This window comes from Piliocolobus tephrosceles, chromosome 13 (genome assembly GCF_002776525.5).
Source record: "Piliocolobus tephrosceles isolate RC106 chromosome 13, ASM277652v3, whole genome shotgun sequence".
Classification (NCBI taxonomy): domain Eukaryota; kingdom Metazoa; phylum Chordata; class Mammalia; order Primates; family Cercopithecidae; genus Piliocolobus; species Piliocolobus tephrosceles.
In genome coordinates this window covers 49,545,097-49,663,538 of record NC_045446.1, presented here as the reverse complement: position 1 = coordinate 49,663,538, position 118,442 = coordinate 49,545,097, and the positions used below count along the sequence as shown (strand labels likewise).

At 39.4% G+C, this 118,442-nt stretch overlaps 1 protein-coding gene and 2 pseudogenes across 6 annotated transcripts; all 3 read right to left on the bottom strand.

Annotated features, from left to right (window-relative positions):
• Window positions 1-27,315: 27,315 nt before the first annotated feature.
• Window positions 27,316-33,028, bottom strand: LOC111555059 (calcitonin). 4 transcript variants are annotated; one of them, XM_031933880.1, is made up of 6 exons: window positions 32,915-33,028; window positions 31,760-31,854; window positions 30,595-30,726; window positions 29,476-29,647; window positions 28,323-28,503; window positions 27,316-27,749 (listed from the first exon to the last, which is right to left on the bottom strand). In XM_031933880.1, the coding sequence occupies exons 2-5, from the start codon at window positions 31,843-31,845 to the stop codon at window positions 28,477-28,479; spliced, it is 417 nt and encodes a 138-aa protein (XP_031789740.1). In that variant the 5' UTR covers window positions 31,846-31,854; window positions 32,915-33,028; the 3' UTR covers window positions 27,316-27,749; window positions 28,323-28,476. The 4 variants fall into 4 exon arrangements, with proteins under 4 accessions (XP_031789740.1, XP_023086636.2, XP_023086634.1 ...); XM_023230868.2 differs by lacking the exon at window positions 29,476-29,647 and having other exon boundaries at window positions 27,317-27,749; window positions 32,891-32,950; XM_023230866.2 differs by lacking the exons at window positions 27,316-27,749; window positions 28,323-28,503 and having other exon boundaries at window positions 29,151-29,647.
• Window positions 33,029-46,589: 13,561 nt separating this feature from the next.
• On the bottom strand, window positions 46,590-47,756 carry LOC111555071 (annotated as a pseudogene). Its single transcript, XR_002735400.2, has one exon. The product of XR_002735400.2 is annotated as an olfactory receptor 7E24-like (transcript).
• Window positions 47,757-52,943: 5,187 nt separating this feature from the next.
• LOC111555054 lies at window positions 52,944-104,770 on the bottom strand (annotated as a pseudogene). Its single transcript, XR_004228424.1, has 3 exons — window positions 104,747-104,770; window positions 104,420-104,514; window positions 52,944-53,957 (listed from the first exon to the last, which is right to left on the bottom strand). The product of XR_004228424.1 is annotated as an olfactory receptor 7E24-like (transcript).
• Window positions 104,771-118,442: the final 13,672 nt, after the last annotated feature.

Sequence of the window (118,442 nt, the reverse complement as noted above, 5' to 3'; positions counted from 1 at the left end):
GTCTGACACCCCAAACCTCACAGGGTGGAGTACACCCCTGAGAGGAAGCTTCCAAAGTAAGAATCAGACAGGTACACTCGCTGTTCAGCAATATTCTATCTTCTGCAACCTCTGCTGCTGATACCCAGGCAAACAGGGTCTGGAGTGGACCTCAAGCAATCTCCAACAGACCTACAGCTGAGGGTCCTGACTGTTAGAAGGAAAACTATCAAACAGGAAGGACACCTATACCAAAACCCCATCAGTACGCCACCATCATCAAAGACCAGAGGCAGATAAAACCACAAAGATGGGGAAAAAGCAGGGCAGAAAAGCTGGAAATTCAAAAACTAAGAGGGCATCTCCCTCTGCAAAGGAGTGCAGCCCATCGCCAGCAATGGATCAAAGCTGGTCAGAGAATGACTTTGACGAGATGAGAGAAGAAGGCTTCAGACCATCAAACCTCTCAGAGCTAAAGGAGGAATTGCGTACCCAGTGCAAAGAAACTAAAAAGGTTGAAAAAAGAGTGGAAGAATTGACAGCTAGACTAATTAATGCAGAGAAGGTCATAAACGAACTGACAGAGATGAAAACCATGACAAGAGAAATACGTGACAAATGCACAAGCTTCAGTAACTGACTCAATCAACTGGAAGAAAGAGTATCAGTGATTGAGGATCAAATAAATGAAATGAAGCGAGAAGAGAAACCAAAAGAAAAAAGAAGAAAAAGAAATGAACAAAGCCTGCAAGAAGTATGGGATTATGTAAAAAGACCAAATCTACGTCTGATTGGGGTGCCTGAAAGTGAGGGGGAAAATGGAACCAAGTTGGAAAACACTCTTCAGGATATCATCCAGGAGAACGTCCCCAACCTAGTAGGGCAGGCCAACATTCAAATTCAGGAAATACAGAGAACCCCACAAAGATACTCCTCGAGAAGAGCAACTCCAAGACACATAATTGCCAGATTCACCAAAGTTGAAATGAAGGAAAAAATCTTAAGGGCAGCCAGAGAGAAAGGTCGGGTTACCCACAAAGGGAAGCCCATCAGACTAACAGCAGATCTCTTGGCAGAAACTCTACAAGCCAGAAGAGAGTGGGGGCCAATATTCAACATTCTTAAAGGAAAGAATTTTCAACCCAGAATTTCATATCCAGCCAAACTAAGTTTCATAAGTGAAGGAGAAATAAAATTCTTTACAGATAAGCAAATGCTTAGAGATTTTGTCACCACCAGGCCTGCCTTACAAGAGACCCTGAAGGAAGCACTAAACATGGAAAGGAACAACCGGTACCAGCCATTGCAAAAACATGCCAAAATGTAAAGACCATCGAGGCTAGGAAGAAACTGCATCAACTAACGAGCAAAATAACCAGTTAATATCATAATGGCAGGATCAAGTTCACACATAACAATATTAACCTTAAATGTAAATGGACTAAATGCTCCAATTAAAAGACACAGACTGGCAAACTGGATAAAGAGTCAAGACCCATCAGTCTGCTGTATTCAGGAGACCCATCTCACATGCAGAGACATACATAGGCTCAAAATAAAAGGATGGAGGAAGATCTACCAAGCAAATGGAGAACAAAAAAAAGCAGGGGTTGCAATCCTAGTCTCTGATAAAACAGACTTTAAACCATCAAAGATCAAAAGAGACAAAGAAGGCCATTACATAATGGTAAAGGGATCAATCCAACAGGAAGAGCTAACTATCCTAAATATATATGCACCTAATACAGGAGCACCCAGATTCATAAAGCAAGTCCTTAGAGACTTACAAAGAGACTTAGACTCCCATACAATAATAATGGGAGACTTCAACACTCCACTGTCAACATTAGACAGATCAACGAGACAGAAAGTTAACAAGGATATCCAGGAATTGAACTCATCTCTGCACCAAGCGGACCTAATAGACATCTATAGAACTCTCCACCCCAAGTCAACAGAATATACATTCTTCTCAGCACCACATCACACTTATTCCAAAATTGACCACATAATTGGAAGTAAAGCACTCCTCAGCAAATGTAAAAGAACAGAAATTATAACAAACTGTCTCTCTGACCACAGTGCAATCAAACTAGAACTCAGGACTAAGAAACTCAATCAAAACTGCTCAACTACATGGAAACTGAACAACCTGCTCCTGAATGACTACTGGGTACATAACGAAATGAAAGCAGAAATAAAGATGTTCTTTGAAACCAATGAGAACAAAGATACAACATACCAGAATCTCTGGGACACATTTAAAGCAGTGTGTAGAGGGAAATTTATAGCACTAAGTGCCCACAAGAGAAAGCAGGAAAGATCTAAAATTGACACTCTAACATCACAATTAAAAGAACTAGAGAGGCAAGAGCAAACACATTCAAAAGCTAGCAGAAGGCAAGAAATAACTAAGATCAGAGCAGAACTGAAGGAGATAGAGACACAAAAAACCCTCCAAAAAATCAATGAATCCAGGAGTTGGTTTTTTGAAAAGATCAACAAAATTGACAGACTGCTAGCAAGACTAATAAAGAAGAAAAGAGAGAGGAATCAAATAGACGCAATAAAAAATGATAAAGGGGATATCACCACCGACCCCACAGAAATACAAACTACCATCAGAGAATACTAGAAACACCTCTACGCAAATCAACTAGAAAATCTAGAAGAAATGGATAATTTCCTGGACACTTACACTCTTCCAAGACTAAACCAGGAAGAAGTTGAATTCCTGAATAGACCAATAGCAGGCTCTGAAATTGAGGCAATAATTAATAGCCTACCAACCAAAAAAAGTCCAGGACCAGATGGATTCACAGCTGAATTCTACCAGAGATACAAGGAGGAGCTGGTACCATTCCTTCTGAAACTATTCCAATCAATAGAAAAAGAGGGAATCCTCCCTAACTCATTTTATGAGGCCAACATCATCCTGATACCAAAGCCTGGCAGAGACACAACAAAAAAAGAGAAGTTTAGACCAATATCCCTGATGAACATCGATGCAAAAATCCTCAATAAAATACTGGCAAACCGGATTCAGCAGCACATCAAAAAGCTTATCCACCATGATCAAGTGGGCTTCATCCCTGGGATGCAAGGCTGGTTCAACATTCGCAAATCAATCAACGTAATCCAGCATATAAACAGAACCAAAGACAAGAACCACATGATTATCTCAATAGATGCAGAAAAGGCTTTTGACAAAATTCAACAGCCCTTCATGCTAAAAACGCTCAATAAATTCGGTATTGATGGAACATACCTCAAAATAATAAGAGCTATTTATGACAAACCCACAGCTAATATCATACCGAATGGGCAAAAACTGGAAAAATTCCCTTTGAAAACTGGCACAAGACAGGGATGCCCTCTCTCACCACTCCTATTCAACATAGTGTTGGAAGTTCTGGCTAGGGCAATCAGGCAAGAGAAAGAAATCAAGGCTATTCAGTTAGGAAAAGAAGAAGTCAAATTGTCCCTGTTTGCAGATGACATGATTGTATATTTAGAAAACCCCATCGTCTCAGCCCAAAATCTCCTTAAGCTGATAAGCAACTTCAGCAAAGTCTCAGGATACAAAATTAATGTGCAAAAATTGCAAGCATTCTTATACACCAGTAATAGACAAACAGAGAGCCAAATCATGAATGAACTTCCATTCACAATTGCTTCAAAGAGAATAAAATACCTAGGAATCCAACTTACAAGGGATGTAAAGGACCTCTTCAAGGAGAATTACAAACCACTACTCAGTGAAATCAAAGAGGACACAAACAAATGGAAGAACATACCATGCTCATGGATAGGAAGAATCAATATCGTGAAAATGGCCATACTGCCCAAGGTTATTTATAGATTCAATGCCATCCCCATCAAGCTACCAATGAGTTTCTTCACAGAATTGGAAAGAACTGCTTTAAAGTTCATATGGAGCCAAAAAAGAGCCCGCATTGCCAAGACAATCCTAAGTCAAAAGGACAAAGCTGGAGGCGTCACGCTACCTGACTTCAAACTCTACTACAAGGCTACAGTAACCAAAACAGCATGGTACTGGTACCAAAACAGAGATATAGACCAATGGAACAGAACAGAGTCCTCAGAAATAATACCACACATCTACAGCCATCTGATCTTTGATAAACCTGAGAAAAACAAGAAATGGGGAAAGGATTCCCTATTCAATAAATGGTGCTGGAAAAATTGGCTAGCCATAAGTAGACAGCTGAAACTGGATCCTTTCCTTTCTCCTTATACGAAAATTAATTCAAGATGGATCAGAGACTTAAATGTTAGACCTAATACCATAAAAACCCTAGAAGAAAACCTAGGTAATACCATTCCGGACATAGGCATGGGCAGGGACCTCACGTCTACAACACCAAAAGCAACGGCAACAAAAGCCAAAATCGACAAATGGGATCTAATTAAACTAAAGAGCTTCTGCACGGCAAAAGAAACTACCATCAGAATGAACAGGCAACCTACAGAATGGGAGAAAATTTTTGCAATCTACTCATCTGAGAAAGGGCTAATATCCAGAATCTACAAAGAACTCAAACGAATTTCCAAGAAAAAAACAAACAACCCCATCAAAAAGTGAGCAAAGGATATGAACAGACATTTCTCAAAAGAAGACATTCATACAGCCAACAGACACATGAAAAAATGCTCATCATCACTTGCCATCAGAGAAACGCAGATCAAAACCACAATGAGATACCATCTCACACCAGTTAGAATGGCAATCATTCAAAAGTCAGGAAACAACTGGTGCTGGAGAGGATGTGGAGAAATAGGAACACTTTTACACTGTTGGTGGGATTGTAAACTAGTTCCACCATTATGGAAAACAGTATGACGATTCCTCAAGAATCTAGAACTAGAAGTACCGTATGACCCAGCTGTCCCATTACTGGGTATATACCCAAAGGATTACAAATCATGCTGCTATAAAGACACATGCACACGTATGTTTATTGCGGCACTATTCACAATAGCAAGGACTTGGAATCAACCCAAATGTCCATCAGTGACAGACTGGATTAAGAAAATGTGGCACATATACACCATGGAATACTATGCAGCCATAAAAAAGGATGAATTGGAGTCCTTTGTAGGGACATGGATGCAGCTCGAAACCATCATTCTCAGCAAACTATCACAAGAACAGAAAACCAAACACCGCATGTTCTCACTCATAGGTGGGAACTGAACAATAAGATCACTTGGACTCGGGAAGGGGAACATCACACACTGGGGCCTATCATGGGGAGGGATTGCATTGGGAGTTATACCTGATGTAAATGATGAGTTGATGGGTGCTGACGAGTTGATGGGTGCAGCACACCAACATGGCACAAGTATACATATGTAACAAACCTGCACGTTATGCACATGTACCCTAGAACTTAAAGTATTAAAAAAAAAAAAAAGTAACCGTCAGAGTGCCCAAGGAGACATGACTTAAATGATGTTAAGAGACCAACTGCCTCCAAATATCTCTCACCTTTCCATGATGCTACCTACCATTGGGGCTTTGCATTCTTTGCTAGAGACCTAAGCTATGACAAGCACAATCCTGGTGCTAACAATACAAAGTGAAATAAGACCTAACTCCTGACCTTATGGAACTTCTGGCTTATTTTGGAGCTCGATAGGACTAGTTGGCTGTAGGGTTAAATGATAATACGTATAGGATGTCCCCCAGCGTTTTGACTTAGGAACTGAGTGGAAACTCTGAAATACTGATGTTAGTTGCTTTCATACATGTTAGGAGGGAGTGTCCCAGCATCTTTCAAAAGCCAGCACCTCTAGGCTCTGGGTCCATCCTCCCCCACCCTCTTGTTTTTCACTCTTGCATCAATTTGCTCCTTTACACTGGGTCATTCTCATCAGCATGCAGATATGTCTGTTTTCTGCTATTTTTAAGCCCTCTCTTTGACTTCTGACCCTGCTGCTGCTGTTTCATAAAAAAGTTATCTCTGTCACTTTTTCCTTGCCTTTCATTCTCTCTCTACCTTACATCAGTCAGGCCAGTGAAATGGCTCTTGAAAAGGTCACTAAAGGTCCCCTTGTTGACAAATCCAGGGATTATATTTCTGGCTTCATCTTACTTGATATCTCTAACATTTTTGACATAACTGGCTATTCCCTCTTTATTCAAATGTATCTTGTTTTTTTATGACTCCACTTCACTGGCCACTTTTTCTTAATTTCCTTTCCTGGCCCTTCTTTTTCTTCTGAGCGTGTAAATATTAGAGAGCCCCACTGTAACTGCCCAAGGGGTTCACCTTGCCCACTGCCTAGACAGAGCCAATTTATCAAGACAGGAACTGCAATGGAGAAAGGGTAATTCATGCAGAGCCAGCTGTGCAAGGGACTGTAGTTTTTTTTATTACTCAAATTAGTCTCCTGAAAACTCAGAGATCAGAGGTTTTAGGATAATTTGGTGGGTAGGGGGCCAGTGAATCAGGAGTGATGATTGGTTGGCTCAGGGATGAAATCATAGAGAGTCGAAGCTGTTCTCTTATGCTGAGTCAGTTCCTGGGTGGAGGCCATATAACTGTTTGGCAGGTCCAGTTGGGGTCACCTGGTTATTAGAAATGTGAAAACCTGAAAAGACACCTCAAAAGGGCAATCTTAGGTTGAAAATAGTGATGTTACCTTTAAGAGTAATTGGGGAAGTTGTGAATCTTATGACCTCCGGAATAATGGCTGGTAATATTTAGAATTCCAGCTCTTCTCAATCTGACTTGGTGGCTGGTGGCCTTTCATTTGTTCTACAAGAACAGTTTAGCTTTGGGGAAGGGCTGTTATTTAAACTATAAGTTAAATTCCTCCCCAAGGCTAGTTTGACCTATGACCAGGAATGGATAAGGACAGTTTAGAGGTTAGAGGCAAGATGGAGTCAGTTAGGACTGATGTCTTTCACTGTCATAATTAACTCAGTTATAATTTTTCAAAGGCAGTTTTACTGCCCCAGGCCCTCTACTTCTCTCTGCCCTCTTAATCTGAGTGAGCCTGTCTGCTTCCATGGCTTCAAATACTGCTGATGACCCCTAAATTTAGTTACCCTCTGATCTCCAGATTTATAATTAAATTACTTATTTGACATCTCTATTTAACACTTGGCATGACAAAAACAAAAATATTGATTTCTGAGGATAGTTAATTATCCACAAAACTGTGCATAGTTATCCTCCTGTGGATAAAAAGCAAAACTCTTCCCTTCTGCATAAGAATCTGACTTTCAAACTTTTTAGTTCTCCTAATAACCTGAAGATGGTAAGAATGTCAACTCTGTTACTAGGCAATGTCACTTAGAGTGAAAATGACCCCTGATAGGTAATCTAAACTTGGAGTAGGAGGAAGTATAAATGAACCATAAATGCTTCCTGTGAGAGCACGCTTTGGAGCTTCCCTGTGTGTGGCAGTTCTTGTAATTGTCATAGCTCCTGTAGGCAATGAAGCTATTAAGCTAGGGAAGCTCCTGCACCTGGCTGACACAGATGCAGAAAATCATAATGTGGTTCTGGCATAGAGAGCTTTTTTTTTTTAGCTTTTCTCTGTTGAAAATCTCCATCATTCTTACCTTTATCACCGAGAATCCAGAATCCTTCTGGATCTATATACTACTATTTTCTTCACTGTTTTTGCTTTCCCTATTGTTGAACATTTAGGTTGTTTTCCGTTTCTGCTATTATAGATAATGCTGCAATGAAGATCCTCATACATACAGATTTACCCTTCTTTTGAATTATCTCCTCATTCTAAATTACAATGAATAAAATTACTGGGTGTGAACAATTTTATGATTTTCAATATATACTGCCATGTTCCTGTTTTATGTGCAATGCCAGAAAGTATGTACACATTAATTTTACTGCAAAATCTCTGGCACTAGTGTTATTATTACACATTCCTTGCCAAGTTAATAGATATAAAAACATACATTATTGTTTAACGTAAATTTTGTTGCACCCTCAACCCGTGTTCGCTATCTACATTTTTTCTGTTTATGTCTTTGCCTATTTAGCTATGAGAACATTTATGATATTTATAATATATTAGAATATGTTTTATATATTATACATAATAATCCATTTCTCTAACATTTAAGACAAATACTTCTGTGGTTTTCATTTTCATTATGGTTAGTTTGTTCTTTTACACAAGTTATTATTGATCTTTTCCTCCATGAATTCTTTCAAAGATTCAAAGTTCCGGCACTATCATCTAAATAAATGTATAAAAACTCTTGGTTCTATTCTGTGAAATTTATTCATATTAAATTATTTAACAAATTCTTAATTTTAAATGTACATTTTGGATGTAACTTGATTTTTCCCCAAACTGGTAATCCAGTGGTAGCTTCAGAGTCTGTATGTGGGGGACTTATGGAGCAACCTTGCTAAAAGGGTGGGCAGATTCCTGGTCTTGCAACTGCACTTGTACAGCAAGCATGTTGTTTAAATTTAGACCTCATGCTATTTGGTAGCTTGGTGATAATAGTAAGAATGATGGAGATTTTGAACAGAGAAAAGCTAAGAAGCTCTCCAAGCCAGAACCACATTATGATTTTCATGAGTCCTAGGAACTTTAATGAGTGCCTTTCTTCATAAAAATATTAAAAATTATATTTTACAACTGCTTTGTTATTATACTCCAGGATGGATAATCATATATTCATTATTACCATTGTGTTCTTTTTTTCTTATTTTAAAAGATCTTAGAATGAAAACATTTTTATGGTCACTAAACTGCCTTTTGTGCCTAGTGGATAAGTTAACCCTGCCTCAAATCACTCCTTAGCACTAATTAACTCTCTCTATCTAAATTATTGAGCCTGCTTCTTGCCTTTTTATTCTGTTCCTCAGATACACATTTGTCTTATATAAGAACCACAGTATTTAACCGTTATTATTTTTAATATGTTCTAGTAGTTTTTAGAGCTGACCTATATCCCCAGATTTCTTCTTTTTAAGTTTCTTGACCACCTATTTTTCCAAGTGAATTTTAGAATTGCTCTGTTTATTTTAATAGAGTCCTCTTGAATTTGCATTGTATTTGTAAGTTATCTCATAGAGAGATGACATCTTTATAAAGTTACAACAGTTTGCTATTCTGTTCTGTAAACAAAATACCATTACCACGCTACAGAGGAAGTTCAGTAGGAATTGAGACAAAGGCCTGAAATAGGGTAAAGAAGAACCTGCACTTGGTTAGGGTGAATGACCAACTAGGGTTGCTCAATGAGGCTGGGACAAAAGCTCCCATGAACCAAGATAACCCCAGAAGTAGGTCTCAAGTCAGCTCTACAGGACAAGTGCTTAGTTTATTCTTCAGTTGAGGGGAAAGGAGATGCTCATGGGGAGAGACTAAAGACCATCCTTTTGGTCAAACCCACCTGCTCCCAGTCTGGCATTCTAAAGAGGCTATAGTTTGGTAATATCAATATTAGGGTTATAGGTAAGTTTAAACAAGACATGCTGTGTTTCCATGCACATAACCTTGAGGCCAATGAGTAGTGGTAGGAGTAGAGGAGATGAGAAGGTGGAGGCTGACCAATATGGCAGCATATTGGACCATCACTTATAACCATCTTGCTCCTCTCCCTTTTTTCTTTCATGAAAAACATTTTATTTATAGTTATAACTTTATATTTTTTAAATATGAAAGACAGCCATTTAAGGACAGACTGGCAAAATTCAGAGGCCTTCCTCCCTAAGTCCAAGTCTTTAGTGTTGAAAGTGAAAAATCGTGATACTTCAAGTGAATGACTTATAAGTATTGTCTGCTATGAATAGACATAACTCTAATATGAAGGCCATTAGAGGAAATTGAGTAACTTTAATGTAGATAGAGTTTGGATTTGTATTATGTTTTATAAGTCACACGCTGAGGTTATACTTGGCAAGCGATTTCCTTTTACGAATCATGAATAGGACCTAGGCTGGGAAGATTTTTGTGCCTCCAAGAAAAAGATGAAAGTGTGATCTGAAACCTTAAACTTTCAAACTTTCAAAGGCAATGTTTTATTTCAATTTTAATGTTATGGGGCACATTGGTGCAACTTACTGGAAAATCTCTCTGTGGGTCTATGCTTGCCTGCTCATCATGCCCAGAAGTATACAGTTATCTTTATGTTCAAAGAAGCACCCCTCACTCCAAATAAATCAAATAACGACCTACATGTGTACCAGGATATTAGTTTCCAACACTGATTAGTGTTGTTCAGTATCTCTCTAAACAAAATATCATCCTACATTTGAGATATATGAGTAGATTTTTAAAAGGGGACAAACTAAACAAACAGAAGAAAATTCCCACAATGAAATAAGGAATTTAGCTTAAAGTTATCATGAACTGATCATGTTCTTAAACATCAAATAGAAGTAAAAGTAAATTAATTCTAGAAGATATAAGTTCAGGCTAATAAAAACTCCCAGTTATTAAGTACTAATGAATGTGAACTAAAATTTAAAAATACAAAAATATACATGAAACAAGCCATAATAAGCGTCATCAGAAATAAGAAGCTAAAGAATCAGACCCACAAATAATGCAGATATAGGACTTACTGGTTTCAAAATAAGTTGTCTAATATTTTTGAGTAAATTAAAAGTGACATTACAAGTTGAATTAATCAGGGCTGCCATAACAAAATACTACAGACGGTGTGGCTTAAACAATGGAAATCTAGTTTCTTACAATTCTAGAGGCTGGGAAGTTCAAGGCCAAGATGGCAGCTGTTTTCATTCTTGGTAAGGGCTATCTTCCTGACTTGCAGGTGGCTGCCTTCTCACTGTGTCCTCAGATGGAGGAGAGAAAGAGCTCTTGTGTCTTTTCTTCTTGTTATGAGGGCATTAGGCCTCTTAGATTAGGGCCCTGCTCTATGACTTCGTTTAACTTTTATCATCTCCTCACAGACCTTATATCCAAATACGATTACATTGAGGGCTTAGAGCTTCAACATGTGAATTTTGGGGGACATAAACATTTAATTTATAACACAAGTATAACTGAAAATAAAGTGTCTATAAAAATTCTTAGATTGATTTGAAAAACAAACCAAATAAAATTTTTAGAAGCCAAATAAAAACTAAAAATTTAAAAATCAACAAGTAGGTTAAATAGAATATTAAAGCTAAGGATAGAATTAGTAATTTGGAAGACAGATTTAAAGAAATTCCTTTGATCCAGTTGTGAAACAAGAAAATAGAGACCAGGTGCAGTGGTTTACGCCTGTAATCCCAGTATTCTGAGAAGCCAAGGCAGGCGGATCATCTGAGGTCAGGAGTTCAAGACCAGCCTGGCCAACATGGTGCAACCCCATCTCTGCTAAAAATACAAAAAATTAGCATAGCATGATGGCATGTATCTGTAATCTCAGCTACTCAGGAGGCCGAGTCATGAAAATCGCTTGAACCCAGGAGGCAGAATTGCAGTGAGCTGAGATCACGCTACTGCACTCCAGCCTGGGTGACAGAGTGAGACTCTGTCTCAAAAAACAAAACAAAACAAAACAAAACAAAACAAAACAAAAAAGAGACAGAGTAGAAAATATGATATTAAAGTTTAAAACCTTGGTGGATGGTATGAAGTCTAATGTCAACAAATCAAGTACCAGAAGGAGAGGATAGAGAGAATGGAAGAGAGGAAATATTGGAAAGGAAATGGATGTGAGTTTTCCAGAAATGACAGAAGTTTACGATTTTTTAAATTCAACAAGCTCTACAAATCTCAAAGATAATTAATACAAAGAAATTCATAGTTAGACACAAGTATATGAAATGACAGCGATGTCTAAATGACAAAGAAAAGACCTTAAAAGTAACTAGGACAAAAAGACGGATCATCTGCAAATAAATACCAATTAAACTGACAACTGATTTCTCAACAGCAACAGTGAAAGCCAGAAGATTGTAGAATAACATCTTTAAAGTACTGAAAGAAAATAAAATATCAAACCACCTATATGTGTGTGTGTTCAGAGAAAAGGGGCAAAATAAAAATATTTCAAAGAAACAAAAAGAAATTAAGAGTATTTTCTATAAACAGAACCTCTATAAAGAATGTTCTAAATCAGAGTTTTTCTGTCTTTTCCTTTTTACTGACAGTGTTGAAATGATCCTATATGCTTGCATATTCAATATGACACTGTTCTAGAAGTGGTAATTATTAGATCAACAGATATGCCTCTGCATTTTAAATTTTGGCGGATACTACTAAGCTTTTCTTAAAAACAACAGCACTAGAGCTCATAATCTTTTAACTTCTTTTCAGACTCAGGCTACACCAAGTGCTGGACTCAGTCAGGACCATATGTGTATGTATTCCACATCCCCACTCAGATGTGAGGAAACTCTTTTGCGACTGTTTGTCCTGATGCTTTTGTCTTTTGCATTGACTTTAGGTAATGGAGACCCGTAAGTCCCCTACTCCCACCCTTCTGTCCACTGCTCCTCAGTGGGAATCTTCATTACAGCAGCCCCTATCACCACTCACGTTCATGGCCATGAGCAAAACTTCCATAACTTGTGATGATAATAGAGGTAATTAGTCACAAACCAAGTCACATAGGGATTCTAAGTTATTCTGTTCCTCAGATATACATTTCTGTCTTATGTAAGAACCCTCTTCAGTCAGCTTTTTCTGATTCTTCTTCTGAGAAGCTCTGAGATCAGCCCAATATCTTACTTACATTGGTCAGGTCAAGAAGGGAGACGGTGTGGCCCTGTGTTCACAGTCAATCAATCAATAAACATATCTTAAGCTTCTGTTGTATAACACACTAGAAAGAGACACACAAATGCAAAATTAAAAGAAAATGTAGTAACTCTTAACATGAATTAAAAAAAAAATACTGCATCTGATTCTGCATGACCTTGGACAATCATGCTCCTTATCCGGACCTCTAATTTCCCAAGACCTCCAATGGCCCTCTTCCAGTAGTATGCTGGTAAATGTTCAATGGTTGACTTTCTGAAAAAACCCATGTCTATAAATTTTACTGATATAAAAGATGTGTAGCATACAATTTACAACAATAAAATGTGCTGTGATATTTATTGTAAATTAGGTAGCCAATTGATCCTCACAGAATGCTTTTATTGATTTTTGCTGAACTCTTGTATATAGACAACCTGCACTTGTAACTAATGACAGAGTATAGCTCTGGCCTAAGCGTTGGTCAGTATTTTTTGTTTTCATATGTAAGACAAAAATGAAATAATAAATACATATGTTGGAACTTTACTCATTCATCAGTGACATGACTAGCTTCTTTGTGAAACTGGATAATAGTGATAAAATACTGAAAGGCTGTTTCCTCAATTTTCTGTTAGTCACAATGTACCAGCTATAGACGTGGTACACTTTTAAGCTTAATTGCCATTTAAAAAATTTTCTCTATTATTTCTGGAGTCTAGGCAATCAAGAAAACAGCAAATCAAGCTCTGATTGGTAGTATTTGTAATTTCTGGGATGTAAGTATTCCTACCATGATCAAGTTCAAGCTACCAAATATACATCACTGAATGAAGGTTGGGAAGAGATGTGACTAGCACACCATTATGTAATGTTTCTACCATACATACACAATAGGTGTAAATAACCTTAACAGCACACATAAAAGTGACGTGTAGTACAATAAATAGGAAGTGACAAGTTTGGCACATTTATTACCTTCTTTTTACATTTAATTCAATTGTAAGTTTGTATAATTTAATTTTATTAATGGCTCAATGGTGCTTAGCAAAATGGCTGAACATTTCTAAAAATTTAACAATCAGCTCTCAAAAGCCAGTGTGAGCCAGCTTCATAACACCACTGCCTACTGCTCTTAAGATAATGTTCTATAATCCAGTAACCTCCATAAGCTTCTGGAAGAACATTTCATAACCAGATAGCATGGCAGCTGGCACCAAAATTTTTCTCTTTGGCTATCCCTACCCAGAAGATAATTATTTATAAATGACAGGATCTGGAGGGGTGGGACTAGGTTTAGTTTTTTACTTAGCCCAAAAATTCATGGGATAAAGCACAGTCTTGAAGGAAAACAAAAAGAAAATAAAAGCATCATCTTTGAACATAGTGAAAGGAATGCGATTCTCCATTCACTCCACTACTCTCTGCTGCCCTCATGCATTTATTTATACACAAACACTAACTTTTGTTTATAGCTCTCAAAGCTCACCTTCGGCCCATGGTAATAATCAGCCCCTTGAGTCAATGCTTCAATTTTTTGCTGGCTAGAGAAGCAAAGTTACTCTCTAGTGGTCTTTCCTACCAGGCCTACCGCTCCTACCCGAAGTGATGAGTCAGTGAGAGAACCAGAACAAGAACTCAGATCTTATGCTGTTTGCCCCACGTTGTGTACATACACACATACATGCATGTACACAAACATGCACAGCCACACACATATATACACTCATTCACACTCACAGAAGCTTGTCTGTTGTCTGGCTTCCAGCAGCTTTGTTTCTCCTTCACAGTTGAGCTGTGGATCCAACTAAGGCCACTAAGTGAAGATGAAGTTCCTTCAGCTGTAACTGTGGCTCTGCAGGTACCTGGAAGGCTTGTGAGTGGGGAAATGCTGTTTCAGACTGAGGCCTCAGCTCTATGCCTCCCCACTTTGAGGTCGAGAAATATCCAAAGCTTAGACTTCCACTGCCCTTTGTCCTTCTAGTTTTCCAGGGGAGGGTCAATCAACTCTAGGGGATAGGGAGAAGAAGGATCTGTATGGGACCTGGGGAGACTTCCACCTCCCCTAGAAAGTGAGGGAACCACTGAAAGACAAACCCCTTAAAGAATGAGAGAAAGACAGAGGTAATTCTCATTCATAACAACTAAGTTTCCAATATAATTCCAGGTTTTGAATGGTTTTCTCTTGAAAGCTCCCTAAGGAAAGAAACCTTGCAACTCCTCTAAGCAGCTTGTTCTTTCTTTGTCTGACCTCATTCTTTTCAGCTTCAGAGTTAGCTCTGCTATCTCTTGATGGACATTTTGGGGTCCTGTGATGGCACCCTCTGTTTTGATATACCTCCAAGATTAGGACAGCATCATCTTTTCCATCGGCACCTGCACAGAGAACATTATCAAAGTGACAGGACAGTATAAAAATAGCTGATGACTAGACAGGACCCAGACCTGTGATGGAGATAACACATCAGAAGGTCATGATGATAGTAGCTGACATGTCCAAAAATATGAGAGATGGGCAAATATTCAGATACCACAAGTTTTATTCCATATCCTGCCACCATCCCTACAGAATATGAACTAGAGAGGAGCTTGACGAACATATGGTTCCAATTTCTCCATTTTATAGAAAAGAATGCTGAGATCTAGTGAGGACTGGCCTAGCTAAGACCACACAGGGAGGCCAAAGCAGAGAGAAAGAATAAAAAGTCAGGGTCCTGGGCTCCTGACTCTCACTCTAGGCCCATTTTCTTTTCCCTGTATTATACTGCTACATATTCTGGTGGTGTTGTCTGCTTGAGAATCTTCCCTAAGCTGCTCAGCTTAGGGAAGAAAGGCCATCAGTGCTCAGGCATGATCAGTGTGGGCTGTGGCTGGTCACACCTGCCTATCCAAGCTCTTCAGTCCCACCTTCTGGGGACCTCAGAAATCTGAGCAAAGACTGGGTATCCTAGCCAAGATGAAAGCACCTGTGACAAGTTCTATTTCCAAAGGCAACATGGTCTCAGCAGAGACACAGGAAGAGGCCAATTGCTTCAGTCTGGTTTTGATGCCTTATTGAGTCAGTAACTCAGCAGCTAGCACCAGCCTCTTTGCTTGGCTAGCTTGTGGGGGGACGATAGTGCCCGGATTTCAGCTAAAGTGGTTCTCAGGAGTTTGCTCTGGCAAGCATGCCAACATTTCTCCAAACGGAAACTTCTCGTCTGGTTCCAGAATTGACTTTGGGGGATCCCAGGACCTCATGTTTCCTCTCTAGGGAGTTAACATCTGCCTGCTGGTTTGACCCTCTAAGACACTTCTTGATTTTGATTTATTTTCTGTACCTTCATTCAGCATATTGGCCTAAGACCCCTTTTTCTGTCCCCTGTCACTTTTTGATTCCTGATCTCCTCTCTTTCCAAGCTCAGTACACAATTTCCTAAGTTTTCCTCACTGGATAGTCTCAAACAGGCCCACTTAAGTTGATTTGTATAAGGAATATGTGCATTTTTTATGTAAAACACAGCTATTAAGTTATTAGCATCCCCAAGTGCTGAGTACTGTGTGAGGTACCCTGGAGACCACAAGGAGAAAAACCAACAATCCCTGCCTTTAAAATACCTAGAATATATAAGGGGAGACAGAGAGGCTGACCAATTATAATATCATGTATTCATGGCTATAATCAAAGTAATCTGTAATCAAAGTGCTGTAAACCTTCTCACTCAAAGTTTGGTCTTCAAACCGGTAGCACTGGCATCATGGGGGAGTTTGTAGGAGTTGCAATCTCTGACCTCAACCCAAAACTACTGAATAGAATCAGCATTTTAACATAATTTGTGCATGAATCACCTGGGGGTGCTAATGCTGCTGGTGCCTGGGTCCCACTTTGAGAAATGAGGTTGTAGATCACAAAGGAAGGGACAATTCTGCCTGGCTGAGGGGAGGGCTAAGGGTGACATTGAAAGAACCATAGAAGAGGTGACATATACACTGGGTAAGGAAGAATGGATAAGACTTTTCTTAGCAAATGCAGGGAGAAGACAAGTGGATGGGCATTCTAGGCAGAGGAAATAACACAAATGAAGGCAGAGGAGCATGAAAAGTATATCTGGGGAATGATAAGCTGTAGTCATATTGGATAAATAGATGAAGATGAAGTTGAAAATATAGACTGGGACCATATTGTGAAAAATCTTTTATGCTATGTCAAAGAGTGTAAGCAATAGGAATTCCAGAAGTTCTTTGAGTAGAGGAGAAGCAAGATTATATCTCTCTCACTTAAATGAAGAGGGCAGACTAAATGAGAGAAAGTCAAACAACATCAAGAAGCCTGGAGGAGTTGATTGCAATAATCTAGGCATGAAATGAATAAGGGTTAGAACTAAGGAAATGGCTGTGGAATGGATGTTATTTTAAGCTGCTATATTTGTGGTAATTTGTTATGCAGCAACAGATAACTAACACAGATTTCAGTACTTGGAAGTGGGGTGATGCCGTAACAAATACCTAAAAATATAGGAGAAGTTGTGTAACCAGAGATTAGGCAGTAGCTGGAAGAATTTTGAAAAGCGTGTATGAGAAAGTTTAAATTACCTTGAACAGATTTTCAGTAAAAATCTGAATGTTAATGACACAGCTGGGGATTAACATGGAAGGTTTAGGTAAAGGAAATGGATGAGGCTGAATTATTTGATCACTTTTGGGAATCGGATGAGCTCAGCACCACCTAAGCTAAAGCCACACTTGTCCAAACTCCTCAGTCCCACTCTCCCGAGGACCTCAGAAATCTGAGTAAAGACTGGGTTGCAAAAAATAAATCCATTTTTTTTTGTTTTTAACAAAAACACTAATATGAAGGCACTACCCCAATAGTCCAATTTTAGTCTCATCTCTTTCTACTGTATCTTTCATTCTCTGTCCTCTGACGTTAGTATATTCTGTTTCTTAAACATGATTTGCAGCTATGTGTGGTAACTATTTAACAACTGATGACTCTCTGGAAAGAAAAGACCTGATTTGTAGTATTTTCTCATTTCCATTGTGTAAATACTCCCAACATCACTGATTTCAAGCTACCAATAAGATATCACTGAACACAGAATTGGGAAGAGATGTTAACATTTGGCTTTCATGAGCTGATATGAGCAAGCTCCGTCGTGCCATTGATACTATGACTGTGTCCCTAGTTGCTAGGTCTGCATGCTCTGCACTTTCCCTGAAGACCCTTCTCTTTGGCCACTTCACTTCAATGTTCAGATCTCCAATTAAAGATTATTTCCTAATGTGACCTTGGAGTTCATACAAATGATTAAAGTTCTAAGTTCTAAGTGGAAACAAAGAACAGAATTCTGAGTAACTAGGACTCATGAAGGGAGAACATGAACAGTTATGTGGGCCACAGATTGGGGATTAGCATGGAAGGTTTAGGTAAAGGAAATGGATGGGGCACATTTATTGTTGTAAACTGGGTGCTACACAACTGTCCTACAGGCAAGCTCAGCAGTCTTTGACAGCTCCCAGATTTGGTGTGTGTAACATTGCCTTCTGGTTTCTATAGGGTTCTATAGAGTTGCCTTTGCATTCCTGAGTCTTACCCTGGGCCGAGCCTTCAAGAGACCAAAGGACAAAAAGCCTGAGTAATCCTGCCCTGACTTGGTATTATTGCATCTAGTTTTGAAATCCTCAGCCCTGGCAGCTGTATATTCTACCATCTCCAGAAACCCAGTCATCAGTGATCAAGGAGGCAGCTCTCTAGCAAAGCTGGTCCTCTTCATGAAGCTCTGAGAGGGATCTGGTTATCTCACAGGAACTGTGTGGCATTCAACTGTGACCTTACAAGCTTGTTTCTGATCCAGTTTTAAAGTTCCCCATTCATCATAGAACTTTCAGTAACTTCCTGTTTCAGGATAGAAGGACCAGTAGTTCTCATCTGCAGAGGGGAGAAAATGGAAATGACTTCCATTCAATAACTGATCAGCTCATTCAGGCCCTTGTTACCTCTTACTTCCCCAGTTGCTTTGTTCACCTGGCAGAATCCTATGCATTTTTAGATATTCAATATGATATTATTTTCCTAGGAAATCTTTTCTATCTGGGTCAGGTTAGACTTCAACTTCTTGTGCCTACTGCAAGGATAGCATTTATCACATTGGGTTCTAATTGCCTCCTTTTTCATGCCACAAATACTTCTTGAGCACCTATACTTAATACTACATTAAGTGCTTTGATAGAGAGCAACAGGAATGCAGTCCCGTGTGAATGTCTAAGAACAGACGTTAATCAAATAATTGCACTAATAAATGCATAAGCTAAAACTGAAATAGTAAGCTGAAAGGGAGATACTTCTGCCATTTGAAATCAAATAAGAAAGAAATAAAACCTAGACTGGGGTGTTGTAATCTGGGAAGACTTCTCTAAGGAAGTAATACTTAGCTGAGATCTGAAAGATAAAGAGATACCTGGGAATAGAGAAGATAAGATGACTTCACAGCAGAGAAATGCCACATTGAAAGGCCCTATGGCAGCAAGAACAGGCTGAATGTGACTCATTAAAAGAATGCCAGAGTAATTGGACTTCAGAGTGGGAGGAAGAGCATGGTGAGAATGAGGGTGGAGCAGTAGTCAGGTATCATATTATACAGAGCTTTGTGGACTATCTTAAAGGTTTTATACAGAACCTGGCACATTGTTGGCTACTTTTATGAAGGCAAGGAAGCATTCCTACAAATGTCCAAGATCTACAGATAAGCCAAGCTCTCCAGGAAGTCTCTAAAGCAACCTTCTTTGTGGAAATAATTAATCTTATCATTGTCCTGGCAAGTCTGAATAGGAGAGATGAGGCCCAAATTTATAGTGCTTGGCTCAGGGCCCTACCAGAGACAAGGGCAAGACATTTGTCCATGGTACTCATCACTTACATGCAGCAGTGGCTATAGGAATAGCCAGAAAAGTTTTGCCAAGAGAAGAACTATCTGAGGATCCAAATAATTAAAGAGACTTATCCCCCAGCATCAGACAAATTATTGATGATAAGTATCCATCTAGGATGGATTTAGCTAATGAGATGGCTCATACAAACCTTAGTGCAGCTAGGGACTTCATAGTGAAAAAAAAAGTGATTTCCTTTAAATCTCTGGCAATTAATACCAAATCCTTGCTTGAGATGTCTGGTCTCAGTCACAGTCAATTCTCCATGAAGGGTCTGCCCAAGAGTGAATCTTGGGAACCAAATGGAGCAAGAGAGCAGAGAAAGTGAATTCCACTCATGATTAGAGGACTTTTCTAAGAGTCAGAGTGATCCAAAGATAGAATGAGATATCAGGAGATAGTTACCTCAAGATTTCAAAAATAAGCCAGAAGACTACGTGGGAAATAGAGAGAAGATTCAACCATGTGGATGGTATACATGACCTTAAGGGTTTCTTCCCACCATGAGAATCTCAGAGGCAGAAAGGATGACATGAAATAGTAGATACAGAACAGAGAGAAATGAGACACCAGAGAGGGAAGGAGGGTACTGTTAAAGTGCACTCAATGACGAAGAACAGAAGAACTTAATTTCGTTTGAAGTGGAAGCAGCTTATGCTATTGCACCTAATCTGATCTGGGCCTGGCAACCAGGAGAATGAGATCTGATGACAAAGCCTCCTTTCTGGGAACTGTGCCTTCAGTGTGATCTCAGGTCAGCACCTCCAGCCAACCCCAAAGGCTGTGCTTTCCAGATTTCAGGGGTTGAGCTGGAGTTATCATAGTTCGATAGGTATTTGATATCTATTACTCTGTAGCAAGTTACCTCAAAATTTGGCAGTTCACACCTACAAATACTTATTATCTCACAGTTTCTGAGAACCAGGAATCTGGAAGAAGCTCAGCAAGATGGTTCTGGCTCAGGGTTTCTCATGAGGCTGCAGTCAAACTTTCAACTGGGGCTGTGATGATCTCAAGGCTTGACTGGGCTTGAAGTATCCACTTCTGAGCTCACACACTTGGCTATTAGCAGGCTGTCATTTCTCACTGGCCACTGGCCAGAGACCTCCATCCCTTTGGACACGGGCCTCTCCACAGCCTACTTGAGTGGCCTCATGACATGGCAACTGACTTCTCACAGAAGAAGTGACCCAAGAGGTAGAGAAAAGTGAGCAAGTGGGTGAAGCAATGCCCAAAGAGGAAGCAGAGTTGGTATGCAGAATATACATAGAGCTCCTACAACTCAATAGTAATAAAAAAAGCTGTCCAATTAAAAGTGGGCAAAGTATTTAAACAGAAACTTTACTAAAGAAGATAAACAAATGGCCATAAGAAGATACTCAATTATCAGTAGTCATTAGGGAAAGTTTTTTTTTTTTTTTTCTTTGAGATATAGTCTCACTTTGTCACCCAGACAGGAGTGCAGTGGTGTGATCATGGTTCACAGCAGCCTTGACCTCCCCAGGCTCAAGCAGTCCTCCCACCTCAGCCTCCCGAGTAGCTGCGACTACGGGCAAATGCCACCATGCTTGGCTGATTTTTATAAAAAAATTCTTGTGGAGACCAGGTCTCACTATGTTGCCCAGGCTGGTCTCAAACTCCTGGGTTCAAGCGATCCACATGCCTCAGCCTCCCAGAGTGTTGGGATTACAGTCATGAGCCACCATGCTCATCTGGGAAATAAAAATTAAAACCCACAATCAGATACTGTTACAGAATCAAAACAATGGCTAAAATTAAAAAGAACTGAAAACGCCAAGCATTTGCAAGGGTGTGTGGAGCAAGATAAATGATCACACAGTTCTGCTCGGAGTGTAAAATGGCATAGCCATTTGAAAACAGTTTAGTTATATGCACATTTACCATACAACTTCTAGATATTTATCCGAGAGAACTCAACTGTTCACAGAAAGACTAGTACATAAATGGTCATAAGAGTATCATTCACAATAAAACCTAGGAACATTTAAGTATTCATGCGATAAATTCATCCAACAAACCTAGGAACATTTTAAGTATTCATCCAACAATGAAATACTACTTAACCCTCTTCCTCCCCCAAATCCTTGAGAATTGGTACCTGATTAATCCCCCAAGTAATTATATAATGACACATGCAACAATATAAATAAGTCTCGTGAACTTTATGTGAGTGAAAGGAGCTAGATATAAGAGAATACATTCTATCTATCTGTCTATCTATCTATCTATCTATCTATCCATCTATCTACCTATCAGTCATCTACCTGTCTAATCTATCTTTCTATCTATCTATCTAAAAGTTACTCCACAGTAATAGAAATCAGGTCAGTGATTTCATGGAACGGGGGTTTAGGAGACACTGACTTCACAGTGGCATGAGGAATATTCTTAAACAATAGAAACATTTGATACTTTTCTTGTGGTGACAGTTACATGGATTAGATGGTACATATTTGCAAAACTCATTGAAATACAACTTAAAAATATAATTTTATATATTACGTATTATATAGTCCCAATCCTAAATATAACAAAGGTAGTACAAAATCCTAAATAAATCACAAATTAAATTCAGTAGCATATTTTAACATATCCTCGACCGAGTAGAGTTTATCAAGACGTACAGTGATTTAAGAGAGAAAACTCTAGATGGAGAGCCTGGGATTAGGTTTACATCTTGAGATGAATCTAAAAGCTGTATGGCTTTGATCAATCTATTTAATCTCTGTGTGTCTTAGTATCTTCATCCACAAAATAGGGCTTATGATAGTATGTACTTTATACAGCTGTTGTAAAGATTAAAAGAGTTGATATCTAAAAAGTACTTATTACGGTGCTTAGCATGTAGTCAGAATTTGAAAATCTCAACTGCAATGATTAGTTTCTACATTTGAAAATATATTAATATTACTAAATCAAAGAAGGAAAGCCATAAGATAATCTTGTTAGATACCTTGTTTTGATAAAATTTAATATCCATCTATGATTTAAAAACATTTCTTAGTACTTTCTTAAGATGATAAAAAATCTCCCTCTGAATTCAACAGCCTTCATCTTCAAGGATGCCTGCTATTACCATTTCTACTTCAACATTGTTCAAGAAGCTCTAGTTGATGCAGGATGAGCAAAACTATGAAATAAGATTTATTGTTTTTCATAGATAATATAATTATCTACCTGGGAAACCCAATCCCAGTCAAAATACAAATAGTATTTTTAAAAATTGAAAATTATTCTACCTTCTGGAAGAGTAAATGTGTGAAAATTGTCAAGAGCATTTTGAAAAAGATGAGTATGGGGGTGTTTTTCCTTTCCTAGCTATTAAGCTGTGATACTGGTACACAGATATATCAATGCAAGAGAAAAACAAGAAGGCCAGAAGATGATCAGTATATGATATGTTTGATATTTCAAATTAATTGAGGACAATTTGATTTATTTAATAAATAATATTAGGACAGAAGACATAATCTGATAATTAATAAAATCTTTCACCTCTTTGTGAGTGTAACCACTGTATGATTTCTGAGATCTGTCATATTGTCAGGGGGTATTTGCCAAGCCAACTTGGAACCACACATTAGGGAGGTGATTCTAGAATCCTATGGCTTTTTGAGAAGGGTGCATTAATTCTCTATCAATAATTTTTCAGTAATCACATAATTTGAGGCTGTATTGTTGAGTGCATGTTTTCATGATAAATATATCTTCTTGCTCTACTGTTCTTTTTCTATATGGCATATTTCTTATTCCGTAAACCATTTTTTTGCCTTGAATTCTATTTTGACCATATATTAAGAAGTTGTCACAACTTGTTTTTTATATTTGTCTTATATATCTTTCATTACCTTTTGATTTTAATCCATTTGAATCTTTTTGTTCTAAAAGTTTCCTTTGTGGAATAAACATTGCTGGATCCTTTAAAAGTGCAACCTAATAGCCTTGGTGTTTAAATTGTTGAGTTTAACTAATTTGAAATTATTTTAAAGCCATCTAAGTGTTTATTATTGCTGTCATTTTTCGCATGGTGCATCCACTATACATTTCTGGGGTGTTTTGTTTTCCTACTTTGCATTGAATAGAATAGATTCTCTTTGGCTAATTTAAAAGTTATTTATTATTTAAAATTTTTATGATGGTTGCCTTAACTTAAAAAAGGCCCATACTTGTGTTTGTTTATTCCTATTAAACATGAATTATATATGCCATCCACCTATACCAATTACCCAGCTTAGAAAATAAAACCTTAGGAAAGAAAAACCTTGATAGAAGCTGTCTGTGTACTCCTCTTCATGACATTTCCTTTCCATCCCCACACAGTTAATCACTCTTTTGAATGTGATATTTATAATCCATATACATGACTTTGTATTTTTACTGTGTGTGTATATATCCTTAACTTATGTATAATATTGTTACATATGCTTTAATCTCAAAATAAACGGCATCACCTGATATGCATCCTTTGCAACTTACCTTATTTTACACTTATCATTATGTTTGAAATTTATCCAAAGTTGATACATATATTTATATTTAGTGCTGTGTAATGTGTTGTGCGTGTCCATTATACAAATAAACCACAATTAATTTATCTAAGGTATATGTTATTCAGTTTCAGCAACAGGAGGCTGGAACAGAGATGAGACAAGCATCCTTTAAGATGATGTTGCGAAGACAGAGTGAAAATGTTTAGCAAAATAAATTAGTAAAAAGAAGTTAACAAACCTGCATGTTGTGCACATGTACCCTAGAACTAGTATAATAATAATAATAAAAATAATAAAAGAAATAAGTAAATTTGTCAAGTTGGACGATCATCAAATTTACCTAGAGCTCAACAAGAGGAAAAGCAAACTGTGGCAACAAAAATGATTTTATCCACTAATGCCCCTAAATTAATCTGCTCAGGCTGCCATAAGAGAATGCCACAGGCTGACTGGCTTAACAAAAGAAATTTATTTCCTCATAGTTCTGGAGGCTGGAAGCTCAAAATCAAGGTGCCATTAAGACTGGTGTCTAGGGTGGCCTCTCTTTCTGGCTTGTAGATGGCTGCCTTCTCACTGTGTCCTCACCTGGCCTTCTGCTCTGTGTGCACATGCATGAAGAGAGAGGGAAGGCTCTCTTGTGTCTCTTTCTCCTTTTGTAAGGACACCAGTCTTATCAGATTAGGGCCCTACCCTTATGACCTTTTTAACCTTAATTACATCCTTAAAGGCCCTATCTCCAAATGCCGTTAGGTCTTGAGTTAGGTCTTCAACGTATAAATGTGGGAGGACATTGGGAGTTAAGTCTTCAACATATAAATTTTGGGAGGACACAACTTAATCCATAACATCCCCAAATACTATGAATCACTTGATTATTGCCACAACACTGCATAAAAGCAAACTTAATTTCAGTGGCTTATAATAACAAATACTTGTTTTTCTTGCTTATGGGTTTGTGGGTTGGTTTGGATGAGGTTGATCTCAGCTAGTGGGGTATAGATCCAGGCTGTAGGCCAGGTTTAGGTCCACATGTCTTATCTTGGAGTCCAGGCTAATAAGGCAAAGAATACTGCTATGATTTAAATATGTCCCTCAAATTTCATATGTTGGAAACTTAATCACCAAATTAATTTGTTGATTGGCAGTGGGGCCTTTGAGGGGAAATTATGATTAGATAAGGTCATCAGGGTGGAATACACATGATGGGACTGGTGGCTTTATGAGAAGAAGAAGAGAGACCTGAGCTGACACACACTCTTGCCCTCTTACCATGTGATGCCCTCCACCATATTATTACATAGCAAAATGGCCCTCACCAGATACTTGCAGGCACCATTCTCTTGACTTCCTAGCCTGTAGAACTATGAAATATAATTTTTTCTTTATAAATTACCAAGTCTGTTGTGTTTTATAATAGCAATGCAAAATGGACTAAGATAGATATCTAGGGCATGTTCTTTTCATGGTGATGGCAGAAGCACAAAAGCCCAAAAGCCAACCACATAAACATATTTCAAGCCTGCTTGCACCATGTCTACTATAGCCCATTTGCCAAAACAAACCACATGGCCAAGCCCAGAGTCATGAGGCAGAGAAGTCAACTTCTCTCCCTGTGGCAACTTCTACCCATGGCGAACCAATCATGAGATCATGGCAATAACAAGGGTTTATAATACTACAATAGTATAGTGAAGAACTGGAAGCAATAATTCAGTCAGTCACAGCATATATACTGAGGCTCTGATTGTTTGGGATGAGTCTTAAGTGGGATTAAAAGACGTTCTTTCTCTGTAGTGTCCTATGGGGTTGTGAGTAGTGAAGACTGATGATGCATCCACACCAAAAGTCATCGTTTCTTCATTTTGTGCTTTGATTGTCTTATGTACTTCTTACATATTTTCTTAGGTTCCTGATCCAATGACCTCTATGTTTTATTTGAGGATTAAAATTAACCACCCCCTTTTACTCTGTGAACTCTGGGTCATTTGAGAAATATCCACAAGGTCTTTGTGTGAATTCAATATAGTATTAACTTCATTATTGGTGAAGGTGTTCTGGACCAAAGACTGAAATAGTATTGTTGCTATTTCTCCTCCTGATTTTGAAGTTACCTATTCACTCATAGGTATCAAACCTAGAGAGCTGGAAAATTAGCTTTGTTCACTGCATGGGAAGAAGAAGAAAAGCTGGTCAGAATTAATCACATGGAGGAGGAGTATGGGGTTAAAAGTGTGTCCAAACAAAAGAAATAGTCTGTGTAAAAGTCTTGAGGCAGGAAACAGAGTTACTAACTGATGGCCACTGCAGTCTTCAGGCTATTGAACAATTTACTATCCAGACGTGATTGTTAAAGCTTAAGGCCTTTGGAGAATTTAGCATGAAGAAAAATAGGTCTAAAAAAGAGCTGACCACAAAAGTAAAAGAGAAGAAGACTTTACTTCATTCATTCACTCTTTCATTCAGTAAGTATTTATAGAGTGCTACCTTGTGCCAGGCACACTGTTCAGCATTTGAGGATATGGCAATTAACAAAATAACCATATCCCTGACCATGTGAATCTTATACTTATGTCTAGGAAGGATATAATTAACAAATAAAATAAATAAATAAAACATATAATATGGTAGAAGGTAATAAACAGTAAGGAGAAAAAAATGAAACAAAGAAGAGGGCTAGGGTATGTTGTTAGTGGGAGTGGGGTGCAATTTCAGAAAGAATGGTCAGGATAGGTGACATCTGAGACATAATTGGAGGAGATGAGGGCCGTGGATGAACAGAACCTCACAAAATAAAAAAGTTGGGTTGAATGGCATTGATGACCTTTCTAGGCTGGCCAGTCTGTGATCCCCATTTTAGGCTCTGAGTCATCGTTTCTAAGGCAGGCTAAGGGGTGCATGAAGAGGTTCTTATATGGAGGAAAGACAGGGATGGGTAAAGGCAAACCTGCATGAAGGAGGAGTACATGGGTAACTTCTGAGGCTGGAGACCAGGGAACCCCCTGAAAATAAATATGAATTGTTCTCTTTGACATGCACAGGGCTCTAATTCCAATAGGGGACGCTTCACTAGAAACTGTGGGTACAAGACACTAGGGATCCATCCCGGGCATGTTGTCTTTGTGCTGAGTCAGCTTGGTCAACAGAGTGCTCATAGGCCCCTGAAACTCTCCTGGGAAAAATAGCATAAATAGCAGCAGAGATTCCATTGAAGGGTATAGAATATACATTTTTAATTTTGATAGAGTTCACAAATGACAGCATTGACATTTCTTTAAACAAATACTTCTGTCAAGGCACAGCATTACCATGTGTCCCCAGATGCCCCAGAGGCAGTTATTTCATGTCCCCCTGAGGTTTAGCAGAGCCACCAATGTCAACAGGATGGCTGATGGGGCCTAGATTTGCTACCAGATAAGCCAGTGAGACATGCTGTCAGATTTATGGTTACATAATCAAGTATTTAAAAAGATGCACAATAGGTAACTGCAATGAGCTTGTTCTGCATTTAGCAATAGTTAACTTCAAACAAAGAAGATAGTTTTCAGTATCAAGAAGAATGCCTGTATGTATGTCTTCCATGGAACCTTTCCTACAAATTGCTTTCATTACACATTAAAAGGAGTTCAGCTTCATTGTGACCTAAGAGGAAGAAAATAACAGCTAGAATTTAGTTACTGGTTAATTGTCAGACTCAACATCTATTATCTCACTTACTCTTTATAGTAATGCTTGGAGGTAGATACTATTGTAGTTCTCAATTTACAGATGGAGAAACTGAGGCTTGGAGAGAGTTAAGTAACCAGTTCATGGTCATATAGCTGGTAAAGGGCAGATACAGTTGTTGAACTCAAGTCTGTGCACTTTATTTGGAGGTACACGACATAGTAATGTATACTCTAAAATGATAGTGTCATTATCTTTCAAACTCAAATGCTAGAATTGTCAAAATTATAAGTGTCAAAGAGCAGTGTTTTAAATAAACAGGATCTATATTTCTTGGTCTGACGATCTCAGGGTTACAAGGAGAGACTGAAAAAACAGAGATGAATCCAAATTCTAGGGTTTTAGCTATTGGAACTCAGACACTGGTGTGGGTACCTTCCCTTAAGGATTTTGTTAAACCACATGGTCTCAGGGAGACTCAGAGGGTGAAATACACCCCTGTAAAAGCCAGTCATTCATCTTCCCATCCCATCATACAAGGGCAGTCACCTTCTTGAGTCATTCAGCTGCCCAGTCTTGAAGGTCCCTGCGGCGCCTGCCGAAGGCTTTGGAACCCACATTGGTGGGCACAAAGTTGTTCTTCACCACACCCCCTGATCTGCTCAGCAAGCCTGCCAGCTGATGAGTCACACAGGTGGCAGTGTCACAGGCTCTCTTCTGGGCAGTGATTCTGATTTGCAGGATGGAGAAAGAAGAGAAGACCTGTGAGTGAGAGGCTGGGAGAGAGGTCAGCCTCACGGGACCTTCATGGTAAAGTTCCTGTGCTGAAAGGCACCAATTAACTTTAAGTGTTTCTCCTAAACACAATTATCAGAGCAGAAAATCACAAGGCCATTAGGGAAAATGCCGTGATCACGCCCCATAGATATTCCCAGGGGTGTCAGAAAACCCAAAAGTGACTCTGGATGACTGGCTATGGAATATGGAGCAGTAACAGCCAATCTTTCCTGTATAAACTAACTAAAAATTAAAGCGGAGGTTTATGACACTGGAGTGAATTATGGCCCTACACCCAGCCCCATTCACAAAGGACTATAAAATCTATACCCCACTCACGGGCACCAAATACCCCTTCTTAGGAAAATAAAAAATTCCTCAGTCTTACCTGGAAGATGAGTGGAGTTTGCAGCATCAAATCCTAGAGGTACTTACCTGCTCCTTAGGGCTCCCGTTCTTGCTGCTTGAGCTTGGTCAGAGGGACCACCCACCATATTCTCTGTCCAGCTAGCCTAGGGTTAAGGCTATTTCTAAGCATAGGTCTTAGACACTATGAAGCCTGGGACATAGATCAGAGCAATGATTACCACAGCTCAGATCTTTGGGGAAAAATAGTTTTATTCTTCAAATGATCAGCACATTCAGAAGCAGAACAGAGGAGCTCTCATGACATTTCTGGGGGACTCAAAGCAGCTCTCACTTTCTGGTATTTTCCCGGGTGATTCTCTTCCAGCCTGTGAGTCCTGCTCTTTTTCCTCCCGTCTGAAGCTTGAGACATCCTCTGCCACAAGGAAAGCCACCAATACCAGCCCAAAGAGCCACAATAGAGGAACTAAACCACATGCATCAAGTTATAGGAAGGATGCAAGAAGGGAAATTAGGAAGGAGAGGGAGGAGTTTAGTTGGCATCCTGGGGCATGCTAACATAAGGGCGATGGTCTCTCTCCAAGTCGCTGGACATATCCCTTTTCTTTCCAGGTGCTCCAACCCCAATTGCAGTTTGGGGGAACGTGTGAAACTTGTTGAAGTCCTGCGTGTATGTGCCCAGCATGCAAGTACTCAGATTACCACACCGCTTAGATCTGGGGCTGTCCAGGCTGCAGGGAAAAGACATGCCAGACAGAACCATGCACCAGAATCTGTCCCCATGGGCAGTCACTTAGAAGGTTAGACCAGGCGGGGGACCCTTTGAGTGGGAGCAGGAGGGGCAGGCAGGAGAGCAGCTCACTTATCCTTCCTTAGGACAGCTCAGATGTGCAGTGGGCCAGGGCAGTGCAGGGAAGGGCTGGCTGGATGGGGAAGGATGATCTTTTCTGGCATTCCACATGCTGTTCAGTCCTTCATGCTTGACAGAGGGGTTCTCAGGGCAGATGCAGGAGCAATACATGCCTCTGCCTGAGCAGTGCTGGGGCCAGGCCTGGGGATGGTCTCTGCTCAGGCTCAAGGTATACAGGGATGTGGATCTGGGGAAGGGTGCTCTCCCTGGCCTCCTGATAACATGCACATCTCCACAGATGCCACACATTTAAAGGCTTGACCTACCTCAGACACTGCTCTATCTGTCCCCATCCCCTGCAAGGGCCTTACCTTCACCTTGCAAATGTGAAATGAAGGCTCCTTATAGGTGTGAAAGAATGTCATATGCAGATTAACAAGATGGATCCAAATTTCTAGAATTTCCTGAGATATATTATGTCTATCCCTGACTTCACCCTTACTAGTGTTAACTCAATCAGTGCTGGGAGGTCTCCCAGTACTGCAAGAACAATTACCACAGTGAGCGATTCCACACCTCTCCATTTCATTTCCTAAGAACTTTCAGAAACAGAGCCTTTTATTGTGTCTAACCGCAGTTCAGTTCCTCCAGCGGCACTGGCACCTCTGTCTCCCTTGGAGCCTGAGAACAGCTGGGCCCCAGGTCCCGGTGAACAACACAGCCTGTTGGATTCCTGGCCAGTGTGTTCTCTCCTACCTCCTGGGATCCACCTTCCTGGGTATGCTGCGGGGAAAGGAGGCCCTGTGATGGACGCTTGAGGAGACTCACCTTGAGCCGTCGGTCTCCTGCTCCAGCTCACTGGCCTTCATCTGCACATAGTCCTGCACCAGTGCAGCCAGCAGGAGGCGCGCTTCCTCCTCACTGAGTGTGGCTGGGTCTGGGCTGCTCTCTAGGGCAGACCTGTGAAGGGTAAGCAGACTCAGTGCAGGCTGTGAGCCCCTGCCTGCCCCTCCCCAGGGTAAGCAGCCAGGCTTCCTGGTCTTTGCTTCTTCCCCTGAGAATGTGGCCAGTGGGAGTATTAGGGGACAGGGCACAAGGCCAGTGTCCTTCCCAGGACCCAGGCACTGGTGTGGCCTCCAAGCAGTGGTGTGCTAGAGCCAGTTTGTATAGGCTTGTGAAAGCTGATGGTTAAATTTTCAAGAATTTTGCAAGCTGAGTGCAGCCATTATTAAAAATTAAATGCTAAAACTTACAGTTAGTGCTGAACCTGAAAATAGTTTCAGTTTAATAGATTTATATGTGGGTGAGAAAAAGATCAACAGGTAAAATACCAGATTTAACAATAACAAATTTAGTGGCAAACTATTTAACACAATAGGATGCAATTCATTTATCAAATCATGGCTGAATAGGATAAATAGGATGGCGAAACATACGAAAGTTTGACTAAAAGCAACAAAAGCATTTTGTGAGACTCAGTGGGTCACATAAAATATATAATAGGCTGGGTGCGGTGGCTCATGGCTATAATCCCAGCACTTTGGGAGGCCAAGGCAGGCAGATCACCTGAGGTCAGGAGTCTGAGACCAGCCTGGCCAACATGGTGAAACCCTATCTCTACTAAAAATATAAAAATTAGGCGGGCAGGGTGGTGGGCATCTGTAATCCCAGCTACTCAGGAAACTGAGGCAGGAGAATTGCTTGAACACTGGAGATGGATGTTGCAGTGAGCCGACACGGTGCCATTGCACTCCAGCATGGATGACAGAGTGAGACTCCATCTCAAAAAGATTATAATAAAGAATATTGTCTAAATATTTATCACTACTTATAAATTGTGTACTACACATCTTTATATCAGAAAAAAATTATATATGTGCACGAGTACATACATTACCCCGCCCCCTGTCAGTTTTTAAGCATTCAGCACACCACACTTAAGAGGCATGGAATTGTCTGATACCAGTGCGGTTCTGGCTTCAGGCTATCTTACCTGAATGGTGCTGCATGGAGGCTGCCTGCCTGCAACAGGACCAAGATGCTGAGAGCCAGGAAGGGGGAGAACTTCTGGAAGCCCATGACACCTCTCTGCAAGGGAAGAATGAGGTAAACTACCCGTGTGAGTGTGAGTTCAAAGTTCTAGGAGCCCACAAACCTTGGCTCCTATCCTGCTTTCTGTCTTGCTTCTGACGCCCTGACTTTGTGGCTTCAGACTGGTCATTACATTTCTCTTCTTTGTTTCCTCATCAGCACAGTGGACTCCTCCTGGGAGGTTCAGCGGGCCTCTAGCATGCACAGTTTGACAGAGCTGGAGAAGCAATCCTAGCGGGAGAGCTGAGTGGGGGAGGCCTCAGTCCTACCCTTTTCCCCAAAGCCGCACACATGCATATAAACCTGTTAGCCAGGTCTCTGCGGAGGACATGCTCCCAGGCCCCTGTCACAGAAGCTGCTCCCATAAGGAAGCCCAGAGCTGTCCTCCTCTTGTGGGGCTTTTGCATACACCGTGGTGGGGGCGGGGGGGGGGGGTGGGGGTGCAGATCTGTCCAGCGGGATTGTCCCTACGCTTGGAATCTGAGAAATAAAATAATCAATTTTAGTCCTCAGCCGCTCCGCCGCTGACACCTCAGTCCGCTGCAGGAATGAAGTTTTACTCTTAAATTGGGACCCAAGACTTTCTCTCTTTGCTCCCAGAACCTGTGACTGGGGCTTGCAGTTTAGGGCTGCTTGTCCCTCAGTCATGGGGCCTGTCTGCCACCCATCCACTCTGTTCCAGGTTCTGAACCAATTTCCCTAGGACTGCTAGGCGCAAGACGCCATCCCTGATCGCACCGTCTGCGGAAAGTTACTCTTGCTTCAGTCTCTGTGCGCGGTCCCTGGGGAGCCTGAGTGTCCCGAGACTGGCCCAAGCCTGTGTGCAGTGCGAGAGAATAAGACTGGAGTCCGCAGCCGAGCGGGAAGAGCGAGCCTGGGAACTGAGACTGTCCGATCCAACCTAGAGCAGGAGCCGGCATAAATCGCCGACTAACAGAAGCTATCTGATGAAGAGACTAATGGAGAGAGAGGGAGAGGAGGAAAGGGGGAGAGAAACTGACTAATGGAGGGAGAGGAAGAGAGAGACATATACCTGAGCCAGAATCTCGGGGATCGCCTGGCAGAAGGTGGCTTGGATCAGAGGCTGTGGCAGCGGCGGCGGCGGCAGCGTCCAGCCAGAGCCCTGTGGAAGCGGCGGCGACACTTGGGCTGGGTGGCGTCTCTGATGCCTCCCAGCACCAGCGACTGCTCTTATTCCCGCCGTTGTGGATCGGAAAAGTTCAACCAATGCTTAGCAACCAATGGGCGGAGGGGTCCTTCGCCCCAGCTGGGTTGCGTCACCCTCATGCTTCCAGAACCTGGAGGATCCAGCAGGACGGTCCCACTTGTATTTGCATTGAGGTCATTGATGGAAATGGGCGGGGGGATGGTGGGGCACCGAAAGAAACGCCCTTAAAGTGAGCGGGAATTTGAGGGCAGTTTGACGTCGTGGTGAATTTCACCTCTCAGTCCGGCCTGGTTTGGAACCCGCGCCCCACTCCACCCCTGGTTGCAGGATTTGGCGGAAAGGGTCCAGGATTGTAGGGACTCTTCCAACTCTGACCCCAGACCCCTGCCCAAGTGAGATTTTAAAGGCTGATGCCCCTAAGGGTGGGTTCTGGGCCCAAGAAGGCTGACTCCAGTAGCTGGTATTACCCACAGAGGGCCAGGGCTCGTGGGAAGCAAGAGAGGGAGCTGGGAGCAAGAACTTTGTTAAACAGGAGTTCAATTACAGTTGACCCAATTCCGAGTTGTGTGATCATGGGCAAGTAACTTCCCAGAGCTTCAATATACTCATCTTTGAAATGGGGACCACAGTCTTATCTTGAAGGAATGTTGTGAGAAATAGCCCAGTGCCTGGGGGTCCAGATAGGCAAGGATCTAAAAGAGTTTCCTCGTCCGCATAGGGGATTCCTTCAGATCTCCATGGATACCTTCAGAATCCCCATCTCCCCGGACTGTCCTGGGGTACTCTTCAGATCCATCACATGTGTGAGGAGGGGGCCGATGACCTGCTGGGCCTGAAGGGTGAGTTGCAAGGTACAGATGTGGAAGCCTCCATCCGGGCCTCTGGCCCTCTCCCTTCCTACCCTGCCATCCATCACCTGCCTGAGCCGTTTGCACAGCTGCCCCTTTGTTTCCGGCTGCTGTTTGCCAAGACGTCCCAGACACATTCTATTCCGGTCCTGCACCCCCACCCCCACACTTCAGTCCTCTACTAAAGAGCAGGCAGGCCTGACAGTGCTTTGTGGTCCCTGCCTAGACGGAAGCTCACACTCACTTCCGGTCACACTCATTTACACACACACACAAACCCATTACTGCCTCCCAACATGTGCCCGCTCTGAATCACAGATACTAAAAAACAGATACTGGCGCAGAAGAGTATCCTGAGGGGGTCACTCAAACGTGTCCCAAGCCTGCCTCCGAGTCTCTCGGGCGGTCGCATCCACACACCTGCACGATGATGACCTGCTTGCATCAAACCTGCACACATCACAAACAGGCGCCCTCCATCACACCCAATTACGCGTGACCTCGACAACTCTCACATCCCGCAGAACCGGGTTTCAATTTCACTGTGCCTGAGCTCCAGGCGCGCCCAGAACAGCAGAGGTCGGGACTAAGGTACTTGTCCCTTAAGGCTCTGGTACACACAGCGTCCAGAGTGGCGAGCAATAAGCTTTTCAGCGTCCCCAGCATCTCCCGGTGTGAGCGCGCAGCGTGCGATCTGCAGCAGCCGGTCCGGGAGCTGCCTGTGCGGTGAGCGCGGCGGCAGCATCCCGGCGCTGTTGGGAGAGGCAAGGACTCTGACTTGAGGTTCTTTGAGGCGGAGCAGAAATTAGCCCCTAGGTGTGCCGTCCGTGGCGTGAGTCACGGACCTCCAGGTACTCTGGGGTCGTGTCCGCACCCTTGTCCTCAGTCCCCAGAAGCGTCTGCATTTCTTAGGACAACACCCCTGCCCCGCGCTGCATCTCTTCCCCCTCGGGGGTTGGTGGCCTCCGTGCTCAAGGGGGCAGCGGAAACGCCTAACTTCCGAGATGCCCTTAATTGACTCTCCTCCTTCTTAACTACAGCGAGGGAATAGCAACTCCGGGCTGGGGACTAGGTATCTGAGACTAGGTATCGCTCTCCTCAGGGCCCGCCGGTAGGGCGGTCACAGGACCCGGGACTGGAACTGGACCGGGAGGACATCGGCGCGCGTCAGGCGCAGAGCGTGGAACAAGCAAGTTTCGCGCGGAGCCGGACTTGGATGGCGGGTCTTGGGCACAATGAGCCGCGGATCCTGAAGGAATACAACCCCTGCTGAGACCCTGTCCCGAGCCTTGGAGCTTTTCAGCAGTTTAGACTCCGATCGCGGCCTGGGTTTTCCGTGCAGAGCTGCTTGAAGTGTTGCGAAGGGCGCAGTGCGGGCACTAAGTGGGGCATAGTGTTTGCGCCTCTGCCACCTGGGCTGTAGCAGAAGAGCATTTGTACTCAGCTACCACATACTTCAGCGGAAATGACTTTTTCCAAGACTAGAGGTTTCTAACATAAGAACCTCTTGAAACCGTTTGTAAGTGTGTCTGTGATGTATGTTTTCCTAAAGAGAGAGCTCATAGCTTTCGCCCGTGCCACAGTGACCACAAAATGAAAGACTGTAGAAGCAGATTTTGTGGCCATGTCACTTTGCGGGGTCGGAATTCTACTCCTGACTATCGTGTGTGTCTTCAGCCTTCAGAATCCACACGCACTCCGCACTATCAAATCTTTGGGGACTACAAATCAAAGAAAGGCTGGTGCTGTGGAGCGCTAACCAGAGCCTGCCTCCAGAGGGCGCTAGTGTAGCCCCGAGCAGTTTCAAGGCAGACTTTAAAAGTCCGTCTCTTTAGGACAGGAGGGGTGGTCATTAATTTACCTCTCAAGCACTCCTCGAGTTTGTAGGAAGTGCCTGCGCCTTGCTGGGGGCTGAAAGCTTTTTTTCGTTTTTGTTTTAAAGTCATTTTCTCCAGCAATTAGCACCATGCCAGGCACCCTAGTAGATGATGCGCCAAAGTTAAATGAATGAAAATTCATTCCGGCAAATTCACCAGTTTCATAAGGTAGCTCGCAGAAAATTCGGACCTGGTTGGAGCGGCATTTCGCTTTGCTTTCCGAAATTCACAAACTTTTCAGCCAGACTCCTCCCATTTTATTTGTCACAGCAAGTCGGTTCCCAGGCAGAAGTTTTCAGGAATGAGGCAGGGAAATAAGGATTTCGTCTAGGGTTCTCTCTGAAGGCTGAGATCTTCTGGTGCGAAATGCGAAGTCATTCTCTGAGCCCATCCCTGATTTACTGAGCGAGCTGAAGGAAGCTTAGAGCTTCCCGTGCGCGGATCGCTTAGATTTCTTCCCGCTATTCCTGGAACTTCTCTGAGTTTCAGTACTAAACGGAGCATGGTCTAAAGAAAGTTGCTAAGGAAAATGCTGATTTTAAAAAAATAGTCGCTTGACTATTTGACCCTTGATTTTTACTGTCTTATTTCCTAACTTTAAAATCTGGAAATCAGGGTCAGTTTTGAAACAATCTGATTTTGGAAAATAGTATTTTTACAACACCCCAATAAAATCTAACTGTAATGTTTGTTCCCATTCGTTTAGACCAGAATCCTGTACCCTTTGCTTTAGAAATAAAAATAAAGATGCAATCTGGTTGAAAATTCTTATGTCAATGTCCATGTGATTAAAAAAGTCATACCTAAAGGCTTGAGTTCAGAGCTCAGGTTAAATTTATTGCTGCTCTACAATTTCCTCATAATATAGACTCAACCACAAAATCTCAGCAGTAGCAACAGCACCACCAGCAACAGTAATACAACAGCCAACAACACACACACATTGTCTTCAGCCTGGCAGAAACGTGGAGCTATCAAATTAACTGGAAAATCCCAACTGAAAATCGATTGTACTGTTTAAAGGAGGGCAGAAATCAAAGCTTTCCATCAACGTGTTTACTGAAGAACATGCCAAGAGAAGTACTTGCTTCCGAATCATTTTCCTAAGACACTTTTAGAGTGCAGTAAAGCTGCTTCTGGGGGGAGGGGGTACAGAAATGACTGCCAAAGAGACAGCAAGATTCACAAGAACCAAGATACAGAAACAGCCTAAGTGTCCATTGATGATTGAATTCTTAAAGAATATGTGGTGTGTGTTTGTCATACACACACACAATGGAATATTAGTTAGCAATATTATTCAGAACAAGGAAATATTGTCATTTCTGTCAACATGGCTGAACCTGAGGGATATTATGCCACACCAAATAAGTGAGGCACAGAAAGACACATAATACATGATCTCACTTACATGTAGAATCTCAAAAAACAAGTTGAACTCAGTAACAAAGGATAGAATGCTGATTATTTGGGGCTGCGGTTGGGGGTAAAAGAGAAATATTAGTTAAAGGATACAACCTTTCAGTTACAAGGTGAGTAAGTCCTGGAGACCTAATATACAGGCTGGTGACTATAGTTAACATATGCTTGAAATTTGCTAAAAGAGTAGATCTCAAGATCTCTAAGCACACACACACGCGTGCACACACACACACATACATGCACACACACAGGAAACTATGTGAGGTAATATGTTCATTAACTTGATTGTTGCAATCATTTCACAAAGTATACGAGTATCAAAATATCATATTTTATACCTTAAAAATAAAAACCTTTAATATGGAAATAAAAGTGAAAAAAAAAAAGAGAGTGGGAGACAGCTGAAATTCCCCAGTGGGAATTTTGCTGAAAGCTTTAGAAGAGGTGCCTCTGTATAAACACTGGAGACGATATCAATGTTTTATTAATAACCTAGATATAGAATTATCTAAAAGATGTTGCATGTACAGTAAGTATGAAAAGTCACATAAATCATATTAAATTGAAACAAAGAAAACATATTATAAATATTGTAACTACCATCAACTAAGTTCCATCCATGTGCCAGGCACTGTGTATATATTATCTTTCTTATTAAACTGTTTAATAAGATAGATATTTTTATCTTTGTTGTATATGCAAGGGAATAGTAAGAGTATTTGGCTTGAATTAATTATACTTTCCAGTCTCCTTCTGAGGACCTGAAACATAGCTTATCTGTCTGCCATATCAGTTAAGAGGTGTGGTACCCTGGATCCAGAGGAAGATATGGCCGTGCCTCAGAGGAAGATACGGGCATGTCTGCCTGCTTCAGGGCCAGTGTGATTTGTAGTGAGAGACTCAATGAGCAGGCATAAATCATTTATAATTCCTGGACCAACATTTGGGAATATTGGCAGTTTTGCAGCAGGAAAATAAATGTTGGTGCCACCACTTAAGTAAATTGCCAAAGAATACAACCCAAATCAGATTTATAACAATATTCATAAGATAAAATTGTAAAATACTTGAGTTCACACAAACAAAAATCCAAGTGACTTAACTTCCTATATTTAGCATCATGCGTTACTTCATCTTGTCTGAAATTGTGGTTGATTTTATAGAGTGTTCTATTTTGCCAATGGATGTGAGGGGTTGAGATGGGATGGGATAGGAGTTAGTGGAAACAGTGCTGGGAGTCAGAAGTTAGGGTTCTAATTCTCACCCCCAAGGGTATGACTTTGAGGACATCATTTGGACCTCTGTTTCCACATCTGATATATGAACTTTTATGGGATCGAGGGATTCCTATATTCCTTTTTAGTTCCGACATTCTATCAGTATGCTGTGAATTTTATGCTGTTTTTACAGTACTTTTCTATAACACCAGGCCACCTGCTTTTTGGCTTCCTCCACTTGCCCTGACAGTTACCACTGTCTTCTAAAAGAACAGCTGAGGAGTTCACCATGAAGGAGGAAGGATATGTCATTCTTTGCAGTGACACAATCAGAAAAGGTACTGCTCCCTCACCTAAATATGAGGGATAAATGATTTTGAGAAGAGACAGGAGAAGAAGGAAACAAATGTCCTGGTCCTTGTCTCCTTATCAACAAAAGATATACTGGTATCCTTTGAAAGGGGACAGAGAGGATGCCAGCAGAACTGGGAGCACTAAGTTCTCTGCTTTGTGAAAATGAATCTGCAATGAACTCCTGGTCTGGATGCCCATCTTTCTGCAAGTTGTCAGCAGAAACTTTGCAATGTGGCTACTTGGTGAGTTCACATACAGCCCAACCCACAGTTCTCATGGAGCCTGAAAATCAGCTCTGCAAAGTTCTCCTCAGAAGATGCCTCTGAAGTGAGAGGCATGAAAAAAGAGACTAACCTTCAGATAGGTCCAGCCAATATTTTAACAAATATTCAATGAATAATTTGGTTGGAAGGTAAATCAATTGAATATGCATAGAGAAATGTATTATGTTAAGTAGTACATACGATAAATACATAAAATGCATTTGTTTAGAGGGGTTATAAAATTATAATTATATGACTATACATGTTTGAAAATATTCTGTATAAGTAGAAATAGAATGAACCAAGTAAGTACATTTATTAAAATATATGAGGAGCAGGTGAAAGAAAGAAGTGTAGGACTATTTGTATCTTTGTTACCAAAGAGCAAAGAAAAAGTATGGCTAGTTAACTGGAGTTAATGAAGAGACCCCCACCAACTTTTCTAACTAGGCTGTCTTCCTGTGTCAATGACGTTGTGTCCACAAACGCTGTGTGCAAATGAGGCAATCATGTAGAGCCATCCTTGATCTTCAGATCATCGTGGGTGGGTCTGGAGTACATTTTGAGTAGAGGACAAAGACTGAGATCATATGGATAAGGACTTATATTGCAAATAAAGGACATATGCTGAGTTTTTGTGTTCAAGACCATCTTGGGCCTACCTGTTGGTCTCCTGCTGGTATAACCTGAGAAATGTGAGTAAATCCAGGTTGCCTCACCTTCTATGTTTGCTGTCATCACTTTATGTAAGGATCCCTGGACTAGGGAATAGTAGAGTTTGTTCTCTTGGTGGCTATTGAGAGCTAAGTTAGGTCGCTAGTAGTTGGGTGGCCTGATGCCTCATTTGTTTCTTCCTGAACCTATTGCTGTCAGAGGGTCAGCATTCTCTAGAGGAAGTGAGATAATGAAGTTAACAGGATTGACGGTTCACCATATGCAGGAAAAGGTGGAAATGAATAAGACCAATTTACTAAAAGCACTATGTGGTCTCTCAGGGAGACAAGACCCACACATCTGAAATAATGAAAGAGGAATACAAGATAGTGAACAAGTATACTAGTTTCCCATTGCTGCTGTAACAAATTTCCACAAATTTAGTGGTTTAAAACAACACACATTTATTATATTACATTTTTGTAGGTTAGAAGTTCAACATCCAACATGGGTCTCACTGGTCTAAAATGTTTATAGGACTGTTTTTCTTTCTATAGGTTCTAGGGGAGCATCCATTTCCTTTCAGTTTCCAGCTTTTAGAGGCCTCCCAAGTTCCTTGGCTCATAGCCCCCTTCCTCTATCTTCAAACCCAAAGTGAAATACATCTCAAATCACATCACTCTGACCTCCTCTTCTGCTTCCCTCTTTTACTTGACAGGATCCTTTTGATTACCTTAGGTCCAACTCCTGGAGAATCCTGGATAATCTATCTCAGGGTCCTCTATTTAATCACATCTGCAAGGTCCCTTTTGCTCTGTCCTCAGGGATTAGGGTGCAGACATTTTGGGGGAGGTCATTCTTCTGTCTGCCATAATAAGTAAAGGCTGGGCTAATTGGCAAGGAATGTAAATGATGGGGGTTGGAGAAAGAGTTTGCTGCAAGCACTTTTAGGAAGCCTCCCAGAGATGGTGGGGCCAAAACCAGAAAGTGGCTAAATGGGGGAAATTACAGAGTCTCTGTTGAAGAATCCATCTACTGGGTTGGGGAAGAGGATGAGGAGACAAAACAAGCCCTCTTTATATCAGGTGCCATCCTCTACGCCTCTTTTGCTGGGAAAGGAGACCTCCTGAATATGTACCGTACTGTTGTTGGCATTCAATCCTTAAGTGGACTATGTCTAGAAATCATGAAATCTCATGTATCAGAAGTTTCTCTTTTATCAACTTCCAATTTATTATGTGTCCCTGTGATATTCATGTTTAGATATGCTATAAACAAAGGGGAGATATTGAGCCAACTGGTGTCAGGTTTGGTGCAGGCATCTCTGGGGTGAAATTCCAGTGGGGGTGGGAAATGGAACCTTTGCCACCACATTAGTCCATGTCTTAGCATATTATGATGGTGCTATTAAATCTTAAAGTTGGAGCTTAGCCTTTGAACCCATGGCTTAGATATCTTGCTAGACTCCTATGACAAATAACCGAAGAGCAGGTTTCTAATAAATTGATCACCAAATTAAAACACATTTGAAAAAAATTCACTTAAAAAAATTTGTGGCTTCACCGAGGTTGGGCAAGCAATAGGGAATTGCTAAAATGTATGGGGTATGTAGGTGAGCCTCAGGACTTCCCAGCACCCAGTGCGGGGAAGATTTCTAATGTCTCCCTACTCCCATGAGAGAAGTTGATAATTATTCATACTCAGGTATTGGGGCTTGTGAAGATTTTATGTGCAACTCCCCCCTACCATGGGACATATTAACTGCCATTAGAGCTTAGAACAAGGAACACCGACTCAGTACATTTTAGGTTAGATCAGAAATTAGAAAAACATTTATGACAGAAAGAAAGAACCGGATTTTATTTCTATGGTGGTTTTCCTGGCCTCTCATTCTTGGAAAATGGGAGGGCTTAACTGACATTTTTGTGGAGTGGAGCTGACTGTTGCCCAGGGAGCAATTCTTCCCAACCTCAGTGGTACTTTATTTACTGTAGGCACCAGGACAGGTTCCTTCCAAGGTCCAGAAGCTATTTTTAGGGTGACTTCAGCTGCCAGGCAGGGAAAGAGCTGAGTATAGTGGACAAGGGCCAGGCTGGTCACTGAGAGGTGGATGGACTTAGTGGGTGACGTCAAGGAATTACTCAGGATGGGTTCCTTTAACATGATTAAAATTCTCCCTTGGCTCAGACTAGCCAGATCCAGAATGGCTCTTCTCTCCCTGGCTAGGAACATTGTTCTGTGGAAAAAGAGAGATAGGGATAGGAACCTTCCCATGGTACCAGAAAGCTCATTATAGAGATGACTCCTTTATGGGTGTTGCCAGGGGGTAATACATTACATATAAGGGTTTTCTTATATAAATAGACTCTGACTGAGATTATGAAGAGTGGGGCTTTGAGGTCTTGTGCAACTGGATTTGAGTCTTGACTCTACCACTCACTTATTGTTCTTAGGCAGATAATAATCTCCCTAAACTACAGTTTCTCAACAGGTAGAATGGGGATAATAAGAACTACCTAGGAGGGTTAAAGCTATTTTATGCTAGAACACCTGACGCATTGCTTGGCATGGAGCAAATTCTTAAGAGTGGTGACCATTATTATTAAAACAAGAGCTTATTCCTTCAAGTGCCAAATGACATCAGCTTAATACAGTAAATTAAATAAAATCATTACACATTCCTCTGTCTTCTTAAGAGGACAATCTATAAGCCTTTAATTCTCAGAATAAAACTAATTGCCAAGGCCACAACAGAATGGCTCTGCCTTTCTCAACCCTCTCAGATTCATATCTGGCTGTGTTGCAGCCTCATTGCCCAGCAGGATTAAGTACCTGGCATATTGCCAGCATACGTAGAGTAGGCACTGTAGAGTGATGGCTATTATTGTCTTTATGACAAAAGCTTACCCCTTCAAGTGCCAAACTATATCAATTTAGTTTGAAAACATAAAAAAATGGATTTCACACACCTCTACCTTCTTATAAAGAATAAACCAAATATAGTTTCAGTTCTTTCTTGACAATTCATTGTCATCATCATAAGAATATCACTTATTGGCCCATATGTTGGACCAATAGCCTCAAGCAAGATCATACCACACTGTCTTTCTTTTTGAGGTGTGATATGTATGTAATTTTATGATTATTCTGTTTTTTTCTTCAGTTTGTCACCTATCGCTTATTACTGGTTTCAAGTAATGTAGCAGTAATCTATCTACTTCCATTTTCATTTGATACACAGCAAAACAAACAACAAAACACCAACAGAAACAAAAATCAAGCTTAGTAGAATAATGTGGGAACAAAGAACTTACAGTCATGGAGTATGGACCTGTAGATACTGGTCAAGAACTATAGAAAGGGGACTTTTTGGACATCTGCTTAACTAATTTGTACTAAAAAGAACAGAAGCAAAGCTTGTCAGAATTATGTTTAGGCACAGAGCAGATACTGAGTGTGCTCTTACAGTCTTTTGGTCAGGAACTTCATGATCTTTTGCGACAATGGCTTCAACTGACTTGTGGTTAGGGAAACCAAACAGAACAAGCAAACATGGTAGAGCTGTGTGTGCATGAAGAGCCTGTAGACCTTGAGTGAGAACTTCATAATGGTCATGATGGCAATAATGCATCACCGTGACATCATTATAATTATTCATATACGGGTTTTTTTGGTCTTTTTTTCTCAGCTTTGTCTGGTTTAAGGGAGGTTGCCAGGCCAGTGACACCTGATGAGTAGGTGTTTTGCAGTTTCTTTCAGGAGGTAGAATGCTGGTGAAGACAAAGTCCATGATGTGGGGAAGTGTCTCAGTCCGCTATCTGTTAGTTTTAACACAATCCCTGAAACTGGATAATTGATAAAGAAAAGGAATTTATTTCTTATAGTTATGGAGGTTGAGAAGTACAAGGTTGAAGGGCCACATCTTGTGAGGGCCTTATTGCTGGTGGAGTCTCCCTGCAAAGTCCTGAGGTGCCACAGGGTAGCACATGGAGAAGGGTTTGTGTGTGCTTGTTCCTCTCCTTCTAAAGCCATTAGTACCATTCCCATGACAACCCATTAGTCCATTAACCATTTCATTAATCCGTCAGTAGATTAATTCATCCATGAGGGCAGAGCTTCTATAATCCAATCACCTCTTAATGGCCCCCACCTCTCAATACTGCCTCATTGAAGATTAAGTTTCCATATGAGTTTTGGAGGGGACATTAAAACCATAGACAAGGCTTCAATGATCCAGGCTGCAGTTTTATGAGGATTATGTCTCTAATTAATAGGGTTCTGAGGATATGAGTAGAAACGGTATCTTCATTTCCAGGCAAATATCTAATTGGTCCTTGGAGCTGAGGAAAGATCAATCCATTTTCAGGTTTTCAGATCTTATATTGATTTCTGTACTGCGAAGTCATTCTTTGGAATAAAAACCCCTAGAAGATCTTAAAAGGCCCTTTGGAAACTCCTTAGACCTGGTGCCAGTTGTCTTAGGCATACTTTTAAGCAGTAGTGAAACATGCTTAAGCAATCGATGCCTAATTTCTCTTCTGCACCAACAAGTATTATTTACAGATAACCTCCAGTTAAATGAGAATGTGGTGAGCAGGCTGCCTGAGGAGTCCAAGGACTGAGCAAAGACCACAGGTTAGCGAATGATTCTTCCTTTTTCCCTTCTTTGCCTTGTGGTAAGCCTGGCAGTGACTTGATCCTTTTGTCTTTGTCTCAGAATTTCAAGATTTATTGCCCAAAAGACTGCTGAGAAATCCTTTTTCCTTTCTGTAGGAAGATAGAGATTCCAGATTCCTGCAGGTCATAAAGCAGGATAAGGAGAGGCTGTAGAGAAAGCTTATTTTTACTTCTGTCATGCATATTGAACAGGAAATATCTCCACAAGCCCTCTGGCTTTTATGTTCCTTCTCTGAGGTCCTACTATGTATGGGGTAAAGTTAGATAATATGCAGTTGCTAGATCATATAGAGATCATGTTAGGAAAGTTGTTCTAGTGATTTGACCTCAGTTTATATGTTTTACAGATAGTTACACGTAATTAAAATGGCTGTGAGGCCCATTCCAGTCTTATACTTTTAGTTTATTTAAATGCAGAGGGAGTGACAGCAATTAGATTTACTAGGGGGTCAGTTGAGAAGTACTGGTGATGATTATTTTATTATATTTTGGTGGTGCATGTCTGCTCGAATTCCTGGTAAGCACTTTTAGAAGAAGCAGTGTTCAAGAAAACTTCTTTCAGGGGGTTCTTGTTCAAGATGGCTGACAGAAGCAGCTAGTGTGTGCACCGCTTTCACTGAGAGGAAACAAAATGGTAAGTAAATCCTCTTTAACTAGGTTGTCCGGGAGATCACACTAGGCTTTACCAAGAAAGCAACTGGACCCACGAGAAGAGCAAATGTGTTCCACCTTTAGGTACGTACAGTTGGGTGTTGGCTGTGGTGGTGTCAGCTGGTTGGGTTAACCTGACCTCAGTCCATGGGGGAAGTGGTCAGGTTGTAATATACTAGGAAGATATTACTGTTAACATCACTGTGGGTGTAACACCCTATGATATTAGAAGAAATATTCTAGAGAGATATTACTCCTAATATCACAGTAAGTGTACACCCTGTGATATTATTCATAATATCCTCGGGGAATGCTTTACAACGAATGCCACAGTTGGTGTACATTCTGTGATATTATTTGTAATATCCTAGGGGATGTTACTCCCAGTGTCACAGGGGGTGGTCACGCTGAAATATTATTGATAATATCCTAGGGTATGTTACTTCTACTATCACAGGGGGTGTACACCCTGTGATATTATTCATAATATTTTAGGAGGATGTTACTTCTAATGTCACAAGTGGTGTACACCTGTGATATCATTCGTAATATCCTCGGGGGGTATTAATCCTAATGTCACTGGGGGTGTATACCCAGTGGGTGATATTATTCGTAATATTCTAGGGAAATGTTATTCCTAATGTCAAAATGGGTGCACACTCTGTGATATTATTCATGATATCCTAAATGGATGTTACTCCTAATTTTACAGGGTATATACACACTGTGATATTATTCTTAATATCCTAGGGAGATTTTACACACAATGTCACACAGGGAGTACACCCTGTAAAATCCTAGGGAGATGTTACTCCTAATGTCACAGGGGAGGTATATCCTGTGATATTATTCATAATATCCTAGGAGGATGTTACTCCTAATGACACAGGAAATGTACACCCTGTGATATTATTTGTAATACCTTAAAACGATGTTACTTTTAATGTCATAGATAGTGTATGCCCTGTGATATTATTGATAATATTCTAGGGGGAAGTTACTCCTAATGTCACAGGTGTGTACATCCTGTGATATTATTCACAATATACTAGCAGGATATTACTACTAATGTCACAATGTGTGTACACCTTGTGATATGATTCATAATATCATAGGGGGATGTATTCCTAATGTCACAGGAAGTGTACACCATGTGTTGAAGAAAGCCATGTGTACCATGTGTGTACACTGCCTGTGATATTATTCGTAATATCCTAGGGGGATGTTTCTTTTACTGTCACAAAGGGTGTACAAAATGTCACAGAAGGTGTACACCTTGTGATGTTATTCATGATATACTAGAAGGATGTTACTCCTAATGTCATGGGATGTACACTCTTTGTTATTATTTGTAATCTCCTAGGGAGATATTATTTCAAATATCACAGTGAGTGTACACACCTGGTGTGATATTATTCGTAATATCCTAGGGAGATACAATTCCTAATATCACAGTGTGTGTACCCCATGTGTGTACACTCTGTGATAGTATTTTTTATATCTTAGGGAAGTATTACTCTTAATATCACAGTGGGTGTTAACCCTGTGATATTATTCATATTTCACCTTGCTGCCTTTTTAAACCCACATTACAAAAGGAATGGAACAGATAACAAGATACTGAGATTAGACTGTTCTGCCTTGCGGCCACCGCAGGACACTTTTAATATCCCTGTTTCTCAGGCTGTAGATGAAGAGGTTCAGCATGGGGGTGACCACCGTGTATATCACTGAGGCCACTGAACCCTTTCTGGGGGAAGATGACACATCTGAATTGAGGTACCCTCCAATACCTGTTCCATAAAATAAGCACACAACTGACAGGTGAGACCCACAGGTGGAGAAGGCTTTATAGTTCCCACCTGATGATGAAACCCTCAGAATGGAGAAAACAATTTTATAGTAAGATAAAAGGATCCCCAAGGTGGGAAGAAAACCAAATACGGCAGCAGGGAAATACATGACTATGTTATTAGTGAAGGTGTCACAACATGCAAGGTGGAGGAACTGAGAAGGGTCACAGAAGAAATCAGGAATTTCCACATCCTTGAAGCAGGTAATTTGTAAGGCAATCAAATTGTACAGCTGGGAGTCTAAAAGATGGAGAAAAAAAGACAACAGAACTAGGAAGCCACAGAAACACCGGTTCATGATGACTGAATAATATAGAGGGTGACAGATGGCTACAAACCAGTCTTACAGCCATCACACTCAGGAACATGTCTTTCTTCCATGCCTCCAAAAACGGCAAAAAGAGACATCTGGGTCAGGCAGCCTGCGTAGGAGATGACTCTGCTGTGAGGTTGGGTGTTCACAAACATCTTGGAGACTGTGGTGGAGGTGAAACTGATGTCAGGCAAGGACAGGTTGGAGAGGAAGAAGTACATGGGGATGTGGAGGTGGGAGTCAGGCTGACGGCCAGGATGATGAGTAGGTTCCCCAGCACCGTGATGAGGCACATGGACAGGAACAGCCCAGCAAGGACTGGCTGCAGTTCTGGATCCTCTGAGAGTTCTAGGAGGTGGACTACTGAGACATCTGTTAGATTCTGTGGGTCTGTATAGTTTGGGCACCTTTTGCATAGAAAAGAGAGTTGAAAAATCAGAAACAAGTAAACCAACACCCAGCACTGTGTCTGCATTTTGGATATAAGCAATTCACAAGTAATGTTTTCAGATTTCAGAGCAATCCACACTCAGCAATATTTTGCAGTTGTGACAAACTCAATTGCCTTATAATGCGTTCATCATTGATTTTTGTGTTATTTACTTCTTGCTGTACACACCTGCCTTAGAGACACTAGATTCAAGAATGTTCCGAGAACCAGATCATCATATATAACAAATTCATAATTGCTAGAAAATAAAAGCCTATCTGTTCAGAAGAAAAATATGTAATAAAAACAATCTCTTCACTTTAAGAAAAAGTTTATCCTAATTAAAGGAAATGAAGAACTCAAATATTTTATTTTATTCTAATAGATTGCCACAAATTCCCTTGATTTAGAACATTCATAAACACTGTATAACAGCTGAGACTATGCCATCTGGAAATGAAATTAAAATTGACAGTTCATAATCAGAAAATATTTCCATATGCCAGTTATGTTCTAGTGATTTCAACATTATGTTTTCTGACTTTTCTCCCTCAAGAGACTAATTGCTTACTCAAATAGGTGGGTCTTGTTTTAAAATTCATGTAAGACATAACTCCTGTCCTTAGCTTAGGTGTCTAGACTTAGACTGCCTGGTTCAAATGGGACTTCACCCTTTTTGACTTCATGTTCTGGTACAAGTTATATGAAAATGCATTGCTTCTTTTCTAGTCTGTAAAATAATAATGAAATGTGCACTAATAACTGGGAGAAGACTACATGGATGAAATGAAAGAAGCTGCATAGACCACATAGCTCAGAGCCTGGCATTTAGAAAGCCCTCAGTAAGGATTCATGATGCCATGGTGTCTGTCATCATCCTCTTTATCCTCATCATCACGCTCATAATCTTTATGTTGTGCTTAAGGAATAGTTTAGAGGGACTCATTTGCTGCTGTCATGGGTGAGATGTCCATGAAAGGGACAACCAGTGTGGGAGGAAAGCAAAATTTTGAATAAGATTTCTGAGACCCCCACCACAACCAAGAACAGAAACCCCACAGTCCGCTGAGCTGACAGTTTGCACACTGGTCTCCTCCCATCTGCCCACGGCACTGCCCTGTTTGTCCTGAGGATGAGGAAACAAAACAAGGCTCCCCAGTGTCCCTCAGCACTCACTGAACTGCGCTTCCCCTCTGCTGGGCCGTGACCCCGGAGAACCGGTCCACTGTCCTCCCTGCATGGTGCATGATGGAGGCTCAGACTGTGTACTGAAGACTGGCAAGAAGACAGGGTCAGACATGAGCCTCCTGATGCAGGTGACGAGTGTGGAGCCCACCTGACTGGAACCTCACACTGCAGGGCTGGAGGTACAGACTGAGTATTTACTATTCCATGGCCTTGGGGGCTCAAGGCACAGAGTTCTTCATTAGCCAAATTCACCGAAGTTCGCCCATCTCTAAGGATTTCCTCATAATAATGCAGCAAGAAGAAGAGAAAAATGAGCGTCCATTTTTGGGCTCTTCCTCTAATCAGTAGAAATCCTGTGTGTATTATTCGCTTCTTTCTTTTCTTTTTAAAGATTCAACTGTTTTAATTTTCATCTTTTATTATGGTAAAATATACCACATTGAAATATTAAAAATTATAAATATATATTATTTCATGTAGAATGGCCAGTATAAACATTTATAATTTCCACTATTTTTAAGTTTACAGTTTAATGACATTAAGTACATTCACATTGTTTAGCAACCATCACCTCCCTCATCTCCAGAACATTTTTATCTTTCAAAATGGAAATTGTACCCATATTACAAACTCTCCATTCCTTTCTCTCACCCACCCCTGGGGGCCACCATTCTATTTTGCAATTCTATGAGTTTAACTACTCTAGAGTCTTGATGTAAGTGGAATCATACCATGTTTAATTTTTTTTTTTTTTTTTTTTTTTTTTTTTTTTTTTGAGACAGAGCCCAGGTTGGAGTATAGTGGCACGATCTCGGCTCACTGCAACTTCCACATCCTGGGTTCAAACAATTCTTGTGTCTCAGTCTACTGAGTAGCTAGAAGCGTGTGCTGCCATGCCCAGCTAATTCTATCATTTTTAGTAGAGACGAGCTTTCGCCGTTTTGGCCAGGCTGGTTTCATATTCCTGACCTCAGGTGACTGTTCACCTCGGCCTCCCAAGATGCTGGGATTACAGGCGTGAGCCACTGCGCTGGCCAGAAGTGCCTGCCTTTTTAAGGCTGAATAGCCTTCCATTGTATGAATGAGCTGCAGTGTGTTTTTTCATTCATCTGTCCATGGACCATTGGGTTGCTTTCACATTTTGGCTGTTGTGAATAACGCTGCTCTAAATATGGGTGTACAAATATCTCTTCCACTCCTGGCTTCTAATTCTTTTTGGTAGGTACCCACAAATGCAACTGCAGGATCATCTGATAATTCTGTTTCTAATTTTTCAAATATACTCCATACTATTTTCTCTGTTCCTACACAGTTTTACATGCCCTCTGATCATGTTGGAGCATTCCTACTTCCCTCTAATTTTCACCATTGCTTGTTTGTTTATCATATTCATCCTAATGTGTGCTATCACATTTTTGGTTTGATTTGCACTTCCCTATGATTAGTGATTTTGAATATCATTTTATATGGTTATTTGCCATTGGTATATCTTTCCTAGGGAGATGTCCACTCAAGTCTTCTGATCATTGTTAATGGGATGTCTTGGGTTTCTTGTTGTTTAGTTCTAGCAGTTCTTTATATATTATGGATATCAGCCTCTTTTCAAATATATGATTTGCAAATATTTTTCCTAATCCATGGGTTATTCTTTCACTCAGTTCATAGTGTTTTTTGATGCACAGAAGTGTTTCTCATTTAGCTGTAATCCAAGGAATCTAATTTTCTTTTGTTGCCTATGCTTTTGGTGTCATATCCCAGAAAGCATTGCCCACTCTGACATCATAAAGGTTTTGCCAGCATTTTCTTTGAGGCATATTATAGTTTTAGCTCTTGGGGTTAGGTCTTTTATCCAGTTTGTGTTAGTTTTTGCATCTGGTGTGACATATGGTCCATATTCATTTTTCTGCATGTGGAAATCAAGTTTCTCCAACACCATTTGTTGAAAAGGCTGCATTTTCACCAATGAACTTTCTTGGCACTCATGTTAAAAACCATTTGAACATATATGTGAAAAGTAATTTCTGGGATCAAGAACAAACAAACAACAGACAACAGGTAAAGATGTAGCATAGGTTGGGTGTGGGTGCTCACGCCTGTAATCCTAACACTTTGGGAGGCCGAGGTGGGCAGGTCACCTGAGATTGGGAGTTCAAAACCAGCCTGACCAACAGGGAGAAACCCCGTCTCTACTAAAAATAAATATTAGGTGGGCGTGGTGGTGCGTAATCTCAGCTACTAGGGAGGCTGAGGCAGGAGCATTGCTTGAACCCAGGAGGCGGAGTTTGTGGTGAGCCGAGATCATGCCATTGCACTCCAACCTGGGCAACGAGAATGAAACTCCTTCTAAATAAATAAATAAATATACAGGATGATTTCAAGAGCTCCAATCTAGCCTAAAAAAGAAGAGTATAGAAGGGTGTGATTGGAGGAGAAAGAGAATAACTTAAAAGCCATCATAATGAGAAAGTTAGGAAGCTTCTTTCCAAGCCATCTGGAAAAAAAACGCAATAAGTTTTTGTGAACTAAAATTTCCATACTGTACTATCAAACACTAGAACTCATTTGTTCCGTCTTTCTGTATTTTGTACCCAATTATCAACTTCTCTTCATTCCCCATCACACCCCTTTTCTTTCTAGCCTCTGCTAACCACCTTTATAATCTCCACCTTCATGAGACTCCTTTTGTGTGTATGTGTTTGTTGGAGTATCATTCTGTTGCCCAGGTTGGAGTATAGAGGCAAGATCTTGGCTCACCGCAACCTCTGCCTTTTAGATTCAAGCAATTCTCCAGCCTCAGCCTCCCAAGTAGCTGGAACTACAGGCATGTACCACCATGCCCAGGTAATTTTTGTATTTTTAGTAGAGATGTGGTTTTACCATATTTTCCAGGCTGGTCTCAAACTTGTGGCCTCAAGTGATCTGTCCAACTTGGCCTCCCAAAGTGCTGAGGTTACAGGCATGAGCCACCACACCTGGTCAAGATTTTCTTTTTTGTTCCTACATATAAGTGAGGACATGTAATATTTGTCATTCTGCTCCTGGCTTATTTCATTTAATATACTGACCTGCAATCTCATCCATTTTTGCGGCAGTGGAGAGGATTTTATTTCTTTTAGTTTGAATAATACTTTATTGTGTGTGTATACCACAGTTTCTTAATTGGAACAAACATTAAAAACAAATATTTTAAAAATGTTTCGGAATGAGAAACTTTAGGGATACTGTGACCATTTTATTCTTTTCTATTTCCCATTTTATATATGTACAAGTGTGAAATAAAGCAGCAATCAATGTGTGTATAAATCTGTAACTTCAACAAATGTAAAATGAAAATGCTAAGTGGTAAGAAAAAACAGCATAATGAAAAATTTTTATAGTTTTGAAGTACAATGCATTTGAATATAACATTTGAAGAAATTATATTACAATTAAGTTTTAAGTTTTATTCTTACTCATCAGAGCTTGATCCCTCCAGGAACTTCATCACTGGAACCATCTCTTTTGCTTAAAAAAAAAAAAAAATCTGCATACCCACACAGGTGCAAGTAAATCAGAATCTTAAATAATGAAACTCAGGCCTCATCATGTGTAAGCTACCCAGGTGATTTCAGTCAAAGCCAAGATTGAGGAGCGGTGACATGGATCTCTACACATAACCTGCCTAAATAGATTCCCTAGAAGCAGTTCATAAAGGAATTCCACATGAACTGTGGGAAAGGATGTGAATTTGATGTATACAGTATTCCTCACTTAACATTTTTGATAGTCTCTTGAAAACTGCACCTTTAAGCAAAATTATGTAGAGTGAAGCCAATGTATTCCTCATCAACATTAGAACTAGACAACTTTGAACAAACCAATGGTATTGGAGGACCTGCTGTACATTGTTTCCAGAAAGTCAATTTTCAGGGAATTACAAAATGAATGAGGACTTCCTGTATACAAAAAGATGGCTGTGATTCCACATGGACAACAGGGTTATTGCTCAGAAACTAAAGGAGGTCACCTAGGTATAGAGGATTCAGTCATGAGGTTTATGCTAAACAAAGGATCCCAGAATACTCACCCATTCCAGTTAAAGGCATAACAAAGAAAGCAATATTCATATAGGAAATGTGGAAAGGAATAAAAGCCATCAAGCAACAAAAATAATGTGAGAAAGGGGGCAGAATTTGCAGATGTAGAGATTTAATGTGGTTGCCCTTTCTAACGCACACAGGAAAAAGGACAGAACAGACCATGAGATTAGACTGTTCTGCTGCACGGCCTCCACAGGGCACTTTGAATGCCCCTGTTTCTCAGTCTGCAGATGAAGGGGTTCAGCATGGGGGTGACCACAGTGTACAACACTGATGCCACCACACCATTCCTGGGGGATAGTGACACAGCTGAAGTCAGGTACACACCAGTGCCTGTTCCATAAAATAAGCAAACAATTGCCAGGTGAGAGCCACAGGTGGAGAAGGCTTTATACTTCCCATCTGACGATGGAATTCTTAGAGTGGAGGGGACAATTTTATAGTAAGACAAAAGGATCCCTGAAATGGGAAGAAAACCAAATATAGTACTATATAAATGTATGAATATGTTATTGATGACACAGTCAGAACAGGCAAGTTTGAGAAGTTGAGATCGGTCACAGAAAAAATTAGAGATTTCCACATTCTTGAAGCAGGTGAATCGTAACAATCCAATTGTGCAGCTGGGAATCCAACACGCTGACGAAAAAGACACCAAAACTAAGAAGACACAGAAGTGAGGATTCATGATGACTGGGTAGTGCAGGGGGTGACAGATGGCCACAAATCAGTCATAGGCCATCACAGTCAGGAGCATGTCATCTATACAGGCAAAAAGGACAAAGAAAGACATCTGTGCCAGGCAGTCCACGTGGGAGATGACTCTGCTATGCGGTTGCATGTCCACAATCATCTTGGGGACCATGGCCAAGGTGAAACCGATGTCAGGCAAGGACAGGTTGGAGAGGAAGAAGTACATGGGGGTGTGGAGGTGGGAGTCAGGGCTGATGGCCAAGATGATGAACAGGTTCCCCAGCACCGCGACCAGGCACATGGACAGGAACAGCCCAGCGAGGACTGGCTGCAGTTCTGGATCCTCTGAGAGTCCCAGGAGGAGGAATTCTGAGACACCTGTGAGATTCTGTGGTTCTGAGTGACTTGGACACCTTGAGAAGAAAAAAGGATTGGAAAAACAAAAGATAAAAACCAGCACTTAATGCCGTGTGTATATTTTGGATACAAGCAATTCACAAGGAACATTTTCACACTTGAGGACCATACACCCTCAGCAATATTTCTCAGTTGTGACAAACCCAAAAATCTCAGAATTATTACATATTTTAATTTTTTGCTATTCAAGTCTTTCTGTGCATACCTACTTTAGAGAAAATCCACTGGAGAATGTTAGAAGACCAAAACATAATATGTAACAAATCCAAGATCTCAGTAAAATATGGCATACTCTTCTCAGAAAAAAAAAAAAGTTCTTCTCTCTCTAAGAAAACAAATTCAGTCTAATTTAAAAATTAAGAAGCAGTGAAATACACTTTATTTTATTCTGACACTGCTACAAATTCCTTTGATGTAGAATTCCTTTGATGTAGAATATTTATAAGCACTATACAAGAGCTAGGATCACATTATCTAAAAATGAAATCGAATCTTATAGTTCTTAATCAAAAGACCTTTTTACATGCCAGTTACTTTTCATATTTATTATCATCCTTAGGTTTTTTGACATAATTTCTTCATAAAAGTAAATGCACACTCAAATATGGGAGCCATGTTTCCAAATTTATTTAATATATAACTCTTTGCCGAGCACATTTGCTCACACCTGTAATCCCAGCACTTTGGAAGGCTGGTGGATCACCCGAGGTCAACAGTTTCAGACCAGCCTGACCAGCACTGTGATACCCCGTCTCTACTGAAAATACAAAATTAGCCAGGTGTGGTGGTGGGCACCTGTAATCCCAGCCACTCGGGAGGCGGAAGCAGGAGAATCCCTTAGAATCTGGGATGCAGAGGTTGTACACCCTGTGATATTATTTTTGATATCCTAGGGAGATATTGCTTCTAATGTCATAGTGGGCATACACCCTGTGATATTATTTGTAATATCCTACAAAGATATTACTCCTAATATCACAGTGGGTGTACACCCTGTGATATTATTCTTAATATTTTACGGAGCTATTACTCCTGATATCACAGTGAGTGTACACCATGTTTGTACACTCTGTGATATTATTCATAATAACCTAAAAAATTACTGTTAATATCACAGAGGGTGTACACCCTGTGATATTATTTGTAATATCCTAGGTAGATATTACTTCTAATATCACAGTGGATATATACCATGTGTGCACATCCTTTGAAATTATTTGTAATATCCTAGGAAGATATTGCTCCTAACATCACAGTGGGTGTACATCCTGTGATATTATTCCTAATAACCTAGGGAATTACTACTCCTAATATCACAGTGGGCGTACACTCCATGATATTATTCGTAATATCCTAGAGAAATATTGCTCCCAATATCACAGTGGATGTACACCCTTTTAGATGAAAAGTAATATCCTAGGGAGATATTACTTCTAATATCACAGTGGGTGTACACCCTGTGATATTATTTGTAATATCCTAGGGAGATATTACTCCTAATATCACAGTGGGTGTGCACCATGAATGAACACCTTGTGGTGTTATTCATAATATTCTAGGGAGAAATTACTCCTAATATCACAGTGATGTACACCGTGTGTGTATACCCTTTGGTGTTATTCATAATATCCAAGGGAGATATTATGCCTAGTGTCATGGTGGGTGTAAACCATGTGTGTACATTCTGTGATGTTATGTGTAATGTCTTAGAAAGTTATTGTTCCTAATGCCACAGAGGGTGTATACCATGTGTGTACACTCTGTGATGTTATTCATAATATCCTAGGGAGATATTTCTCCTAATATTACAGTGGGTGTACACCTTGTGTGTATGCCCTGTACTATTATTTGTTATATCCTGTGCAGATATTACTCCTAATATCACAGTGGGTGCACACCATGGGTGTAAAATCTGTGATGTTATTCGTAATATCCTAGGGAGATATTACTCCTAATGTCATAGTGGGTGTACAGCCTGTGACATTATTTGTAATATCCTAGGGAGGTATTATTCTATTATCACAGTGGGTGTACACCTTGTGATATTATTCATAATATCCTAGGGAGATATTACTTCTAATATCAGAGTGGGTGTACACCCTGTGATAATATTCTGAGATATTACTGTATACACTGTGATATTTTTGTATTATTTTAGGGAGATATTTCTTCTAAAGTCACAGTGGGTGTACACCTGGTGATAGTCTTCCTAATATCACAGTGGGTGTACACCATGTGTATTTGTAATATTCTAGGGAGATATTACTCCTAATATTACTGAGAGTGTACACCCTGCGATATTAGTTGTAACATTTTTGGGAGATATTACTTGTAAAGTCACAATGGGTGTACGATATTCTTCCTAATATTTTAGGGAGATGTTATTTCTAATACCACAGTGGGTGTACACCCTGTGATATTCATCATAATATCATATGGATGTATTACTCCTAATATAGCACTTAGTAGTGATATTGTTCATAATGTCCAGGAAGGGAGAGAATGATATTACACCCTAATATTGCAGGGGGTGGGGAAGAATGATATTACACACAATATCACATGGGGTGTACACCTCCCCTGTGATATTGTTTCTCATATCCATGGGGCGAGAGGATGGTATTACTCCAAATATCGTGGGTGGTGTATACCCTACCTATGATATAGTTCCTAATATCCAAAGGGGGAGAAGAGAATATTACTTTCAATGCCACACGGATTGTACGCACCCCCCCTTATATGGTTCCTAATATCCCGTGGTAGAGAGGATATTACTACTCCCAATATCACAGGGTGTGTACATCCCCCCATGATATTGTTCTTAATATCCATGGGGAGCAGGATGATATTACTTCCAATATCACAGGAGGTGTACAACCCCCTGTGATATTGTTCCTAATATCCAGGGGGGAGAGGATGATATTATTCCCAATATCATGGGAGGTGTCCACCCCCTGTGATATGGTTCGTAATATCCTGTGAGGGAGAAGGTGGTGATATTATTCCCCACATCTCAGAGGGTGTCCACCCCCCTGTGATATGGTTCATAATATCCAGGGCAGGAGAGGGGAGTGATATTACTCCCCATATCGCAAAGGGTGTCCAACTCTCTGTGATACCGTTCGTAACATCCAGGGCGAGAGAGAGGAGTGATATTACTTCCCATATAGCAAGAAGTTTACACCACCCCCTGTGATATTATATATAATATATATATAGGGAGGGAGAGGATTATATTACTCCCAATATCGAAGGGTGTGTGCACCCCCCTATGATGTTGTTTATAATATCCAGGCAATGAGAGGATGATGTTGCTCCCGAAATCGCAGCAGGTGTACTCTACCCCTGTGATGTTGTTCCTAATATCCTTGGGGGAATGGATGATACTACTTTCAATATTGCAGGGGTGGTACACCCCCCTGGGATATTGTTCGTGATAAAAAGGGAGGGAGAGGATGACATTACATTCAATATCGAGAGGGGTGTACGCCCCACCCATGTTATTGTTCCTAATATCCAGGTGGGGAGAGGAAGATATTACTTCCAATATTGCACTGGTGTACATTTCCCCTGTGTTATATTTTCTAAAATACAGGGAGGGAGAGGAGAGTATAACCTCCAATTTGGCAGGTAATTTACACCCCCTTTGTAATATTGTTCCTAATATCGAAGGGGGAGATAATATTATCCTAAATATTGCAGAGGGTCTACACCACCTCTGTGATATTATTCCTAATTTCCAGGGGGAGAGAGTATGATATTACTCCCAATATCGTAAAAGTGTCCCCCCGCAGCTGTGATATTGTTCCTAACTTCTGGGGGGTGGGGTGAGTATGATATTATTCCCAATATGGCAGTGGGTGTACATTCCCCCTGTGTTATTGTTTCTAATATACGGGAGAGAGAGGATAGTATTTTTCCCAATTTGGCAGGTACTTTATGCCGCCCTTGTAATATTATTCCTAATATTGAGGGGAGGAGACGATAATATTTTCCTAAATATCTCAGGGGATGTACACCACCCCTGTGATATTGTTCCTAATTTCCAGGGGGAGAAAGGATGATATGACTCCCAATATCGTAAAAGTGTACAACCCCCTATGATATTGTTTCAAATATCTAGGGAGGGCAAGTATGATCTTCCTTCCAATCTTGAAGGGGGAATACATCCCCCTGTAATATGGTCCCTAATATCCAGTGGGGGAGAGGATGACATTACTCCCAGTATCGCAGGAAGTGTACACCCCTCTGTTATATTGTTCATAATGTTCAAAGGGAAAGATAATATTACTCGAAATATTGTTAATGCCTTGTGTCTGCATCCCCCTGTTATATGGTTTGTAATATCCAGCAGGGAAGAGTGGGGTGATATTGCTCCCCATATTGTGGGAAGTGTCCACCCTTCATGATGTGGTTGGTAATATTGGGAGTGGGAGAGGGGGGGTAATATTACTCCCTACATCACATCATGGGGGGTGTCCACCCCTCTGTGACATGGTTCCTAACATTTAGGGGGAGGAGAGGGGGATGAAATTACTCCCCCTATCATGGGGATTGTTTACCCCCCTGTGACACGGCTTGTAATATCCAGGGGGTGGGAGAGTGGGGTGATATTACTCCCCCTATGGTGCGGGATGTTCACCCCCCTGTGACATGGTTCATAACATCCAGGGGTTGACAGTGGGGTGACATTACTTCCCATATCATGGGGGATTTTTCCCCCACTGTGACATAGTTCATAATATCCAGTTAGGGGAGAGGGGGGTGATATTACTCCCCATATGGCAAAGGGTGTCCACCCCCATGACGTGGTTCATAATATCCAGGGGGGGAGAGGGGTGTGATATTACTCCCCATATCATGGGGGTGTTTACCCCCCTGTGACATGGTTCATAATATCCAGTGGGGGGAAAAGGGGGTGATGTTACTCCCCACATCACAGGGGGTGTGCAACCCCCATGACATGTTTTGTAATATCCAGGGTGGGGAGAAGGGTGTGATATTACTCCCCATATCGTGGGGGGTGTCCATGCCCAGTGACTTGGTTTGTAACATCCAGGGGGAGATAGCTGAATTGATCAAGCAGAAGCAAGGATATCAGAGATTGAAGATCAACTTAATGGAATAAAGCGAGAAGACAAGATTAGAGAAAAAAGAATAAAAAGGAACAAACAAAACCTCCAAGAAATATGGGACTATGTGACAAGACCAAATCTACGTTTGATTACCTGAAAGTGACAGGGAGAATGGAACCAAGCTGAAAAACACTCTTCAGGATATTATCCAGGAGAACTTCCCCAACCTAGCAAGACAGGCCAACATTCAAATTCAGGAAATACAGAGAACACCACAAAGATACTCCTCGAGAGGAGCAACCCCAAGACACATAATTGTCAGATTCACCAAGGTTGAAATGAAGGAAAAAATGTTAAGGGTAGCCAGAGAGAAAGGTCAGGTTATCCACAAAGGGAAGCCCATAAGACTAACAGTGAGTCTCTCAGCAGAAAACCTACAAGCCAGAAGACAGCAGGGGCCAATATTCAACATTCTCAAAATAATTTCCAATTCCAAATTTCATATCCAGCCAAACTAAGCTTCATAAGTGAAGGAGAAATACAATCTTTTACAGAGAAGCAAATGCTGAAAGATTTTGTCACCAACGGGCCTGCCTTACAAGAGCTCCTGAAGGAAGCACAAAATATGGAAAGGAACAACCAGTACCAGCCACTAGAAAAACATACCAAATTGTAAAGTCCATCAACACTTTAAAGAAACTTCATCAACTAATGGGCAAAATAACCTGCTAGCATCATAATGACAGGATCAAATTCACATGTAACAATATTAATCTTAAATGTAAATGGGTTAAATGCCCCAATTAAAAGACACACACAGGCAAATTGGATGAAGAGTTAAGACCCATCAGTGTGTTGTATTCAGGAGACCCATCTCACACTTAGGCTCAAAATAAAGGGATGAAGGAATATTTACCAAGCAAATGGAAAACCAAAAAAAAAAAAAAAAAAAAAAAAAAGCAGGAGTTGCCATCCTAATCTCTGATAAAACAGACTTTAAACCAATAGAAATCAAAAGAGACAAAGAAGGGCATTACATAATGGTAAAGGGATCAATGCATCAAGAACTAACTATCCTAAATGTATATGCGCCCAATACAGGAGCACTCAGATTCAAAAAGCAAGTACTTAGAGGCCTATAAAGAGACTTAGACTCCCACACAATAATAGTGGGAGACTTTAACATCCCACTGTCAATATTAGACAGATCAATGAGGCAGAAAATTAACAAGGATATTGAGGACTCGAACTCAGCTCTGGACCAAGCAGACCTAATAGACATCTACAGAACTCTCCACCCCAAATCAACAGAGTGTACATTCTTCTCAGCACCTCATCGCACTTATTCTGAACTTGACCACATAATTGGAATCAAAACACTCCTCAGCAAATACAAAAGAACAGAAATCATAACCAACAGTCTCTCAAACCACAGTGCAATCAAATTAGAACTCAGGATTAAGAAACTCATTCAGAACCACACAACTATACAGAAACTGAACAACCTGTTCCTGAATGACTACTGGGTAAATAATGAAATGAAGGAAGAAATAAAGATGTTTTTGGAACTAATGAGAACAAAGACACAGTGTACCAGAATCTCTGGGATACATTTAAAGCAGTGTGTAGAGGGAAATTTATAGTACTAAATGCCCACAAGGGAAAGCAGGAGGTATCTAAAATCAACACCCTAACATCAAAATTAAAAGAACTACAGAAGAAAGAGCAAACAAACCCAAAAGCTAGCAGAAAACAAGAGATAACAGCAGAACTGAAGGAGATAGAGGCACAAAAAACCCTTCAAAAAATCAATGAATCCAGGAGCTGGTTTTTTCGAAAGATCCACAAAATAGATAGACCACTAGCCAGACTAGTAAAGAAGAAAAGAGAGAAGAATCAAATAGACACGATAAAAAATCATAAACGGGATATCACCATTGATCCCACAGAAATACAAACTACTGTCAGAGAATACTATAAACACCTCTCTGCAAATAAACTAGAAAATCTAGAAGAAATGGATAAATTCCTGGACACATACACCCTCCCAAGTCTAAACCAGGAAGAAGTCAAATCCCTGAATAGGTCCATAACAAAGTCTGAAATTGATGCAGTAATTAATAACCTACCAACCAAAAAAAAGTCCAGGACCAGATGGATTCACAGCCAAATTCTACCAGAGGTACAAAGAGGAGCTGGTACCATTCCTTCTGAAATTATTCCAAACAATAGAAAAAGAGGGAATCCTCCCAAACTCATTTTGTGAGGCCAGCATCATCCTGACACCAAAATCTTGCAGAGACACAACATAAAAAGAAAATTTCAGGCCAATATCCCTGATGAACATCAATGCAAAATTTCTCAATAAAATACTGGCAAACGGAATTGAACCCCACATCAAAAAGCTTATCCACCACAATCAAGTTGGCTTCATCCCTGGGATGCAAGGCTGGTTTAACATATGCAAATAAATAAATGTAATCCATTACATAAACAGAATCAGTGACAAAAACCACATGATTATCTCAATAGATGCAGAAAAGGTCTTTGACAAAATTCAACACCCCTTCATGCTAAAACCTCTCAATAAGCTAGGTATCAGTGGAATGAATCTCAAAATAATTAGAGCTATTTATGACAAACCCACAGCCAATATCATACTGAATGGGCAAAAACTAGAAGCATTCTCTCTGAAAACTGGTACAAGACAAGGATGCCCTCTCTCACCACTCCTATTCAACGTAGTATTGGAAGTTGTGGCCAGGGCAATCAGGCAAGAGAAAGAAATGAAGGGTATTTAAATAGGAAAAGAGGAAGTCAAATTGTCTCTGTCTGCAGATAACTTGATTGTATATTTAGAAAACTCCATCGTCTCAGCCCAAAACCTCCTTAAGCTGACAAACAACTTCAGCAAAATCTCAGAATACAAAAATCAATGTGCAAAAATCACAAGCATTCCTATACATCAATAACAGACAAACAGAGAGCCAAATCATGAGTAAACTCCCATTCACAACTGCCACTAAGAGAATAAAATACCTATGAATACAACTTACAAGGGATGTGAAGGACCTCTTTGAGGAGAACTACAGACCACTGCTCAAGGAAGTAAGAGAGGACACAAACAACTGGAAAAATCTTCCATGCTCCTGGATAGGAAGAATCAATATCGTGAAAATGGCCATACTGCCCAAAGAAATTTATTGATTCAATGTTATCCCCATTAAGCTCCCATTGACTTTCTTCACAAAATTGGAAAAAGCTATTTTAAACTTCACATGGAACCAGAAAAGAGCCTGCATAGCCAAGACAATCCTAAGCAAAAAGAACAAAGTTGGAGGCATTGCGCTACCTGACTTCAAACTATACTACAAAGCTACAGTAACCAAAACAGCATGGTACTGGTACCAACACAGATATATAGACCAACGGAACAGAATAGAGGCCTGAGAAATAACACCACACATCTACAACCATCTGATCTTTGACAAACCTCACACAAATAAGCAATAGGGAAAGCATTCTATATTTAATAAATGGTGTTGGAAAAACTGGCTAGCCATATGCAGAAAATTGAAACTGGACTCCTTCCTTACACCTTATACAAAAATTAACTGAAGATGGATTAAAGACTTAAACGTAAGACCTAAAACCATAAAAATCCTAGAAGAAAACCTAGGCAATACCATTCAGCACATAAGCATGAGCAAAGACTTCATGTCTAAAACACCAAAAGCAATAGCAACAAAAGCCAAAATTGACAAATGGGATCTAATTAAACTAAACAGCTTCTGTGCAGCTACAGAAACTATCACTGGAATGAACATGCAATCTATAGAATGGGAGAAAATTTTTGTACTCTATCCATCTGACAAAGGGCTAATATCCAGAATCTACAAAAAACTTAAACAAATTTACAAGGAAAAAACCAAACAATCCCATCAAAAAGTGGACAAAGGATATTAATATACACTTCTCAAAAGAAAACATTTATGCAGCCAACAAACATATGAAAAAAGACTCATCATCACTGGTCATTAGAGAAATGTAAATCAAAACCACAATGAGATATCATCTCATGCCAGTTAGAATGGTGATCATTAAAAAGTCAGGAAGCAACAGATGCTGGAGAGGATGTGGAGAAATAGGAGCACTTTTACACTGTTGGTGGGAGTGTAAATTAGTTCAACCACTGTGGAAGACAGTGTGGCAATTCCTCAAGAATTTAGAACTAGAAATGCCATTTGACCCAGCAATCCCATTACTGGGTATATACCCAAAGGATTATAAATCATTCTACTATAAAGACATATACACATGTATGTTTATCATGGCACTATTCACAATAGCAAATACTTGGATCCAACACAAATGTCAGTCAATGATAGACTGGATAAAGAAAATGTGGCACATATACACCATGGAATACTATGCAGCCATAAAAAAGGATAGGTTCATGTCCTTTGTAGGGATATGGATGAAGCTGGACACTCATTCTCAGCAAACCAAAACAAGAACAGAAACCAAACACTGCATGTTCTCACTCACAAGTGGGAGTTGAACAGTGAGAACACATGGACACAGGGAGGGGAGTATCACACACCAGGGCTTATTGGCGGGTGAAGGGCTAGGGGAAGGATTACATTGGGAGAAATACCTAACGTAGTTGACGGGTTGATGGGTGCGACAAACCACCATGTCACGTGTATACCTATGTAACAAAACTGCACGTTCTGCACATGTACCGCAGAACTTAAAGTGTAATAAAAAAAGAAAGATTCCAGACATAAATTTATGTGTACAAAATCAGACAAAAAACTCTGATACGTAGGTGGTAGGCAAGTAGATAAATAAGAATAGTTTTATAATTAAGTTTCATACTATACATGCCTTTTAAATGTACTTCATTAATTATATTTGAATTCACTAGAATCAAATAGGCTTAAGGAATTGCTGAATTGTAGGTAAATATTTAATAACAGGATCATACAATTTATCATGAATTGAAGCTGCACTTTGCATTTTTAGTGCATATGTCCTCTTTAGACAATAAGAGTATACTCCCTGCTATAAAAACACTTTCTCATACCTTCTCTTTTTTTAGTCATAAAATTATTTTATTTTGTCAGAGCAAATACTATTTTTTACAGTAGGAAAACAGGAATGAATTAACATAAAATTTGAATGAAACTTAAAACAAAGCCTTGCATAAAATGCACCACATTATTTCAGGAGTATGATTCTGGGAATCAGATATTATATGTCACCTTGCAAATTTTTCCAAGTTAGAATTTATATACTATCAGATAGACCCATTTTAAGAGCACTCACAGTTTGATTAATTTTGACAAATGTATACACACATGTAATCACCACCATATTTAAGATGTAGAATATTTCTATCACCCCAAAAGTTTCCCTTCTTCCCCTTCCCAGCCAATCACCCTTTCCTCACCTGTACTTCCACTGATCTGCTATGATTGTAGATTACATTAGTTTTCTAGAGTTTCCAATAATCGTAACTATACATTATATACTCTTTTATCTGTGTTCTTTTTGGAACCTATCCATCTTGTGTATATCAATAGTTTGTTTCTTTTTACTTCTGAGTAATATTTCATTGTATGAATGTACCACATTGTGTTTATTCACTTGATGGACATTTTGGCTGTTTGCAGTTTTTGTCTTTCATAAAAAAAAAAAAAAATCTGTGGAATAACCTTGTACGTATCATTTTGTGGAAATATGTTTTCATTTTTCTTGGGTAAATACCTAGAAGTGTCATTGCTATATTACATGATTAGTATATGTTTAATTTTGTAAGAAGCTGCCAAACCATTTCTCAAAATGATTGTAACAATTTACATTCCCGTCAATTATTTATGACAATTCCACTTGTTCCACATTCTCCTCAACACCTGGCATTGTCAGCTTTTAAAATTTTTAGCCATTCTACTAGTGGTGTGTTTGTATCTCACTGTGGTTTTGATCTGCTGTTTCCTGAGACTAATAATCTTAGCATCTTTTGATGTATTGACCATTTGTATATCTTCTTTTGTGAAATGTGTTTGTCGAAACCTTCTGCCTGTTTTTTTAACTGAGCGGATGTCTGCTAACATTGAGTCATAAGAGTTCTTATAAATTGTAAGATTTATATACATCTGATATATACTTAGATATCAGTTTTTGTCAGATATATGTATTATGAATATTTTCTCCCAGCCTGTGGCATTTCTTTAAAAAGCAGGAGGTTTTAGTTTTATGAAGTGCAATGTTTCATGCTTTTTGTTTCCTGTCTAAAGAAATCCTTACCAACTCCAAGGTCACAAGGATTTTCTCCTGTGCTTTCTTCTGTAAGTTTTATAACTTTAGCTTTTATGTTTAGGTCTATGGTCCTTTTCAAGTTAATGTTTTGGTATGGTGTGGGATCAAGATTTCTTTTTTTTTAATCCTACATGAATATTCAGTTGTTCCAGTACCATTTGTTAAAAAGATTATCCCCTTCTCACTGAATTGGCTTGGAACTTTTGTCAAAATCAGTTGACCACATGCATATGTTTCTATTTTTGAACTATTCTGTTGCATTGATCTATATGCTTATCCTCATTCCACTGCCACACTGTCTTAATTACAGTAGTTTACACTAAATCTTGAAAACAAGTAGTGTGAGTTCTCCTAATTTATTCTTTTTCAAAATGGTTTTGGCTATTCTAGGTCCTTTACATTTTGATTTAAATTGTAAAAAAACTTGTCAATTTTGAAAAATGTCCCCTGATGTTTTGATTGGTGTTGCATTGAATTTATATATCCACTTAGAGATAATTGGAATTTTAGTGATACTGACTATTCCAATCCACGAACTTGGTAAATTTCTCCATTTATTTGGGTCTCCTGTAGGCCTTTCAGAAGTGTTTTGTAGCTTTCACTATAAATTTCTTCCTTTGTATTTTATATTTGTTAATGTTTTTGTAAACGATTTCTCTTTGTTAATTATTTGAACATAGAAACAACTACTTTACTTATTGAACTTGTATCCTGTGACCTTGTTTAACTCACTATTTCTCACAGGTTTTTTTGTAGATTTCTCCAAATTTGGTACTTACATTGTATCAGCATCTGTGAATGAAAGCAATTTTATGTCTTACTCTCCAATATGTATAACTTGTGTTTATTTTTCTTATCTTATTGCATTGACTTTGACATCCAATACAATGTTGAATAAACATGATGGTTGTAAACATTTTTACTTTGTTTACAATCTTTGGGGGAAAGCCTTCATTTATTCACAAGTAAATGTGATGTTAACTTCAGGATATTTATAGATGGCTTTGATCAAATTCCTCCTATTCCATAAAAACTGAGAATTTTTACCATATATTTGACTTTGTCAAATGCATTTTCTGCACCTATTAAGACGTTCTATTTTTATTTTTTTAACGTTATTTTGTTGAATTGCGTTGAATGATTTGAAATATTAAACAAACTTTGCATTTCTGGGACAAATTCCACTTGTTCAAGATACATAATACTTTGTACATATTATTTGATGCAATTTGTTACTATCATAGTGTTAAGGATTTATTTTGTCTGTGTAGATGATGGATATTAAATTAATCTGTAGTTTCTTTTTCCTAAAATGTTTTCTTTTTCTTTTTTTTTTAAATCAGGGTAATGCTAGCTTCAGAAAATGAGTCGGGATGGGTATCTCATTCTTAATCTTCTAATTGAATTTGTATAATTTTCACTTCAGATACTTCATTTTTCTTCTCTTGCAGTTCCACTCAGTTTCATTCTTTAAATCTTCCATTTTTCTCCTCATTACATATATGTTTTTCTTTAAATTCTTAAGCATATTAAACACATTTTTAAAGTGATTATTTTATCATTCTTGCTACTAATTCTACCTTATTATTTCTGTATCTGTTTCCATGGAATTATTTTTTTCTTTGGATATGTTTTCTTCTATTTTTGCATGTCTATCAATTTTTGATTGAATGTTAAACATCGTAAACATTTTATTGTTAAGGGCTGGATTTTGTTGTATTTCTTTAAAGGAAATTAATTTCGTCTGGCAAGAAATTAAACCACTTGTGATTCAGTTTGATATTTTCTAGGCTTGTTTTAAAACTTTTTATGCTTTTTGAGGGTGTGTTTAAAGTCAATGTTCCTGTAGTACCAGTTTAGCTCCAGATAGGCTTCTTCTGGCGTCTCTAGTAAATTTCATATGCATTTAACAAAATCAGTATGCCCTGGCTGGAAGGAACTTGAATAATTCTGGTTCTGAATAAGCTATAGATATTGTTCGGCTTCTATTTTTTGGTAATTTTTCTTTTTCTACATGTTGTTATTTGTGCAGTCTTGTTAAATTTTATGCTATGCATGGGCAGGTTATTATTGAGTCAAAGACTCAAAGCGACTCCTATTCAATTACCCAGAGCCCTTTTCTCTGAATAGTCATCCTCTCTGCAATATTCTACCTTCCAAAATCTAGTTGCCTGGGCCACCCTGAACTCTAATCTCTGTCTTCTCAACTCAGGGAAAACTCCTCATACTTTGATCAGCTTCCCTATATCTGCACTGATGGGCCATAGATTGTCTATAGGCTAAAAGTGGAAGCTATTGTAGTATTCACCTATTTCCCTTCTGTCAGGGATCACAACCCTTTACTGAATTTGTCCAATGTCCAAACACTTTTATTTTAGTATATTTGGCCAAATTTCTAACTGTTCCTGGTTAGAGAGTATATCCACATTCTTTTACTCCCTCATGACTGTAGGCAAAAACTACAGTATTAAATAATAATCAGGATCTGTCATTGATGTTTCTCTGTACACTTTTTGGGGGGCATGTGGTGTACCATTTTAATCTGATGATTTTGATTTACAGATTTTATTATTTCAAGGAGTTTTTTCTGGATTCTATTTCTAAAAACTTTGGGGGGCATGCTATTCGTTGGCTTCACTATTTTGGGGACATCAAATATCCTCAATGTGAGACTTTCTTTCTCTGGTTTCTATGTCTATTTTTACACCATTTGTTTTACTCTTTTTTTCTATTAATTTATTATTATTGGATTAAATCTTCCAACTGTTTTTATTTGAGTATTGGCTTTGTATATCCTGTTCAGGTAATTTCTAGTTTATAGACAATGTTATTTTGACTTGTTTTTATTTCCTTAACTTTACAATTTCTAGTTTTCTTTCCATTCTGTTACTTTGTTTCCCATTTAGACTTTAAGCTCTTGATTTACTGATTTCATATTTACTAAGTAGATCTATAAAGCTCAGCACTTGAAGGCAATTTGTTTTCATATTCCATGTTACGTTATTATCCAGACTGGGTTATTTGACAGTTCTTGCTGACTTTCTGGATTATTTGCTTCCTGGGAATGAATTCTGTTTGATATCTTTCTTACTTTATTTGAGAATTGTTTTTCTTTTCTGATTGGAGTTCTGGATATTTATTTCCATTCACTTTTCTGAAGCCAGTTTATGTCTTGGGTCTTGACCTAAATAGTTACTTAGAGAGGCTTTCTCTTATTCTCTTATCTAAATTAGGATTCCACTGTTATTCTCCATCTCTGAACCCTGATCTTTTCCTTTATAGCATTTATTACAATGTGTGATTTTGATCACAATTTGAGAAAGAAAATTCCTTCTATCTTTGATGTAATTTTTGCTCACACCCCAAAAGGTCTACCAGAGCCATCAAGGGGTTTCTTTTTTTTAATTTTTAGCATTAAAAACTTCAACATTGTAACTTGCTATCTGGTGAATAAAAAACAATTACTGTGAAACTTTCAGAGAATTTTAAAGAAAAATAACTCGTTTATAAACAGCACAGATAATATAGCTTGTGTGGGGCATGAATAAAAGTCTAAATGTCATTGGAAGATATTGATTTTCACAGCTAGTTTGTTTGATCCTTTCTTTTAAAGTCCTTACCCAGTGCTAAGTGATCAATACCACTTAAGAGTGTTCTCAGAACATCACAAAAAAAAGATGATCAAAAGGACAAAAAACAAAAATCTGATGCTCTCTTTTGGCCCTGTCTGAAAATGATATTTTACTCTATGCCCCAGATCTACCCCATGCACATTCTGAAAATTTCTGACTTCATCTTTTCAGACTTTTTATTCTCTCTCTCCTGTATAGATAGCTATGTAACTATTTATTATTTTGTGCAAACTGTCATTAGCACAACTTAAGATTGTGGCCAGACAAAACATGAGAGGAATTTACATACTTGAAACCAAAACATTTTGTGATATATCTAGAGCCAACTGAAAAGAATTTGAAAAAAACACCACAAAATTTAATTGGGCAGAAAAGTGGTTAAATCCAACGTGGGTGTTTCAAAATACCATTTGTCCCAATGAACTCACTATAAAAGAGCCCAGCATGTTCTATTCCAAAGTAGAATCATTTTGGAAGCAAAGAATGTCTTTTGTTTAGCAATGGTGCATTCCTGTTAGAGTATAAAAGCCTCTGGGATGCCAAAATGGTCTATTTGGAACTTTTGTTGCTGGTATTGAGAAAGTAAATCCTAAAGATTTTGTTAAAATCTTTGGCAAGTCAAATGGTTTCTAACTATTTGTTTTCAACAAAACTGAAAAAGATTCAAATCAAGATATCTTGTACATCGTTAAAAATTATTTTTAAAGTAGATCAGCGGGTGCTTTCTGGCATTTAACTCAGAAGTAGTTCAAAGATTTGTGATACTGCAATGACAAAACTTCTTCCATTTCCATTCTCATGGCTTTTTTTTTTTTTTTTTTTTTTTTTTTTTTTAGATGGAGTCTTGCTCTGTCGCCCAGGCTGTAGTGCAGTGGTGCAATCTCAGCTCACTGCAAGCTCTGCCTCTCGGTTTCACGCCATTCTCCTGCCTCAGCATCTCAAGGAGCTGGGACTACAGGCGCCCGCCATCACACCTGGATAATTTTTTGTATTTTTTAGTAGAGATGGGGTTTCACTGTGTTAGCCAGAATGGTCTCGATCTCCTGACCTCGTGATCTGCCTGCCTCAGCCTCCCAAAGTGCTGGGATTACAGGCGTGAGCCACTGCGCCCGGCTCCATTCTCATTTTTTATGTGAATGAAGTTTCTCAACTCTTACATCCATTAAAACACCAACTACAAGATAGTGTGAGAATTGCTGCTGAGCATTTTTTTTTATTTTAGTAATAGGTAATAATTGTCCATGGATGATGGAACCGATTAAAAAATATCTTATCCATCTTGTTAAGAGAAGCATTTCTAGTAAAAATTGACTGTCTATATTTTATAATTAATGCAAATGTGATAATACATTTATGTTTAATCAATTCTATTATAAATATTCGTAATAATTCATTTTAGAAGAAAATTTTATAAAGTATTATAGATATGAGAAATGAAAATATATATTCATCTATTTTTTCAAGTAGAATAAAATGAATGAGTAAAAAACTCTCAACAATGAAATGAAATGCATTATGATGAAATTCAAGGGAAATAGAAGTATGTAAAATTTTTGGCAGTTAAAGAAGAGCCTGCTCCTTTATTTCTGAAATGGATGATATCATTATCAAATTGCTATGGTATTTAGATTCCAATGGCTGTATTTAAAAGAGCAAGACATTGGGAGGCCAAGACAAGCAGATCACTTGAGGTCAGGAGTTCAAGACCAGTTTGGCCAACATGGTGAAACCCCATCTCTACTAGAAATACAAAAATTAACCAGATGTGGTGGCATGCTCCTGTAATCCCAGCTACTTGGGAGGCTGAGGCAGGATAATCACTTCAACCTGAGAAGCAGAGGTTGCAGTGAACTTAGATCGTGCCACTGTACTCCAGCCTGGGCAACAGACTAAAGTGCAGACTCCATCTGGAAAAAGAAAAAAAGAGCAATGCAATAGCTTAAAATGTCAATATTTATATATATTGGAAAGTTTATATTTATAACTATTTAAATTTATGAAAAACATTTTAGGTGTCACCTAAAAAAAGTTAGTGAGCAAAATTGTTTGAAGATCACTGTACTAAGTTATGCAGACTTGTAATAATCTCAATTACTTTAACTTTTGTAATCTGAAAAAGTAGACATAATTATATCAAATTTACAGAGTACTGTGAGAGTTAAATGAAATAATAAGTGCAAACATCCTAGCAATAAAAAAGATTTCAATGAATGTTAAGTTCATTTTCAAGTGAAGTCTCCAAGTTGAACTGACCTTTCTAAGAAAGATGGTGTGAGGCCTGCCCCAGCTCCAGTGAGAGAGGTTATGGAAGCCACACCATTGGTTAGCAGCCCTGGGTAAGGTGTAGGGACAGGCCAAAAATTCCAGAGAAATGAAGAGACATATCTGGGTACTACTTAATTGGGGCGGGACCAGAACAGGAAACCAAACAATTACCTGCTTCTCCACGTACAAAACATTTCTTATGTGTCTGGTTCAGTGTGTCAAACCTATTTCAATCATTATGTAATTTAATCCCATGATCAAACTAAAACAAAGGTTTTCCAATGAGATTTCCTCTGACCCACTACAAGTTCATCCCCATTTCCTGCTTAATTTTTCCATAATACACAACATCTGGCATTTCATATATTTTATTTTGTATTTGTCTGTCCCCAACTAGAACGTAGTAGGGTAGAAATCATGAGTTTTGTTTACCTTACTATATCCACCACCTGGAATAGTGTTGGGCATGTAGTAGATGTTTACTGAATTCAATGTATCAATAAATATAAAAAAACTTAAAGGAACAATATTTAAGGGGACAATGTTTATGAACCAATTGAAAACTTGTGGGATGAATGCAAGAACAAAAATGTGGACAAATAAGTGTTGAAGGGGCCTGTCTGAAGGTTACTAATTAATAAATCAATTTCATTCTGGAAAAATCTTTCCAGTGCTTTCAAATCTCTGCTTTGTGCTTTGTTCAGGTAGAGTTCATTAGTGCTCCATGAATAAAGGTTCTGTAGTAAAATAAGCTTGAGAAATCTTTTTGGAAATCATGACATTAAAAGACTGAAAGAAAAAACATAAATGAAAATATAATCTTAAATTTTGTTTAAGGGAAAGTGAATTTATTTGTATAGAATACATTTTTCTTCACTTACTTTTAAACATTTTCCATCGAATATTAGCTTATGAATTTCTGCTCTTTAGGCATACCTCAGTTCTATGTTCTTAGTGACATCTTGCTGAAAACACTGCTCTTAGTACATGACATGAGGCTAGAGAAAGTCATAACTGAAGGGATAGACTAAGTGAATGGCGGTTTGGAGCACCAACCTGTAAAGAGGCTAAGACATCCCTAGACGATTGGAAATATGCTGCCAGTTCTGTTTCCCATTACCAGATGGAAAATGGTGAAATGCACATGGTTCTTACTTCTGCTGAAGGAGATAGTGTCCTCTAGTGGAAATTAAAACAAAAAGACCCACCTTGCTGGCCTCAATTGCTGTAGCTGTGCTCCTCACTAACCACTACACGTGGCTATTTAAAATTTTAATTTTCTATGTTTTAAATTAAAATTTCTGTTTCTCAGCTCAGTTGTATTAGTCACACTTCAAGAGCTCAACATCCACATGTGGCTAGCAGTTACTGTACTGGATAGCACAGAAATAGAACATTCTCACCTTTGGACAAATTTTGTACAGGGTGTACCACTAACCCCAAGCCAACCAGCTGACATGCCTTAAGTCTGTTGTCCTAGTCAACTAAAATTCCTAAATTATTAAAATGCCTGGTATTGTGCTTTTTACTAGGAATAAGTGATTCACTTTGTTGTTGAATTTTTCATTTCCTAAAAATACCTCTCAAGAAGTAATTAAAAAAAAAAAACACCACAATTTCAAATATTTTAACTTTAAATAAACAAAAATGTTACATTAAACATAGCTTTTATAGCATAAAAAGGCATACTATTTTTTATTTATGGAAAATTAGTTTTATTGTATCCCTACTAAATAATATTGAACAATTTTACAAAGAATTTTGGCTTAAAGCAGTGTCATATTTTTAGCTTATTTGCATTCTCTATCCTACCCTTTTCTTGGTGGGCTCTATCTTCCTCAACTTCTGTAGGGAATAATAAGAGTTACTAAAGTTTCAGGCTTGCATTATTTCTGGAAATCCAAAATATTCACGAAAGTTATTTGGAGAGCAAGTTTTGTCATAAACAATCCATGGCATTTATCCTGCATGAAAGCCGGGTAGTAGCACAAGAAAACCGGTAAAGACTCACAAACATTTGGCTTATTTATTCTGGTCATGTCCATATGTGTAAAAGAGGCAACTGGCAGGCATCATGCCCAAGAAATTCTCATCAATTAAAATCTACTTTGGGAGGCTGAGGTGGGCAGATTATGAGGTCAGGAGTTCGAGACCAGCCTGGCCAACATGGTGAAACCCCCCCTCTACTAAAAATACAAAAATAAGCCAGGCATGGGGTCACACGCCTGTAATCCCAGCTACTTGGGAGACTGAGGCAGGAGAATTGCTTGAATCTGGTTGGCAGAGGTTGCAGGGAGCCAAAATCGCACCACTGTACTCCAGCCTGGGTGGCAGAGCACTGTCTCAAAAAAAAAAAAAAAAAAAACTCTTTTGTTTATTGCTGTAACCATTCTCTTAAAAATCTCAGTCAGTATCCTCTGTACGCACTTCCTTCAAAATCTATCTCATATATAACATTCTTAGTGCTAGAAAAATATTAAAAGTGTCTCTTTCTTTTTGTTATGCCATTGACTTGAATTGTCTTGCTGGCTGAGACATATTTTTGATGCTTATTAAGTTAAATTACTTTGTTCTACTGAGTCAATTCATTCTGTCATAAAACATAGCATGCAAAATATTCCTGACAATGTATGATCTCATAATTATGTATTTTACATAGAATCTTTTACAAAATGCTTTTCTCTGTATATTCATTAGTTTGACAATTTGCTGTTATTTTAATGTAATATATTTCCTCTTATCAGCACATTGGGAACTGGGGTTTCTTGATCAGGCCTTGGGAAAAGTGCACGTGAATAGAAGCTTGAGAGATTAGTTGTCACTAATAAATTAAACATAAGATGAATAAGTGTAGTGTCTTGCAATTATGTCCCCAAAAGCAAACTATACATATATACAGAAAGCTTGGGGGAGACATGGCTAAGCAGATACATTTGTGAAAAATATTTGGTGGTTTTAGTGATTCTTGATTTTGAGATACGTTGGCAAAATGACAGTGTAGTGGATACTAATTGGGACAACTATCTGACTATCCCCTCTTCTCTCAGAACAACAATAACACACAGGGTTAGGTCTCCATTGGTCATGTCTTATCTAAATTACCTGCAGCGAACTTGCCCAGGTGGCGCAATAAAGACTGGACAGCCAGCCTCTGTTCCCAAGGTTTGTCACTCAGAACTAAGGAGAGAGAGTTTGTTAATGACATGTGAGATATGGCACCTGTCAGTACTATATTTCCCAGCATGAGTGTGCTGGAAGAATTTACGCCTTTCGAGTTCTAGTCAACTGTCAGATCAGTTTCCCCATTCTGTGCAGTAAAGTAAGATGTATCTATTTATGCCTAGTGTTCCATTATTGGAACGCTAAGCTAGTGGGAGTTATTTATATCCTACTGCTCAAGGTCATCACCAAGGTCTGATTTTTCACCAAAAAAATTGCAACTTCCAGCATAAATGGGTTAAAATCTCAGTTATCATCCTCTGTACAAACTTCTTCCAAAATTCTTTTCTTTACTCTTTATCCTTCAAAATCTCCTGTCTTTTCAGTGACTTTTTTTTTTTGCCTAAGCTCATTTGAGTTGGCTTTCTATCACTTGCAGTCAAAGTTGAGAATACATATTGTTGTCAAAGGAGCTAATGTAATCTTAGTCTACAATACAGTAAGTAGTTAAGACAAGATGAGTGATACCCATATTTTATTTTAAACTGTTGCAATATTGTGATTCTGGATGTCAAATTTGATGGTGAAGAGATTCAAAGTTACATCATATAAAAGGAGTTTGAAGGAATTAGGAATTTAATTTAGAAAAGAGACTCCATTTGAATGGAGTCACACTGCTATGTGACTCTTAGATTTGTTTTATACTGATTTAAAGGCCCTTACAAATTATCTGAAGTCCAACATGCTTTCAACGCCTAAATCTCTTCTATTTACTGTCTAGTAGATAGCTGACTTATTCTTGATAAATCCAGTGATTTAAAAATAATTCCGCTGATAGCTATTGAGGACCCATTGTGTGCTATTGTACTGGAATGTGTTTTGGCAGTGAGGAGAGATATTGTCTCTGTCCTTGTGGCAACTGCGGGCTCGCTAAGGAATTAACTACCACTTGACACATCCCATCTTTAGATAATTCAGAAAATTCTTCCTGGGACCAGTGGAAAAACGTTATAGAAATACATGAGCTATTTGAATAGTTTGAAAATGACTAAATCTAAATGAGATCAGATATTTAGACAGATTTGGATAATATCCAGTCTTAGATTATATGAAAGTAAGGACACCTTTTATACAAGTGGTTTCTAATTTTGGGACTGCAGACCACAAGGAATCCAAGGAGTTACTTAAAAAGGTTTAGGAATCCACATGTACTTTAGTAATAATTTCAGATTAATAAGTAATATTGCTACCACTATTATGTAAGTGGCCATTGAAATTTTCATCCATTCATGCATTCCTCATCCAATATATAGAAGATTTATCAGATTCTAGACATTGTTCTAAAAGCTGGAGGAAAAATCCAGAACAAAAACATTTGGAAAGACTGGGAGTCACCACTTTGTGCTCCTTGCAATACTCATCATATTTACTGTATGCTTTTATCAGAATGTCAGATGGCAAATCTATGATTCTGTTGGCTTTTGGGGAGAGGGGCAGACTGGGCTTTTCACATGCAAAGTTGATATACAAGTTGTTAGGATATAAATAGTACTCTGTAAGCCATGGGATCCAGGATGACTCAAACATTTTAGGACTTTTATTTTGACCTGTGGTTGTGGATAAAATATAACTTGACCAAAACTTCATTGTTTTTCTATGTTCACACAAAAGAGTTTCTTCTTTTCTTATGGCAGTTAATTTAATGTGAAACAGTACTGTTCAAAAATAATGAGATGTCTGTTTCCATGGTAGCTTTACAAGAACTGTCCACATAGCAGAAGATTTCAAAAGCTCCAGTAACCCGTCCTCAGAATTCTGTGGTTGTTAATCCTGGGAGAACCTGCAATCCTAGGGCATATCATATCAGAAGTAAGAAAAGAAAATAATCAAGCTCTGTTCTTTGCTCCTTTCTTTGCACAGGGCTAAAAGGTGAGGGCAAGACTACAGAGACCCATTAGTCAAGATAAAATCTTAAAAAGAATCAGTTAAAACCAGTGAATGGTGCACTATCCCAGTGCTATATAGTGTTCATAAGAGCAGTGCCTTCTTCCAATATTACTGATAAAATCAATACTATCTATGCATAGTCACATTAAAATACAGAAAATCTTCTAGGTTATAAGCAGGTAAAAAAGGACTCTACAGTATTAATATACTTAAAAGAAAGATATGTCAAAAGAATGGAGTGTTGGCATGAAATATGGCAAACATGGTGTCAAAGAGGAGGATTTTGGCAGCATTTATACAGTGTTGTCTAGAAAATGAAGAGAAACCAAATTGTTACTTATATCTCTGTTGTAGGACTGAGATTTTTTAAAAATCAGGTTTTATTATGGCTTGAATGAAATCTCTCTGTGGTTTATACATTTCTGAGCTTGCCAAGTAATTATCAACAATTCTTAAATTGCCTCTTGATTAACTAGCTGCCAGGAAGCAGACACAGTATACCGTTCATTTTGGAGGTATATGTTCCATTGTATATTAACATGTTTTCATGGAAGATCTGATCAGTGAATTTGCGTATAGAGTGTGACTGATAGTCTAAATTAGTAAATTTGACCTTCTAGCTTATGTATCTATCATTTATTGAGAATCTGAGATCCACCAGCTCATGTTTATGGATAAAATGAAGACTAGAAAAAGACACTATAACCTTGGACAATGATACCATCTCATGAGACTCTGTCTAAGCAGTTAGTTCTTTACCCTGGGTGAATTATTTTCCACCTACTTTCTGGTCCTCTGACCTAGAAATCAGTCAGACATTGGAAATGTGGAAGATTAGTCTCATTTGTTAGGTGCTTTACAACAAACAAACAAACAAGACTGGAAAAACATCCCTCTGTCCAGATATATGATTTTATTTCCACCCCACCTATGAACATCCAGTTCCCAAATTGATATGTGTATAGGCATAGATGATTTAATACAGTACACACTTTATTTTAAAAATTGCATTTATACATTATAGATGCCAAATAAAAATTCCCAGATTTCAAACACTTAAGTTGAATGATTCTTACGAATTTTGCTGTTGTTAATATTTTAAGTGGTTTGATAAGGGGAATTAGGAACAATGAGGACAAATATTTTGAAGATCTTTTTCAGGCTTCACTCAGGTACAAATCTGGTTTAAGTTGTATTGATCATCACAGATTAGTTATAAACTAAACTCTGGCTATGACTAAATACGTTGGATTGAATGACTTATAAGTACCTTTTAATTTTTAAAAGTTGATAAACAGGATGAGGAGTGTAACTGCCCAGTAGGTTCACCTTGCTTGCTGCCTAGATGGAGCCGATTTATCAAGAAAGGGTAATTGCAATAGAGAAAGACTTACACAGAGCCAGCTATGCAGGATACAGGAGTTTTATTATTAATCAAATCAGTCTCCTGGAAAACTCAGGGACTGAAGTTTTTAAGGATAATTTGGTGGGTAGGGGCTCATGAAGTAGGGAGTGCTGATTGGTCAAGTTGGAGTGAGTTTTTCTTGCTGTCTTCTGTTCCTGGGTGGGGTTGCAGAACTGTTTGAGCCAGATTACAGGTCTGGGTGGTGTCAGCTGGTGCATCAGAATGCAGGGTCTACAAAATATCACAAGCACTGATCTGAGGTTTTACAATAGTGATGTTATTGCCAGGAGCAATTTGGTAGGCTTAGAATCTTGCAGCCTCCAGCTGCGTAAGTCCTAAGCCATAATTTCTAATCTTGTGGCGAATTTGTTAGTCCTGGAAAGACAGTCTAGTTCCCTGGCAGGAAGGGGTTTGTTTTGGGAAGGTCTGTTATCATCTTTGTTTCAAAGCTAACTTATAATCTAAGTTCCTCCCAAAGTTAGTTTGGCATATTCCTAGGACAACTTGGAAATTAAGGCAAGATGGAGTTGGGTAGGTCAGATCTCTTTCACTGTAATAATTTTCTCAGTTATGATTTTTGCAAAGGTGGTTTCAATCCCTCCCTTTGGATTTTATAACACCTTATTCTTCAAGTGTGGGCTACGGAGTTGGAAGCAATGAAAACTGCTCTAAGCTTTTCCTGCTGACAGGGGGATAGATGTTGACCCCAAGGTAAGAGGAGTGGAACTGCTTTGCAGCTGTCTGCATATACTCATGGGTGCCTCATTAAGCTTTCAAAGCTTGCATGACAAGGGCATTAGTATTTTCATCTATAGTTCTATAGTTTTAGCAAAGAACAGTGAACTATAAGGTAAAATAATGAGTCCCAGGATAAACATTAAAAGTCTTAGCTTCAGAAGCTTTTGTAGAATTGATCTTAAACTCTGGGGGATCCAGGTGAACAACTCGGAGAACAAATTCGACATGGGGTTACTAACAGAGAGAGATTTGGGTCAGAGGTTGTTAAACAGATTGGGATAGACAGGAAAGAGCAAATTTAAACATACCATCCCGTATCTTTTTTTGTCAGTTTCCTAGTCCTGAGACTAGATCAGTTCAGCTAAACAGCTATCTTATGTATCAGGAGGTTCATTGCAAATGGGCTAAGCCTCTTAAGTTATAGAGGAGGAAGGAGGTGGCAGTCTGACAGGTTTGTATTGCCTGTATTACAAAGAATACGCTTCAGTTTTCAGGGCCTCAGGTAAAAGGCAGTAGCCATTTCACTGAGTTCAAGTTAGAAAAAGTGAAACAAAAATCTGAGAGGGTTAGTTTGGGGACTTGCAACCCACAAAGAATTCAGGATTTAGTTCAAACTACAGAAAATAATAAAAATTCAAGAACAACTAACAACAGATATACTATAGTTTGTTGCAACACATTTTTTCTCTCTCCAGTCCCCATTTTTATTAAAGACAAATCATAGTAGGGCAAATTTACTTGCAATATAAATCTTAGCTTTATTATGCTTGGCCTGATTATTTGCATAAAGTACATTAGGAATAATTATTTTCCATACAAACTGTAGAATTAATCTTAAACTTTTTAAAATCGGCTTTGCTGAATGTTTGTTCCATAAGGAATATCAGGTTACACTCTTTTTTTTTTCTTTTTTTGAGATGGAGTCTTGCTCTGTTGCCCAGGCTGGAGTGCAGTGGTGCGATTTCCGCTCACTGCAAGCTCCGCATCCAGGGTTCATGCCGTTCTCCTGCTCAGCCTCCCAAGTGGCTGGGACTACAGGTGCTTGCCATCACTCCTGGCTAAGTCAGGTTACACTCTTTAAAGCCTTGCGCATCAAATACCTAGATTAGTTGGGTAAATTCTTCTTGTCTTGAGATCTCAGGATAACTTGGGGGTACCTCGGTCTGTCAGAAGGTGACATTCTTTACTTACCACGGGCCAGGAATCCTGTACAGGGACTGTGTAGACAAGGTATGAGGCCAGTTATCCCAATGGGCTTTTTTATTTTGATGGAGTCTTGCTCTGTCATCCAGGCTGGAGTGGTGGAGTGGTGTGATCTGGGGTCACTGCAGCCTCCACCTTCTGGGTTAAAGGGATTCCCCTGCCTCAGCCTCCCAAGTAGCTGGCACTACAGGTGCCCACCACCAAGTCCAGCTAATTTTTTTGTATTTTAGTAGAGATGGGGTTTCACTGTGTTGGCCAGGATGGTCTTGATCTCCTGACCTCGTGTTATGCCCACCTTGGCCTCCCAAAGTGCTGGAATTACAGGTGTGAGCCACCGTGCCTGGCATCCAATAGGGTTTTACTGGCTCTACAAGTCAAGTTTGATTCCTAAAAAAAATAAAAAATAAAAAGCCCACCATTCCAGTCAAATCTTTGGTAAAATAACCAGCATCTCCAATTGTGTTCTGTTACAAAAGAAAACAGATTCTTATTACACTTATGAAAATAACTATGCTGCCATAAGTTGAGTATACTCACAAATAGTTTCTAAATTCTGGAGAAATCAGGTAGGAGAGAAAACAATATGCTGTGAATTTTGTTTACAAGAGTATACTTTATCACTAAAAGTTGTAAATAGCTCAAAAGGAAAAATGTTATCTTAATTCTGAAAAATAAAGGGATTAGCAATGTTTAACATATTAGCTCTCCATGAGAGTCTTAGAAGTTTTTTTTCTCTATTCCAATAGCACAATTTCTAAAGTTGTCAGAGACCTGTATTCAAGAGTACTCATCAGAGTTTTCTATCAGATTATAAATCATCTTTTGAAAAGAATCAAAACAAGACAACAATTATCTGTGGGTGACAAAATTCTCAGGACAACCATCATTAAAAATGCAGTTAAAAAAGAAATCTGGTCATTTCTGTGACACACAACAGTTTGACGTAAGAATTATAATTGGGGGAGGGGCTATCAAAATCTGATGCAGCCATTAGGGGGAGAGGTGGCTGTGGTATCCACAAATCACCAGTCTTAGTCTTTTCTGCCTGTGGGCTCTGGAGAGTCAGGACAGTCTGGAAGAGGGGAATCCCTGCCAAGCACAGCACACCTGCTCTGCCAAGGGGCAGCCAGACTACCTATTTAAGCAGGTCCCTGATCCCATTTCTCCTGACTGGGTGAGAACTCCCAACAGGGGTCTCCAGACACCTCATATAAAAGCCTCTAGCTGGCATCAGGTGAGTGCCCCTCTGGGACAGAGCTCCCAGAAGAAGGAGCAGGCAACCATCTTTGCAGTGTTGCAGCCGCCACTGGTGATACCACCAGGTACAGGAGGGACTCCGGCGAATAAAGTCTGGAGTGGAATCCCAGGAAACCACAGCAGCCCTACAGAAAAGGGGCCTAACTGCTAAAAGAAAAATAAATGGAAAGCAGCAACAACAACAACATCAATGAAAAAGGCCCCACATAAACCCCAGTCAAATCTCAGAAGCTTCAAAGATTGAAGTTAGATAAACCCACAAAGTTGAGAAAGAATCAACACAAAAACACTGAAAACTCAAAATGCCAGAGTGCTTCTTCTCCTCCCAATTATCTCATCACCTCTTCAGCAAGGGCACAGAACTGGGCTGAGGCTGAAACGGAGGAATTGATAGAAGTAGGCTTCAGAAGATGGGCAAAAATGAACTTTGCTGAGCAAAAGGAGTATGTTCTAACTAATTTCAAAGAATCTAAGAACCAAGATAAAACATTACAGGAGCTGTTCACCAGGATAACTAGTTCAGAGAGAAACATAAATAAACTGATGGAGCTGGAAAACACAAGGTGAGAACTTCACAATACAAACACAAGTATCAATAGCTGAATAGACCAAGCAAAAGAAAGAATATCAGAACTTGAAGATCATCCTGCTGAAATAAGGCAGGCAGACAAGGTTAGAGAAAAAAGAGAAGGAGGAACAAAACCCCTGAGAACTATGAGATTAGGTAAAAAGATCAAACCTATGACTGATTGGGGTATTTGAAAGAGATGGGGTGAACGTAACCAAGTTGGAAAACACACTTCCGTATGCCAGAAGGATATCATTTAGGATATGCCAACAGGGTATCATCCAGGAGAACTTCCCCAACCTATCAAGACAGACCAACATTCAAATTCAGAAAAACCAGAGAACCCCAGTAAGATACTTTATGAGAAGATCAACCCCAAGACACATAATCATCAGATTCTCCAAGGTCAAAATGAGGGAAAAATGTTAAGGGCAGCCAGAGAGACAGGCCAGGTCACCTACAAAGGGGAGCCCATCAGACTAACAGTGACATTTCAGCAGAAACTCTATAACCCAAAATAGATTGGGGGTCAATATTCAACATTATTAAAAAAGGAATTTCCTACCCATAATTTCATATCTGGCCAAACTAAGCTTCATAAATGAAGGAGAAATAAGATCCTCTTCAGACAAGCAAATGCTGAGGGAATTTATCACCACCAGTCCTGTCTTGCATAAGCTCCTGAAAGAAGCACTAAATATGGAAAGGAAAAACTGTTTCCAGCTAGTACAAAAACACACTGAAGTACACAGACCAATGACACCATGAAGCAATTACCTAAACAAGTTTGCAAAATAACCAGCTAGCATCATGACAGGATGAAATTACTCATAACAATATTAACCTTAAATGTACATAAGCTAAATGCCCCAATTACAAGGCACAGAATGGCAAGCTGGATAAAGGGTCAAGACCCATTGGTGTGCTGTATTCAAGAAACCCATTTCACATGCAAAGACACACATAGACTGAAAATAAAGGAATGGAGGAAAATTTACCAAGCAAATAGAAAGCAGAAAAAAGCAGGGGTTGCAATTCTAGTGATATGGCTTGGCTGTGTCTCCCCACCCAAATTTCATCTTCAGCTGTAATAATCCTTATGTGTCAATGGCAGGACCAAGTGGAGATAATTGAATCATGGGTGCAGTTTCTGCCATGTTGTTCTCATGATTGTGAGGGAATTCTCACAAGATCTGATGGTTTTGTAAGTGGCTTCCCCCTTTGCTTGGCACTCATACTCTCTCCTGCTTCCCTGTGAAGAGGTGCATTCCACCATGATTGTAAATTTCCTGAGGCCTCTCCAGCCATGCTGAACTTTGAGTCAATTAAACCTCTTTCCTTTATAAGTTACCCTGTCTTGGGTATGTCTTTATTAGTGGTGCGAGATGGTCTGATACAACAAATTGCTACCAGCAGCGGGGCACTGCTGTAAAGATATGCGGAAATGTGAAAGTGACTTTGGAAGTGGGTAACAGGCAGAGGCTGTAACAATTTAGAGGGCTCAGAAGAAGACAGGAAAATGTGGGAATATTTGGAACTTCCTAGAGACTTGTTGAATGGTTTTGACCAAAATGCTGATAGTAATATGGATGGACAATGAATTCCAGCCTGAGCTGATCTCAGATGGAGATGAGGAACTTCTTGGGAACTGGAGCAAAGGTGACTCTTGCTATGCTTTAGCAAAGAAACTGGTTACTTTTTGCCCCTGCCCTACAGAACTGTGATACTTTGGACTTGAGAGACATAATTTAGGGTATCTGGTGGAAGAAATGTCTATGCAGCAAAGCTTTCATGAGGTGACAGAGCATAAAAGTTTGGAAAATTTGCCACCTGATGATGCAGTAGAAAAGAAAAACCTATTTTCTGAGAAGATATTCAAGCAAGGTGCAGAAACTGGTGTAAGTAATGAGAAGCCAAATGCTAATTGCCAAAACAATGGAGGAAATGCCTCCAGGACATGTCAGACACCTTTATGGCAGCCCCTCCCATCACAGGCCGGGAGGTCTAGGAGAGAAACATGGTTCTCTGGGCTGGGTCAAGGGCCCCTCTGCTGTGTGCAACCTTAGTACTTGGTGTCCTGTTTTACAGCTGCTCCAGCCATAGCCAAAATGGGCTAAAGTATAGCTCAGGGCATTGCTTCAGAGGGTACAAGCCCCAAGCCTCAGCAAATTTCATGTGGTGTTGGTCCTGTGGTGACAAAGAAAACAAGAATTGAAGTTTGAAAACCTCCACCTAGATTTCAAAGGATATATGGAAATGCATGGATGTCTAGGCCTGGAAAAGCCATACTCAATGCCAGCCCATGAAAGCAGCCAGGAGTTGGGTTATACTCTGCAAAGCCACAGAAGTGGAGTTGCCCAAGGCTGTGGGAGCCCACTTCTTGCATCAGTGTGACCTGGATGTGAGACATGGAATCAAAGGAGATCATTTTGAAACTTTAAAGTTTAATGATTGCCCTATTGGATTTTAGACTTGCCTGTAGCCCCTTTGTTTTGGCCAATTCCTTCCATTTGGAAGGGGTATATTTATCCAATGCCTGTATGCTCATTTTATCTAGGAAGTAACTAATTTGCTTTTGATTTTACAGGCTCACAGGCAGAAGGGGCTTGCCTTGTCTCAGATGAGACTTTGGACTTAGACTTTTGGGTGAATGCTGGAATTCAGTTAAGGCTTTGGGGGACTGTTGGAAGGGCATGATTGTGTTTCAAAATGTGAGAACATGAGATTTGGGAGGGCTAAGGGGCAGAATGATATGGTTTGTTTCTCTGTCCCCACCCAAATCTCACCTTGAATTGTAATAATCCTCATATGTCAAGGGCATAATCAAGTGGAGGTAATTGAAACATGAGGGCTGTTTCTGCTATGCTGTTCTCATAACAGTGAGGGAGTTCTCATGAGATCTGATGGTTTTATAAGGGGCTTCTCTGTTCACTTGGTGCTCATTCTCTCTCCTGCTGCCCTGTGAAGAGGTGCCTTCTTCCATAATTGTAAGTTTCCTGAGGCCTCTCCAGCCATGTTGTGTTGGGAGTGAATTAAACCTCTTTCCTTTACAAATTACTCAGTTTTGGGTATGTCTTTATTAACAGTGTAACAATGGACTAATGCAACTACTTTCTGACAAAAAAAAAAAAAAACTTTACAGCAACAAGTATCAAAAAAGACAAAGGAAGGCATTATATTATGGTAAAGGGTTCAATTCAACAAGAAGAGCTAATTCTCCTAAATATATATGCACCCAATACAGGAACACTCAGATTCATAAAACAAGTTCTTAGAGACCTACAGAAATATTTAGACTCCTGCACAATAATAGTGGGAGACTTTAACACCCCACTGTCAATGTTAGAAAGATCATTAAGACAGAAAGTTAACAAAGATATTCAAGACCTGAATTCAGCTGTAGATCAAATGGACCTGATAGATATCCACAGAGTTCTTCATTCAAAAACAGCAGAATACACATTCTTGTCAGTGCCATATGGCATGGAACTTACTCTAAAATTGATCACATAATTGGAAGTAAAACCCTTCTCAGCAAATACAAAAGAACTGAAATCACAACAAACAGTCTCTCAGACCACAGTGCAATCAGGTTAGAATTCAAGATTAAGAAACTCACTCAAAACCACACAAGTACAAGAAAATTGAACAACTTGTTCCTAAATGACTCTTGGGTAAATAATGAAATTAATATACAAATCAAGAATTTCTTTGAAACTAATGAGAACAAAGAGACAACATACCAGAATCTCTGGAATGTAGCTAAAGCAGTGTTAAGAGGGAAATTTATAGCACTAAATGCCCACATCAAAAAGCTAGAAAGATCTCAAATTGACATTCTAACATTACAACTAAATGAACTAGAAAACCAAGAGCAAACAGACCCTGGAGATAGCAGAAGACAAGAAATAACCAAGCTCAGAGCAGAACTAAAGGAGATAGAGACACAAAAAACCCTCCAAAAAATCAATGAATCCAAGAGTTTTTTTTTTTTTGAAAAAAATAATAAAATGAATAGACCACTAGCCAGACTAATAAATAAGAAAAGAGAGAAGAATCAAATAGGCACAACAAAATATGATGAAGGGGATATGACTGTTGATCCCAAAGAAATACAAACAACCCAACAAAGAATGTTATAAATACCTCTATCCAAATAAACTAGAAAATCTAGAATAAATGGATAAATTCCTAAAAACATACACCCTCCCAAGACTCAACCAGGAAGAAGTTGAATCCCTGAATAGACCAATAATAAGTTATGAAATTGAGGCAGTAATAAATAGCCTACCAACCAAAAAAAGCCCAGGACCAGATGAATTTACAGCTGAATTCTACCAGACTTAGAATTCTGCCAGAGGTTAAAAGAGTAGCTGGTACCATTTCTTCTGAAACTATTCCAAACAATTGAAAAGGAAGAAATGCTCCCTAACTCATTTTGTGAGTCCAGCATCACACTAATACCAAAACCTGGCAGAGATACAACAAAAAAGAACACTTCAGGCCAGTATCCCTGATGAACCTCAATGCAAAAATCCTCAATAAAATACTTGCAAACTGAATCCAGCAGCACATTAAAAAGTTTATCCACCACAATCAAGTTGGCTTCATCACTGGGATGCAAGGCTGGTTCAACATATGCAAATTAACACATGAAATTCATCACATAATTGTAATTAAAGACAAAAACTACATGGTTATTTCACTAGATGCAGAAAAGGCCTTCAATAAAATTCAATATCCTTTTATGTTAAAAACTCTCAATAAACAAGGTATTGAAGGAATATACCTCAAAATGATTAGAGCCATTTATGAACAAACCCACAGTTGGTATCACACTGAATAGGCAAAAGTTGGAAGCATTCCCCTTGAAAACTGGTCCAAGACAAGTATATCTTCTCTTATCACTCCTATTCAACATAGTATTGGAAGTTTTGGCCTGGACAATCAGGCAAGAGAAAGAAATAAAGCATATTCAAATAGGAAGAGACAAAATAAATCGTCTTTGTTTGCAGATGACATAATTCTATATGTAGAAAACCCCGTATTCTCAGCCCAAACCTTCTTAAACTGATAAGCACTTCAGCAAAGTCTCAGGATACAAAATCAATGTGCAAATATCACAAGCATCCATATACAACAACAAGAGATAAGCAGAGAGACAAATCATGAATGAACTCTTATTTGCAACTGTTACAAAGAGAATAAAACAAATACCTAGGAATACAGGTAACAAAGGAAGTGAAGGACCTCTTCAATGAGAACTATAACAACTCCCCAAGGAAATCAGACAGGACATAAACAGATGCTCTGGATAGGAAGAAGCAATTTCTTGAAAATGGTCATACCACCCGAAGCAATTTCTTTAAAATGGTCATACCACCCAAAGCAATTTACAGATTCAATGCTATTCCCATCAAGCTACCATTAACATTCTTCACAGAATTAGAAAAAACAATTTTAAAACTCATATGAAACCAAAAAAGAGCTCATACAGCTAAGACAATCCTAAGCAAAAAGAACAAAACTGGAGGTATCATGCTACCCAACTTCAAGCTATGCTACAAGGCTACAGTAACCAAAATAACATGGTACTGATATAAAAACAGAGACATAGACTAATGTAACAAAATTGAGGACTCAGAAATAAGATCACACATCTATAACCATCTGTTCTTCAACAAACCTGACAAAAACAAGCAATGGTGAAAGTATTCCCAATTTAATAAATGGTGCTGGAAGAACTGGCTAGTCATATGCAGAAAATTGAAATTGAAACTGGACCCCTTCCATACCCGTTAAACAAAAATTAACTCAAGATGGATTGGATGTAAAACCCAAAGCTATTAAAAACTCCAGAAGAAAATCTAGGTTAACGCCATTCAGGACACAGGCACAGGCAAAGGTTTCATCCAATTGACAAAAACAATTGCAACAAAAGCAAAAATTGACAAATGGGATCTAATTAAACTAAAGAGCTTCTGCACAGCAATATAAACTATCATCTGAGTGAACACACAACCTACAGAGAGGGAGAAAATTTTTGCAATCTATCCATCTGATAAAGGTCTAATATATGGAATCTATAAGAAACTTAAATTTATAAGAAAAAAGCAATCCCATTAAAAAGTGGGCAAATGACATGAACAAACACTTCTCAAAACAATGTCTTCTTAAGGAGACAAAAAATATATGACATATGACAAGGAGGGCAACATCCCTGATCATTAGAGAAATGCAAATTGAAACCACAATGAGATACCATCTCATACCAGTCAGAGTGGCAATTATTGAAAAGTCAAAAAACAACAGATGCTGTAGAGGTTGCAGAGAAATAGAAATGCTTTTACACTATTGGTGGGAATGTACATTAGTTCAACCATTATGGAAGACAGAGTGGCAATTCCTCAAAGATACAGAACCAGAAATATCTTTTGGCCCAGCAATCCCATTACTAAGTATATACCCAAAAGAATATACATCATTCTATTATAAAGATAACATGCATGTGTTTGTTCATTGCAGCACTATTCATAATAGCAAAGACATAGAGTCAACCCAAATGCTCATCAATGATAGACTGGATAAAGAAAATGTGATACATATATACCATGGAGTACTATGCAGCCATATAAAGAAATCCTGTATGTCCTTTGCAGGGACATGGGTGGAGCTGGAAGCCATTATTCTCAGCAAATTAACACAGAAACAGAAAACCAAACACTGCATGTTCTCCGTTGCAAGTGGGAGCTGAACAGTGGGAACACATGGCTACAGGGAGGAGAACAACACACTCTGGGGCCTGTTATGGGGAGGTGAAGGGAGGGAGAGTGTTAGGAAAAATAGCTAATGCATGCTGGGCTTAACAGTGAAATGATGGGTTGACAGGTGCAGCAAACCATGATGACACGTTTACCTATGTAAAAAACCTGCACACCCTGCACATGTGCCCCAGAACTTTTAAAAAATTATAATTGTGAGTAATAACATTTACTGAGACATGTCAGCATTTTAGGAATCTTATTATTAATTTTGTAACACATATTAACATATTTATATGAATATAAGTCAAAGAAAGTTAAACACCATTTTAAATTTGACAATGCTTCCTGCATGATTTTAATACATCAAGTAAGTTGAATATGTCTCTTTTGGACTTTTAGGGACCTTTTTTTTTTAAAAATTTAGAATATGACCTTGGAAGGCTTGGCAAATATTAAAGGTTTAAAAAAACTGGATATCACAAAATATGATCACAGGTTATTCATTTAGCTGAAATGGTAACTCCAAAAAATTTTAAAAGGCAAAAATCCATACTCACTGATAGAGGAGAGAATCAGTTTTCTAAACAAGACCCAATAAAGAGAGCGTGAAGCCCATGCAATCTATCTCTTCTCCCTCCCCTTTCCTATTTTTGTAGTTTACTCAAAAGGCAAACAAAAATCTTTGATTGTCTCTCAATATTCCAAAAAAAATTTTTAAAAGAGAAAACCAAATTTTATTTCGTATTAGTGCATCGTTAATGCTAAAGCTTGTTTTTAATTAAATTTTATAAATCTATTCAGTTTTAACTAGTTTGATCATAAAGTAAGATTTTCACAAACTTTCTATAACTTTATAATATTTTTGTTAAAGAACAAATCAATGTTCAAAAAAATCCTGTTACTTTGACATATGGGCCAAGATTCTGGCCCTATGTCAGTATGCATTTGTTTTAATATTTAATTTATGGAAGAACTAAATAATAAATATCCTTTTAATTTTAGTCCACTTGCCCACTGACAGAATTCTTTACAAAGTTAATTTTTCATAAACCTTCTATAACTTGCTTAAACTTTCAATTTTATTTTCTTACAAGAAAATATAATTCTTAATTTTTCTAAATTAGACAAAATTAGTTTTTTGAAAAAAGATATTCCCATGACTTTGTATCAAAAACACATAATTTTTCTTTTTAGTGTAAGCAATTTTTATTACAAAGGCTCAGAGTCTAGGATGCACAACAGAACTGCAGATAAAGTCTGACTGTTTCCAGCATAGCTAGGAGACATGGCTAGCTACACATGTCCCCAGGCCTTAATTAGAATCTATTGACTCTAAAGCACATAAGTTGCACAGTTTTCAAAAGTCAAAGAAGCAGTTTATGACATTAAAGTATTTAGCAAATCTAATCTCTGACTTAATTTGTATCAAATGTCTAAATTTTGAAGACATTTTTATTTTACCAATAATCTTTAAAACTGTTTTTATTTCCCAAAGATTACTAAAGTCACGTGAACCAGAAGGCATTAGAGTTTCTGACAAAATATTTGATTCCAGTGCTTTCATTTTCTTTAAGCCAATTAATTAGAGCTCCTTTATATAAAGATCAAACACACAACACTTATAAATACACAGACAGAAGAAGATGTAGCAGTTGTAAATTTTTTGTTTTCATTTTATGAACCTTATCACAACTCATACAGTCCATCCATGACATACTTGGACTTTCTGACTTGTCCTATATTTCCCTCTTTCTTCAATAATTCATCATTCTACTTTAGGACAGGAATTTACTGTATAAGATCCTTTCTCACGTTAAATTTCTTTTCTTTATAACCTTCCTTACAATAAATACATCTCCAGATCCATAAATTTCTTTACATATCTCTCCTCTACTAAAGTAAGTTCTGATGCCTCCAAAAGTAAAAAATGTCAGGTAATGTGATGCAAAACAGAGCAGAGCCTTAGATTTTGAAAGGAACCTGTCTGCTTACACTTCTTGGGGTTCTATGAGGAAAACAGAGATTTCTCCCAAAATATACCATGTGTTACCTTCTCTGTTTTTCCCAAGGAGTCCCAGGCTCTCAGAAATTACCTTAGGTCCTCTCATGTGGGCATCAAGAGTGGCAAGAAGACGTACTGGGGAAATAAATCAGTAGACTGAGAAGAAAAACAAACAAAAACATTTTCTTCTCAAAGAAAGGAAGAAAAAAAACACGATCCAAGAAGAGAAAACGCATAAAAGCCTTTTAAATATATATATATATACACACACACACACATATATAAATATGTATCTTGAATATTCATTTTTAATTAAGCTGATTTTAACCATGGAGCTCTTTAAATACTTTATTTATGTTTTATCTCTTATCATGTGACTCTAGCCAGGACAGACAGCCAATATTTCTGGCTTTTGAATTCTACTACAGGTAACCTCCCATGCAAAATTAGTAAGTCTTAACTAAGGTTATAACTTAACCATGGATGCATAAGCTATCTCAGAGATGATATGCAGTTTCTTTTTTTTCTTTTTTCTCTTTCTTTCTTCTCTTTCTTTCTTTCATTTGTTCATTTGTTTATTCTTTTTTTCAATATTTACAATCTCCCTAAAGGTAGTTCAGAGAAAGGAAAAATCAAGACAGAAAATCAGAAGCAGTCCATGGGAGGAAATGAATCAATACATGACAAAAAAAGAACACAAATAACAAACCAGAATGGACTCATTCCTTAAGCCAAGAATTGAACTTGCGCTACCATTGTCAAAAGACAAAGCCTTAGCTATTGAGCTACAGCACTGAGCAGTTTCTACTGCTTTTTCCAGAAGGAGGCTACAGAGCCAATCTCAAGCTTGCAAAGGCTTTTAACTGCTGCTTTTAGAGCCAACTATGATATGAACCCCAAAATTCATCCCCTCTAGATGGCAGAGTCCAAGAGAAAGTATCCCCACGTGGTCACAAGGTTAAGCTCTCAAGGACATAAAACAAGAGAGAGAAACTTCATCCAGTACTGGTTCAGGGACCTGCAGCAAAGTTTGTAACCGACGAGCCTGCTAGGCTGGTTTGGAAAGCAGGTGTATAGGGTTCCTAAGCCTACATTCTATCCTGTGATACTCATCTCTCAATGACAGAATGACACAGAAAGACAAATTCCTAGCACAAAGTACACCAGATTCACCACAGTCTAAGAGTAGTCTCACAAATTCTTTTTTTCTATTAATCAAACCCTTGCAGAGGAGACAAACAGTGGTGGCATTTACTGTACACACACACACACATACACACACACACACACACACAGCCCAGAAGCCTGGCTGGCAAGAAATTCTTACTCTTTTTGCTGGCACACCAGGTTTCTGGATTCCCTTTCTCTGCAGCTTCGAGAAGAATGGAGTGACTTTTGATGACCCTGCTCCCTCTGCTGTAGCTGTGGGGTCAGGCCATGTTACAAAAGAAAATTATCCATTGTGTTTTATGGAATCATAGGCAAAAGCTTTTCAGTTTTGCAAGATACTGCCCAACAGATTGCATGAGTAACCAAATTAACATTTTCCATCCCAGCTGAGGAAAATATACATAACAAATGGACACTAATCACCTTGGTCAACACCCAATATCAACCTGGCAAGACTCAAACTTTCTCCCCTTGGTCCTTGTCACCTTTGATCCACTCAAGGTGGGGAGAGATGACCTCTGACTGGGAATTTTAGAGGTGTTCTCTGGGCAAGATGAAGAGCAGACAGTAACCCCAAGTCAGGCCTGTTGAGCTTTATTCGGGACTCACCAAGTGTGACCAGAACTTGGGTTCTTCAAGTTAGGCCTGCTGGACTTCTGTCAGCAAGTCCTTCAGAGATCCCCTCCACATATACAAACACACACACACAAATACAAGACAGACAAAAGGTCTTCCAAACCAAGATCCCTAATCAAGAATTCCAAGCGTATTCCTTCCAAACTAGCCTCCTATTCTCCATCTGAGAAATCTCCCCTAAATCTTCCTGACTGAGGAGAAATCTCCTGAATCAAGACTCTTCCTACTAATTAGAAAGAGCCAACAGAGATCCCCGAAGGAGCTCAACCAATTTGGATAAGAAAGGAGGTGTTGGCAGATCCTAGAATACTCACCAAATTGGACACCCTGTATTGGGGCTACAGTTACAGACACTCCATGATGGGCACCTGTGATAGGACTACACTTACAGACACCCTGTGGTGGAATTACAGACAGACACTCTGCAATGGGGATACAGACAGACGCACCACCATGTGGCTACTGACAGACACTCCACCCTGGGGCTACAGCTATGGGATGGGACACATTAGATCAGCCATGCCCTGCCGGTAGAGATGGTACCAGAGTCAGCCCCTAGTTCAGGAGAACTGGGTGGCCACTTGGCTAGCCTCTGGATCAGTTGCCAGAGGGGCCACTGAACCATGAACAGGTAGCCACAAAGGAAATCCCAGACAATCCCTCAAATGTGTAACTGCCCAATAGGTTCATCTTGCCCACTGCCTAAATACAGCTGATCTATCAAGACAGGGGAATTGCGATAAAGAAAAACTTATTCACACAGAGCTTGCTGGTGAGAGACTGAAGTTTTGTTGTTATTCAAATCAATCTCCTGGAAAACTCGGGGACTGAAATTTTTAAGGATAATTTGGTGGGTAGGGGCTCATGAAGTGAGGAGTGCTAATTGGTCAGGTTGGCAATAAAATCATAGAGGGTCAGAATGAGTTTTTCTTGCTGTCTTCTTCTCCCGGATGGGATTGCAGAACTGGTTGTGCCAGATTACAGGTCTGGGTGGTGTCAGCTGGTGCATCATAATGCAGGGTTTGCAAAATATCACAAGCACTCATCTGAGGTTTTACAATAGTGATGTTATTGCCAGGAAAAATTTGGGAGGCTTAGAATCTTGCAGCCTCCAGCTGCATGACTACTAAACTATAATTTCTAATCTTGTGGCTAATTTGTTAGTCCTGCAAAGGTGGTCTAGTTCCCAAACAGGAAGGAGTTTGTTTTGGGAAAGGGCTATTATCATCTTTGTTTCAAAGCTAACTTATAATCTAAGTTCCTCCCAAAGTTATTTTGGCATATTCCTAGAAATGAACAAGGACAGCTTGAGGGTTAGAAGCAAGATGGAGTTGGTTAGGTCAGATCTCTTTCACTGTAATAATTTTCTGAGTTATGATATTTGCACAGGTGGTTTCAGGAGTCTAGTACAGAGTAAAATGCATGGACCAGGAAGCTTAAGGGTGTTCTTTGCATTGAATGCTTGGCGTGAGCTGTGAGGGATGTTTAAAGGCAGAAAAAAATTGCTACTGGTAAGAAGATTCAGGCATCTCTTTTTATCTAGATGGGAGAAAAATAATAAATTGATTACATATTCAGAAGAAAACCAGATTGTTCAGTAGAAAAATTCATTTCCTGGAATTGAAATCACCATCAAATATCATCTTTAAATGGATTTTATTTTCAAAATGAAAAAGGCTTTTTGTTTGTTTCTGATTATAAAAGTAATGGGATTAATGGGAAAGATAATGGTATAAGTGCACATTTATGCCTCATATTTACTGAAATGAAGTAAAACTATGAACTAAGAGAAAGTAAACTTCATTAATGCTGGAGCTAGAGCAGGCTTCATCTTTATAACACAATCTCGGGATAAAGGATGCCAACTGTAGGTTCATGATCTTCCTGTTCATGTGCACAGTGGGCTGGGCTGTGGGAAGTGGGTGGAGCTGGGTCACAGGAACCTCAGTGGCACGTCTCAATCAGAAGAGCAGATACTGTTGGCATGATTGGGCTGGAGGAGGGATCGAAAACATCTTACTTGGAATGAAGTGGGGTCTAGAAGAGAAATTGTATGACTAAATAATGCCGTTATGTTTCTATGACTTCCCAAGCAGTAGAGATCTACAGGTGAACTTTTACCGCAGCTGCAAACCAGAAATAAGAGTATTGATTTGCAAAATTAAATGTGCACTAAGCTTTTAAGACCACTCAATATTGAAAATAGATTGTATATCAGAAGTAGTAAAATAAATCCAAATTTAAGGTATGCCTCCCATGGAATACGGGATAGCACAGAATGAATAATAAAAGTTTAAAAATAAATACAGTAAGAAAATGCAGTCAAATTTCCCAAACTGCAGTTGTAGATAGACACAGCTCCGTGCCCACTGATCCACCCACCCATTATAGACAGCTTATACCAGAGAAGAGAGAATATTTCCCGTAAAAATCCCTCCCTTTAGCATTAGTGCTAATGGCAAGATCAAAATAATGCTTGAGTAAATAGGAAGGAGACTCAAGGAGTTTCTACCAATACTAATCAGGGACAAATTTTTGACCTACATTAAGATTAAATATGCAGGAAAATATCAGCATGCAAACCAAATAAACATTGTATAGTGAAAAGAATTAAAAGAACATTTTATGCAAAAGATGGATGAAAGTAATATTCTGGAACATTTACTCTAGGAAACAGAAACATTTTAACTATAACCACATTGTGTTTTCAAGGAAATTAAAGAAAACAAGGATTCAAGCAGGACATTTTATGATAGGGTGAAATGGAAAGCTACTGGAAACACTAAGGTAAAAAGAAAAGGAAGAAAAGGATCACTTTCCAGACATAAATAATATTATACTAATGTAAGTTTCCTGTTTTAATAATTATACTATATTTATGTAGGTTGTTTATATATGTTTATACATGTGTGTATATATGTGTGTGTGTGTGTGCATGTGTATATATATGTGTGTGTGTATGTGTGTGTGTGTATATATATCCAGTTATATCTATATAGATCTCACTGTTGCACTGTTCAACAATGAGATCTATATCTCAGCATCTAGAGCTCTGGGATACAGTAGGTACTCAATAAATATTTTTTGAATGAATGAGTCAATGTCACTCATAGTGGTGTGCCATAGTGGTAAAGAGTAATCATCAGAATTATTCAGGGAGTTGTTTAAAAATACAGGAATCTAGATTTCATTCCATATCTATTTAATTAGAATTGTTGAGGATAGAATAGAAATTGATAAGAACAGAAAAGCAGTGAGAGACTTCGACATATGCCTCTCATGATCACACCTAGTGACTCACTTGGAGAATTTGAGCTTCTTGCCTCAACCGTTTGAGGCTCATCGTGTCTGTAAGTCCTGATTCCTGGGGTTGGGGGATGGCTATTATTTTACCTGAGCACAGTCAGGATTCTATCAAGCCTCAAGTTATGGCTGCTGCCTGGTACTTTTTGTCTCTCTCTGCTAATAAAACAATAGAGAAAGAAAAAACTTACTATACTATAGGGTAGTTAACCCTGATCACTGTAAGGAGGCATGGTTGATGCTAAATAATGGAAGCAGGGAGGAGTATATCTGGAACCCAGGGGACCTGCTGGGGTATTGTTTTGTGTTTCCAACCCAGTTTTAACTGAGAGTAAGCAATTACAACAAAGATGACCCAACAAAGACGTGATTACTAGAGGCTTTGGCTCCTTTGGTATGAAAATTTGGGTCACGACACCAGGAAAGCAATTCAGACCAGCAGAAGTACTAGACAATGGTGGAAAGAAATCTGAAGTGGATATTAAAGGTGGAACATAATAAATAGCAGTGATGATCTTGAGATCAACAACTGCAGCAGGGATTCTATGGCATGAATCTATGTGTCCTCTCAAAATTCTGATCTTGTCACTTAAATCGTAAGGTGATGGTATTAAAAGGTGAGGTCTTTTGGCATGAGGGCTCTACCTTCACGAATGAGAATAATGAAGTTTATTATGAAAAAGGTTTCAGAGAGCTGTCTGGCCCTTCCATCTCTTCTGTACATGAGAACACAGTGTTAGTTCCCTTTTGCCCTTCTACTACGTGAGGATGCAATGAGAAGGTGCCATCTTGAAAGCAGAAAGCAGCCCTTACCAGACACTGAATCTGTTGGCACCTTGAGCTTGAACTCCCTGCCTCCAGAATTGTGAAAAAAAGAAATTTCTGTTCTTTATACATTACACAATCTCAGGTATTTTATAGCAGCAGAAACAGACTAAGACAGCTTATTCCATTAACTCTTCTCACACAAAGTCTCATTTTTCTCTAGAATTCTGGCGAGCCACTATTCTGAAGAATTAGTGGAGTAAACTTAGTGTGAGGAATAGCAGATCTGAACAGCACAAGACCTGGGCTATAGCAGATATTGTTAGTGCTCTGCCTACATCTCCTTGGATCCCTTTTACAACAATCATGCTCATCAGCTTCTGCATCTTTTTGTCAGGGGTCTCTGGAGACCCTTTATCTCTTCACGTAGAGAGCCAGTTGTTCTTGGGAATTCAGAAACCCAAAGGTTAGCTTTTAACCAATGACTGATGAGTGTGCAGAATATAAATATTCTAGCTCCTCAGCTCCTGAGCAGGACTAATATTATAATCTACACTGTATCCAAAGCTCCCCTGTGGGACTGAGTCAAAATTACCTTACTGGGTACTTTTCTTAATATTGTACTCTTCCTAGAGTGTTTTTCCATCTCATTTTCCCTTTATTACCAGTTTTTCTTGGTGATTTTTTTTTCTGTAGACATGAGGTCTCATTATGTTGCCCAGGCTGGTCTCGAACTCCTGGGCTCAGGCAATCCTCCTGCCTTAGCCTCCCAAGGTCTGGGATTATAGGCATGAGCCACCATGCCTGGCCCAGTAATATTTCTTATTAGATCTCATTCACAGGTTCTGATTCTGGGGAATCTGATTTCAGAAACTGATAATATGGTTGGGGTTTAAGGAGCATAAATGATTAAGGTAGAATTTCATCAGTTTGACATGATGGCAATTTGAATCGTTACTAAGATGATTTGTAGTTTTTAAGACATGTATATTTCCAGCTGTCTGCATTTTTGGACTGAAACGCTTATGCAGCACACACATATACCCAGCATTAAATATTTAGGTTGTGTCTAGACACTGAGAATTCCCAGTTAACTAAGACTATGGTTATAATTTGAATGTGTCCCCTCCAAAATTCAGCTATTACGAATATGATAGTATTAAGAGGTGGAGCCTTTACGAGGTGATTAAGCCATTAGGCTCCTTCCTTGTAAGTGGGATTGGGTCTATATAAAAGAGGCTTCAAAGCAATTGTGAATGGAAGTTCATTCATGATTTGGCTCTCTGTTTGTCTGTTACTGGTGTATAAGAATGCTTGTGATTTTTGCACATTAATTTTGTATCCTGAGACTTTGCTGAAGTTGCTTATCAGCATAAGGAGATTTTGGGCTGAGACAATGGGGTTTTCTAAATATACAATCATGTCATCTGCAAACAGGGACAATTTGACTTCTTCTTTTCCTAACTGAATACCCTTGATTTCTTTCTCTTGCCTGATTGCCCTAGCCAGAACTTCCAACACTATGTTGAATAGGAATGGTGAGAGAGGGCATCCCTGTCTTGTGCCAGTTTTCAAAGGGAATTTTTCCAGTTTTTGCCCATTCAGTATGATATTAGCTGTGGGTTTGTCATAAATAGCTCTTATTATTTTGAGGTACGTTCCATCAATACCGAATTTATTGAGCATTTTTAGCGTGAAGGGCTGCTGAATTTTGTCAAAAGCCTTTTCTGCATCTATTGAGATAATCATGTGGTTCTTGTCTTTGGTTCTGTTTATATGCTGGATTATGTTTATTGATTTGCGAATGTTGAACCAGCCTTGCATCCCAGGGATGAAGCCCACTTGATCATGGTGGATAAGCTTTTTGATGTGCTGCTGAATCCGGTTTGCCAGTATTTTATTGAGGATTTTTGCATCGATGTTCATCAGGGAGATTGGTCTAAACTTCTCCTTTTTTGTTGTGTCTCTGCCAGGCTTTGGTATCAGGATGATGTTGGCCTCATAAAATGAGTTAGGGAGAATTCCCTCTTTTTCTATTGATTGGAATAATTTCAGAAGGAATGGTACCAGCTCCTCCTTGTAGCTCTGGTAGAATTCAGCTGTGAATCCATCTGGTCCTGGACTTTTATTGGTTGGTAGGCTATTAATTATTGCCTCAATTTCAGAGCCTGCTATTGGTCTATTCAGGGATTCAACTTCTTCCTGGTTTTGTCTTGGAAGAGTGTAAGTGTCCAGGAATTTATCCATTTCTTCTAGATTTTCTAGTTGATTTGCATAGAGGTGTTTCTAGTATTCTCTGATGGTAGTTTGTATTTCTGTGGGGTCGGTGGTGATATCCCCTTTATCATTTTTTATTGCGTCTATTTGATTCCTCTCTCTTTTCTTCTTTATTAGTTTTGCTAGCGGTCTGTCAATTTTGTTGATCTTTTCAAAAAACCAGCTCCTGGATTCATTGATTTTTTGGAGGATTTTTTGTGTCTCTATTTCCTTCAGTTCTGCTCTGATCTTAGTTATTTCTTGCCTTCTGCTAGCTTGTGTGAATGTGTTTGCTCTTGCCTCTCTAGTTCTTTTAATTGTGATGTTAAAGTGTCAATTTTAGATCTTTCCTGCTTTCTCTTGTGGGCATTTAGTGCTATAAATTTCCCTCTACACACTGCTTTAAATGTGTCCCAGAGATTCTGGTATGTTGTATCTTTGTTCTCATTGGTTTCAAAGAACATCTTTATTTCTGCCTTGTGGGCAAAGGATATGAACAGACATTTCTCAAAAGAAGACATTCATACAGCCAACAGACACATGAAAAAATGCTCATCATCACTGGCCGTCAGAGAAATGCAAATCAAAACCACAATGAGATACCATCTCACACCAGTTAGAATGGCAATCATTAAAAAGTCAGGAAACAACAGGTGTTGGAGAGGATGTGGAGAAATAGGAACACTTTTACACTGTTGGTGGGATTGTAAACTAGTTCAACCATTATGGAAAACAGTATGGCGATTCCTCAAGGATCTAGAACTAGATGTACCATATGACCCAGCCATCCCACTACTGGGTATATACCCAAAGGATTATAAATCATGCTGCTATAAAGACACATGCACACGTATGTTTATTGCGGCACTATTCACAATAGCAAAGACTTGGAATCAACCGAAATGTCCATCAGTGACAGACTGGGTTAAGAAAATGTGGCACATATACACCATGGAATACTATGCAGCCATAAAAAACGATGAGTTTGCGTCCTTTGTAGGGACATGGATGCAGCTGGAAACCATCGTTCTTAGCAAACTATCACAAGAACAGAAAACCAAACACTGCATGTTCTCACTCATAGGTGGGAACTGAACAATGAGATCACTTGGACTCGGCAAGGGGAACATCACACACCAGGGCCTATCATGGGGAGGGGGAGGGGGGAGGGATTGCACTGGGAGTTATACCTGATATAAATGATGAATTGATGGGTGCTGACGAGTTGATGGTTGCAGCACACCACCATGGCACAAGTATACATATGTAACAAACCTGCACGTTATGCACATGTACCCTAGAACTTAAAGTATAATAAAAAAAAAAAAAAAAGAGGCTTCAACATAACAAAAAAGTCATAGTCTTCAAGTCAAAGAGAGAGGTCTCAGGAGAAACCAAACCTGCTGACACTCTGATCTTGAACTCCCAGACTCCAGAACTGTGAGAAAATAAATTTCTGTTGTTTAAGCCACCCAGTCTGTGTACATGATTATGGCAGTCCTAGCAGACTAATATACAGTTGATCCTTGAACAACTGAATATTAGTTTGAACTAATATGGGTCCACTTGGGTTTGAACTACTAGGGTTCACTTGTGGATATTTTTCGATAAGTGTTACACCAAGTGTGCCTGCATATCCTGTTTCCCCTTCCACCTACTCCACTTCTTCCACCTCTGCCATCTCTGAGACAGTAAGGACAAACTCTTCTCCTTCCTTCTCCTCCTCAGTCTCCTCTAGGTAAAGACAATGGGAACGAAGACCTTCATGATAACCCACTTCCACTAATGAATAATACATGTATTTTCTCTGTCTTATGATTTTCTTAATAACATTTTATTTTGTCTAGCTTACTTTATTGTAAGAATTCAGTATATAAAACACATAACATTTAGAAAAAGAGGCTTCACGCAGTGTTCGTCTAGCTTACCCTTCAGCCTTTGGCCATGTGAGGATACTGCATTCCTCCCCTCAGTAGGATGCAGCAGCTGGGCACCATCTTGGAGACCGAGAGCAGCCCTCAACAGAAAATGAATCTTTTGGTGCTTTGTTTTTGGACTTCTCAGCCTCCATAACTGTGAAAAAATAAATTTCTGTTTTTTATAAATTACCCAGTCTGTGGTATTTGGTTATAGCAGCATAAATAGACTAAGAGAAAAACTAAATCTCTTGTTTTGTTTTACAAATGAAACTAGAAGATGTGTGCTGCTTCATGATTCAAGTCCTAGTTTTGTTGCTATTCTGGAGCACCAAAGAAAGATTCACCATTGATGTCTGTTCTATGCAAGAGTGGAATCCTTCAAAAAGGAACAATTATGCACCATTATCAAAGAAAGAATATTCCGCCAGCTTCTGCTCGTTTTCCACACTGTTCCATCTATCTGAAACTCTTAGTATTATGATGCACCCCAGTCCTTTGAGAGTTTTATAGTGTAATCAACAATGGCACCAATGATTACTCTGAGAAAAACATGGCACATGGGAGAGTCCAAAAGCCTTCATAAAGATAACACACCTGTGCCCTAGTGACCATGAACAAAGAAAAATCTCTCAAGGCCAATTCTGGCTTTCCATTCTTACAAAGTATTCCTTAAATAATAAAGGGATCTGGTATTTGGCCAATGCCAGTGCTCAGAAGAGAAATAGCATTATACTGGAGTGTGAACCAATGCAAACATTCATTAAAGATGGGGAAACTGAGTCTCAGAAAAAGGAAGAGAAATAGTGAGCTAGTGGTAGAGTTAGAACTAGGACTTCTATCAGAAACTTCTATTGGGATGGGGTTACATTTTGGATTGTTTATTGTTGGTAAATAAGAAAACTATTAATTTTTTTCATTCTCTTCTGGGCAGATGAGCATATCACAAATAATGATTTATATCCTGCTCTCTAATATTTATCCCTTTTAATTTTCTTACCTTGATATATTATTCATGATATGGAATAGTTGCAATGATGTGAGATTTTCTTGTCTCGTTCCTGATATGAGTGGGAAGGCTTCTAATATTCTATCATTAGGAATAACATTTTTTATAGGTAGGAATCCTTTATCAAGTCACAGAAGTTTTCTTTTATTCTTAACTTGCTAAGGGTTTTTCTTTTTTCTTTTTTTTCCTTCGTTTGCTTGCTTGCTTGCTTTGAGGAAGGAGTGTTGATTTTTTAAATATGGCAAGTTTAGCATAATAACTAAGCAGCCTGGTTCTGGAGACCAACAGCCTAGATTTCAATCCTTGCTTCACTGTATACTGGTGGTGCATCCTTGAACAAGTTACTTAACTGCCCTATCACTCAGGGAAATGTAAATGTTACCTAACTAACAAAGTTGTGAGAATTAAATAAGATGATAGACATGAAGCTTATGGCACAGAAGTGCCCAGTATGTGTAACCTGACTACTAGTCTGCCTTGATTCTTATACTGATATCCATGTCAAAGAGCTGCGTAGAATCATGTGATCTTAGTTTTCATCTAGGCCAGCTGGTTCTCAGACTTTTAGATTATATACATTGTAACACAAATTATTTTAAAATCTGTGGTGAAGATATTGTTATCAGCTTTTTATTTACCATATAAAGTTCTAATAAAAGAAACAAAACATACAACTATAACAATGTTAAATGTGGAAAAGTTTCATTTAATGCCTTAAAATGAGGAAGAGTGCAATCTCAAAATAAAAGAGGGCCTTCTGAAGTGAATAAATTTACTATATTGTTGAGGAATTTACTATATTGTTCTCCTTTTTGCTCATTCACCACAGAGCAATGAACATGATGTGGATGGGTAAGTTTGGGTGCCTCTGACCCAGGCCCATCTCTCATTTAATGCAAGAATCATTCTTCCTCCAACATCCCTCTCAACCTCTGATGGACTCTTCCAGAAGTGGGGTGCTTAATTTCTGAACAACCTGGTTAAAAATTATTCTCTGAACTAGCTTCCTTATAACTTCAATTCACTGTTGGTTGGATTGCTGTTTGGAAGCAACACTGAGTAAATTTGTTCTCGTTCAACAAATATCTGTCAACCATTAAGACAATATTTTTCACCCTCACCTCACAATCATCCTTACTTGAGAGTCAATATCCATGATACTTTCAACCTCTTCTTAACTGCATGGCCTTTAAGATCTCTTCACCTTGTATTTCCCTTCTCTGAATACAGCCAAGTTTCTCAAACTCTTTCTTAATTTGTAGAATCACCTCATTTATAACAATAGGATCTGGTCTGATACTGGTTTAGTCAGGAACATTTGGTTGGGAGTGTGAATGTAACATGTAGCCTGCTCAGGTAGAAAAAATTCCTGGTTATGAGGGACTTCTATAAGAGGTAGTGTTATGGAGTCTTTAGGATGCCAATTTTTCCAGCTAGAAACCTCTGTGGCTCGTGCCTTTGTCTGAGTTCTTGTCCTGCATCCTGGAAGAATGAGGTATGCAGACAAATGGAGGGTGAACAAGATGAAGAGGAGCTTTACTGAGCTCAAACGAGACCTACAGGGGGTAGCTCCTCTCTGTAGATGGGTCATCTTGTGGAGTGTTCAGCTCTCAGCACAGAGGAGGTTCTGGAGAGGGTGGCTCCTCTCTGCCTATGGGTCTTCTTGTCCTCTCTGCACCTCTCACTGGAGATGGTAGCTCCTTTCTGTCTGTCATGTCCAGATATCACCAGAGGCACTAGCCCCTCTCTGCAGCTGGTCCTTCTTTGTCTCTCTGTGTCCCTCCATCCTCTGCCCTGCTCTGGCTGAGCCCAGGGCTTTTATGGACATAAGAGGGGAGGAAGTGTATGCTGATTGATCCATGGGCGGCCATGGGCAGGCTGGAAGAAGCACCACAAGTCCCCACTCTGGTCTGCGGGACTGGCAGTCTGTCCCCCAGTCTTCAGGCCCTCCCTGGCCCAAAGGTAGGGGCTTACCAAAAGCTACCCCTTCTACCCAAGAATCTGTCTGCCTCCCGCTGGCATCCATGGCCCCAGAACTCTGCCCCACTTTGCTCCCAGATCAGAGGGGACACTGACAGCAGGAGATGCCAGGCATTGGGGGCAGGCACTTCTGAACCTGTCAGGGGATGGGGGCCTTCATGGGCCCCCAAGAGTGTAGGGATGCCTGATTCTGTAGCCAGGTTTGGGTGGTGACAGCTGGGAGCGATGTGGGGCTCTTGCCCACTCAGTGGCCTGCATCAGTACCAGCAGTTTGGGTGGCTGCGGCTGTGCCCAGCAGGGCAGGGATCATGCCTGCTTCCAGCCTTCCAAGAGCACAGGAGACTTGGATTCACAGTCACAATTTGGGCAGCTGCAGCCCCGCCCAGGAGGGTGGGGCTCCTGCCTGCTCCATGGAGCAGTAGGTCTGTGTCTGCAGCCGCGGTTTGGGCACCGGCGGAGCTCCCGCCCCAACTCAAAAGGGGTAGGGTTCCCACCGGCTCCATGAAATCTGCAGTCCCAGCTGTGCCGCCCTGCTGCAGCTGGCATGATGGCAACAGCAAGCCATCTGGAGCGGTAGCTGCCATCAGTAGCTCACCTTGTTTTGAGGTTAAGAAGCAGTTTGAAGGAGTTAGTGATTAAAAATATAGACTTTGGCATCAGATAGAATTGGCTTGAGTTCATCCTCCATGATTTACTAGCTGTGCATCTTTGAATAAGTTTTTTAACCTCTCTAAGTCCAAGTAAGGTTTAAATGATTCTATTTGTGAAGATCTTAAAATGGTGCCTGGCATATAGCAAATACTAAATTAATGTTACATAATCTGTTTATTCTTATTCATTTTAAGGATCAGCATCTTAACTGTAATCGTTATTTGGGTCCAGCCAGTCCAGAAATCTATTTATAACAATATCTGGGAACATTATTTAGCTCAGCATTATACAATAATTAAAAAAAGACTAAACTGAGAATATCTGAGCCCACATTATGGAATGGGAAACCAGTGTTTAATTATATGGGTGACTTTCGGATAACCATTTTTATTATTTGTCATTATTTTTAATTTTGTTATTACCTGTGTGTTACCTGTGTATCCTCTCAGGGAGGGCTGGAGACAGAGCCTGGACCTTTCTCTCTCTCCTTTTTACTTGCTCCTTCCCACAGTAGGAGGAACGAATTATCTGATGGATGTAACTTACAAGAACGTAACAGCAGTCATAACTTTAGTAGGGGCAGGCAGGATAACTGCAATAAAGAGTGGGCTTCTTTCTCTTCCTTTTTTGGGCATCTTGCTGATGAGGAGTCAGCACGTGGATAGGACACAGAGCCCTGGCTCAGGAACGTCAGCTGAGTTCCCGTTCTCTGAGTTTTGGCTTCTTTATCACACTTGGATAACTAAGGTCAATCCTTTACCTCCAATTCAGGAGGAAGCTCCATGCTGGCCTCTCCTCTAAACCACTTTCTCCAAGCTTTGAAAAAAAGCTAATTGACATTTTGATTTAACTCTAATCTTAATCTGTAATCATGATAACTATAACATGAGATTCTGATATCCATGTCCATTTCTTTAGTCATTGAATGATGAGTTATTAATTTCTTCACCCACTCACTCATTCATACATTAATTCTGGAGATTTACTACTCGATATTTGTTGAGTGCCTACTGTGTACCAGGGACTCTCTTGGGCACTGCAGCTACAACAGTGTACAAAACAGACTAAAATATCTACCCCAGTGAGACTTACATTTTAGTAGGGAAGTCAGACCATAAACAATAGAAATAAATAAAACATAAAAGTATAAAAAATATAAAATGTGATATACACTGCTGAGGAAAAGCAAAGCAGAGAATAAGGTTAGGAAGTGTTGTAACTGGGATGGGGTCATATTTTGGATTGGGTGATCAGTAAAGGCATTATAGAAATGGAAAAGGACTGAAGGAAGAGAAGAAGCAAGATCTGAGCTACCTAGGGTACGGGTCCTGGTAGAATGAACAGGATGTGCACAGGCCAGAGGTGGAGATGGCCAGTGTGGCTGAATAGAATTTTGACACTTTGAATGCAAGAGAAGCCTCTGGAGGATTTTAAGCACAGGGGTGATATGATATGCCCTATATTTTAACAGTGCACAGAAAGACACAATTTCTGCCCTTATGAAATTTATATTCCAATAGAGGATGCAGATGATAAACAAAACTACTAAGTGAAATTTATAGATGGAAGGTGATGCTACTAAAGGAGAATAAGTGAGGGAGAGAGGGTACTTCGGCCACCATGTTGAGAACAGATTGTTGTGGAACCCTAGAGAGAGTGTGAGCGTGGATGGAAGAGGGACAAGTTAGAGGTCATTGCAGCAACTGAGGCAAGAGATAGTAAGAGTGACTGAGAGCAGGATGGTAGCAGTGGAGGTGGTGGGACATGGCCAATTTGGGACACATTTAGAAGGCAGAGCCAACTGGTCTCTGCTGTTAGATTGAATGTATGGTGTGAGAGAAAGAGAATTCAGTGATGACTCCAAGGTTTTTAGGCTAAGCGACTGGAAGGATGGCATCTCTGTTAACTAAGAGGTGAAAGGAGCAGGTTTTGGAGAAACTAGGAGTTCATTTTGAACCCGTTGTTTGCAAGGCCTAATATATATCCAAGTAGATGTGTTGATGGGGGTGAACTGGAGTTAAGATAGAAGATTTGGCATGAGTTTTTCCTTTTCAGATCATGCTTATCTTGAGCCATCATTTTGCACCAAGAAGCAGTGAAGAGCATTGGTTTTACAGTTTGATTCCCTGGGCTCAAGTGTGGCTTTGAAAGCTTTATGCTGTTGGGCAATTATTGAACCTCTCGCTGCCTCAATTTTGCCATCTGTAAAATAGAAAATAATTGTGTGACTCAGGATTGTTGTGTGAATGAAATGAGTTCATCCCTTTCATGATCTTGGCATTGAGCAAGGAATGAAATATTATTCAAAAAATTTTGAAAAAAATTATAATGGCAGTAGCTAACATTAATATAGCCTTTATTTTATGCCCAACACTATTCTAGAAACTTTGTAATATATTAACTGATTTATCACTCAAAAAACCCTAGGAGGCAGATACTATTACTTCCTAATGGCATGGAGATGGCATGGATGGTTAAGTTACACAGGTAGCAGGTGGTACAGCTGGAGTTCAATCCCAGGCAGTCTGGCTTCAAAGGCCATGAACTTTAATACCACACAGCACTATCTCTCAGACCATGTTAGCTATGGGTATTATTTTCCTGGGTTTTTCCTTCCTTTTATGAGAGCATCCATTCTTAATCTACTTATGAAGCTGCTCAAAGTTCACTTAGAGTCCAGTATTTATCAATTGTACTTCTAAGGCGTATGGTTACCTTCAATATACTTTGCAAAATAAAATATCGAATTGCCCTAGGAATGACCCAACTCCCCATTTGCCAGGTCCTGTTGCTTCCTGTCCTTCTGTAATTTGAGCACTCCGCCTTCTGTATCGGGTGATAAGCATTCTGTCTCTGCAATAGCAACACAGAGATTCAGGTCTGCCTACTTCAATGAGAAGAGATTCTTGGTTGAGATTACATCTCCCATGGCTGCTACCACTTGGGGGCATTCTTGTTTTACCATTTCATGTCCACTGGTATGTGCACAATAGCTGCATAGCTAGGTGGTAACCCATAAACACCTGGGTTCACTCTTGCCATACCATATCATAAATAGAATATTTTATTTCTAACAGATACTTTAAATCTCTATCCAGCATCTTGTTAGGTAAAATATAATATTTTAAAAATCAAGTAAATGTTTTTTAGTCATGTAAATATTCCAAGTATTTAGTTATAATCATAGTATATGTACAATAACAAAGCAATGGCTTTGGCATGTGCTTGTGAAAATAACAGAACTAGATATTTTAAGGAAAAGTTCTAATTATATAATTGGAGTAAAAATGGACCTTTTGAACTCTCTGCACAAATAATGATATAAACCAGTGGTTGTCAAATCCGAGCATGGGCCAAATCCATCTGGGACCTGTGAGCTAAGAAACCTTTTTATATTTTTAAATGGCTGAAAAAAAAAGATGAATGATATTTTGTGACACATGAAATTATATGCAGTGCAAATTGAGGCATCTATAAATAAAGTTTTATTGGAACATAGTCATACTTATTCACACAATATTGATGGCTGCCTTCACACCACAGTGACAGAGTTGAGTAGTTGTGATACAGATCATATGCCTGCAAAGTCTGAAGTATTTACTATCTGCTCTTTGCAGAAAAAGTCTGTCAATCTCTGATGTAAACTAATAAGCAAATAATGCCCCAAGTATCCTTGCTAAGGCCAGAGTCCTACAACAGGGTTTGTGTGCTCCTCTGTTCAGATTAGGCAGAGCCTTCATTTGGCTACAGATGCTGATTGCAGTCAGAGGAGACAGTCAGGGGAAAAACATTCTGCCTAATTCCATATAACACTCCATTTTAATCTTAATATGCGTTTCCTTTGAAAAGAAGATGGTTCTTATAAATTGTTGATTTGTTTTCCAGAAACAAAACAGTCATGGATGTAGAAATACATCTTGAAAGCCTCAGTAAAAGAGGACTTTTGTTTTTCAGAATGAAAGTTATCCTATTATCTTCTCATTATAAAACCATATGTTTAGTGCAAAAGAGTAGAAAAGCCACAGAGAAGCTAAACATGAAAGCAAAAACTACCTAAAATCTCACCTCTCAGAAATAATCAGTGTGATATAAGTTTATCCTGTGGCTTAACAGAATTATTACAGAAAATTTTATTAACAGAAAATATTGGCAAAAGCAATCTGATGTTGGTGTGTATGCAGCTGAGGAGCCCTTTCCAAGGTGAGGGTGGTCGGGTGGCCCACCTTCCTACTCCACAGGGAAGTCCATTGTCTCTTTGCAGGAAACTAGTAGGTCTGATCACTGTCTAAACTTCAGGTAGCTCAGTTTACCTTGGGAATAAAAGCAGAAAAATGTTCTACAGAAAGCATTGCATACGCATCCATTTATTTAACTTTTCAACCAACCAATTGGTGAATAGTAAGTATATTAGTTTTCCACTGCTGCTGTAACAAATGAACACAAATTTAATTACTTTAAAATAGCACAAACTTTTTTCTTAGATTTCTGGTGGTCAGAAGTCTCAGGTCAAGGTGTTGGCAGAACTATCTTCCTTCTGGAGGCTTTTGGGAAAAATACATTTCTTTACTTTTTCTAGATTCTAGAGGCCCAGTGCATTTTTTGACTTGTGGCATCTTCCTCCATTTTCAAAATACATCACTCCAATATCTGGTTTTATGATCATATCTCCCTTTTTCTCAATATCTTGCCTCCCTTTTTTAAGGATCCTTGTAATTACACTGGATCACTGGCTAATCCAGGATAATCTCCCCATTTCAAGATCTGTGATTTAATCATATCTACAAAATCCCTTTTGCCAGGTGAGTTCACATAGTCACATGGACATAGGGATTAGGACATGGACATCTTTGGGAGGCCATTTTTCTGTCTACCACAGGAAGTGAGCACCAACTTTGTTCCAGACACTAAACTAGGCTCTGGGAAACTAGAGATGAAAAGGTGAATTCCAGGCCAGAGGTAACAGATATGGGGCAATGTGCAAATTCCACAGAGAAGGTGGCCTTTGCTGGGGATAAATATTTGTTTTCCTCATCAACAATATAACAAAATGATATTGAATAAAACAATGTTATTCAGGAATCTGCTATAATTAGGAGAAGTGAGTCTCTTTCTGTAAGATACCATTGGATTTTCCTGATGAGAATTTCAACCAAACAAGGTTTCAATGGGATTAAATGTAAGAGAGTTTATGGGTAAAATTTGTCCTCTGCTTTCAATCTCAGGGAATGGAATAGAAGGACAGAGCACCTTTTCTACTGTGCTGTAGAAATGACTCAGAAATTTGCTTACAGGTTTGACTGTAGGCTTCACCCTTCTCACTTAATGTTATATATCCCCAACATGAAGGAGAGATCCAACTTAGGGTTCAAGATGGCCTGAGTAATCGACATTTTCTAACACAAGGCAGTGTGCTGAATGCTAAGAAAGTGATACCAAAGGATTACTAGACCCTATGGTTAATATGAAGTAAAAAGACATATGAAACCCTCTGCCCTGTGTTTTTCTCCTACTTTCCTGAGATTTCCATCTCAAAGAAATTTAACAAATCAAAGTGCATTCAGGCCCAGAAAGATCATTCCTGATTTGGGGCAGATTCTCAAAAAGAGGGAAACTTTTTTGGATGAATGAGACATTTTAGGAAGTTATTTTAACTTGGAAAATAATAAATTCCATTACTAACAGAGCTGTAGGTATTAGGCAGGTTAATGTTTTGCATTAGATAGCAGGCTTTACAAACCAAAAGTGGATGCAAGTATTTAAGTGCATCAGTCAGAAATCTTTTGGTTTTAAATTACAAGAGGCCCATCTCAGAGTAGTTTAAAGTCCAAAAAAAGACTCATTGACTAACATGAGTGGGGGATTAAAGATATAATTCTGTATTCAGTCATGGCTGAATCTACAATTGAAGTAATGCCATTAGATTGTCTCTATTTCTGTACATCTTGACTCTGCATTCCTCTATATTTGTTCTCTCTCAGCGTGGTGGCAAAGATGCATGCTGGTATCCTTAGGCATACATTTTCCTTTCAGCGAATGATTTCGCAACAAAAGGAGCACCATTTTCCCAGTAGCTCCAGGAAAAGTCCCAGGAGTGATTCTAGTTGGATTGGCTTAAGTCACATTCCCCTCCCTGAAGCTTTCAATTTTAAGAAGAATGTGAACTTTTATAAGTCAGGCCTGGGTCGTGTGCCTATTTCATAACCTAGAAGTAAGTTCAGTTCTCCAACAACACGTGGACAAAAAATGGAGCAGGGATGGTTCCCCAAAGAGGTGCTGACTAGATAGAAGGCAATGATTCCTATTGGATGGGCTCATCTATGAGGGTTGGCAGCAGCAGTAGACATCACCCAGGGATACCATAGGAAAGTGGTGGTGGGTACCCTGTGGTGACTAATATATCTTACTTGTGAACATTCATGAGAAACCCCTATCCCAGAAGTCCCCACAATACCCTGCTCAGGGGCAAATTTGTTGGAAGAAGGGGAGGTTTTTCATCAGCAGATAAATAACCTATGGAAGCATGAGTTACATGGGTAAAGTCATAAATGAAAATCAAAGTGAGAATTTAAAGTCAGATATTGTATAGCAGGACTTACAAGGGAATCAGTTTGTGTTAAAAGGCTCCATTTTTAATGCTTGCCTATTTTGTGATGTGTCTTTCTTTTCTTTCTTTCTTTTTTTTTTTTTTTTCTTTTATTTTTGAGATGGAGTATCGCTCTGTCGCCCAGGCTGGAGTGCAGTGGTGCAATCTCGGCTCACTGCAAGCTCTGCCTTTCAGGTTCACGCCATTCTCCTGCCTCAGCCTCCCCAGTAGCTGGGACTCCAGGCGCCCGCCACCACGCCTGGCTAATTTTTTGTATTTTTAGTAGAGATGGGGTTTCACCGTGTTAGCCAGGATGGTCTTGATCTCCTCACCTCGTGATCCACCCGCCTCAGCCTCCCAAAGTGTTGGGATTACAGGTGTGAGCCACCACACCTGGCTATGATGTTTCTTTTATACTATATATGCTGCTGCTTGGAAAGATGGAAGCTGATTTATGGCGGTAGAAAGGGGAAGTTAGTGAAGGATGAGAAGGAGGAAGTGTGGAGGGGAGCTGAAGAAGGGAAGAGCAGAGAACTGCTTTGCATTTAGATTGAATTTAAAGGTCATATTCAGAAATGTATATAATATATATATTACACAGCAATAAGAAGTTTAAAAATGTTAGTCTTTGATTTATTGGTGCAGTTCTTGGGCACTGAAATAGATCCACTTCTCCACCAAAATGTCTTCTACTCTTTTTATGGGGGTCTTTTCAAACAGTTACAGGCAAGCAGAAGCAGTAACCTATTTTCTGGACATATTTTCTGTTAATTAATAGTGCTGGAGTAACTCTTGAATTTAATGGATACTTTGTAGTACATACTCAGTTGGTTACTTCTATAATATTTTAAAGTTTTTTAGACTGATTTAAGATGGACTGAATTTGGTGAAAAGGGAATGGAAATTGGATGTAACGCTAAGAGTTTCTTCCTTCCTTCCTTCCTTCCTTCCTTCCTTCCTTCCTTCCTTCCTTCCTTCCTTCCTTCCTTCCTTTCTATCTTTTCTTTTCTTTTCTTTTCTTTTCTTTTCTTTTCTTTTCTTTTCTTTTCTTTCTTTCTTTCAAGACAGAGTCTCACTCTGTTGCCCAGGCTGGAGTGCAGTGGCACAATCTCGGCTCATTGCAACTTTTGCCTCCCAGTTTCAAGCGATTCTCCTGCCTCAGCCTCCCAAGAAGCTGGGATTACAGGTGCGTGCCACCATGCCCATCTAATTTGTCTATTTTTAGTAGAGATGGGGTTTTGCCACGTTGGCCAGGCTGGTCTCAAAACTCCTGACTTCAGGTGATCCATGTGCCCCAGCCTCCCAAAGTGCTGGGATTACAGGTGTGAGCCACTGTGCCCGGCCAAGAGTTTCCTTCTTAACTTCATCATATACTAGATGTATAATCTTTGGATAGTTAATTAATCTCTCTCAGTCCATGTACTCCAATCTATAAACTAGATATAATAATACCTACCCAGAAGCTTGCTTTGAACAATAAAGTAGGTAAAGACTCTGCAAAGTGCCTGGCACATTTTTGGGCATAAATAGATATTTGTGCAACAGACAAAACTTATCATGGAATCATAGAAACAATAATCTTACATTTCAGTTGTAGCACAGTTCCCACAAATTTATCTATGGCCTGGTCTTTTGATGAATTTCCAAAGAGTGAGTGATTTATTAGGTGAAGCCCCTGAGAGTGGTGAGCTCAAAGAGGCTTTCAGGAAATACATCCACCACGGGAATTTTAGTAGCCTGCTCCTTGTTCCAAATCCTATTTAGTCAGGGTTAAATATGCTGGATCATCAATCTGAATATAAATACATACTTCTTTTTTAAAACCTCAGAGACAAATTACAAATTATGACCTATAAATGAACCCAGGGCATTTCTGCTTCTTCTTGGAAGATTTCCAAGATGCCATTAAAGAGACTTGCAGTTGCTTATTAGTATATTTAAGCACTACCCTCTCCAGACTCACTATGCCAAGGAATAGTGGTTAAGAATTGATCTGCTTGTGGCCAGATGGGCCAGCAAAAAGTATAGCAAAAATCACTTAGGGAAGGTAGATATAATAATGTGTGTGATCTTATTGCAGATGGCATTTATCTTAGTCTGCTTGGGCTTCATAGCAAAACACCATGCACTGGGTGGCTTAAACAATAAACATTTATTTCTCTGGTCCCTGAGGCTAGAAGTCCAAGACCAAGATGCAAGCAAGGTAGATTTCATTTTGAGGCCTCTTCCCTGAGTGGGTGCCATCTCGCCGTGTGCTCACATGACCTCTTCTTTGTGTGAAAGAGAAGAGAGAGAGAGGTCTGGTGTCTCTTCTTCTTATAAGTATACTTATAAGAGGTATACTTCTCATACTTAAAAACTTATATACTTCTTATGGTATGCATCATGGGGGCCCCACCCTCATGACCTCACCGAAACCCAACTATCTCCAGCAGCCCTACCTTCAAATACTACCACACTAGGGGTGAGGGCTTCAACATACAAATCTCCAGGGGGACACAACCATTCAGTCCACAACAGCATTTATGAGTGTCAAAAGATGTGGGAAAATATGGCCGCAGTCCAAAAGACTCATAACCTCTTCAATCTGACTGTTCATCCCTCCAGTGCAAAACTAATTGATTATCATATTAAGTCATCATTCCCTTTTCCCCAACCCACCTCAGCAATTTTAAAACCAGTTCTACCTTGCACCCAGAGAATTTTTTTTTTTTTTTTGCTGAAAAATACACTGCTATTCCATATACAGTTCACAAACCATTGTATATGACATTGCTTAATAATATACACAGAAATGATAAACCTTATGAAAAGCAAGACAAACATTAACACATTAGTCCTATGTCTGGGTGAAGAAGGGAGATCCAGGTGATCAAGGAAGGGCATATTGCAGCCTTTCAAGACACTTGATGCTAATGGATGATGACATCAGTGCAATTATTAATCTATCGGATTATGCATTCAGTTTTGTTTGTTTTTTTGTTTTTGAGGTGGAGTTTTGCTCAGGTAGCCCAGGCTAGAGTGCAACGGCATGATCTCGGCCCACTGCAACCTCCGTCCCCCAGGCTCAAACAACTCTCCCACCCCAGCCCCCTGAGCGGTCGGGACCACAGGTACCTGTCATGATGCTCAGCTCACTTTTTGTATTCTTTTAGTAGAGACGGGTTTCACCATATTGGCCAGGCTGGTCCCGAACACCCGACCTCAAATGATCCACCCGCCTCAGCCTCCGAAAATGCTGGGACTACAGGCGTGAGCCACCGTGCCCACCCAAATTTTATAGACTCTTATGTGTCACATATTTCATAATTAAATATAAAAAGTAAAATATTTACTGTAGTTTGTAAATGAAAGAGTAATAAAAAATGTTGCAAACTTTTAAACATTAAACCTGTTGTATAGCTCATATTGACCCTCATATTAAGCTGTGGTAAGTTCCAAGTTGTATTTCATTGTCATTTTCTAAAAACTAGGTGAACAGATGAAAAGCAGAATTCAGTTTTAAAACAAGATATTAAGATAATATTACTGGTTGAAGGTGTCCCAGTTCTTTTTTTTTTCTTTTCTTTTCTTAAATTCTTTATTGAATTCAATACAATAGGTTTACCAATTTGTGAAAATGTCTTCCTTCTCACTTGGCTTTTGTAGCATGGTCCTACCATGTACAGTTTTCTTCTTTGACTATGTCTTTTTTATCTCTTTTACTAAAGCTTCTTTTTCCATCCACCTCTAAAAAAATAGACAGTTGGTCAGGCATGGTGGCTCATGCCTGCAATCCCAACACGTTGGGAGGCCAAAGAGGGTAGATTCCTTGAGCCCAGCAGTTCAAGACCAGCGCGAGCAACATAGCGAGATGCCGTCTCTTCAAAAAACACAAAAATTAGCCAGGCATGGTGGCATGCACCTATAGTCCCAGCAACTCAGGAGGCTGAGGCTGGAGGATCGCCGGAGCCCGGCAGGCAAAGGCCGCAGCGAGCCAAGACCATGCTACTGCACCCCAGCCCAGGTGACAGAGCAAGACTCTGTACCGGAAAAAAAAAAAAAAAAAAATGGATAGTCTTCCCAGTCTGTTTTCCTCATCCAATCCTGCTCTCACCCCATCTAGAATCCACTGGCACTTTCTTTTTACTATTATTATTATTATTATTATTATTATACTTTAAGTTCTAGGGTACATGTGCATAATGTGCAGGTTTGTTACATATGTATACTTGTGCCATGGTGGTGTGCTGCACCCATCAACTCGTCAGCACCCATCAATTCGTCATTTATATCAGGTATAACTCCCAATGCAATCCCTCCCCCCTCCCTCCTCCCCATGATAGGCCCCGGTGTGATGTTCCCTTTCCCGAGTCCAAGTGATCTCATTGTTCAGTTCCCACCTATGAGTGAGAACATGCAGTGTTTGGTTTTCTGTTCTTGTGATAGTTTGCTAAGAACGATGGTTTCCAGCTGCATCCATGTCCCTACAAAGGACGCAAACTCATCGTTTTTTATGGCTGCATAGTATTCCATGGTGTATATGTGCCACATTTTCTTAATCCAGTCTGTCACTGATGGACATTTGGGTTGATTCCAAGTCTTTGCTATTGTGAATAGTGCCGCAATAAACATACGTGTGCATGTGTCTTTATAGCAGCATGATTCATAATCCTTTGGGTATATACCCAGTAGTGGGATGGCTGGGTCATATGGTACATCTAGTTCTAGATCCTTGAGGAATTGCCATACTGTTTTCCATAATGGTTGAACTAGTTTACAATCCCACCAACAGTGTAAAAGTGTTCCTATTTCTCCACATCCTCTCCAGCACCTGTTGTTTCCTGACTTTTTAATGATTGCCATTCTAACTGGTGTGAGATGGTATCTCATTGTGGTTTTGATTTGCATTTCTCTGATGGCAAGTGATGATGAGCATTTTTTCATGTGTCTATTGGCTGTATGAATGTCTTCTTTTGAGAAATGTCTGTTCATATCCTTTCCCCACTTTTTGATGGGGTTGTTTGTTTTTTTCTTGTAAATTTGTTTGAGTTCTTTGTAGATTCTGGATATTAGCCCTTTGTCAGATGAGTAGATTGCAAAAATTTTCTCCCATTCTGTAGGTTGCCTGTTCCCTCTGATGGTAGTTTCTTTTGCTGTGCAGAAGCTCTTTAGTTTAATCATATCCCATTTGTCAATTTTGGCTTTTGTTGCTGATGCTTTTGGTGTTTTAGACATGAAGTCCTTGCCCATGCCTATGTCCTGAATGGTACTACCTAGGTTTTCTTCTAGGGTATTTTTGGTATTAGGTCTAACATTTAAGTCTCTAATCCATCTTGAATTAATTTTCGTATAAGGAGTAAGGAAAGGATCCAGTTTCAGCTTTCTACTTATGGCTAGCCAATTTTCCCAGCACCATTTATTAAATAGGGAATCCTTTCCCCATTTCTTGTTTCTCTCAGGTTTGTCAAAGATCAGATGACTGTAGATGTGTGGTATTATTTCTGAGGACTCTGTTCTGTTCCATTGGTCTATATCTCTGTTTTGATACCAGGACCATGCTGTTTTGGTTACTGTAGCCTTGTAGTTTAGTTTGAAGTCAGGTATCGTGATGCCTCCAGCTTTGTTCTTTTGACTTAGGATTGTCTTGGCAATGCGGGCTCTTTGTTGGTTCCATATGAACTTTAAAGCAGTTCTTTCCAATTCTGTGAAGAAACTCATTGGTAGCTTGATGGGGATGGCATTGAATCTGTAAGTAACCTTGGGCAGTATGGCCATTTTCACGATATTGATTCTTCCTATCCATGAGCATGATATGTTCTTCCATTTGTTTGTGTCCTCTTTTATTTCATTGAGCAGTGGTGTGTAGTTCTCCTTGAAGAGGTCCTTTACTTCCCTTGTAAGTTGGATTCCTAGGTATTTTATTCTCTTTGAAGCAATTGTGAATGGAAGTTCATTCCTGATTTGGCTCTCTGCTTGTCTGTTACTGGTGTATAAGAATGCTTGTGATTTTTGCACATTAATTTTGTATCCTGAGACTTTGCTGAAGTTTCTTATCAGCTTAAGGAGATTTTGGGCTGAGACAATGGGGTTTTCTAAATATACAATCATGTCATCTGCAAACAGGGACAGTTTGACTTCTTCTTTTCCTAACTGAATACCCTTGATTTCTTTCTCTTGCCTGATTGTTCCAGCCAGAACTTCCAACACTATGTTGAATAGAGGGGTGAGAGAGGGCATCCCTGTCTTATGCCAGTTTACAAAGGGAATTTTTCCAGTTTTTGCCCATTCCATATGATATTGGCTGTGGGTTTGTCATAAATAGCTCTTATTATTTTCAGGTACGTTCCATCAATACCGAATTTATTGAGCGTTTTTAGCATGAAGGGCTGTTGAATTTTGTCAAAAGCCTTTTCTGCATCTATTGAGATAATTATGTGGTTCTTGTCTTTGGTTCTGTTTATATGCTGGATTACATTTATTGACTTGCGAATGTTGAACCAGCCTTGCATCCCAGGGATGAAGCCCACTTGATCATGGTGGATAAGCTTTTTGATGTGCTGCTGAATCCGGTTTGCCAGTATTTTATTGAGGATGTTTGCATCGATGTTCATCAGGGAGATTGGTCTAAAATTCTCTTTTTTTGTTGTGTCTCTGCCAGGCTTTGGTATCAGGATGATGTTGGCCTCATAAAATGAGTTAGGGAGGATTCCCTCTTTTTCTATTGATTGGAATAGTTTCAGAAGGAATGGTACCAGCTCCTCCTTATAGCTCTGGTAGAATTCAGCTGTGAATCCATCTGGTCCTGGACTTTTTTTGGTTGGTAGGCTATTAATTATTGCCTCAATTTCAGAGCCTGCTATTGGTCTATTCAGGGATTCAACTTCTTCCTGGTTTTTTCTTGGAAGAGTGTAAGTGTCCAGGAATTTATCCATTTCTTCTAGATTTTCTAGTTGATTTGCATAGAGGTGTTTCTAGTATTCTCTGATGGTAGTTTGTATTTCTGTGGGGTCGGTGGTGATATCCCCTTTATCATTTTTTATTGCGTCTATTTGATTCTTCTCTCTTTTCTTGTTTATTCGTCTTGCTAGCGGTCTGTCAATTTTGTTGATCTTTTCAAAACACCAACTCCTGGATTCATTGATTTTTTGGAGGGATTTTTGTGTCTCTATCTCCTTCAGTTCTGCTCTGATCTCAGTTATTTCTTGCCTTCTGCTAGCTTTTGAATGTGTTTGCTCTTGCCTCTCTAGTTCTTTTAATTGTGATGTTAAAGTGTCAATTTTAGATCTTTCCAGCTTTCTCTTGTGGGCATTTAGTGCTATAAATTTCCCTCTACACACTGCTTTAAATGTGTCCCAGAGATTCTGGTATGTTGTATCTTTGTTCTCATTGGTTTCAAATAACATCTTTATTTCTGCCTTCATTTCATTATGTACCCAGTAGTCATTCAGGAGCAGGCTGTTCAGTTTCCATGTAGTTGAGCGGTTTTGATTGAGTTTCTTAGTCCTGAGTTCTAGTTTGATTGCACCGTGGTCTGCGAGACAGTTTGTTATAATTTCTGTTCTTGTACATTTGCTGAGGAGTGCTTTACTTCCAGTTATGTGGTCAATTTTGGAATAAGTGTGATGTGGTGCTGAGAAGAATGTATATTCTGTTGATTTGGGGTGGAGAGTTCTATAGATGTCTATTAGGTCTGCTTGCTGCAGAGATGAGTTCAATTCCTGGATATCCTTGTTAACTTTCTGTCTCGTTGATCTGTCTGATGTTGACAGTGGAGTGTTGAAGTCTCCCATTATTATTGTATGGGAGTCTAAGTCCCTTTGTAGGTCTCTAAGGACTTGCTTTATGAATCTGGGTGCTCCTGTATTGGGTGCATATATATTTAGGATAGTTA

Excerpts from the sequence above, each read along its gene's own strand:
- LOC111555059 (XM_031933880.1), bottom strand. The coding sequence starts at position 31,845 with ATGGGCTTCCAGAAGTTCTCCCCCTTCCTGGCTCTCAGCATCTTGGTC. Across the intron at positions 30,727-31,759 it reads CTCCATGCAGCACCATTCAG|GTCTGCCCTAGAGAGCAGCC; the intron begins GTAAGATAGCCT and ends TACCCTTCACAG. Across the intron at positions 28,504-29,475 it reads AGAGAGACCATCGCCCTTAT|AATCACTGCCCAGAAGAGAG; the intron begins GTTAGCATGCCC and ends CCTGCAAATCAG.